General features: G+C 44.6%; 1 protein-coding gene across 1 annotated transcript; it reads left to right on the forward strand.

Moving 5' to 3' along the window:
• The first annotated feature begins 6,266 nt into the window (after window positions 1-6,266).
• LOC130488193 (uncharacterized) lies at window positions 6,267-52,372 on the forward strand. The gene is given in 3 exon segments (XM_056861803.1): window positions 6,267-6,496; window positions 50,937-51,827; window positions 51,829-52,372. Coding segments are annotated over 3 exon segments (1,665 nt in total).
• The last annotated feature ends 62,419 nt before the right edge of the window (window positions 52,373-114,791 follow it).

Here is a 114,791-nt window from a genome sequence, read left to right on the forward strand (position 1 = left end):
TTAGGATCGGGGCTGCCTCTACTGCTGCTGCATGGGGCCTTCGGGAGCGAAGGATCAAGGCCATTGGGCGGTGGCGATCATTGGCTTACAAGAATTATGTCAGGCCTTTGTCTGGCTCTCATTAATGTTTTCTGTTTTAGGTTGCAGCTGGAAGGCGGCAGCGGGTGTGGCTTTGTGGCCACAGCACTGTACACTGGGCTGGGGTCTACACAACGGGTTCTGGCTGGGGAAGATACTTTTTGTATCACATTCGTCAGTGCAAAATAAATATATTTAATTAAAACAGAATCCACATAACCAAATGCTAAGGTTCCCTAAGTTCACACTATTAAGTCCATACTCCCAAAGTCTCATAATACATGGATGGCCTTACAAATCAGGGTCTTACAGTTCCTCCAGAGACTGGATACAACACCTAGGAAAGGAGAAACTTTTCTCCTAGTGCAGGGGTCGGCAAACTCATTAGTCAAAAGAGCCAAATATCAACAGTACAACGATTGAGATTTCTTTTGAGAGCCAAATTTCTTAAACTTAAACTATATAGGTAGGTACACTGTTTATTAACTTAATAAACTTTAATTAAAGTTTTAAGTCTTAATTAAACTATAGGTACACTGAATAAAACTTGATATACTTAATAGTGATCTTATTTATTGATAAAAATTACATTGTAAGTCCCTGCCATTTCCCCCTCCCCATCCAGAGTCCTCGTCTGGAGGCCTGGTCTACCGCCATAAAAGCCTATTGGTAGACCTGGCCTCTGGCTGAGTCCCATTGGGAGGCCAGGTCTACCCACTGGCTTTCTTGGCAGTAGACCTGGCCTCCGGAGGCCCATAGAAGCCAATTGGTAGACCTGGCCTCTGAAGGGGGACTTTTTCCCCTCCTCGGAGTCCAGGTCTACCGCCAAGAAAGCCAGTGGGTAGACATGGCCTCCCAATGGGACTCAGCCGGAGGCCAGGTCTACCAAAGGAAGCCTACCCCGCCCAACAGCTGATAGGCGGGGGGGCAGGAACCGCGGAGCCGCCCGCCCAGCAATCGCGCGGCTAGAGGGGAGGGGAGGCTTTAGCCTCCCAACCATTGAGGGCAAGGGAAAGGGGTACTCGGCCATTCTCCATGGCGGCGGGGGGGGAGAGACAGCGCACCCGCTCGCCCACTCTCTCTCTCAGGTGCGCCGGCTCCGCAGTCCGGTTGCCGGCGCGAGCAGGCACAAGAGCAGGGGCTCCGAACCAAGTTCGGAGAGCCGCACTCAACGGGCCAAAGAGCCGCATGTGGCTCGGGAGCCGCAGTTTGCAGACCCCTGTCCTAGTGACTTAAAGAAGATGAAGCTGTTTGGCAAGTGGTATCTCCTGCAGCCTTTTCTCAGTGGTGCTCTGGGGGATCCCTCCTCTTCCTTGGTGAGCAATTCCAGTAGAGATACCACAGAAATGGGGGAGATCGTTGCAGCTCAGTAGCAATATCAGTCAATGACAGTGACTCAGCAGATTTACAAATAATATTAAAGATCACAGCTGAGAAGAAGCTTGACATGGCTTGCTATTTTTCTACCTATTTCTATATTTCTAGCCTTGTGCTAGAACATAACAAAGACTTGCTCAGTCTTACATCCCCTCCCACAAATATTCAGTTCTTTCTTTCCCAGGATTGGAACCCCTTTAGTCCATCTATGATTTGGTGCCAGGGTGGGCAGAACCAGCATGTGCCACCTGCATAGCAATATAATAGCTCAGTCACAACCATAAATGTCAACCTTTTAACTTTAGTCCCTTGTATTAAAGCAAATAATTGAACTCCCCCAAGTATACAAATTAGATAACTATACCTTAGCAGTACTAGTTTCTCCTTTGCTCACAATTTTATTTTCTGCCACTAGATGGCTGCAATATAAGCATTTCCCAAAACTTTACACACCACTCAATCAGTCTGCTTAAGCTTGTGTGTGTGTGTGTAAAGTGCCGTCAAGTTGCAGCCGACCTATGGCAACCCCTTTTGGGGTTTTCATGGCAAGAGACTAACAGAGGTGGTTTGCCAGTGCCTTCCTCTGCACAGAAACCCTGGTATTCCATGGTGGTCCCCCATCCAAATACTAACCAGGGCTGACCCTGCTTAGCTTCTGAGATCTGACGAGATCAGGCTAGCCTGGGCCATCCAGGTCAGGGCTCTGCTTAAGCTTACTTTAATTATATTGTTCACATGGCCAATTTGGCCCTGAACAATGTCACACTGAGATCAAAATAAGAAAAAAAAAGTAACTATGCAACTGGCAATGTAATATTAAAATCCACCCCTGCTAAAATAACTCTCAAATTATCCAATTTAGAAACAGATTCCTGGATAAAAGGCTTTATCCATCTGTCTCTAGCCTCACTGAGCAAGTCACAGCTAAACAAAGCATTCTGAAGAGTGTCTATTTGGCCAGAACCACATTCACATACTCTCTTACAATATGGTACTCTATTTAAACAACCTATTAATTCCCCTGATGGAATGGTATTCAGTCTAGCTAACATAAATAGTCGTCTGTATTGCAGGATTATCAGAAAGTCAAAATACATTGGGAGGGACTGAAGCAAGTTTAGACCTAGGTATAGAGGTGAGCACACTCTACGTGCTCTTACTTTAGTACTTCCAGAATCCAGTTTTTGCAAGCAACTCAAGATGGAGGAAAGAGCTGCCGATGACCCATGCTCTTTTAGGTCAGAAAGAGAGATTCCTAAAGACGATACGACATTCGACCAGTTTACTACATGGGGTTTGATAAGAGTCAGCTTGGAGAAGATGTAAATATCCATTCAACGTGGAGAAATAATTCTTAACCCAGAATCTAAAGGTCACAGCCCAAATCTGAGCTTCAAGGGAGCTAAGGACCAGTTCAGCACGCAACGATACTTCAGCAACACAGTTAGGAGCACCAGTAATTTTACGAAGAAAATAATTCAGAAGGGAATCGATAGATTCTCCACAGGCTTCGACCCAGATAGGCGCATTGTATAGAAACTGTGATCCTACTTTGCTGTTAAAAACAGTAATGGCAGCAGGAATGTATTGACCACCTTTAGAATAGAAAAATCAGATTGTTGCCTTTATGGCAGTGAGCACTTTGGTCCGTGCATTTCTGATATGAGTTGTCCAGAGCATATTGGACTGAAAGTAAACTCCAAGATATTTAAACTGAGTGACCTGGTCAATGAGGTTACCATTTACACACCAAAGTTGTCTCTGCTGGCGTGAGGACCTAGAGAACTGCATCACTTTAGATTTACTATAATTTATAGTCAAGCCCTCTGAGCAGCAGTATTCTGCAAAAGCACTCAGAAGATGTAGACCCAGTGGAGATCTAGACAGTAGCAGTGTATTGTTGGCATGCAGTAGGAGTGAAATAGGAGTTTGCGCCAATATAGGTGGCTGAAACTGTTGGTTATTTAATCAGGAGGCCATGTCATTGATTTAGAGATTAAACAGTGTAGGGGCCAGCAGTCATCCCTGTCTTACTCCCCTTTGTATAGAGAAGGAATTAGACAGATGCCCTTCTGAACTACAGCGGACCTGGGCAACTGAAGATTCATATAGTTTTTGTATTAGCCACAGGAGTCTTCGGTCAATTGTAGTCTTCCTTAATTTTTTCCCATAGACACTTCCTGGGGACTGAATCAAAGGCTGTTTGCAGATCGGCAAAGGCCACATACAGGCGTCTTTTTGTAACAGCCATGTATTTCTTAGCTAGATGATATAGCAGCATGCAGTGATCGATGGTTGATCGTCCTTTAATAAAGCCTGCCCGCTCAGGACCAATAATGTTCTCTCTAAAGATCCAGTCAAGTAAGCGACACAGCAGGACAGAAGCATAAATTTTCCCCAGTATGAGTAGTAGACTGATAGGCCGGTAGTTACTTGGATCGTTTTTATCCCCTTTCTTATTGATAGGGACAATTATTGCCCTTCACCATATGCTAGGGATTTGACCTGTTTGGTTAACGACAGTAAAAATAGGTGCCAATATATCACACCACCAGTCTAGATTAGCCAGAAAGAATTCAAGTGGAACTAAATCCAGCCCAGGTGCTCTACCTGTTTTGATCCCCCTGATGACTTCCCCAACTTCTTCTCTTGTTATTTCCGACCAACATGGTAAATTCTCAGGTTGTTCATGAGTAGGGTCCACTGGTCCGTTGGAGGCATGTAACACCGAGAAGTATCACTCCCACGTCCTTGGAGGAATACAGAAAGTGATTAATTTATCAGTACTTTGAGAGGAAGAGATTAATGCCCAGAATTGTTTGGAATTGCTATTCCTTGAGGCATTTATTAAAGTGTTCCATCCATTATAAATTGCTTCCCATTTCTTCCTCTGAACCCACATCTAGTTGTGAGGGTTGCAAAGATTGAGAGTTGGAGATTAGAGATAGTCTTGACTTCTCAGCTAGGCATTGATATTTATTATTAGCCTGTAGGGCTCCCTCTACAAAAAAAAAATCCATTTTACTTTGTTTGGCACATCTTTTAAAGGATATCCCCATTTCGTTCCCGTTTTCTATACTAACTTAAATTTCCGATTCACTCTATAAATTAAAATAAGAGATTAAAATTTATTACAGTAGCTCCCTGATAATAACAGCTCTTGGATTCCTATTGTATCCTAGGAGTGCACTAGTATTTCTAAGTGTCAGCATTTAACTTAGCAGCTGGATCTCATTAAACCAGTCAATCACACTCCAGCCATTCCCTGCTCAAGCCAAATCAAGTAATAAATAAAAATAAAATAAAGAGTGGGAACAGAAAAGGAGAAAAGAACCTACTCTTATCTTGAGCTAAGAGAGTAGCCAAAAAACCTTTGGAATCAGTGGGGAGTAATGCCACCAAACCAAAATAATTATAATTCAGTTAAAGCAACCAAAACTATTGTGGTTTAGTTAAAGATGAGAAAGCCCCATAACAGGGACTCAAGGTCGCACAGATAATATGTAAACTGCCCCCAAGGATATATAAATCAAATATAGAAGAATAAAATGAAAATAAAAGGAGAAAAAGGAGCTGAGAAAAGCAGCACCACCACCACCCCGCCTGCCAGCGTAGTTAGCAGGCTAGGTTCAAAGTTCCGAGGGTGCCTCTCGAAGTCAGCACTTTTGATGCAGAAATTAAGATAACAGTAGTAGAAGACTTAGAAATAATGGGGTAAGCCAAAAGAGGAAGGGGAAAAAAACAAACACAGACACAGCTGGCTAAAAACGATAGGAATTTAAAACAAAGCTTAGGAGCTGCATCAACATGCGACCGAAACGCTGCCCAGCCCAACCGGAAGTCCCAGTCTGCTTAAGCATGCTTACTTCTGCACTGTAGTGAGGTCAAGATGTCAAAATAGCTCTAGGCATATGACACTTCTTAAATAACTATAAAAATAAGAAGGATGCATAGAAGGGTAAACTATTAGGAGTGCATATTTCCCATGTCTTCCTTATAAGCAACTTTGACAGTATGTAATAAATTAAACTTATCAAAGCCCTGCCATTCATAGCTAAGTCAGTAGTCATTGATAGCAACACCTCCTCCTTCTAACGTACCCCATTTTTGTTGTTTTTTATGAGCCATAGTGCTGAAATTTTTCTGGTGCACCATAAGCTTAAGAAACATGGCAGACTCTCCTGAACAAAATGTTAGGCAGCACAGGGGTTGCAGGAAGGAAAGGGGATCGGGAAAAGTCATCCCATCTCTCTTGTGTGAAGGGAAGGAAGGTTTACTTTCACAAAGTTCTTTAATTCACAGAAGATAGGGATCCACCCGATATCTTTAAAAATAGATCTAGACTTCTGTTTCCTGGGTGACACATTGAATAAAATTGGCCTTACTATTGAGTAAACCTTCTTAGGATTGTTCCCTTAGTGATGTTATTTTTGAAAAATGCAGTTCACATCATAAGTCCAAACCAGTTTCCATCAAGGCTTTGAAATACCATGGTGTCTTTCTGGAGAGGCTGGCTGAGTTGGGAGTGTGTGTGTGTGGGTGGGGGGTACCATGCTTCAGTGGCTCCACTCTTACTTGATTGGCTGCTTCCTGAAGGAGGTGCTGGGAGATTGCTGCTCAGCCCCATGGCAATTATGTTCTGGGTTTCCACAGGGTTCCATCTTGTGCTGCATGCTGGGAGAGATCATCAAGGGAATAAGGTGCCACCGATATGCAGAGGACACCCAACTCTACTTCTTAACTGAGTCAGGTAGGTCTGTGGAATTCCTGAACAGGTGCCTGGAGATGGTAAAGGGGTAAAGGGATGGATGATGGCCCATAAACTGAAGCTCAGTTCAGACAAGACTGACATGCTGTTGGTCAATGACAATGCTGCTGAAGGACTGAGGAGTCAGGCTGTCCTGAATGGAGTTGCAGTTTCTCTGAAGGAACAGGTTTGTGGCTTGGTTGTACTGTTGGATCCTGGACTACAATCCTCTGTGACCCAGCAATCCACTGTGGCTCATAGCAGGCGTTCCTTGAAAAGCATGATGCAGCCATGGTGAGCCATGTTCTGATTACATCTAGGTTAGATTACTGTAACGTATTTTAAGTGGGGCTGCCTTTGAAAATGGTCTGGAAACTTCAGCTCATCCAAAAGGCCAGCTACAGCCAAGCCTAAATGGGCCAAGGTATTTGAAGGACTGCCTCCTCCTGTATTATCCAGCCTGTCAGTTAAGATCTGTCTCACAAGCTCTGCTCTGCTTTCCCCTCACTTTCAGAGGTCAAGCAGGTGGCAACCAGAAACAGAGCTTTTTCAGTAGCGGCACCTGGCCGATGGAATGCTCTTCGCCTTGAGGCTTGTCTGCTGCCTATGTTGCTCTCTTTCAGCCAAAACGGTTCTTCTCACCCAGGCTTTTAATTAAGGAGTTGATCTTTTAATAGTACTTTAGTCTGAAAACTGTTATTTAAGCTGTCAGTGGGCTGTTTATATGATCCATGTTTTCATGTAGGGCTGTGTTTTTAATGCTGGGTTTTAATTAATGTCTTAAAATGTTTTTGTTATTTTTATTTTGTACGCTATCTTTGGCAGCTTCCTGGATTGACAGCATACATTTTTTTCTAAATAATGAATAACTGAGGAATTTTTCCGGGGGGTAGAAATTTTGTCCAGAGCCCCAATTCCTTCATGGGATTTCACTCATCTCTTGTCTGAGGTTCACACACTTCAACAGTAAAATATGAAAGACAGAAGTACGAAGGACATGTCAAATAGAAGTGGCTGTCCAACTTCCTTGTTCCATAGATACTGAGTTTCTAGTAAGCAGGGAACATGAGTAGGGAGTGTATATGTTCTAAGGAGACAAATATTGGATTTGTTGGTTACCTGCAGAATTAAATGATTCTATCTGAAAATCAAAGGGAAAAGAGGATACATTTTTTCAGACTGGAAACAGTTAGCAAAATTCTGTTCTTATACTGGCAAAGAAACAGCTCTGCTAATCTTGTTTTTATTTTGTTTTTTTGCGGTCAAGTTACATCTGACTTATGGTGACCCCTGGGGGAGGGTTTCAAGGCATGAGACGGTCAGAGGTGGTTTGCCATTGCCTGCCTCAATGTCACAACCCTGGTATTCCTTGGCGGTCTCCCATCCAAATACTTGCCAGAGTCGACCCTGTTTAGCTTCTTAGATCTGATGAGATCAGGCTAGCCTGGGCCATCCAGGTCAGGGCTCTGCTAATCTTACGCGTTAGCTAATCACACAACCCTTTCCTGATCTTCATGCTAAGGTGGTTTAGACATACATTTTGTTATAGCCTAGAAAAAAGTTTGGACTCCCCTGACATGTCCCTATAAACAGATCCCTTGTTCTGAACAATGTGATTTTTTAAAAGACTTCCGGTCCCTTCAGAGAAAAAGTTAAATGGCAGTAGTCCATTTGGCTGTAGTATACTTAGCATACTGATTAATTCAGCCCTACTCAGCTGGATTTACTAAAATAAAAATAAAATGGAGGCCAGGCTTTGGATTCGGCATAATCACCCTGAAGTGGCAAAAAACCCATTTGAGGCCTTTCTTGACTAACACAGTCTCAGTAAGCAAATCTAGTCAGATGAACTGGCCATTATTCATGGTGGTTTTTAAATTGTAAAATAAGACCAAATTCAGATGGAATTGTAAATAGGAATTATAATTAATGTTTGAGAAGTGCTTCCATATCTTTAGTTGAAAAGTACTAAACCTGAATAAAATATGAAGTATTTCTATGTGCTTTTTAAAATGCACAGCATATTTTCCCCAAGAGGACAATAAAAACTAGTTTGATTTACAGAAGGCCTTGTTGGAAATAGCTATTTACCCAGAATAGTTGATTATTCTGTGCTAAAAGTTTTTACATGAAAAATTAAAAGGAGAAGCCATAGCCAGATCCTCTGGGTTTGCTTTAGCTATAGTGGCTCAAACCAAGGTTTTCATTGCAGCAACTGAAGGGGTAATTCTTGGCAGGGCAAGCAGTCCAGGTACTGTAGGACACTCACCCAAACCTATTTTACTATAAAGAAAATGACCCACAGTCAGCCACAGCTCTGCCATAAGCAAAGATGATACTGCCTTCAGAGATGGCAGATTGTGAGCAAGAAAACCAGCAGCAGAGGGGAGACAAATCTGACCCACACACCAGAGCACGTTGTGCAAGAATGCAATTAATTCTGTGAAGGAGCACTCACACAGCCCCTACTCATTTCAATGTAGCATGCACAGGAGAACTATTGTGCATTTTTCATCCTTATTAGCAGTAGGAAGGTGTCATCCGGTTTCTCTGTTAGAACTGCCAGAACTGCAAAGAACCCACTCAACACATCTAAGCAGCCTTGAGGCTCCTCTGCAAGGGAGCACTCCCTCTTGCGGTCACCTCACTGTCCCCTGCCACATTCCTCTCAGACCATCACAAGTCTCACTGTAGCATGGCTGTGGTATACGGGGGGCAGAAGAACTTGGGAGGAGGCCAGGTCCAAGTGCCAGCAGCCTAAGGCAAATGGATCGATTTCTGCCCATAAAAACAATTCTAAGGGCCAATGTTTGGGGGTCAGGATCTGCAACTTGGAAATTAAGAACAGAAAGCCCATCAGAGAATTCAGGCAAAGCCAAGTGATTAAAAAACAATATAATCTAACCAAGAAGGGCCGCAACCATCTTCAAAATGCACACGAGTCCCAGCAAGTTGATAATTAAAGACAATATGTTCTACATATAAAGAAAAATTCAGATGATGTTTTAAATGAAGAGTACAGGGCTCCCCTCCCCCAGTACATAATATTATCAGGAGGTTTTAAAAGCAATTTAGTGATTTGGGACCTTGATGCCAGGGAAATTCTCAAAATTCCTCAAGATTGTACCCAATGTGTATGGGTGTTTCGAGATATCACACCTCCTTCATAAAAATTGTTTTTTATAGTGTAGTTGTTGCAGCAACAGACTGGGGTCCAATCTGCACTAAGCTATGATGCCCGAGCTACAAGGTGTTGTGAAGATAAAACTGAAATGGCAAAGCCTCAGAGGAAGGGTGTGATAAAAATTATGATCAATAACTACAGCCACTAAAATGGGAATAGCAGGGGAGAACCATTAACTACCTGCTATACTTACCATAAGACCGCCCCCTCCCCACATTCAAAGAATTGAGGGGAGGGGCGCATTTTGTCTGCGGGCGCGAAAGGAGAGCCAGTCCTCTTGCATCTTTGCCTGACGTGGGGAAGAGGGCGGGCCTGGGGGAAAGGGCTTAAGAGCGCCGGGGTGGAAATTTCCTCCCTCTTTTGGAAGCGGACGGAGCAGACAGGCAGTCGGAGGAACAGAGGAACTCACACCCGGACACGTGGCTAAGTATCCGAGCGAGGGAGAAAGGCGGGGGGGGGCATCCGCGTAGTACAGTCCTCCCAAGGGGGTGGCAAGCATCTGCTTGTGCACGGAGGGTATCAGCAGCTCCCGCTGTCCGCACGCTGCTTCGCTCCTTTTGTTTCCTCTGCGTTTAAGGGTCATATCCTTTGTCCTGTTTAGGAAGCCGGGTTGCGGACGGGCTGCCCGGCAACAGGGTCCTACTGCCCCCATTGTTAAGGGGCTGGTGGCTTAGCTTTTGTTTCTCACTCACGCACGTTTTAGAACAGAAACTTTTGTCGGCTGCAGCATCTGCCTCCTGCTTCGCGCACGTTTTTGAATCGGAAGCCCCTGCATTCCTTCTCTGACCCCTCAACCTCTGGCCTTACCAGCCATGGGATCAAGGAAAGGCACACAGCCCTCACAGGCCATAAGGTCTAAAAGGGCACGTAAGCCTACGCTGAAAGTGCTGGAGGGGCAGGCTGCTGGCCACGTGGCCCGGCACATCCAAGCCAGAAGCACGACCGCCCGGAAAGGGAAGCGGGGCGGTGCTTTTCAAGGAGTGAGTGGGGTGCAAGGAATCGTGGGGCAAGGGAGGCCGCCTGCTCGGGGTGGGGCCTCACCACAGGGGGCTCATGATTTAGAATCCATTTACCAGATTGTGTCCGTGATTGCAGGACGTATGGATGACATTGCAGGGCGTATGGATACGCTGGAGCAGGGGAATGCCAGTGAACCCAGGGAGGGCAGTGAGTCTGCCCCTGCACCAACAGGGGAGAGCTGCTCTCCACCCAGGCTCCCGGAATCAGGTGAGTCCCCAGTGCACACACAGTCACGGGCCACAACATCTACTGGGGAGTCTTTAGTTAATGAGCAGGCAATGGATTTGCCACCCCCTTACCAGTCAAATGAAGCACTGCCTGCCTTGGGGCCCACACAGTTCTCTGGGCGGGGGCGGCAGCCTTCTCGCCAGCCTGCTGCCACTGCCCAGGATCCAATGTCTGTGGTCAATCAGGTTTGGCAAGGACAGCAGGCCACTTGCCCCCGGGGGACGCTGGACGGGGGAGCCACAGGGCCCGCTACAGTGGCTGGGCAGCCTACTGCTGCAGCTACGCTTGGCCAGGGCCCTCAACCTCAGTTGATGGCACATGGGGAGATGGGGCTTCCTTTGGGATCCCACCTTCCCCAGGCCCTCACAGACAAAATACTTAGAGGGGAATATGTGGATATGTTTTCACTCCTGAATGGGGATGAGGAGCCAAAAGGGAGAGACAAGGAAGGGCATAGAGATGACGATAAGTGGCGGAGGAGGAAAGTGGACCGCACTTGGCCCAACTGGCTGGTAGGTTACCTTATCTATCAGGGGGTGATTGTGCGTGAACAGCCATCCAGGGCCTTGGCCTTGGTCAAGTATCTGGACATCATTAATCGTGCTTATAGCGAGTTCACGGGCCAGGCTTGGCTCCAGTACGATGAGAATTTCAGACTGCGAGCGGCTCGTAATCCGGCACTTGCTTGGGATGTCCCGCAGGGTGAATTGTGGATGCAGTGCATGATGCCTGCAAGGGCTGTGCAGGGTGAGAGGTCCCACAGCGGACACCTCATCGATCGCGCTCCAAGCTCTAGGCCCCCTGGGGGCCAGGCGGTTCAACCCCGCTTGCTCTGCTGGGATTTCAGTTCCACCGGCCGCTGTGATCATCACCCCTGCAGATACAGACATGAATGCCCCATCTGTAGGGAACCCCACCCCGTCACTTCCTGCCCCAAGGGCCGACCCAATAGGCGGGGTCGAGGGGACCGGGGCTGGGGTCAGAAAGGAGGTGGGGGAACTGCCGCTGCTCCAAAAGGCGCCCAGTCCAATTAAAGTTCTCGAACTCCGGCGCCTTTTAGCTGCCTACCCGAGGGACTTAGACGCACGGTATTTGCTGGATGGTTTTACATATGGTTTTCGGATCCCAGCGGTGGGCCCTAGGGCTCATAGCATGGCCAGGAACCTGAAGTCATTAACTGGGATGGAGGGTATAGTTAAAACGAAAATTGATAAGGAAGTCAAGGAAGGCAGAGTAGCAGGCCTGTTCAGTGACTTGCCCCTAAAAAACCTGCGTATTTCACCACTGGGTATAGTCCCAAAGAAGGCTCCTGGGGAGTTTAGGCTGATACATCATCTATCATTCCCAAAGGGCGGATCGGTGAATGATGCCATTCCCCAGGAGCTTTGTTCGGTCAAATATTCATCCTTTGATAATGCAGTGCGTTTGATACGCAATTTTGGAGAGGGTGCACTGTTGGGGAAGTGCGACATTAAGTCTGCATTCCGCCTCCTCCCCGTCCATCCACTTGACTTCGATCTCCTAGGTTTCTCATTTCAAGGCAAATTCTATTTTGACAAGGCATTGCCTATGGGCTGTTCCATATCATGCGCAGCATTTGAGAAATTCAGCTCCATGCTGGAGTGGGCAGTTAGGGTGCTTTCTGGTCTATCAGGTGTAACACATTATCTAGATGACTTCCTTTTTGCCGGCCCCCCCGATTCGCAGAAGTGTTTGGAGCTCATGCAGCGATTTCATACATTGTGCCAGGGGCTGGGAGTGCCCCTGGCCCACGAAAAGACTGAGGGCCCATCCACCAAACTGACCTATCTAGGTATCGAACTGGATACCGTGGGCCAGCTTTCGAGGCTGCCAGTCCAAAAGCTTGCTGAGCTACGGGGCCTCGTGCTTAAGGCTAAGCGGGCAAGGAAAGTCACGCTACATGAGCTCCAATCCTTGGTGGGACATTTGAATTTTGCATGCAGGGTAGTCACGCCGGGGCGTGCCTTTTTGCGTCGCCTCTGCCGGGCCATGGCCGGCGTGCGGGCCGCCCACCATAGGATACGGGTCACTTCTGCCATGCGGCAGGACCTTTGCATGTGGGCCCATTTTCTGGAAAGTTACAATGGGGTATCTTTCTGGAGGGAAGACCTTTTGCTCGAGGCAGAACTTCAGGTGCACTCTGATGCAGCGGGGGCCCATGGGTTTGGCGTTTACTTCCGGGGCAGGTGGTGTGCCGAGCGGTGGCCAGCAGAATGGAAGGCCAGTGACATAATACGGGACCTCACTTTCCTAGAATTTTTCCCAATGGTTGTGGCAGTTCACATCTGGCCGGAGGCTCTAGCCAATCATTCAGTGCATTTCTGGTGTGACAATCAGGCTGTGGTCCACATCGTTAACACACTGTCCTCCCGCTCCCCTAGAGTCATGTCTTTGGTGCGGGCTTTTGTACTACAGTGCCTCAAATATAACATCCTCTTTTCAGCTCGCCATGTTCCTGGAATAACAAATAATTGCGCTGATGCACTATCCCGTTTTCAGATAGAGCGCTTCAGGAGCCTGGCCCCTCTAGCCCAGGAATCACCAGAGGAGATGCCCGTGGCACTGTGGAGTCTTGGAGGGGTGAGGCCTGGCGTGCCATAAACAACTCTTTGGCTCCGCGTACTCGGAATGGCTATGCCAGGAGTTTCCGGGCTTTTGAGGAGTTTAGGGGGAAGGAGCAGCTACAGCTGGCTTGGCCTATACCGGTGGACCACCTCATGCAGTACTGCGTCCAGCTGCACGACACAGGGTACACGGTTTCCACTATATCTGGCCGCCTGTCAGCTTTGGCATTCTACGCAAAGGCAGCCGGGAAGGCAGACACGACAGGCGACTTTAGGGTGCGGAGGATGCTAGAGGGGTGGGCCAGAGAAAAGCCAAGGAAGCCAGATGCCAGGGCCCCTGTGTCCCCTGAGTTGCTAGCAGGCCTGTCGCTGGGCCTAGAAGCGCACTGCGCCTCAGCTTTCGAGGTCAAACTGTATCGTGCAACTGCCCTCCTGGCCTTCTTTGGGGCCCTGCGGATTAGTGAAATGTTAGTGCGGTCCAAGTGGGATCGATCAGGCAGGGCACTGCATATGCGGGATGTTTCCGTAACGGCCACGGGTTTGGCGGTCACGCTCCGAGCATCTAAGACTGATCAGAAGGGTAAGGGAGTGGTATTTCAATTGTACCCCTGTGCATCAGTGGCCATTTGCCCCGTGCAAGCCGTGCAGAGCTATGTTGCAACACGGGGACAGGGATCTGGGCCTTTTTTCCAGCATGCCGATGGCAAGCCACTTACTAGGTACCAGTTCTGGGCGGTGGTGAAGAGAGTTTTAGCCAGCCTGGGAGCCCCCCCTCACCTTTTTGGTACTCACTCATTTCGCATTGGGGCTGCCTCCACAGCGGCCACTCTGGGACATGGGGATGAAATGGTTAAGGCAGTTGGCAGGTGGCGATCAGCAGCCTTCAGGTCTTATGTCAGGCCTTTGGTCGCGGTGGCACAGCTACAAGGAGTGGGTCCGGGGCAGGGATCCTCTTTGCCGGCACACTGACATTTTGTCTTTACAGGCTGCCAGCGCAGGAGGAGGCGGGTGCTCATCTGTGGCCACAGCATTATCTTTTGGGCTAGCCGCAGGGCAGCCACAGGGGGTTTCGGCACGCAGCTGGGTTTAAGCGAAACGATGCTGATTGCATGGCTGGGCAGAAGGGGCATGCAGTGGGAACAGTTACTGCCAACCCTCCACGATCACCTGAAGGCGTCTCACCCACCTCAAGTAATCGTCATCCACTTGGGCGAGAATGACATGGGAAAGCGGCCTGGAAAGTCTATTGTTTTGCAAGCCCTGGCGGATTTTGAGCACCTGAGGGCCCTGGTGCCCGGCGTACGGTTGGTTTGGTCAGACATGCTCCAGAGACGGGTCTGGAAGGGCGCATTGGCCCCAGGGCACCTGGAAAGGGCTCGGGCAAAGGTGAATGGTGAAATACGGCGTGCAGTAGTCTCGGGGGATGGCTTGCATATTGCGCATCCGGAAATCAAGCATTGCTTTCCACACCTATACAGACCTGATGGGGTCCATCTTTCAGATGCAGGCTATGACATCTTCTTGAGGGATCTGCAGCGGGGCCTCCTGGCAGCCTAGAGGGCAAGTGGGGGCTGGGGGCGGACCAAGCATTGGGCTGATCCGCCCCCGTGGCGGGAGCAGTGCGGGAGAAAGGTGGCTTCATGGTTCATTTTACAACTCCGGTGAGCACCCTGAGGCATCACTTGGGAAGATGAAGGAGTAACCCTCAAACCAGGACTGGGGCCTCGGTGCCTGGCAGGGAACTGGGACAGGAACTCCTTGAGGGGTGCCGCTATCCTTTACCTATAGACCTCGCGGCTAGGGTGGATTGGACGCGGCACACCTCCCTCGAGCACTAAAAAGGCTTGGCAAGGAAGAGCGGGAGCCGTACCACATGTGACGGCTCGGAGCTCAGAGCCAGGGTGGGTCTCGCCCTTAGAGCGGGGATGCAAAAGCAAGAGGAGGCCTGACTCTTCAGCATCCCCACAATGGCCCGCACTGCAGTCAGTTATTGGGGATATTTTGGTTTTGTGCGCTGCAGATCCCTATTGAATGATTAAATAAAGTTGGCCCTTTTATTATCCCAGCTCTGGTGTCGGCTCACATTATTTACGCATCCGCGGACAAGACCGCCCCCTCCCCACATTCAAAGAATTGAGGGGAGGGGCGCATTTTGTCTGCGGGCGCGAAAGGAGAGCCAGTCCTCTTGCATCTTTGCCTGACGTGGGGAAGAGGGCGGGCCTGGGGGAAAGGGCTTAAGAGCGCCGGGGTGGAAATTTCCTCCCTCTTTTGGAAGCGGACGGAGCAGACATCCCACCCTCCCTCTCCGTGTTTCAGAGTAGGCGTAAGCTGGTCGCCCGTCTGGGGGCCGGGTAGGAATTTTTTACCCCCCAGGCACCATTGGCAACTAGCCGAAGGGGTTTTTTCGCCTACCCTGCTCTGAAAGTGGTAGGTAGCATGCGGGAGCAGTGCGGGAGAAAGGTGGCTTCATGGTTCATTTTACAACTCCGGTGAGCACCCTGAGGCATCACTTGGGAAGATGAAGGAGTAACCCTCAAACCAGGACTGGGGCCTCGGTGCCTGGCAGGGAACTGGGACAGGAACTCCTTGAGGGGTGCCGCTATCCTTTACCTATAGACCTCGCGGCTAGGGTGGATTGGACGCGGCACACCTCCCTCGAGCACTAAAAAGGCTTGGCAAGGAAGAGCGGGAGCCGTACCACATGTGACGGCTCGGAGCTCAGAGCCAGGGTGGGTCTCGCCCTTAGAGCGGGGATGCAAAAGCAAGAGGAGGCCTGACTCTTCAGCATCCCCACAATGGCCCGCACTGCAGTCAGTTATTGGGGATATTTTGGTTTTGTGCGCTGCAGATCCCTATTGAATGATTAAATAAAGTTGGCCCTTTTATTATCCCAGCTCTGGTGTCGGCTCACATTATTTACGCATCCACGGACAAAGAGCCCCGTGGCGCAGAGTGGTAAGCTGCAGTACTGCAGTCCAAACTCTGCTCATGACCTGAGTTCGATCCCGACAGAAGTCGGTTTCAGGTAGCCGGCTCAAGGTTGACTCAGCCTTCCATCCTTCCAAGGTCGGTAAAATGAGTACCCAGTTTGCTGGGGATAAAGGGAAGATGACTGGGGAAGGCACTAGCAAACCACCCCGTAAACAAAGTCTGCCTAGTAAACGTAGGGATGTGACATCACCCCATGGGTCAGGAATGACCTGGTGCTTGCACAGGGGACCTTTACCTTTACTTTATACTTACCATGGTGTAAATATGCCATGAGAAAACAAAATATGTTTTCCACCCCACTCCTTCATTTTACTTGTCCTTCTAATTCACATCTCTTTTCTACAACACCCTGACTTTCCCGCCGACAAAAATCCATATCTTGTCTCATGTCTTTGGCCCAGATCCAAGAAAAAGAGTAGCTGTTCCTTTTCACCCACTGACGTCAGAATTTTTGTAAAGGGTAAACAGGTACAGAAGCTGCCTAGAGATCTGACACAGCATACACAATTCTGTTTTCATGCAGCTCCTTGCATACCAAGAAATATTGCAGGAGGCTATTGTAAGTATCAAATATGCAATGTTAACTTTGGCTTTTCTTAATTGTGTTGTCTGTTGGTTTTGTTTCTCCCACAGAATGTTGTAATTATATAATTAGAAACATCTGAAAAGAAATATCCATACATTTGAATTTCCCAAAGTTTCAGGGTGAGTAATGGTAGATTAAAACTACTGCAAATTAAAATCCTATTTAAAAATCTGAAAACATCGCAAAATGTTCAAATTACATTGGTAATTACATTGGCCCAGACTACATTATGCATTCCTTGATGAGCTGGGTCACGGTTCTCCCAACCCAACTCACGTTCCTCTCAGCCCATGTTCCTCCCCAAGAGCTGCAGGGCCCGATTTGAACTAGGACCCCACCATGGAGAGAGAGGAGGAACTCCAGAATCTAAGATTTACATTGTGTGTGTTGGGGGGGGGGTGTTTACAGGATGATAGTGTCAAGCAAAGTAATGGAGATCCATTATGAGGTACAGCCCCTTGCCTTGATGTGGGAGAACAAACATGCCTTCTTCATCTCCTGTTTGTTAACTTTCTTTTATTTGCTCCATAGCTTTTAATTATTTATTTCTGCTCCCTTTTAGAGGCTGTTAGGAGCTTTCCTGAATACTGCATGCTGGATGTTGAATTTCTTGTTCGGTTGAGCTTTGATTATTAATTGTTGTGTGCTATATATGATTATGGTTTTATATTGTTTTCCTGTATTTGTATGTTAATTGCCTTGAGTTTTAGAGAGACAGTATACAAATATTTTAACCACATTACATTAGTAAAATTGATTTTATCTTGTCATACTATTGTGCCTAATGCAGAAACACATTATATTGTAGCTAGAGTTCTGCATCTGGTTGTGGGAAGGGAATCTCAGGTGCAAAACCCCTGCTCTGCCTTGAAACTAGCCTATGAACTCTGTAGCTTCCTCACAGGCTGTAGTGAGACTAAAGCACTGCTGAGCTCTTGGCAGGAGGAAAGGAAATACAAAAAACTCCGTCAGGGGTGGGGTCACTATTTTATAGTACGGTCCTGCACAGAGTTAGTCCAGTTGAAGTCCATTGTTTTTAATGGGCATAGATCAGGATTATATTCTTCATTTGCTACAACTGACAAAAAAACCCCAGCGTTATGGCACCCTAAAAACTAACAGATTTATTATAGTATCAGTTTTGATGGTAGGATTGCCAACCTTGAGGTGGGACTGAGAAATCTCTTGGAAATATAACTGATCTCCAAATCACAGAGATCAGTTCCTTTGTAGAAAATGGCTGCTTTGGAGAGTGGACTCTGTGACGTTATACCCTGCTGAGATCCCTTCCCCAACCCCTGCTCTCCACAGGCTACACCCCCACAAATCTCCAGGAATTTCCCAGCCCAGAGTTGGCAACATACTCCCATTTCATCAGATACATGAAGTCACCTGGCAGATATATAAACATGAGCATCAAAGAAAAAAATATAAACAATGTGGTCAAAAATAATAAAAAGCAAGAGACTATACAATCTGTATGCAAAGTTGTACTCAAGACAAGATCAGTAACAATCCATAACAGCAACAACTGGAAAGTGCTTTAACTGTTGCTATTTTGCATTCCCAAATAATCCCCGATAAACAATGGTTACAGTGGGCTTCTGTGGATTGCCCTTGTTTCTAAAAAAAAAAAACTTGCTGGGATTCTCTGGTTTGACAATGGTTCTGTTGGGTTTGCACAGCCACATTGGCCCTGGGTTCTGCTGGGTTTCTGTTGCACATTGGTTCTTTTGGCTTTGCAAAAGTGGCCACCGCTGGGTTTTGTACTTCTGGGATCAGGGCAAATCGAAACTACAGATTTAAATGGGTTTGTCATTCCTTCTCCTCAGGAATTCGGGGGATGGTAGTTCTTTTGAGGGGGGTGCTGGGAATCTCTAGGAGAGAATTATCAGAATTCTTGCCAAGCAACAAGGTCTAGGAATTCTTTTGGTGAAGATGTAACTGTCTATCTGGTATGAAACAGATACAAATTCATAGTGTAGATATGCCCAGTGTCACCTGTGAATTAGCAATAGCTTGACAGTCCCCTTGAATTACCATGGTGTATAAAAAGCCTTTTAATCATTGGTTAATGATGAATGCTCATGATAAAGGCAACAGAAGAGAAATATTTTAAAATCAAATTGATATAATTACATTCAATGTGCTTCTTTATTTGATATACAGGGTTGGATCCCACCAATTGTTTCAACACACTGGAGGTTGGGGCAGATTGTTGCAGATTCCCCCCTCTCACAGCAGACCTCGAACTCTCTAGTCCTGCTCTTCCGGGGGGGGGGTCCCCTGTTCCCCAGGAGCAGCACTTTGGTGTACAAGAGGCAGAGAAGTCATGCTCTACTGACGTCTGTCCTTCCATCAGTGGAGATTTTTCGGTGGATCCACAGATGAAGGCAGTTCTAATGCCTTTTTTACATCACACGGGACTGTGTTGGTATATGTTATTATAATAATCCAAAATGAAAACATACACATAAATTCTTAGCAATATTAACAGTTGGAATGGCTTTTAATCCTAGTAGACATTTCTGTTACATATGTGAAAGCTCCACAAATCATAGTCACTCTTACAAATTTTGAGCAAAACTTAGGGGTTTTTTGTGATTTTGTTCACTATCAAATATTAATTCTGAACACTGATGAGTCAATAAAAGCTAGCCTCAGTACTCATTCAAGCTATCTGCTATACCTTGATATCAGAATTCAATGAAAATTTGATTGGCCAAGTTATAACAAATGTAAGCCCTTTTTTTCCATTCCAATTTCCTTTTCTTGCTGCAGTTGTTTACATTAAGAATATTTTGCTGAAATTGGATTTTTATGAGAAATCTTACAGTGCTACTAATCTTTCTTTGCCATCAGATTGGTTTCGTAGGCATTTCATGGGCATCTAGTGAGTCACCTTTCTTACTAGGAAGCTAGCCATTTCCATATAATTTCTGGGTTGATTTAAGGTATAGTTCAATGCAGAACATATTGCTGGAGTCTAATCTTGAGTTGATAAAAGTATGAAGGATGACAGAAAGTCTGCATCCTGAAGTATGGTCTGCAATTGCTGTGCCAGATAAAGAAATGCCTTCTTGAACACAGCTGAAATACCAGCAAGCTCATTTCAAGAGACTAAGGAGGGACAGAAGCCCCGCCCAACTGTCTCAAACCTAAGATTTAATATATTCATTTGTATGCAGACCCTCCCTCATGCAAGCTGAAGGTCACTTCCTCTCTCACTAGAGATCAGAGCAATATCTTCTGGCTCACCTTCCTGCAGCAGCCTCCACATTACACACATGCTCAGTGGTTCCCCACCCTTCAGGAATAGCATTTCAAGAGCACAGGGGTTTGCAGCAAGAAGGAGAAGTGGCCGTCTATTCTGTGACTGAAGTGGCAACCTATTGTGTTCTGTGAGCACAAGAAGCTGTCTCTACTGAGGCAGACCATTGGTCTATCAAGTTCAGTATTGTCTACTCTGACTGACAGAGGCTCTTCTGACTTCTGTCTACTCTGACTGATCGAGCTTTTCACGTCACCCACTACATGATCCCTTCTACTGGAGATGTCGGGTACTGAACCTGGGACCTTCTGCATGAAAAGAAGGTTCTCTACTACTAAACTTTACCAAGTACAACTAGCATTCTTGGGATCCAAGTCCATTTTTCTTAAATTTTGTATGCAAGCATAACAAATGCTATCAGATCAGATATAATATTACCGTATTTTTCGCTCTATAAGACACACTTTTTTCCTCCTCAAAAGTGAGGGGAAATGTCAGTGCGTCTTATGGAGCGAATGCAGCGGCAGCGGGGCGCAGAGCCCGGCCGCCTGGGAGCTGGCTGGGACACCGCCAGCCAGCTGGGGGCGGGAGGCCCCTCCCAGCCACCCAGTGCAGGGCAGAGCAGTTTAACCTTCCCCCCCACCGCGCTTCCCGGTCCAGAGGCTCAGCTGTTGGGCGGGTCCACAGCTGAGCCTCGGACCGGGAAGGGGTGTGTGCGGAGGAGCAGTTTAAAAACCCAACGCCCCTCCTAATCGGGCTTGCATCGTGGAAAGGGAGGCTGGAGCCTTCCCCCAAGCCCTGCTGTGCGCACGCTCTGAGAGCATGCACACAGTGGGGCTTTGAAGGCTTCAGCCTCCCTTTCCACGCTGCAAGCCTGACTGGTCCCAATCGGGCTTGAAGCATGGAAAGGGAGGCGGGAGCCTTCCCTCAAGCCCCGCTGTGCGCACGCTCTGATCTCTCAGAGCGTGCACACAGTGGGGCTTTGAAGGCTTCAGCCTCCCTTTCCACGCTGCAAGCCTGACTGGTCCCAATCGGGCTTGCAGCGTGGAAAGGGAGGCGGGAGCCTTCCTCCAAGCCCCGCTGTGCACATGCTCTAATCTGTCAGAGTGTGCACACAGCAGGGCTTTGAAGGCTTCAGTCTCCCTTTCCACGCTGCAAGCCTCACTGGTCCCAATTGGGCTTGCAGCTTGGAAAGGGAGGCTGGAGCCTTCCTCCTAGCCCTGCTGTGTGCACGCTCCACAGAGCAGGACTAGGAAACTGGAAGTGGAGTGCAGTAATCCCTCCACCCAGCCCTGGCTGTAAGAACCTCTCAGCTGTTTGGCAGGAAACGCAGGGGGGGGTGCGGAGGTTAAACTGGGCAGGCAGCGCAGAGCAGTTTGAACCACCACCGCCCCCCTTCCCGGGACTCCTGGCGGGTCTTTTAAAAAAAAAATTCTTCTTTTTCTTCCTTTAAAAACTAGGTGCGTCTTATCGAAAGGTGCGTCCTATGGAGCGAAAAATATGGTAATTTGCAGTCAACCAAAATTAATATAATAAAATCAAAGCTGTCACAGAAATGGTAAAAGTGGTTACTTAGTCCTCTGGTTGTTTTCCCTCCTACATTCCTTTTATTTTGGGGATGTTTTCCAAAAACATTTTGTGCACTTGTATCACAAATTTGAATTTGTTGATGTTTTGGTAATAATTTAATAGAATTTCTGATTATTCATACTTGCAAAGATTTATTTTCTGGTATTTAAGGAAGAGCACTTTGTTCTTGCTACTATGATTCTCCCTTGGTGACAATCCTCATATCAGTATCGATATTAGCTATATCCAGGGTGGTGTAGTGCTTACAGTGTTGTACTGTTCCTAAGGAGACCTAGTTTCAAATTCCCACTCAGCCATGAAATTCACAGCATGATCTTGGGTCAGTCACTCTCTCTCAGCCTAACCCACCTCATGGCTATTGTGAGGATAAAGTGGAGGAGGGAGATCTATGCATATTCCTCTGACCTCCTTGGTGGAAGGGTGGGATAATAAAAGTAATAAGTAGATAATTCTAGATCCATTTGAGCAAGGCTAGGAACAGAACACATAATTTCAGAATCAGATGTTAGCCTTGTATCTGAAAGCCCATGGCACTATCCTGTCATCTCTATGTTTCAAAAAGTGTGTTTCTCCCCTTATTTAAACTGCTGTAGACCTTCTGTAAATGCAGACAGTCCACAATGATAGGATCACACATTCCAGTGGCATCTCTGTTGAATTGCATATTTTCCTGGTAGCATTGGCTAAACAACGAAGATAATTAATTTTTAATTCTAGATTATCGAATTTAATTTTTAACTATTCAGGAGAAGGACAGCTCCCAGAGTCTTGTGCTAATAATTGTTTCTATTGTGAACAAATTACATTAGAAATGTGTGACTTCATTCCTCATTGGGGATTTTGAAAATTAAACAAAGCAAACTTTGATTCAAAAGAGTGTGAGAGTCCCAACCTAACTGTGCTAACTTCGCAAAATCACTTGCTCAGACTTGGATGCAGAAACAAAGGATTTATTGAAGGCTTCAGATAGTACAAGACAGACACGAGTTTAAAGTTGCAAGTGAGCTAGCTTATCGGGGTTACAGAATATATCTACTACAGGGCACTGGGGTTCACACTTCTGTTGTGGGAAGTTACAAGATAGATTGGTGCAATACAAAACATCAAACGGGTCCCAGAGAGACTGTTAGGACTATCAGATCCTCAAGGCCGTATTCGGCCCGAGGGAGTGCATGCAGGAAGCGCAGCAGGGGAGGGCAAGATCGGCACCTGGGAAAGGCAGATGAGGCGCCGGGGCCCAGGAAGGCATGGGGAGGTGTGAACTGCTTTTACGAGTTCAAAGGGACAGAGATAGAGGATACGAAGAAGGGGAAGGGGAGTCAGAGACACATGGCCCTCACATTCTGCCCCCCTTAAGGCCCCCCTCCCGCAAGGTCGGGAGGTCGAGGTTTATCAGGGTAGGCGCAGTGGAATTCGTGAACGAGGCGGGGGGCCGCCATGTGGGGGGCTGCTACCCATTCATCGTGTGCAGGTCCCAGATGTTTCCATCGGACAAAATAGAACAGTTTCCCTTTCTTCCACTTGGAATCTAAAACCTTGGACACTTCCAAGTGTGTGTCCCCGCCCACTACTGTCGGAACTTCGGGTTTGGGGGGGGAGTGGAATTGGGGAGCGGGTACGTAAGGCTTGAGCAGACTGATATGAAAGACGGGATGAACGCCCCTAAGGGTTTTTGGCAGCTCCAATTCCACTGTGACTTCATTGATCACCCGGGAAATGGGGAAAGGTCCCACGTATCGATCGTTTAGCTTTTTGCAGGGCCGGAGTGAGCGCAGGTTTTTGGTGGAGAGATAAACCTGCTCCCCTGTCAGCCCTTGGCCCACAGAACCAGAAATCACCACAAAGTCATATAGAGTCCAAACAGATGGCTTTTACTGATCAAATAGGCATACAGTGCAAACGAGTAAAATGACAGCTATGAAAGGCTCACTAGCTGGGAGATATTATAAGGCAGGAAAGGCGGGAGATTACACGCAGGAATACAGTTTCCCAGGAGCTGAGTTTTCCCAGGCTTAGGCATGCGACCTTGGGGAGCAGACAATACAGCACAGAGACGGAGGCAATAACGAAACCGAGATAGCAGCCTGACATTCTGCTCCCCTCAAGGCCCCCTCCCAGTTCGCAAGGGGGCTGGCCTGTCCGGGTAAGCAATGTGAAAGGCGTCAACGAGGTCGGGGGCGGAGACATCTCGCGCGCGCACCCATTCGTCATAGGCAGGGGGGAAATGTTTCCAACGAACTAGATACTGGAGAGTGCCATGGTGAATACGGGAGTCAAGGATCTTGGAGACTTCGAAGTGTTCTTCCCCCCCCACCATGATGGGTTGCGCAGGCGGTGGGTCCGGATGCCACCGTGGAGAAGCAACATGGGGTTTGAGGAGGCTTATGTGGAAAACAGGATGCACACGCCTCAAGGATTTGGGGAGAGCCAGTTCCACTGTGACAGGGTTTATGACCCGAGTAATGGGGAAAGGGCCAATGAATTTGGCGCTGAGTTTATGGCACGGTTGGGTGGAACGGAGGTTTTTGGTGGAAAGGTAAACCAAAGTACCTACTTGCAGATCACCCCCGGGGGAGCGATGTTTGTCAGCTTGCGCTTTGTATTTACGTTTGGCCCGGTCGAGGTTGCTAACGAGCCAGGGCCAAGTGGTACGGAGGGCGTGTGCCCAGGAGGCAATGTCGGGGTTCCCCTCCCCCTCTACATCATCTGTAGGAACGATGGGACTGAAATCTTGTCCATACACAGCAAAAAACGGGCTAAAACCTGTGGATTGATGCATGGCATTATTGTAGGCATATTCTGCTAAAGGTAACAGTTCCACCCAGTTATCCTGGTGGTAGTTAACATAACAACGCAAATAACATTCAAGTACAGCATTGACACGTTCAGTTTGACCATCAGTTTGAGGATGGTATGCGCTAGACAATCCCTGTTCCACCCCCACCAACTTGAGGAAAGCTTTCCAAAACTTAGAAACGAAACCACTTCCGCGGTCACAAATTATTTTACGCGGAAACGAATGTAAACGAAATATATGCGTCACGAAGAGGCGGGCCAGTTTCTGCGCAGAAGGGATCCCTGCACATGGAATCAAATGTATTTGCTTAGAAAACAAATCAGTAACAACCCACAACACAGTTTTACCCCCACTGAGAGGGAGATCAGTCATGAAGTCCATAGCAATTACTTCCCAAGGTCTGCTGGGCGTTTCAAGAGGTTGTAGTAGTCCCGGGGGTTTGCCCTGCGATCGTTTCGCAGCGGCACAAACGGGACAGCTGCGGATGAAGGAGTCAATGTCGGAACGCATTCCCCCCCACCAGAACTGTCTGCGCAATAAGTGAAGGGTCTTCAGAAACCCAAAGTGCCCAGCTGTTTTGGCTCCATGAGCTAAATGTAAAACGTCCTTCCGGAGAGCTTTGGGTACATACAATTTTGAGTCTTTGTACCAGGACCCCCCTTGTTCCAAAACACCAGGAGGTAGGGTATGAGCGGAACGTTCTAAAAGGCACTGGTCCCGAAGGACAGTTAAAAAGGATTCAGAGATGGGGATTTTGGAGGGAGCCCCCCCGTCGGTCCTGGAGATCTGAGAAACAGTTATAGGGTTAGTGCTTACGTGCGGCGGCGCGCAGACTGCAGGCGGCTGAGCGGTCGGAGGGGTAGGAGGGGCGGGAACTCCGGTCTGTTGCGGTGGCGGCTGGGCAGCCGGTTGGGCTGGCGGAGCTTGCGAGTTAGGGAAGGTGTGTTGATGCTGGGATCGGGTTTGCACAGCCAGCATAGGTAGGGCCCCACGTTGCATAGGGGTGAACAGAGAGTTGGTAGGTCTTTCGAGTTTTACCGGATATTGTGGTAAACGGGAGAGGGCATCCGCGAGAACGTTCTGCTTCCCAGGGACGTGCTTCAGGGTGAAACGGAACTGAGCAAAGAACTCCGCCCACCGTTGTTGTTTCGCCGATAGCTTATGGGACCCCGTGAGGGCAGCTAGATTTTTGTGATCGGTCCAAACTTCAAAGGGTACTTTAGACCCTTCCAAGAATTGCCGCCATAAAGTCAGTGCATGATGAACTGCAGAGGCCTCTTTCTCCCAGATGGGCCAGTTTAATTGAGCGTGCGCAAATTTTTTTGAAAAGTAAGCGCAAGGGTGAAGAAGACCGTCCGGTCCTTGTTGGAGGAGAGCCCCTCCCATGGCTACATCGGAAGCATCGACTTGCACAATGAACATTTGATTTGGGTCTGGGTGCCGTAGCACCGGCTCCGAAGTGAAAAGGCGTTTGAGGGCCAGAAAGGCGGCTTGGCATTGCTCAGTCCATAGGATTTTCGCGGAGGGCAAGGCAGCCGAGCTTACTTTCCCCTTAGTTTTCAGCAGGTCCGTAATGGGTAGAGCCACTTGGGCGAAGTTAGGGATGAATCCCCGATAGAAGTTTGCAAATCCCAGAAATTGCTGTACTTGCTTGCGGTTGGTGGGGGGAGTCCAATCGAGGACGGCTTGGACTTTGGCGGGGTCCATGCGAAGACCTTGGTGGGAGATGATGTATCCCAAAAACGTGAGTTTGCTTTGGTGAAATTCACACTTAGCTAGTTTAGCGAACAGTTGATGGTTACGCAGGCGTTGTAGAACTTCCCTGACCAGAGTCACATGCTCGTCCATAGTTTTCGAATAAATGAGAATGTCATCTAAGTAGACCACCACCCCACGATATAGAAGGTCATGTAGGATTTCATTGATGAGTTGCATGAAGACCCCCGGGGCCCCTTTTAATCCGAACGGCATTACAAGGAATTCATACATTCCGAAACAGCTAGAGAAGGCAGTGAGGTGCTCATCTCCTTCGCGGATACGAACTCGGTAGTAGGCTTCCACCAAGTCTAATTTAGAGAACACACGGCCTTCCTGTAATTGTCCCAAAATATCCGATATTAATGGGATAGGATAGGCGTTGGTCTGGGTAACCGCATTGAGCTTTCTGAAGTCAATGCACAGGCGAAGGTCGCCCTCTTTTTTCCGGACGAAAAACGCGGGGGCCGAGTTTGGGGCATTCGAAGGGCGAATGAACCCTCTGGCGAGGTTTTTGTCCAAAAAGTCCCGGAGGACAGTGCGCTCGGAAGCGCTCATAGGGTAAATCTTACTTTTGGTTAATGTGCAGTCCTTTACTACTTCGATCGCACAGTCTGAGGCCCGGTGGGGGGGTAAGGCATCACATTCCCTAAGGTCGAAGACATCTTCAAAGTCCCGGTACACAGCGGGTAGAGCCGGTGGTACTGGGGCAGTAGAGGTTAATGCTGGAACGGGCGGAAATGGCAGAGCAAAGTTTTGCCGATGCTGGTTGCAGGTGGGACTAGCGAAAGAGATAGTGTTTGTTTCCCAATCAATACTGGGACTATGTCCCTTAATCCAGTTAATTCCCAAGACCACTTCAAATCGGATAGGGGCTATAGTGAAGTCTATTTGTTCCCAGTGGGAACCAATTCCCATTGCCACCCCTATGGTGCGATGATCAACTGGACCCCCCCGGAATTGGCTCCCGTCCATTTGAGCAAATTGGACGGGGGCGGGTAAAGCCTCTGAGTCGGCTCTGAGTGCAGCAAACGTGGCTTCGCTTATGAGAGTGCGACAGCAACCGGAGTCAATTAGTGCTTTGACGGGGATTTGAGGACCTCCGTTAAGTTGTTGTAAAACTGCATCTACGTAGACGGTGGAGTCCACTTCTTTGATTTTGGTAGGAGCATTCGGTTTGATAGGAAGATCCTGAGAGGTCTGTGGAGATGCTCCATTCACCACAGACCGGAGCCGTTTTTTGACAAGTCGAGGGGAGATTCCAGGTTTAGGGCTGGAGAAATCCAAGGGTTTTCCTCATCCGAAGAGGGAAAGCTGTCCCCCAATGGGGCACTTGTAATCCGAGACCCGGCGGGGTCGTTGGAAGCAGGCAGGGAGGCTGGGTCCCCGGCATGGAGTGCAGAGGGTGTGGGCCTTCCCGGAGCTGCGCTGCGGGTGGCCGCGGTGCCTCTGCGTGGTGGACGACCTCGGGCGCGGGTTGTCGTGCTGGGACGAAATAATTCCTGGCGGCGTGGACAAACGGCTGCAAAGTGGCCCATTTCTCCGCATGTAAGACAGGCACCCCTCTGAAATCGGGCTTCACGTTCCTGGAGCGGACGTGGGGGATTTCGTGGGACGAGCAGTGGTGCCTTGGGTTGAGGCTTTGGGGTGCCCTTCTCCTTGTGCTTTTGACGGACGAGAGAAATAAAACGGCGGCGGCTTTCCACTTCCTCGGCTAATAAGATCCAGCCTTCGAGGGTATCGGGATCGCCCCGCATGTAAGACCAGTTCAGAATGTCAGGATGCAAGGCTTCCCTGAAATGATGGATTAGGGTGGTCTCGGGCCAACCTACAATTTTACTTGCCAGTCGCTGAAATTCATCGGCAAATTCCCGAACTGTAGCAGAGCCTTGTTTTAATTGTAAGAGTTCCGTTTTGGCTCTTTCTCCCAGGAAGGGGTCCTCAAACCTCCTTCTCAGGGCAGTCATGAAGTTGTTGAGGGAACGAATCGCACGAGAGCGGGTGTCAAACTGGAGGACCATCCAGTCAGCCGCTTTGCCTGTCAGGAGGGAAGCTACGTACCGCACCCGGCTATCTTCCGTGGGGAAAAGTTGACCTTGTTCTCGCATATAACTGTCCACTTGATGCAAGAAACAAGGCAAAGTCTCAAGAGATCCGTCATACGTAGTCCTCAATTTGAGTTGCTTCCAAGGGCCGGGCGCGGGCTGACCCGGTTGCACGGGTGGTCCGGGCGGAGGAGCAACAGGAGCTCCAGGAGGCAAGGGTGGAGCAGGCACATTAGCAGGTGGTTGCACAGGTGGTCCGGGCGGAGGAGCAACAGGAGCTCCAGGAGGTAAGGGTGGAGCAGGCACATTAGCGGGTGGTTGTACGGGTACCCCCTGACCCGGTATCGGAACGGGTTGTCTCTGAGCTATCAGGGTTTGTTGTAATTGCCTGTTCTCGTGAAGCATAAGTTCCATTACTTCTTGGAGTCGATCAACACGGTCGGAGAGCTCCCGATTCTGGGCTCGTAAAAGATGAACCTCCTCACTTGGGCCACCAGTAAGATGAGGCTTACTGGTTCGGAAGCTCGTGGCCCATTGAGAGCTATCCCCATATAAATCCTCATCTTCAGACTCATCTGAGTCTCGACGTCGGTCAGCCAAACGGCGTGCGCGTTGGGTCGCACGCGACGGGACAAACGCCGGGGAAAATGTTAGACCTGATAGTCCCAGTACATAGTCCTTGGGGCGCGTGTCCACATTCGCCTGATTCCGTGCTGCAGCCGCCCTGGCTGCTTCCGCCGCCTCTCTCTCTCTTGCGACCCTAGCCGCTTCGGCGGCTTGCTGATCCGCAAGAACTTTGGCGTTCTCAAGTCTTAGGGCAGCCTCTGCTGTAATGCGCGGCAAAAGTTCTGTCTCGAGGAGCAAGAGTATGGGGTCAGGTTCCCCGCCCAGCAGAGGTTGTACTCGAACCGCTAGTGCAGATGCCTCGGCTCCAAACGTCGGGGTCAAAACTTGAGCCAAGGTGGCTACCGGGGTGTCCTTTGTACATTCCACAAGGAGAAGAGCGGTGCTAATAGCGACTCGCTTGGCCTCAGCCTGGCAGCTGGCCGCATCCGTGATCAGGGAAAAACCCTCCGGCGGGGCTCCCGCCATGGTAGAAAGAGTTTGTCGAGAAATAAGAGTATCCAAAAGTCCAGTTAATATTTGTAAATCCTCAGTCGCCAATCGGGCATCGTCCAGTAATTGATCCAAGTCCTGAAGATCTAAACGAGCATCAGTATCCTCCGATGTTAACATCCAGAGACGTCCTGTAAGAGATTGCCACTGCGCGTGTACCAGTCCCCTCAACCGGCAAACCTCTCGGTTCGTCCGGAAAAGTTCAGCGATTAAGTCCTGTAACAGAGTAGGGTCCTCTGAGAAGGGCTCCAGGGTAGTAGATCACCTGGAGAGCTGCACAGCTCCCATCCAAGTGGCAGGCGAACCCCCCTGGGCTCCAGCCTGGCTAGGAGAACGGTGAAGATGTGAGATAGCTGTCATAATGTCAGCCCTTGGCCCACAGAACCAGAAATCACCACAAAGTCATATAGAGTCCAAACAGATGGCTTTTACTGATCAAATAGGCATACAGTGCAAACGAGTAAAATGACAGCTATGAAAGGCTCACTAGCTGGGAGATATTATAAGGCAGGAAAGGCGGGAGATTACACGCAGGAATACAGTTTCCCAGGAGCTGAGTTTTCCCAGGCTTAGGCATGCGACCTTGGGGAGCAGACAATACAGCACAGAGACGGAGGCAATAACGAAACCGAGATAGCAGCCTGACGCGCACGCCGTTTGGCTGACCGACGTCGAGACTCAGATGAGTCTGAAGATGAGGATTTATATGGGGATAGCTCTCAATGGGCCACGAGCTTCCGAACCAGTAAGCCTCATCTTACTGGTGGCCCAAGTGAGGAGGTTCATCTTTTACGAGCCCAGAATCGGGAGCTCTCCGACCGTGTTGATCGACTCCAAGAAGTAATGGAACTTATGCTTCACGAGAACAGGCAATTACAACAAACCCTGATAGCTCAGAGACAACCCGTTCCGATACCGGGTCAGGGGGTACCCGTACAACCACCCGCTGTGTACCGGGACTTTGAAGATGTCTTCGACCTTAGGGAATGTGATGCCTTACCCCCCCACCGGGCCTCAGACTGTGCGATCGAAGTAGTAAAGGACTGCACATTAACCAAAAGTAAGATTTACCCTATGAGCGCTTCCGAGCGCACTGTCCTCCGGGACTTTTTGGACAAAAACCTCGCCAGAGGGTTCATTCGCCCTTCGAATGCCCCAAACTCGGCCCCCGCGTTTTTCGTCCGGAAAAAAGAGGGCGACCTTCGCCTGTGCATTGACTTCAGAAAGCTCAATGCGGTTACCCAGACCAACGCCTATCCTATCCCATTAATATCGGATATTTTGGGACAATTACAGGAAGGCCGTGTGTTCTCTAAATTAGACTTAGTGGAAGCCTACTACCGAGTTCGTATCCGCGAAGGAGATGAGCACCTCACTGCCTTCTCTAGCTGTTTCGGAATGTATGAATTCCTTGTAATGCCGTTCGGATTAAAAGGGGCCCCGGGGGTCTTCATGCAACTCATCAATGAAATCCTACATGACCTTCTATATCGTGGGGTGGTGGTCTACTTAGATGACATTCTCATTTATTCGAAAACTATGGACGAGCATGTGACTCTGGTCAGGGAAGTTCTACAACGCCTGCGTAACCATCAACTGTTCGCTAAACTAGCTAAGTGTGAATTTCACCAAAGCAAACTCACGTTTTTGGGATACATCATCTCCCACCAAGGTCTTCGCATGGACCCCGCCAAAGTCCAAGCCGTCCTCGATTGGACTCCCCCCACCAACCGCAAGCAAGTACAGCAATTTCTGGGATTTGCAAACTTCTATCGGGGATTCATCCCTAACTTCGCCCAAGTGGCTCTACCCATTACGGACCTGCTGAAAACTAAGGGGAAAGTAAGCTCGGCTGCCTTGCCCTCCGCGAAAATCCTATGGACTGAGCAATGCCAAGCCGCCTTTCTGGCCCTCAAACGCCTTTTCACTTCGGAGCCGGTGCTACGGCACCCAGACCCAAATCAAATGTTCATTGTGCAAGTCGATGCTTCCGATGTAGCCATGGGAGGGGCTCTCCTCCAACAAGGACCGGACGGTCTTCTTCACCCTTGCGCTTACTTTTCAAAAAAATTTGCGCACGCTCAATTAAACTGGCCCATCTGGGAGAAAGAGGCCTCTGCAGTTCATCATGCACTGACTTTATGGCGGCAATTCTTGGAAGGGTCTAAAGTACCCTTTGAAGTTTGGACCGATCACAAAAATCTAGCTGCCCTCACGGGGTCCCATAAGCTATCGGCGAAACAACAACGGTGGGCGGAGTTCTTTGCTCAGTTCCGTTTCACCCTGAAGCACGTCCCTGGGAAGCAGAACGTTCTCGCGGATGCCCTCTCCCGTTTACCACAATATCCGGTAAAACTCGAAAGACCTACCAACTCTCTGTTCACCCCTATGCAACGTGGGGCCCTACCTATGCTGGCTGTGCAAACCCGATCCCAGCATCAACACACCTTCCCTAACTCGCAAGCTCCGCCAGCCCAACCGGCTGCCCAGCCGCCACCGCAACAGACCGGAGTTCCCGCCCCTCCTACCCCTCCGACCGCTCAGCCGCCTGCAGTCTGCGCGCCGCCGCACGTAAGCACTAACCCTATAACTGTTTCTCAGATCTCCAGGACCGACGGGGGGGCTCCCTCCAAAATCCCCATCTCTGAATCCTTTTTAACTGTCCTTCGGGACCAGTGCCTTTTAGAACGTTCCGCTCATACCCTACCTCCTGGTGTTTTGGAACAAGGGGGGTCCTGGTACAAAGACTCAAAATTGTATGTACCCAAAGCTCTCCGGAAGGACGTTTTACATTTAGCTCATGGAGCCAAAACAGCTGGGCACTTTGGGTTTCTGAAGACCCTTCACTTATTGCGCAGACAGTTCTGGTGGGGGGGAATGCGTTCCGACATTGACTCCTTCATCCGCAGCTGTCCCGTTTGTGCCGCTGCGAAACGATCGCAGGGCAAACCCCCGGGACTACTACAACCTCTTGAAACGCCCAGCAGACCTTGGGAAGTAATTGCTATGGACTTCATGACTGATCTCCCTCTCAGTGGGGGTAAAACTGTGTTGTGGGTTGTTACTGATTTGTTTTCTAAGCAAATACATTTGATTCCATGTGCAGGGATCCCTTCTGCGCAGAAACTGGCCCGCCTCTTCGTAACGCATATATTTCGTTTACATTCGTTTCCGCGTAAAATAATTTGTGACCGCGGAAGTGGTTTCGTTTCTAAGTTTTGGAAAGCTTTCCTCAAGTTGGTGGGGGTGGAACAGGGATTGTCTAGCGCATACCATCCTCAAACTGATGGTCAAACTGAACGTGTCAATGCTGTACTTGAATGTTATTTGCGTTGTTATGTTAACTACCACCAGGATAACTGGGTGGAACTGTTACCTTTAGCAGAATATGCCTACAATAATGCCATGCATCAATCCACAGGTTTTAGCCCGTTTTTTGCTGTGTATGGACAAGATTTCAGTCCCATCGTTCCTACAGATGATATAGAGGGGGAGGGGAACCCCGACATTGCCTCCTGGGCACACGCCCTCCGTACCACTTGGCCCTGGCTCGTTAGCAACCTCGACCGGGCCAAACGTAAATACAAAGCGCAAGCTGACAAACATCGCTCCCCCGGGGGTGATCTGCAAGTAGGTACTTTGGTTTACCTTTCCACCAAAAACCTCCGTTCCACCCAACCGTGCCATAAACTCAGCGCCAAATTCATTGGCCCTTTCCCCATTACTCGGGTCATAAACCCTGTCACAGTGGAACTGGCTCTCCCCAAATCCTTGAGGCGTGTGCATCCTGTTTTCCACATAAGCCTCCTCAAACCCCATGTTGCTTCTCCACGGTGGCATCCGGACCCACCGCCTGCGCAACCCATCATGGTGGGGGGGGAAGAACACTTCGAAGTCTCCAAGATCCTTGACTCCCGTATTCACCATGGCACTCTCCAGTATCTAGTTCGTTGGAAACATTTCCCCCCTGCCTATGACGAATGGGTGCGCGCACGAGATGTCTCCGCCCCCGACCTCGTTGACGCCTTTCACATTGCTTACCCGGACAGGCCAGCCCCCTTGCGAACTGGGAGGGGGCCTTGAGGGGAGCAGAATGTCAGGCTGCTATCTCGGTTTCGTTATGCCTCCGTCTCTGTGCTGTATTGTCTGCTCCCCAAGGTCGCATGCCTAAGCCTGGGAAAACTCAGCTCCTGGGAAACTGTATTCCTGCGTGTAATCTCCCGCCTTTCCTGCCTTATAATATCTCCCAGCTAGTGAGCCTTTCATAGCTGTCATTTTACTCGTTTGCACTGTATGCCTATTTGATCAGTAAAAGCCATCTGTTTGGACTCTATATGACTTTGTGGTGATTTCTGGTTCTGTGGGCCAAGGGCTGACATTAACCAAAAGTAAGATTTACCCTATGAGCGCTTCCGAGCGCACTGTCCTCCGGGACTTTTTGGACAAAAACCTCGCCAGAGGGTTCATTCGCCCTTCGAATGCCCCAAACTCGGCCCCCGCGTTTTTCGTCCGGAAAAAAGAGGGCGACCTTCGCCTGTGCATTGACTTCAGAAAGCTCAATGCGGTTACCCAGACCAACGCCTATCCTATCCCATTAACCAAAAGTAAGATTTACCCTATGAGCGCTTCCGAGCGCACTGTCCTCCGGGACTTTTTGGACAAAAACCTCGCCAGAGGGTTCATTCGCCCTTCGAATGCCCCAAACTCGGCCCCCTCGTTTTTCGTCCGGAAAAAAGAGGGCGACCTTCGCCTTGAGCTCCCAGCCCGGGGACCGATGTTTGTCGGCCTGTTCCTTGTATTTGCGCTTGGCCCGTTCTAGGTTCTTTTGTAACCAGGGCCAAGTAGACCGAACCACCTGCACCCACTCCTGGACTTCCGGGACTGCCTCGAGCTCAGGAGTGACGGGGGTGGAACCGAAAGGGCCGAATTCCGTCCCGTACACCACCTGGAAAGGGCTAAAACCAGTGGAGGATTGAGGGGCATTGTTGTAGGCATACTCAGCAAAAGGCAGTAAGTCCACCCAATCGTCCTGGTGGAAATTGACATAACACTGGAGGTAACACTCGACCACGGCATTTACTCGTTCAGTTTGGCCATCGGTTTGGGGGTGGTAAGCCGAGGAGAGTCCTTGCTCCTCCACCCCCATCAGTTTTAGGAAGGCCCGCCAGAATTTGGCGACGAACTGGACCCCCCTGTTGGAGAGGACCTTTCTGGGAATCGAGTGAAACCTTAGGACATGAGTGATAAACAGTTTGGCCAAACCCTGGGCCGAGGGGAGTCCAGCACAGGGAACGAAGTGGACCTGTTTGGAGAAAAGGTCCGTGATCACCCATAGGACCATCTTACCCAGGCTGGGAGGCAGATCAGTGATAAAGTCCATGGCGATCACTTCCCACGGTCGGGTGGGTGTTTCTAAGGGTTTCAGAAGCTCCGGGGGTTTTCCCATCCTCTTTTTAGCTGTGGCGCAGATGGGGCAGCTGCGCACGTACAGTTCCACATCAGCTCTCATGCTGGGCCACCAAAATTGCTGCCTCACCAGGTGCAGAGTTTTTACAAAGCCAAAATGACCCGCAAGTTTGGCCCCGTGAACTAATCCCAAGACCTCCTTACGGAGAGGCGTTGGGACATAAAGCTTTCCACCCTGCACCCAGCAGGAGTCCCGTTGTTCCATGCCGGCGGGGAGAATCTGTTGCTCCGCTTCCTGCAGAGATGCGTCTCGGAGCCTTTGCTGAAAGGCTTCCGGGACCCCTTTGAGCATGGGACTCCCTGGTTGGCGGGCTTGGGACCGGGTGGTGACGGCTAGACCTGAGACTTCCCCCCGTTGCTCGGGGGTGAATAGGGAGTCCACGGGACGGTCAAAGTCATTGCGGTATTGGGGGAGTCGGGACAGGGCATCAGCCAGGGCATCTTCCTTCCCGGGGACGTGCTTGAGGGTGAAACGGAACTTGGCGAAAAATTGAGCCCACCGAATCTGTTTAGCGTTGAGCTTTCTAGCTCCCTTGAGAGCCTCTAAATTCTTGTGGTCGGTACACACCTCAAACGGAAATTCTGCCCCTTCCAAAAAATGTCTCCAGATGGTAAGGGCATGCTTCACCGCCGCCGCCTCCTTCTCCCAAATCGCCCAGTTAATTTCCGACTGAGAAAACTTTTTGGAGAAGTAGGCGCACGGTCTCAAACTCCCACTTTCGTCTCTCTGCAGGAGAGCCCCTCCCATGGCCACGTCCGAGGCGTCCACCTGGACCACGAATGGTTTAGTGCAGTCCGGGTGGGCTAGTACTGGCTCGGACGAAAAGAGCAATTTTAGCTCATCAAACGCCTGCTGGCAGGGTGGTGACCACTGCAAACGGGCCGAGGGTAGCGCGGCGTTTGCTCCCTTCCCCTTGGTGCGCAAAAGGGAAGTGAGGGGGAGAGCCACCTTTGCGAAATTGGGAATGAAGTTGCGGTAGAAGTTGGCAAACCCCAAAAACTGTTGCAGTTGCCGGCGTGTGGTGGGGGGTTCCCAATCCCGTACTGCCTGAACCTTTTCGGGATCCATCTCCAACCCCTGGTGGGAAATTGCATAGCCCAGGAAAGTGATGGAAGGCTGGTGGAATTCACATTTTGACACCTTAGCATACAATTTGTGGTCCCGCAGTCGCTGGAGGACTTCGCGCACCAGGCGGACATGCTCTTCCATGGTTTCAGAATAAATGAGAATATCATCCAGAAATACCACCACCCCCCGAAACAACAAATCATGTAAAACTTCATTAATTAATTGCATGAATACACTCGGAGCCCCTGAAAGTCCGAACGGCATCACTAAATATTCAAACATGCCAAAACAACTCGAAAAGGCCGTCTTGGATTCATCCCCCTCCTTAATGCGGATGCGGTGATAGGCTTCCACCAAATCCAGTTTGGTGAAGATTCGGCCTTCCTTCAATTGCGCTAGAAGGTCTGGAATGAGAGGGAGGGGGTACGCGTTAGACTGAGTGACAGCGTTCAGTCTACGAAAGTCAATACACAGTCTCAAGTCAGCCGTTTTCTTTTTGACAAAAAAGGCGGGTGCGGAGTACGGAGCTTTGGAGGGACGTATGAAGCCCCTCGCTAGGTTAGTGTCCAAATAGTCCCGCAACACCGCCTTTTCATTGGGGCTCATGGGGTAAACCTTCCCCTTGGACAACTTGCCATCTCCCACAATCTCAATTGCGCAATCAGTTTCTCGGTGTGGGGGCAGTTCATCACATTCCCTCACATCAAACACATCCGCGAACTGGGAATACTCCGAGGGTAGATGGGGTGTAGCGGGGACGGGCCCGGGGGAACCCACCAACGCGGCGGCCGGGGTGCAAAGCACTCGGTCCTTGTCGTGCATTCCGCAGGGGTCCTCGGGGAACGTGAGTGTCCGTTTGACCCAGTTAATGGAGGGGTTGTGTCCTTGTAACCAATTCATCCCCAAAACTACGGGGGCAACTATGGGGGCGATGGTAAAGTACAGTCGTTCCCAATGTTCTCCCACAGCCATGACCACCGCAGTGGTACAGTGAGTGACGGGCCCCTTTTTAAAGTCACTACCGTCCATTTGAGAGAAACGGAGGGGACCCGGGAGCCGTTTGCGTCGGACGCGTAGTCTCTTGGCTGCTTCCTCACTAATTAAGGTGCGGGCGCACCCAGAGTCAACTAGCGCGGGAAATTCTAACACCGGACCCCCTTTGGGTAAGGATAGGTGGACCCGGATGTACACATTATCCTCTTGGGCGCTTACCATCGGTGGAGCTCCTTGCACAACGATCGGAGTGGTCTGCTGAGGAGCCCCTCTTACAGCAGACCGACGGCGTTTTTTGCCGGCATCTCCCACTCTTCTTCCTCACTGGATGAAGGAGACGTGGTAGTTGTAATCCGTGACTCGGCCGAGTCAAAGGCTGCATTTGTAATCCGGGGTCCCGTTGGACCAGTAGAGGTGGAGGCTCCATCTTGAGCGCGTGCGTGTAGCGCGGAGGGCGCGCTCCGGCGTCCAGGAGCGCCGCTTCGGCGTCCAGGAGCGCCGCTTCGGCGTCGAGGTTGGCCCTCCGCCGGGGTCTTCTCCGGTTCGGTCGGGGTCGGGCGAGGAGGAGCCGGACGTCCGGAGCTGGACGGGCATTGCGAAGCGAAGTGACCCTTACCTCCACACACCAAGCACACCCCGGCTTCGAAGCGCTTGCGGCGTTCGGCTGTCGAGGGGCCGCCGCCGCCCGGGGTTCGGGAATCTCTGGTACCGCCTGGTCTGTCCCCTCTTGGCTTAAAGTCACGGCCGGTGCGCTGTTTGGACAGGGTCAGGAGTTGCTTCCGATTTTCGATATCGGCGGCGTGGCGTACCCAGCCCTCGACGTCAGGGGGATTACCTTGCATGAAGGCCCAATGTTGCAGGTCCGGGTTCAGCCCTTCCCTGAAGCACTGCACCCGGGTAGCCTCGCTCCAATCCAGAATTCTGCTCGACAGAGACTGGAATTCGCTCGCATACTGCGCCACCGACTTAGTCCCTTGGCGTAGTTGCATCAGAGTAGCCTTGGCCCGCTCCCCCAGGTTCGGGTCCTCGAACCGGTTTCGGAGAGCAATCATAAACTCATCCAGGCTCCGCAGTACAGGGGAGCGGAGTTCGTATTGTAACACCATCCACGCGGCCGCTTCGCCTTGCAAGAGGGAGGCCACATACTGGACCTGGGACTCTTCAGAGGTAAAGGTCCGGCCCTGCTCCCGCATAAAACTGTCCACTTGGACCATAAAGAAGGTCAACTGATCCCCCGACCCATCATACGTGATCTTCAGGTCACGGCGGGCCGGAGCGCTGGGAGGAACGGGGGGAGCCGCCGGTGTTCCATCCGGGGGGTTGCCGGGGGGAGGCTGTACCTTCAGCGCGTCCATGGCGGCAGCCATCTCACCCATCACGGTCTGCATGGCATCCATGCGCTCAAGCATGGCTTGGCGTTCCTCCTGCCATTGCCGCCGTTCCTCGTCCATCAGGGCTTCCCTACGCGCGGGGTCGTCTTCGAGTCCCGTGCCGGACAAAGCCATGCGGCGGTACTTCGCCTCGGTCCGAGAGAGCGACCAGCCCTTAGGAGAGTCCAGCCAAGAGTTAAAGGTGTTCTTGGGCTTCGTACCCAAGCCCGGTCCCGGGTGGGGGGCACCGGGTACCTTCCTCTTGGCACCCTCCTCCTTAGGGTCAGGTTTCTCCGGAACCTCGGGTTTCTCCGGTGAACCCGGGGGGGAAGAGGTATCCTCCTCGCCTGGCATTACTGTCCCGTAAGGTACAGATGCAGAACGAAAAGGCAAAGACTTGCAACTTAATGTGAGAGTCCCAACCTAACTGTGCTAACTTCGCAAAATCACTTGCTCAGACTTGGATGCAGAAACAAAGGATTTATTGAAGGCTTCAGATAGTACAAGACAGACACGAGTTTAAAGTTGCAAGTGAGCTAGCTTATCGGGGTTACAGAATATATCTACTACAGGGCACTGGGGTTCACACTTCTGTTGTGGGAAGTTACAAGATAGATTGGTGCAATACAAAACATCAAACGGGTCCCAGAGAGACTGTTAGGACTATCAGATCCTCAAGGCCGTATTCGGCCCGAGGGAGTGCATGCAGGAAGCGCAGCAGGGGAGGGCAAGATCGGCACCTGGGAAAGGCAGATGAGGCGCCGGGGCCCAGGAAGGCATGGGGAGGTGTGAACTGCTTTTACGAGTTCAAAGGGACAGAGATAGAGGATACGAAGAAGGGGAAGGGGAGTCAGAGACACATGGCCCTCACAAAGAGATTACAAATCCAGTTCTTCAAGGCATTTCCCCAATATTTTGATACATGAGCACAGTCTCACAACATACGGAGGTGATCAGCTTGAGACCTATATGGTATCAAGTACTACTTGTTCACAAGATTGCAATAACGCTGTCTCATTGATGGGAGAATTTTTCCTGCTTCTCTCCTGTCTCGGTTCTTTTTATAATTGGAAATTCTCTGGGTGCTCTACTCACCAGAAGCAAGGGCCAGAGGATGTGATAGGAAAGACAGACCTTTTGCACAGATACTCTTTAAAAAATACACTAGACGTATAACAGTGAACCATCCAGTTTATTAAACTTATAAGAGAAATATAAGGCAAACAAAGAAGCAAATACTTGACTAAATATATAAGACATAAATTAACAAACCCACACATGCAAGTACAGACAAACAGTTACAGAGGCCTCTGGGTCACTTCCAGAGAGAGAGACAGAGATGGCAACCATTCAATGGGTCTGTGGTCTCTCGTGGAAGGACAAAGGACTGGACAACTGGACCAGCCTTTTATAGGTTGAGCCGTGAGAAAGGGGTCTCAAACGGCCCCTCCTGTCAAATTCTTGAGGAGATGAGTCTCCACAAATCATGACTAAATTTGTTTTGGAAATATCCTGTTCCATAATAAGGTTGTCATGTCCAGGTCTATGATAAATCTTGTTCCGCCCGTCAACCAGTGTATGGAAAACAATCCCCCCCCCCCTACATAAGCAGACAATTTGTTGCCTGTTTTAAATGACCTTGTTACTCTAAACATGATTTGGAGCACTTAATGTGTTTTGGGTGACTAGCTCCTAGCAATGCAATCTCCTATATCCTTTAAGGTCAAGATCCTAATTGGAGATGGGGTCAGCTAAAAGTCAGGTCTTCATATGGCTTCTACGCTACAGATTAATAAGCTACAGATTAATAAAACTGGTTCTTCTTAGCCCAAACTAATGTTTAATATAAAATTCTTGCCACATTCATGTTCATCCAAGAAAACACACATGCATACTCATTGATATTACAATATTACAAAACTGATACAACATCTACCTTTCTATGGAATGATCTCACAATTAGGGTTGCCAACCTCCAGGTGGAGCCTGGAGATATCCCAGAATGACAACTGCTATCCAAACTACAGAGAGCAGCTCCCTTGGACAAAATGGCTGCTTTGGAGAGAGAATTCTATGGCATTATACCCTACTGAGGTCCCTATCCTCCCCAGACTGCACCCCCAAATCTCCAGGAATCTCCCAACCCAGAGTTAGCTACTCATAATTCTTGTAATAATTCATGTTCTTCCTATGACTGCTGATGTCATATAGCTAGAGTAATGGACTGGAACAAGGAGACCCAAGTTGGAAGCCTACCTTGCCTAAATATGACATTGTTCTTATGGATGTGGACAAAACATTGAGTTGTATGTTCCTCCAATGGAACTGATTCTTCTGTTTGAAAAAGCACTATTTCTGTTGGAGGAAGGCTTTAAACTTTGCTGATCAAAGTGGTAGGACACAATCAACCATCTCTGAGACTAATCTACCTAGAGGAGATGTGAAATAAACTATTGGTTAATAATCTATGCATGGATAAAAATACCATTTACCATTCTTCCCTGAAGAAACATAAAAGGGAGACTGCAGTATGAAATTGCTGAGTTGGATATTATCAGGATTTTTTATTGTGTTAACCAGGACTTAAACAGAGAGGATTAATTTCTCACTTGCTACAGTTAAATTAGCATAACTAGACTGCAATTATCAATATGAGCTGTTATGAATGGTTACAATGGGTTGTTTACAGCAGAAAGAATGTGTTTGAAACAAAAGTGGTTCAAATGTTTCTTGATGCTTTCCTGCCTCTTAGGGATGGCCTGCAGCAAGTAGTTTTACAAGTTAAAACTGCACCTAAGTTGAGCTGACAAGCTCTTAAGGGAATAAACTCTCAGAGATTGAACCACACAGCTGCAACCTTTCAAGGAAGGGGCAATCAGACCCTTTCCAGAGAGCAGGATTGAGCACTGTTGGAAGAGCTCCCCACAATCCTCCCGTCTGTTCAGAAATTCACAGAAACAAGATCTCAATTAAATCACAGTTTATTCAACAACAGACAGATAGCAAGCAACTAGCAAACCCATGTAGGCCAATAACACATGGTTGTTTTGTCTTCCGTTCCTCTCGCGAATGTTGCAAATTTCTGTTGTAGTAACACATGACGTTCTCCTGCCTGTGAGGCCGACTCACTTCCATTTCGCTACTTCTCTGTGTTTTCCCATTCCAGTTTTCTCCCGATTTTACTTTCAGTTTTGCAGCAAATGCGAGTGTTTGCGGGTGCATGCCTCAGCGCACAGGACGATCCCCCTGAGTCCTGACATGCCCTGTTGTCTTTCCCTTCCCATCCCAGTTCCTTTCCAGTCGACCCATGAAACATATCCGCCTTAGCCACCATTGTCCACCGTTCCTCATCTGCTTCCTTGTTCTCCCTTTTTGGGGGAGGGGGTCAGAATACCGGTATACCAATGAGCCACCGAATTAGAAAAATGACCTTCCTGATGCTCTATACTCACCCCTGCTGTTCCCACAAGCTGGGGCACCTAATAGTCTCACAAAACTCATCCAATATTCTCCCTACACACATGTTTTGTGTACCTATTAAGTTACACCATTATGTTCACATTTTACAAATTGCAAATGTGTGCCTGTGTGGATCTGTGGTTTGGTGTGCAAATGAGCAGATGATGGGCAGCAAGCTTCAGGGACATGAGATGTGTTATTTGTGCAGTGTTGAATGTTGCTTTTCCTTGACGGGCACCATTTCCTCTGCCTTTTCAAACAATCTAGGGGGTGGATTCAAGTTGGCGGCGGGAGATACGTGAATTTATTTTAATTTTTTTTGCTGCTGCAATAGCATACTGGTAAGCCAAAAAAATAAATAATTTTAAAAGTACAAAAAATAGCAACCAGGAAATCTCCTGGCATTTGGGTCAACCTCCGATGAGCCTCAACCAATCACAAAGCTGTGACAAAAATGATGGGGAATCCCCTGACCACTCCCCAAGTATCCCACATTACAGGCAGGGCAAAATGCACCATGCTTTCTACCTTGACCAGTTGTGGGAATGCTGTGGGAGGGAGGTCGCCATGCATTCAATTTTTGGAACTCGGGATAAAAAAGAGTGAGACGAGGGAAGAACAACCCAAAGACATTCTAGCCATGCATTATCGGCATGCGTTCAATCCTGGCTGAATCCTGGCTGAAACAAGGTAAAGGAGGCTAAAGCACCATGCGTTTTCACCCTTAGACTCCCAGAGACAAGAGAACAAACAACAGACTCTCACATGCATAGGGAGTAGGTGTACTGGACAGCATACTATGGGACCACGGTTCAGATGGCCTGGCCGACGGGATCTCCTCCAGATAGAGAGAGGTTGATCATTTGCTGAATTTGGGGTCTCTGCTTATACCATGTTCAAAACAACTGCCTATGATGCCATAACACATCACCATGAACATGCATAACTATGTGTTCTGTCCATGTTTCAAGTGTCCCTATTGCAATAAGACAGAGCAGACCCTCCTCAGGGTTTTATCTGGACCTTAGAAACTGTATGTTCTCATGGGGCCTTTGTTGCCTTTTAACAAAAAGCTTGTTGTCTTTTAACATTTGTTTCTGACAGATACACTTGTCTCTGAGAGAGACCAGGCAGGCTTGTGCTTCTTAGAAAGACAGAGGCGCATAAAGGATTCTAAAATGGCTGCACTTTGGTAAATAGAAAGGCTGAGTCAAAGCAGGAAAATGGCTTGAGAAATGCAGGGTTGGTTTTCATTTCTGTTGGCTGTACTTCTTGCATTTCATGCTCTTCTAGCCACACTGTTTATAATTTTTTGCCTATATTGGCTGACTCACTGAGGAATTAAATCATGCATCAGATGAAGTTGGCTCTAGCCCTAGCCTTGAAAGTTTATGCTACAATAGGTTTATTAGACTTTAAGGGGCCACAGGATTCCTATTTGTTTAATCTATAATCTGAATATAATGGGATTAATTCCTACCTATTGTCAGGTCCCGGCCTGGTACTCAGCGGTTAAGCCAGGTGGTGTTCAAAATCGAACTGTTATTCCACTCTGGTTTTGCTTTGTCTTGCTCTTGCTTGGGAACAAGTGCTATCAGGGGTTGCCGTAGCAACCACTACTCCAAAAAGTTCACTTTCATCTTTATATCCCTCGTACCCTTAGAGTTTGCCCCATTAGTATCCTTGCTATTTCCAAGTCGGTTTCTGTAACTTGCTGTATATTTTCCAATAAATCAACTTTCTGTGGAGAACCTGCCTAGAAGTCGGTTTGTGCGGTTTGACTGGTGAGCCCAGAGCTGACACCTATATTGGGCATGGACTTCAAAATGAAATACGCTGCAGGATACGCTGATTCCATGTCCCTCCTGGTTTTTTATATCATTCTAATTGCTCTGTCATATTGGACACACAAGGCAGCCGTTTTACTTCATGAAATATTCCCATCCTATGTAATACACAAAAGTTTGACAATCACAGTGATATTAGTTCTTGCTGTCCCTTTTTTCTACAGCATGAAAGCATCAAGAGAAAACAATATCCAGAGTAAAAATAATGCATGAGCAGAACTATGAATATAAATAAGTAAAATCTATTCATCTCTTGTGAACAAATATTTCAGAGAGGGCTGCAAATTAAAAGGTTGTCCTTGAAAGTCAAGATTTGTATGCTCATTTCAGAGTTAAATAAAAGAGCAGGAGCACATGCAATTAGTCTGCTTCTTGGGGCATCATTTCATTTACCGCTCACATTGCTTTAGTCCCCATTGGAGTCTGAGAGGACACCATAGCTTTTTAAGCAAATCAGTGACCATAGAAACATTTAATTACTTCATTTATTATTTTAGCTTCTGAATGCTGGGGAAATAACTGGTCTGAGGTATAACAAGAGACAAGATGTTGTCTCTTCCTCCAGAGTTGGTGTCATCTGCACCTGATATATTCTGCTACTAATAACACACACTAAAATAATTCCCAGTCTTCAAATTCTGAATCTGGAAGGTTAGTCCAATTGCTTGGCTCACACCCTTGTGATCCTGGCTACCACTTGTGAGCCAGAGTCCCTGGTATGACAATCAAACAGGAAAAAAATGTATATCCCATCTCCTTTACTTAAGTCAGCTAACAAAGATCATATCAAATACAGTAACAATAGTTAATAACTATTAAAAACAGGATGGATCAAACCAACCTCAAAATACTCTTCCTCCAGCCTAAGGAGACTTCCTCATACTTAAGTGGCTCTTCTTCCAATGGAACAACCACTTAATTTGGAAGAAGTTTCCTTAGACTGGAGGAAAGCTTTGAACTTGAGCCAAAAGGGAAGGTGGGATATAAACATTTAAATAAATAAGATTTGCTCAGTGCAGTGGTAAGATAGGAGTAGGATCCACCCCAACAAATAACACAAGACAGTCAGTATCCATGATAGTGGGAAAATACATGCCTGGACATTCAAGCCTCTAGTCTAAACTATACTTCAGTAAAGAAGGGCAGCAACTTGCAAAGGCTAAAGGAGGCTTGAGCAAATGCCTAGGGAAATAATGTGGCCTTTCATACAGAGTTACCAAGAAACTTGTCCCAGGGCCCACCTACCCAGGTGCAGGACCAGATAGTCAAGGAGTGGAGCTCAGTGGAGTCTAGGCTCAGGACCCATGCATTCAGTAACAGAGCTGAGAGGGTCAAAGAGCAGAGTGAAGGGGTAAAAGGGCAGAACCAAGAGGCAACAGAAACACTAATTTATGGAAGGCACGCATTGCTCATTCTCTGAGAAGATCTAAGAAGGGAAGGTGTAACAGAAAAGACAGACACAGAAAGCTGAAATGCTTGAAGAAAATGCTTTTGAGGCACAGAAAAGTCTGGGCTGAAGAGAAAAGTTAAAACAGACTGCAAACCTAGTGCTGCAGAGGTCTTTAAAGTGCAGCATAGCAGATTCCTTTGCCTTAAAAAGCAAAGATACGAACAGTTACATATTGGCTTCACTTCACCCTAATTATATGAAAAACATCATCTGGCAGCCAGCTAGTAGGGGTGGGAACCAGTTGTCCAATGGAAAAGTGGCCAATAGGCATTCCTGCTTAGCCTATGGAATCTAGTCAGAGAGGGTGTTCTGTGCACGGGCTCTTGAAGACTGTTCTAAAGCAGGGGTATCGAACTAATTTGTTATGAAGGCTGGATATGACATAAATGTCACTTGATAAGCCATGCCTCACCAGGCTATGCTTTGCAAGCCCAGATCAGGAGTGGCGGGGGGGGGGTGGCTGCCTCGGCTGGCTAGACTGCAGCAGGCTCATCAGCCCAGATCTAGAGTGGGGGTGAGGCTGCCTCAGCTGGCTTGTGGGCCAGATAAGCGCTGTCAAGGGGCTGGATGGATTGGGTTGCCAGGTCCACTATCTCAGGAAGTTTTAGGGGGCGGGGGCAGCCATGTGAACACAATGAAGTCACTTCCAGGTTTACTTCCGGAAGTGCCACATCACCATGGCCAATTTAGCGCTCAAACCCCCAAATGTTGTGGGTTTGAGTGCTAAAGCAGCCCCAGCAATGTGGCGCTTCTGGGGGTAAACCCAGAAATGGCGTCATTGCGTGCGGCAGTCGTGCGCGCAGATGGCCACAGCTCCGGAGCAGCTGGGTGGATTAACAGGCAACTGCCCGCCAAAACGACCCACCAGGCTTGGTGCAACCACAGAAAACAGTTATGCTCTTATGGGCCATTCTAAGAAGGCACTGGGCCAGCCTAAGATGGTGAGTAGATCTGAAAGGCTCTCGTCAAGGCTCCCACTGCACCTCTGCCTTGATTGGCTATATGAAGATTCCATCACAGAAACTATGAGAAACAGTTAATGAATTGCGCTAAGAGTTTTAGAACAGATCTACTAATTATAAGGAATTGAAAATGCAAGTTCAGGTCAGAGGACTAAGGGAGGAGTGACAGTTACCAGTTTATTCCACAGTTGCTTGTAATAAAGCCTGAATTAATTAAAATAGGCCACTGCTGTCTTTGAATTATTAGGGTTGCCAGCCCTTCACTGGCAATCTCCAGGATGAATTGGGAGGAAGGGTGGAGACTTCTATAATGTAACTTCCTGTTTTGCAACAGGAAGTGATGTCATTACATTCTAATAATTTCAAAATCTCTATGGTTTTACCAGAGATATTTTGAAATTCCTAGAGTATTATGATGTCACTTCCTATTTCGAAACAGGAAGTGACATCCAGTTGCCTAAATAATTTTCCTCACCATTCCCACCACTACCACTCTATTGAGTGAGGGCAGGGAGTTTTGCTGGAGGTCCCCTACCATAACCAGATAAGTGGCAACCCTACTGAATGACCCATTAAAGCATGGTGTCAGAAGTGCAAGTACTGTTCTGGGGGGGGAGCTCAAGAAGCACACCTTTCGCCCACTCCCCCCAGGCCTGGGGTGAGGGGTTTCCACGAAAGTGATCGGGATCCCGCGACAGAAGCTGCGTCAGGCAGGCTGGATCCTCCGCCGGAATCTGCTCCATAAAGCCCCCCCCCGTATCTATATATTGCTGGTCCAACTGCCAGCAAAATGCCCATCCTGGCATCTGGTGACGACGGAAGCAATTGGGGGTTAGTTGGCCGAGATCATGGCGGCCCTTCATCTAAACTTTCCTTTCCCCCCCCACTTCCTTTTGAAGAAAACATTTTAAAACTCCCGATAAAAGCATTTTTCAAAGACGGAACTAATACAACTTACCAAACAAGCACAATAAAACCACTTTGGCTGCTAAGGGGCTGCGTAAGAGCAAAGATTGCAGAGCAAGTGAGACCGAGAAAGGAGGGGGGGATCGTCCATGATGGCGCAGCTCTGAGTCTGTTGCTGACTGGAGTGCCCGGTGCCCTATTCCAGCAGAGAGCTCGGTGACGCAGCCACTATCCACGGCCTCTGTGCAGCCTCCCTGGTCTGTTGGCCTGTCTGGGAATGGGCGGACCGATAAGAGCAGAGGGGGCTGTAGGAGTTTGGTTGCTCAAGGGTGGTGGTTATGGCTGATTTCGAAGCGGCAGTGCTAGACATCAGAGGCGCCCGGCTTACATCACTTTTCCTGACCTGCTAATGAGTCCTTCGCTTCTCACCTACCCCCTCTCAACGACTTCTGCTCCTAATTTGGATTAGCTCCGCGCCGCTTTTCTTTTCAACAACGGGATAAAAGACATTTGCCTTTGAATGGCACCGTGATCAAGACAGGCCGGCAGCAGCCTAGATACTTTCGTTTTTGCCCAGAGGAGAAAATCTTGAAAGGACGCCCTGCTGTTTCCCAAAGGCTTTTTGGCTTTTTCCCCCTCTCTCTTCCTTGGTTTCTCCTTCTTTTCCCTACTTTCCACCCTTTTATAACTTTCACATCACTATATTGAAATTGATGTGCCCAACTGACATAACAGCAACGAGAAATTAACTGAAGAGAAACATTAATATCATTTTTGCCTGGTTTTTTTGTTCTGCTCTTCTTCTCCTTTTTTACTTATAATCAGCCAAGTACCTTTTAATGAACTTTAAACCCCAACATTTACTTTCTAAATTGCTTATGACGGTTATTAACTGGTTTTAACATTGTAAATGAAATAACAACTGGTGATTGCAATTAATTTCTGCTGTTGAGGTACATCAAAACAACTGATATTGTATTCTTTGTCTGAGAACAGTTTTAATTTGTTCTGCTTACTAATAATTTTGAATATTTTATAGTGTGCTCAAAGACAGGGTGTGAAAAATAATCTTTTAATATTTGACAACTTAACCATCGTTTTCTTAAGGTTTTAATTAGCATGAGGAAAAGATTTACAAGTTTTGCACACCAACAATCTCAGAAAATAAAAGGTAAACAGCGCAAAAAAATAACCCTAGAAGACTTTGAAGACTCTGAAAAAGAACAAGAGATAGACATCGGGAAATTTAAACCCAAACCAGATACACCATCTCCAGAAACTCCGGTCATGGCAAAAAAAATCAAGACTGTTTTTGCATACTCAAGAGATGATACTAGACTTGAAAACTTCTCTACGGAAAACAATTCAAGATTCTGAACAAAAAGTTCTTCAAAGCATTGCCAAGTTCAAAGAAAAAATTGATTTAATTCCCAAGAAATAATCAAACTCAAACAGAAACAAGAAACAACAGAGACAACTGTGACCCAACACACTTCAGAACTATGAGAACAATCTAAAACAATTCAAGACCTATCTGTTAAATCAGACGCTCACGAAGTGAAATTTAGGGATAAGAACGTTAAACTCCGCGGGATTTCTGAACAATTTGGAAAAACTAGCTTGGAGTCAGACATTAGAGCATTTCTCCATGACCATTATGAATTTGATGAGGACGACACTCAACTGAAGTACTGCTATAGAATAAACTTGGCTTATGGTAGCAAATATCACAAACCAAGGGACATACTGGTGAGATTTGTTCACAAAAGAACTAGAGATCTGCTGCTCAGAACACAAAGAGACGTTCCACTAGTTTGGGAAGGAAACCCAGTACAGATTTTATCAGATCTTCCCAGCAGTGTTTTGGCCAAAAGAAAAGAGTACAACGATCTAAAACAAGAACTGATAAAAAGACAAATTAGGGTTTGGTGGCTTATCCCATACTCATTAGAAATCTCATTGCCACAAGGAAAGAGGATAGTCCATAATCAATACCAAGCTGAAAAACTACTCAAGGAACTTAAAACATCAACAGAATTTCCTTCCAAAGACAAAGACGACGACCCTGGTACAGAGTCAAGTAGCTCTCATTCAAAACAGAAAGATAAGAAACCTCCACTTAAGAAACAAGAATTACAGAAAAACAAGAAAGAAACAGAAGAGTAACACTGTCCTTCAGTGTTACTCCTCTGAAGATGCCTGCCACAGCTGCGGACGAAACGTCAGGAAAGAAAATACCAAGTCCATGGTTACACAGCCCGGATAATCTACAAGAACCAATAAACTCTGACTGTGAAAGCCTTTGACAATATGTAGAAGAGGACAAGTTAGGACAAGCCTCGGCACTGTAAATTTGCTCCTTGATTCAATATAGACCACTTAAATCTTCTATCTTTGAATATAAATGGTCTTAATTTGCCCAATAAAAGAAAAAAAGTCTTCCACAATCTAAAAAAACAAGGAAATGATATTGTCTGTTTACAAGAAACCCACATCAAAAAAGACCATGAAAAGATTCTTCAAGTTAAATATCTTGGGACTCCCTACTTCGCATCTCTTGTAGTTAAAAAAAGAGGCTTGGTTACTTATATTAATGAGAAACCCAACTGAAACTCTTCCATTTGTACAACAACACATCAGGGAATTTGCAACGTATTCGGGTTATAGATTGAATAAGGCAAAAATGAAGATAATGACATTTAATACCACAAATAATGAAGACAAGCTCATCAATGAAATCACCGGATGCCAAATAACGAAAGACTCGCTTAAATTTTTAGGTATTAACATATCTTCACAAAATAAGACACTTTTTAGAATGAACTGTGTAAAAATCTGGGGTGAAATAGAAAAAGATCTAAGCCTCTGGTCAAAGATGAACATTTCCTGGTTAGGAAGAATATCTACAATAAAGGTGAATGTACTTCCAAGATTGAATTTTTTATTTCAGTTTTTGCCAATACACCTATCTGACAATTGATAATTGGCAGAAAAGAATAAATTGATTTGTATGGAATTTCAAGAAGTCAAGAATCAGATTTAAAGTATTACAAGATGAAAAGAAAAGAGGAGGACTAGCATTGCCGAACTTTAAATTATACTACCACGCTGCCTGCCTAACCTGGATTACAGACTGGATCAAATATTCCAACAACAGAAATATCACCCTGGAAAAAGCAGATCTTATGCAAGGTTTTCATAAAGTTTTATGGAACCCTTTACTAGCACCACAACCAGATAAAACTCCCAAAGATTGTGATGTCAAACCAGCTATTTTAAAAATCTGGAAAAGATATAAAAGGAGGATCAGTCCTTCACCGCCATCTATAATGTCTCCGATCGAAGCATACCATGATGATATCAACTTAAAAAATACATCGCTGATAACATATCGGGACATGGTGGATTCTACAGGAGAGATTAAAAGTTTATTAACACTCCAAGATAACCTCCAAAAATTAAACTGGCTGTCATATCTTCAACTGAGATCCAATTTAAAAAAAGATTGTCTGCAATCTGGAGCATTCTGAGAATTAACTGAATTCGAGTTGGCAATAACTAAGACTGAAGACCATTGAGACAGCAAGATAGATTTCCTCTGAATGTGGAGGATCCACTTAAGCATTCTGATTTAATAGTTTGTGAAAACCTCTTTTATTTTCTGTAAATGTATTGAAATGTAATAAAACAGTAAGGGAATAGCTTGTTGCTGGGCAGGATAACTCTATGTGTGTGCTAAGGTAGTGGGGGAAATGTCATGGAAAGTCATGGTGAATGATAACGGAACTGATTAGAACCGCTGAAGCTCTCAGACTCCAGTCTATGTAAAACCAGATAAGCACAGAATGTTGATGTGCTTCGTCAGAGTGTGGATTTTGGATAAATATCTGTTCCCCAGTAGAATCGGGGCTCAGTGTTTTGCTTGCTAGAGTAACTGAGCCGCAGCTGCAAATAAAACTTTTTCTTGACAACGGTCTTGGGTCTCTCCCCCCACCCAAACCCCGGTTTCCGCTACATTCCTTGGTGCTGTGACTCGGATCCAAGGGGGGAAGAAGGGGTGTTGGACCCCTCTGGCCCACCCGGATCGGGTTGCTGGGAGCAGGGTGCCTTTGAGTTCTTTCTGGTAGCAAACTTTGCCCTTCTGGCGCAACCACTCTATGAAGCGACCCGGGGTGAAGAGAGTGCCTCCTTTGAGTGGACAGCGGAACGGGACAAGAGTTTCCGACAGATTAAAAAAGCTTTGATGGAGGCACCAGCCCTGGGACTTCCCAATGTAACCAAGCCATTTACTCTATATGTGGATGAGAAGAAAGGGGTAGCTCAAGGGGTTTTGGTCCAACAACTAGGCTCCTGGCAGTGGCTGGTGGCTTACCTCTCAAAGCAGATTGACCCAGGAGCAAAAGGATGGCCTCATTGTCTGCACGCAATTGCTGCAACCGCGCTTCTGGTGCAGGAAGCTGACAAACTGACATTTGGACAGAGTCTCATTGTGCGAGTTCCACATGCTGTTACTGCCTTAATGGATGCTAAAGGAAATTACTGGTTCACAAATCAAAGAATGACCCCCTACCAAGGATTGCTGTGTGAAAATCCACGTTTTTCCCTGGAAACCTGTAAGACTCTAAACCCTGCTACTCTGCTTCCCGTGGCCAATGGGAGTCAAGAGCACGTTTGCCTGGAAATTATGGATAAGGTCTTTTCAAGCCACCTGGACCTCCGAGATGAGCCCTGGGACAGGGCGGATGTCACCTATTTTACCGATGGGAGCAGCCTTGTGCACCTGGGAGAGAGGAGAGCTGGTTATGCCGTTGTGACCCGTGAGCAAGTGATTGAAGCAAAGGCTCTGCCTCCAGCTACGTCGGCGCAGAAAGCTGAACTGATTGCTCTCACCCGGGCTCTTATTTTGGTGGCGGACCTCACCGTTAACATCTACACTACATGCACACGGAGCCCTGTACAAGGAAAAGGCATTGCTTACTGCGGGAGGAAAGCTTTTGGCTCATAGTACTGAAATTTTAGCCCTCCTGGATGCCGTGTGGGCCCTGAAGCATGTAGCTGTGAATCAGGGGGATTGCCGGGGCCATCAGAGGGGAAACTCTTTTGTGGCACAGGGAAACCATTTTGCCGATCAGGCAGCGAGGGAAGCCGCTCTTCTCCCTGTGGCTGAAGCTCAAGTTGGAGCCTTGTTTCCCGTGGCATTGTCTGAATGGGAGCCCCGCTACTCCAGTGTGGAGAGAAAATGGTTTGAAACAGAGCCTGGAACTTACCAAAGTCATAAGTGGTTCAGCTTGCAGGATGGTCATATTGTGATGCCCCAGGCACTAGCCTCAACTGTCGTACAAGCTTTTCATGATGCCACCCACAGAGGGAAGACAGCCCTTGCTGCAACTATCGAACCTGTGCTCTATATCCCTCGATTGGCTACCCTAGCCCAGGCAGTGTGCCAGCAGTGTGTGACCTGTGCCAAGTTTAATGCCTGACAAGGACCCCGGAAGCCCCCGCTTGTTCAATCTTCAGGGGGATTCCATTTCAGGACTTGGTGACTGATTTTACTGAAATGCCTAGCGCCCAAGGGAAGAAATATCTGCTGGTAGTTGTCCGCACTTTCACTGGATGGCCAGAGGCTTTTGCTACACGGACTGAGAAGGCTGTGGAAGTGTCAAAAGTATTATTGGAGCACCTCCTTCCACGCTATGGGATGCCTGTATCAATAGGATGAGATAACAGGAAAGAATTCGTGGCTGCCATAGTTCAGAACCTAGCCCGAGCTTTGGCCATCACCTGGAATCTGCATACTGTGTATTGACCACAGAGTTCCGGGAAAGTGGAGAGGATGAATCGAACTCTGAAGACTCAAGCTTGCTAAATTCTGCCATGACACTCGGCTACACTGGCCCTCTTTACTCCCTATTGTGCTCTTCTGGATTTGCTGCATGCCCGGCCGCTGGGGCTTGTCTCCCTTTGAACTGATGTACGGTTGACCACCCCCTATTAAGCAGGGCCTAAGGGGGGATTTGCAGCAAGTGGGGGATCTAACACTACGAGAACAAATAGTGGTTCTGGGAAATTCTTTGTCTTCTCTCTGCAGATGGACCCAGGAACGGCTTCCAGTGGCACTCCACACTGATTTGCATACTGTGCAGCTTGGAGATTGGGTGTGGGTGAAGGAGTGGATGAAGGAGACTCTTCGGCCCCATTGGAGAGGTCCCTATCAGATCTTACTTACCACCCCGTCCGCAGTCCAAGTAGCTGAAGTGAAGCCGTGGGTTCATCATTCTCGTATCAAGCCAGCATCCCCGGGGGCGACTAGGCTTGGCCAGAGCTGGCAAGTTAATAACTTTGATCCAGAACATCCCTTGCGCATCTGTTTGACTCGACTATTTGAGCTTATCAAACTCCTGTTGGCATTCGGGAGACCACTGAAGCCGGGCGGAGGGCAAAGTGGCTGTGGGTCCCTTCCCTAATCCTGATATGATGGTAAGCTTCCACCAAGTCCAGCTTAGTAAAAATCCGGCCTTCTTTCAATTGAGCGGGCAGGTCTGGAATGAGAGGAAGGGGGTAAGCATTAGACTGTGTGACCGCATTAAGTCTGCGGAAATCAATACAGAGTCGTAAATCACCAGTCTTTTTCTTCACAAAAAAGGCGGGCACGGAATAAGGCGCTTTGGAAGGACGGATGAACCCCCTTGCCAAATTAGTATCCAAATACTCCCGTAATACTGTCTTCTCTTTAGGACTCATAGGGTAATTTTTCCCTTTTGAAAGGTTGCCGTCCCCCACCACTTCAATTGCGCAGTCAGTATCCCGATGGGGGGGGGGCAACTCATCACATTTGCGAACATCAAACACATCGGCAAATTGTGCATACTCTTTAAGAAGCTGAGGCGGTGGAGTTTTCACCGACGGCTGCCCCAGCAATGCAGCCGCTTGCTGTCTGAAAACCAACTCCCGTCTATGCCGGTCACACTGAGCTTGTGAGAATGTTAGCGTACATTCTTTCCAGTCTATGATGGGACTGTGCCCCAGCAACCAGTTCATTCCCAAGACAATAGGGGCCTGTATGGGAGCTATGGTGAAGTGGATCTGTTCCCAATGCTCTCCCACTCCCAAGGCGACCCGTGCCATCCTATGAGTGACCGGTCCACCCCTAAAGTCACTCCCGTCCATCTGGGAAAATGAGACTTAAAGATGTTTTTAAATATGCCACAACTGCTGCAAGGGTAGTACTGGCATCAACTTGGAAACAAACGCAAATCCCTGATGTAGAAGAATGGAAAGATAAAATGCTTGAATATGCTAACATGGCCAGAATGACCTTTATAGCAAATCCTATTTACAATGAAACCATAGAACAGTTCAGTGAGAAATGGGAACCATTTTATACTTGTATGTCAACAGATTGATTATTATTGTAACACAAAAAGCTAGAAAAAATATATAGACAAACATATGTGACTTACATAAAGTCTAGTTAAAATGATAATTGGTTGTTTTCTACAGTGAATTTTTTTAAGAAATGCTAATTATTTAATATACATAAAATGATAAAATGATCAACATATATATCTTAATAAGTATAAACATTTATTTAGTTAAACATAAATATATTGGATTGTTACATTTGTTTGTTTAATAATTCTTCAAATCCGACTCAGTTTATGTACTTATATATTTGGAAAAATGCTTTTTCTATATTGGATGATCTCCTTTCCCTCCTTCCCTTTTTTTCTTTTGTATCCCTTATTAAAATATATACATAAAAAGAAGCACACCTTTCAAGAGGCACCAACCTCTCAGAGGGGAAAGAAGATATTTATGGCAGTGAACCTAATACTTAAGGAATTCCTTTTTTATATATATATATATAAATTTTATTGGGTTTTATGATAGAAATTTTCCATTGCATTAAACAACATCTATAACAATATCGAATTTCAATTCTAACCTAAAGTTGTTATAATTCCATATCATATAATTAAAAAGAGAAAAGAAAAAAGAAAAAAAAGAAATGGAAAATTTTTTGACTTCCCCATCACCTCTATCTGCCTCTTAATAAAAAGTTCCTCCCGTCATAGGTAATCTAATCTTGATAAAATATCAATACCATATATAAAAAACCATAATCTGTTAGTAAATATAATTATGCTTATTCAATATAAAAAAAAATCAAAAATAATCCTCTGGATCAGATTAGAAAATATTCTTCCATTCTTCCCAATTTTAACATATTCACAATAATGCATCCACGCCCCCCATTCCCCCAAAAACCGAACGTCATTTTCTTCATTTAGAATAGCTGTGAGTTTTGCCATTTCTGCCACTTCAAACATTTTAACAATCCAGTCTTTTTTCTCTGGAGTTTCTAGCCCTTTCCATTTCGCTGCATAAAGCAGTCTCGCAGCTGTTGTGGCATATATCAAAAAGGTTCTTTGTGTTGCTAAGTCGTCTGGAATCATACTCAATAACATCATTTCTGGTGTTTTGGATATATTCTTTTGTAGTATTAATCTCAGTTCGTTATAAATCATGTCCCAGAAGTCTTTGGCTTTGTCACAGGTCCACCACATGTGATAAAAGGAACCAATTTCTTTGTTACATTTCCAACAAGTAGGGGACATCGTTTTATAAATCTTTGCAATTTTCTTGGGTGTTAGATACCATCTATACATCATTTTATAGATGTTTTCTCGCACTGACTGTGCTTTTATTCCTTTTAAATCTTTAGACCATAATCTTTCCCATTTATTTAAAACAATATCATGTCCCACATTTTGAGCCCAATCGATCATAGTTGGTTTAATCGTGTCCTGCTCACAGTATATTGTTAAAAGGAGATTATACATTTTAGAAATCAGCTTTGTATTATTGTCTAGTAGAATCCTTTGAAAAGGAGATTTTTCTTTAGAGAAACCTTTTTTTGCATCTTGTACAAAAACTGATTTGATTTGGTAATATTGAAGCCATTGTAAATCATCCTTAAGCAGTTGAAAGTCTTTTAGTGAGCATTTCTTTCCTTCCCAATTAATTAAATCTTGATAAGTAATAAATTTGTCTGGTCTAAGTGGGCGCAAAGTTAGCATTTCTTGGGGTGATATCCACATCGGTGTTTCTGGTTCCAAAATGTGTTTATATCTCATCCAAATACGAAGTAGAGAGGACCTGATTATATGATTACGGAATGTTGCTTGTAACTTAATTTTATCATACCACAAATAACCATGCCATCCACTTAAGTTATTATAACCTTCCAAGTCTAGCAAACGTACATTTGACAAATCCATCCAGTCTTTTAGCCATACTAAAGCTACCGCTTCAGCATAGAGTTGAAAGTTAGGCAGTGCTAAACCTCCTCTAGTTTTTAGATCCACCAAGTATTTATAAGCAGTCCTTGGTTTTTTTCCTTGCCAGATGAAGTTTGAAATGTCTTTCCTCCAAGTTTCAAAATATTTTGTTTGTGATATTATTGGTAAATTTTGGAATAAGAAGAGCATCCTCGGTAAGACATTCATTTGGATCGTTGAGATACGTCCCATTAATGACAATTTTTTGTTTGACCATATAATCATATCAGTTTTAATCTTACCCCATAACTTGAGGTAATTGTTGGTTAACAGATCTTTATTCTTTGCAGTGATCCAAATTCCCAGGTATTTAACTTTGTTAGCTTTCTCCCAGACAGTATATGATATAAATTCCTGTTGTTGTATTTCCGATAAATTTTTAAATATTATCTTTGTTTTTTCTTGATTCACTTTAAAGCCTGATACTTTTCCAAAATCATCCAAAGTCTCCTGAAGTATATTCATTGACTGTGTTGGGTTTTCCAAAATTAGCAGTAGGTCATCCGCGAATGCTCTCAACTTAAATTCATGTTTTTTAATTCTTAGCCCGCGGATGTCCTCCATACTTCTTAGTTTCACACATAGCGGTTCCAACACCAACAAAAATAAAAGTGGAGACAAGGGACATCCCTGTCTAGTCCCTTTCGTGATTTGGCAGTTATCTGACATTGATTCATTAACCAAAATTTTAGCTTGTTGGGAGGTATAAATAGCCGATATACCTTTCTGAAAACGATCTCCAAAATTCAATTTATCCAAAATCCGTTTCAAAAAGTTCCAAGAGACCATATCAAAGGCTTTTTCTGCATCCAAAAATACAAAAGCCGCAGTTTGTTGAATATTCTGGTCATAATATTCCAGTGAATCTAGTAAAATTCTTACATTGTCTTTTATTTGCCTTCCTGGTATAAAACCTGCTTGGTCCTCATGTATAAGATCCTTAATAAATTGCTTTATCCTACATGCCAAAACCGAAGCAAAAATTTTGTAATCCACATTTAAGAGCGATATAGGTCTGTAATTAGATGTTTTTTCTGGATCTCTTCCTTCTTTGGGTATCAGTGATATAAATGCGTGTGACCAAGTCTCCGGGGATGTTCCCTCGTCCAAAATTGCATTGTAAAGTGAACTAAAAAATCCAACTAAATTATCACTAAATGTTCTATAAAATAGTGCAGTAATTCCATCTGGTCCAGGTGTTTTATCCGTTTTTTGTCTCAGTATTGCTTCTTGTATTTCTTCCCTTGTTACTGGAGCTTCAATACATTCTCTCTGGGTCATTGACAAAGCTTTCATCTGTATTGAGTTTAGAAATTTATCTATTTTCTGTTTTGGAATATTTTCTTTCTGATATAACTTAGAGTAAAATGAAACAAATTCTTTCTGAATTTCTGAAGTTGAATAAACTGGTCCTTTAGCAGTTTGGATTTTTGTTATAATCTTCTTTTGAAATGAGTCCTTCAATTGTGTTGCTAAAAATTTTCCTGGTTTATTTGCATATTCAAAATACTTTTGTTTAGCAAGTTTCAGATTTTTATTCATTTCCTCCATTATTACCAAATTTAATTGGTGTTTAGATGCAGAAATCTGTATTTGAATTTCTCTTCTCTCCTCTTCCTGTGTTACCATTACCAATTTCTGCTCCAAATTTTGTAAATTCCAAAGTATGTTGTTTGTAAATTGCAATTGAGTCTTCTTCCAGGCCGAGTGTTTCTGTATCATAAAACCTCTCAGAACAGCTTTGAATGCATCCCAAACTGTATTTAAAGAAGTTTCCCCATTAAGATTAATTTCAAAAAAGTCTTTCATTAAAACCTGTAATTCCTTTTGTATCTTGTTGTCTTTTAAAAGTTTATCGTTCATTCGCCATCTAAATGCTTGTTTATTGTTCCAATCAAAGGTAACAGGATTGTGATCAGAAAAAGTTCTAGGTAAAATATGAATTTTACGTAGTTGCGTGAAAATTGATTTACTGGCCCATATCATATCGATTCTGGAGTGTGAATCGTGTCTTGCTGAATAAAAGGTGTATTCTTTAGCTGTTGTATTCATTGTTCTCCAAATGTCTTGTAATTCTAATTCTGAAGCCATGGCAAAGAAAGTTTTAGGCAAGCATCCATCATTGATATCTTTTGCTTTTGATTTTTTGTCCAGAGATGGGAGAATAATTCCATTGAAGTCACCCATCAATAAAATTTGGTCTTGTGCGTACTGGGTTATCAGGTCATGTAATTTTTCATAGAAGGATTTTTTCCCTTCATTGGGTGCATAGATTCCAACCACTATTGTCCTTTGTCCCAATATTTTAGTTCTGATAATTACAATTCTTCCTTCATTGTCTTTATATACTAGTTCTGGACAGAGACTGGGGTGGGCATAGATTACCACTCCCTTTGTTTTAGTTTTAGCAGAAGCAATAAATGCTTGTCCAAGCACCTGTTTCTCCAAGTATTTTTTATGCTTTGAAGCTATATGGGTTTCTTGTAGGCAAATTAGGGAGTATTTATATTTCTGTAGATATTTGAAGATTCTGGCCCTTTTAGTTTTCTCATTCAGTCCATTTACATTCCAAGAAATTGCTTTTGCCATAATGTAGTATTTTTTAGCAAAATAAAAAGTCTATAGTTTAGTACCACCTTCTGCACCCTGTACCTCTTCTTCTTCCTCTTCTTCTTCCTCCTTCTCTCCAGGTAATTCTTTAAGGTCCATTTTATATTTTCTCAAAAATTTCCCCACATCTGCTTGGGATAGAATTGTCGTTTTCACTTCCTTATAGGTGAAAGCCAAACCTTGTGGCATAATCCAACGATATTTGATGCCATTAGCTTTCAGTATAGACACAAAGTCTTTGTAGTTATTCCTCTGTGAAAGTAGATGCCTTGGAATATCCTTCAGTAGTATAAGAGAGGAGTCTCCTGCTGACACTGGATTTTCATAATGAATCTTCATAATCTTGTCTTTAACTCTGGTGTCATAGAACACTATCATCAAATCTCTTGGCTTAGATCTTCTCATTCTAGCAGGTAGTGGTATCCTGTATATTCTATTAATGGCTTGTTTTAATTCTTGTTCATCTATCTGAAATAAGTAGGTCAAATTTGGTATTGCAGATTCTTTATTATCTCCCATCATATCTGGAAAATTGCGTATACGAAGGTTGGTCTCTTTCACTCTCATCTCCATCATTGCCATTTGATTTTTTGCCGCCATCTGATCCGCTTGTATTGTTTCAATCTGTTTTTCTTGGCTTGTTAATTTTTTCTTTGTGTCCTTGTGCTCATCCATCACTTTCTTAATTGATACATCCATCGCTTGCATATCTGTCTTCATAACAATCATTTGAGTTTTTACTTCTTTCAAGTCTCCAGTGACCACATCTAACTTCTGATTAATAGCTTGGGATGCTTGACCAAGATTTGTCATCATAGAAGTCAACTGTGCCATCTGTGTAGACATCTGTTCAAACTGTTTATTTGTTGCCTCAGTTTGTTTAGTTAGCATATCCTGTAACTTTTTTTCCATGGTCGAGGTTTGTAAAGAGTCCCTTAGTTTAGTATAGGCAGGGCTATGTAGTGAGCCAGAGCGGGGTCGAGACATTTACATTCAAAAAAAGCTGGTAAAATACATGTCCACCGACAGGGCCTTTAAGGTGCTGGTTAAAAGATGATAGTTCAAAGATCAGCCTAGTAATTTTTTCGGGTTGAAAAGAGTCGAAATTGGCTTTAAAATTGCATTTTAAAGTTTTAAAATACCAGTGAGTTTTTTCGGTCGGTCTAGATCGGATTAATCAGGAAGTAAACAGGAAGTTACTAGTGCTGCAGACCTTCTATCGCCTCTTCTCGATGGTTATTCCTTCAGGAATGATTTGAAAGTAACTCGAGTGCGACGGATATTCAGTCCCGCGGCTACTTCCTGTTGTTTTAGTTCCAATGATAGAGAGGGTGTTATAGAGAGTCTTCCGTTCCAGGCACTCCCTTACTGCAAACGTGGCAGGAATTCGCCGGAAAATCAGGAAGAGAAATCACCCTCCCCTTCCTTCGGACCTCTCATTGGTGATAATTCTTGTCAGTCTAAAAGGTATCCTTCCGACTCTTTGTTATGGTTTAGGCTGATCGATCCGATAAGGCTCCTGTCGCTAATCCCGATGACTAACTCAGATCAAACTTTTTCAGTTCGGATTATGGAGGGGTGGGGGTCCCAGAAATATTCTTATCAGCCTCCCGTCTGTTCAAATTTCTAGTAAGTAGACGAAGAGTTCTTTTGTACTCACTTGGGTGTCAAGAGGTGAGGTTCTTTTCTTTATGTAGTCCTTATGTTGGTATTAAGGCGGTGGAGGGTAGAGCTTGCTGCCAAAGTTGCGTTTTGGCGATGTCCTTCCCTAGTGCCCTCGCAGGACCGGCGTCTAGGACTCCGAGGGGCTTATAAAAGCCCCCTCAGAGTACCTAGGAGGTCAAACCGCGTTTGCGGGCTGCAGGGAGTTCCTGCTTTCCAACCCACTTGCAAGGGTCGGATTGGGGTATCTATGTACCCCAAAAATAACGCAGACTTGGATTTCTCCCAGGACAACCTGGGGAAATGGAGTGCTCTCTCCAACGGCACCACCGGAAGCCCATACTTAAGGAATTCCTAATGCCTAAGAAGCTTTTATTAGCCCTCCTCCCTGGTTGTGTTGTATTTGTATGTCTATATGTTTTTTATTGAATTGTTTAAATATTTAATGTTTTGATGTTTGCTGCCTTGGGGACCCTATTTGGGTGGAAAAGAGGCATAGAAACGTTTTAAATAAATAAAATAAATAATTCCTGGGCCTATGGAGATGATATGATATTTTCATCAACTGGATGTTTTTTGAACACAGTGTGAGAATGGTGAAATTGCCACAGGATTAGACATCAAGGACAAAAAAAGTCCAATTTACAACTTTATTGACTAATGGGAAGGTACTGTTACTTACTCCTGCAGTAGTAGAAAAGAGCAAGAGTCCAGTAGCACCTTAAAGACTAACAAAAATATTTTCTGGCAGGGTATGAGCTTTCGTGAGCCATAGCTCACTTCTTCATCTGCTCTTTTCTACTACTGCAGACAGACTAACATGGCTACCCACTGTGAATTACTCCTGCAGCATCAAGATCAGGGGGTTCTCAACCTTTTTTGCTCCATTCCCCCCTTTCACCATTGTTCAGAATATAATTCCCCCCTTCCCACGATAGTCTAACTCAAAAAAGCAAACTACAATTTTACAGATTGTACATAATCTACAGGGCATCACAATTTGCTGAATAGTGGTCCCAATCCTCCCACCCCCCGGAACACTAAAATTTTCCCGGGGGGGGGGAATTCCCCCCTTGTTGCGAACCCATGATCTAGATATACCAGCAGCAGACAGGGAAAATCCCTCCAAATCACTAGAAGCGCTATAGAAATGCTATATATGAAAGGTATCCCTTTAATAAATGTGAACACGAACCTACCGAAACCATAGACCAGAATAATGCCATGCTGCATAGAAAAACAGATTAATGTGTATATGGCACTTGGAAAGAATCAGAGACAGATGAGTCATTGGCACAAAAAACATAAAGAACCCTAGCAAACTTCACATCTGCGCAGACCCTACTGCAAGCTCAAGGCAGTACTACAAGCTTGCTGCCAAATGCCCACAATAGAAGACATTTTACCTGACCTTGCCAAGGCAAAAATATTATCAAAGCTAGATGCCGGGCCTGGATACTGGCAGGTTTTACTAGATAAAGCAAGCAGCAACCTTACTATCTGTTGGACTCCAGAAGGCAACTACAAATGTGTATGCCATTTAGAATAAAACCAGCAGCCAAGGAGTATCAACACCACCAACAAGATGTGCTGACAGGTCTCAAAGGAATAAGTGTAATTGCAGATAACGTTTTAGTGTATGGTGTGGTGATATCACAGAGGCAACTATTGTAGACCATAATCTACATGGTCATAATCTAATTTTTGCTGGAATGAGGCCAGACAAGTCATTCTGAAACTCAACAAAAGCAATGAGGCTACAACAGACAGCAATACTATGCATGGGTCACTTCTTAACATCTCAAGGCTTGCAACAAGATCCTGAAAAGCTGAGGGTTATACAGCAAATGCCCAAACCAACCAATACCAAACCAGTGCAGCAATTCCTAGGATTTGTCAGCTACCTAACTAAATTTCTCCTTCACCTACCAATTTATGTGAGCCTCTAAGATGACATGTATAGCTTGGACATGGCTACCCCCCAACATGATACAGCCCTCCAACAGATTAAAGACTAAAGAGATTATACATTCATTCATCCAATGGTGAATAAGGAGATCTCAGAGGTCCCAGAGTTGTCAGATGATGGATGAGATACAGGAGCAATCAGCTCCTGAGCAATCTCCATAAAATCCACATTCAGTATCACATAAAAAATCAGAAGGGTTAGAGACCCATGCAAACCTAGAGCCCCAAAATGATATCAGAAAAAAAGAGCATGAACATACAAATTCAGCTGCCTAGAGTGGTCCCATGAAAAGTACATATACCGACAGCCACACTGAGCCACCAGTAAAATATTAAGATTATGTGATGATTGATTTGTAGGGTCATAATATATCATTATTATAGCACCATTGCTTATATTGGTACTTTTCAGATTGAGAAGCTATTTTTTTTCTGCACATGTGTTCTTCAACAACTATGATAAAGGGGATCTTAGAATAGATAATTATGCTGACCAACAAAGCGAGCTGCAAAAAAGATTCTAGTGAGTATAAAGAACTGGAAATGCAGTTTCAGGTAAGACTAAGGGAGGAGTTATCTTCCATCCCAAATTCAAAGAAAAAGATCTTGACAGCCCCAGTTTTTCTACTCATTAAGTCCTCCAAGCAGGTGTTGAAAAGTTCATCAAGCAGATTAAGGGGACAGAAGTCAAAATCACTCACGTTCAAATCCATTGTTGTCAAATGAGCTATTGCAGATTGTTTATTGTAATCCCTCGTTTCCTTTGCAGGGTTCTTCTGTTCTTCATCTCTCTTGTCAGCTAGAGGGCCCTCTAGTATCTCCTCTGATCTCATTGTGATAATTTGGGTTTTTATGTCTTTAAGTTCATTTGAGATAATGTCCAGTTTTTGATCAATGAATTGAAATGAAGTGCTCATCAAAGCAGAGAGTTGTTCCATCTTTGTAATCAGATGTTCCATGGTTACTACTTCTGAAAATTTCTATTGAAACTCAGCTAATAAGATCCAGGCAAATTCCAGTGTAGTAAATAACAAGGAGGTGCTGCAGGAATCAGAGTCATGGACCTTCCGTCTTCTTTGTGGTCAGGAACTTGGGAAATATTTGCCAGTTACACACTGATACCACACTTCCGATTCCAAGTTCTCTGACTCCCTCGCGATGATAGATTGTTTCCGGGAAGGACGTGGCAGGAAGGCTTGTTTAGTTAGAAAGACTACTCTTCAGGGTGGGGTGGGTTTCCACTCCTCCCTCCCCTTTATAGGTAGTAGTTCCTGATTGGCAACTGAAGCGTCTTTCAAAAATCTTAGTTGTTATGTCTTCCCACTGATCAAATTGATAAGATCCCTGCCGGGTTATCAGATATTCGCTCAGCTGCCCTAGCGGAAGTCAACATCCATGAGTTATGACAAAAGTCTACACAGAACTGATGAAAATCTACACAGAAGTGTGCAGAAGTGCACCTGTAGGTCTTATATGGGTAATTACTGCATGAAATATACTGTATTCCTCTAATGTTTTCTGAAGACCTTCTGTATAGAGGCTAAGAAGAGCCAACAAGCACCATCTTGCTCCTCATTATGCACATTCATTGTACATGCGTGACCAAACCTCACAAGGAGTTATAGAGTTCTCTTTGCTGCTCACAGTGGTCTATGATAATGGAGCATGGGAAGAAGGAGCCTGACTTTTATGAGACACTCATGTAAAATCTGGACACAATTATAGTATCTTCCCAAGCCAGAGTTATCTCAGAAAACAGTTGCTCCTAGCCTTCAATTCACACCTTTCTAGTCCCTGAGCTGAGAGTTGTAATAAAAAGCATTTTTACGAGCTAGCAAGCTCACAGTAATCACATTTATTGTGCCTTCACAAGGAATAAATGAAAGCTTTCAATCACAATGATTTAATTTCAAAAACAAATTATATTATTTGAGAGTTTTTCATAACCTGTTCTTGGTTATTAGGTAAGATCATGCTGAAACTGTTTGCTTTTAACCATTCCTCAAAGATGTACATCTGCCAAATCTGGAATAAGCCAAAACTGGGATAATATTGATACAAGTGATTTTGTGAATAATATATAGTAAATTTAATACAGTCACAAAAATAAATATAAATATAAACAACTTGTATGTTAGCCCTGTTCAAGCCTCTATGTAGCTATGCTGAACATGCCAGATAAACATAAAAACACAAAATTACCACAGTGCAACAATGGCCATTAACGCATGGGCAAGATGTCACCGGTTAATCTCTCTCTCACACTATTTTAATCTGGGAACATAAAAGTAAATGCATGTCCGTTCCCATCCCACACTATGTGCACTACCTGATGTTCCATGCGTTTGGGGCATGGGATAATGTGGGATATTCGGGGAGTGTTCGTCACTACCTACCGACATCATTACATCACAGTCACACGACTGTGCGTGCTTGGCGTCTTCCTTTCCCCCCCCTAGAATGATATGCCGGTATACCAACATACCTCACTTCCTGATGTTGGTTTTTCTCCTTTTATGTGACCATGTGTGGAGAGTAGCTTGTGCCATGGAAGAAATGTAAACGCAGTAAGGACAGCTGCCGTCGGTGAGGAAGAGTTTCATACAGGACGGAGCGGAAAGAGATCAGAGAGTGGGAAATGGGGGGAAGCAAGTGTGTGCAGGACTGACTCTACCACACTGTGAATGCTGATGGGAGGGGCGATGGGAGTGGCTATATGCGTTTTGGGCGGCAAGGACTGATTATGGAATATCGACCCGGAAGCTCATGCATGACAAAACAACCAGATTTATCTCGATTGTGATCTCTATTTTGTGATAAGATGGGTCTTGGAAAACACACAAGTAAACCGCGCTCGTAGTAGATTTGATCCGCAGAGCGGGGCCAGCGTGCATGTGACCACTAGAAAACCGCTACATGAAGCAGACCAAATTGGACATGAGTTAATGGCAAATGTATCTAAACAATATCACAGCGTATCCAAACAATATCAATGCATTTCAGCTGTGAAGCCTTCTTCAGTGGTCTGAATAATATAATTCTGGATACACCTATGCCATTGTAAAAGTACATAAATGTATGAGAAAATTGCAATCCTTAGACTGAGTAAAATGATGTTTGTAAAGTGTAAAGTCTAAAATTTGTTTATATTTATTCCATCCAGAGTTGCCTTTATAGTCTTAGGCTCCTATAGAAGTATACCTTTGACAGTCTCTCTGTCATCAAGATGTATAAAGTTACAACGTATTTTTGTTTATATTTATTCCATCCAGAGTTGCCTAAGACTATAAAGACATAGAGGCTTGAACAGGGCTACATACAAGTTGTTTATATTTATATTTATTTTTGTGTCTGAATTAAATTTACTATTTATTATTCACAAAATCACTTGTGTCAATACTAGCCCATGGTTTCATGCTGATTCCTTACCTTTTGGGTACCTTATTCTAGTTTCATAGGGTTAAGGTTTTTCTTCCCCTTGTTTTGTTGCTAAATCTACTAGATGTGATCAGATAATGGATAACTGTGGGTAGATCATACCTATCGAGATGAGACCCCTTAGATGAGATGGAAACACTAAACTGACTACCCAAGAACCTAGGAGCTAGTCAAAGAAATCAAAATACTATCTTGGAATATGGCTGGATGGTTCCAACGCCTAGCTTCTAGCCCAGATATCACCTTTTTTCATCAAAATTGTGACATAATTATTCTTCAAGAGATGTGGACGATGGCAAATCTTGAGTTAGAGGTGTACCACTCTTACAAGCTTGAGGCTGTTGGCGGTCAAGGGCCGGTAAGACTGAAGGGTGGGCTGGGCATCCTTGTATCAACTGACCTTAAAGTGAAGTGTCAACTTAAAGCCCCCTTAACCCAGCTAGCTATGGCCATTTACTTGTATTGGGATGAGGGAAGTTTGATAATCATATATGCTTATTTACCCCCTACAAGCAGAAAATGTGAAACAGAGGCAAACTGGACAGCTTTTTAAATATATGTTAAAACGCTAGCCTTAGAACATCCAGAAGCACACCTACTCATTGCAGGAGATTTAAACACACGACTAGGTCCTGACGATAAATCATTAGGAGCTAGATATAAGCTGTCGATGGAGGAACCAGACCCTGGTAGATAGCACCTTCCTTTGATACACTCCTCAAAAGATCAAAATATAAATTATGCAGGGCTATGTCTTGCTAAATTTGTATATAGATGTCATTTGTATATCCTAAATGGTTCCTATGAAGGGGATTTCTCAGGGAAATGTACTTACATTGTGGGGAACAGAGCAAGTACAATAGATTATATATTAGTATGCAATGTACTGCTGTCAATGGTCAAAGATTTTCAAATTTTACTTTATTTAGAAAGTGACCACTTTCCTTTATTTCTTCAGATTTCCTTGTGTCAAAAACAAACCAGTTTCATGGTAAACCAAGTAATTAATACTGATTACCAATGAGTCAGATGGTCTGGTAAACCTGATAAAAAAATTAAGGACTTTCTAAAATCTGCAAACCTTCGGGAATTTTGCAGAGCCTTTTAAAATTCGAATTCAAGTCATGATCCGTTGAACACATACGATAAATTTATCCAACAATTTAGCTCTGTTTTAATTAACCCTGTCAAAAATAGTCAAGATAAACCCAGCAAACCATGCAGGTTTATCAAACCTTGGTTCGATTCTGATTGCATCAGGCAGAAAAAGAAACTTACCTCTTTATATCATCAATGCATAAATTCAGAATCAAATGGAAGGATGGAATAACAGTTGTTCATCTGCGTGGCTTCTATGCAGTCCCACATTGGGACTGCGCAGGCGCAGGCCAGCCACGGATAAGATTTGTTAGCTTCTAGCAAATTCTAAGGAGAGTGCTCCCCCTCCCCTTGGGGCATGCAATCTTCCCAATGGAGTCAGAGAGGGATGCCTTCTAGCACCACTGCTGTTCATATACTATATTAACGACATGGTTAATTATATGAGTATGACAAATGCTCACCCACCAGACTTGGTTAGTACCTGGATGGGAGATCACCAAGGAAGTCCAGGGTTGTTAAGCAGAGGTAGGCAATGGCAAATCACATCTGAAGGTCTCTTGCCTTGAAAACCCAATGGAGTCACCATAAGTCAGCTGCAACTTGGCTGCACTTTCCTCCACCACCACCACCATTCCAGCTATGTGCATCTCAAGGAGATCTGTACATTTTCTCCCTTAAAACTGCATTTGATAGTCTTAGAGATTGTGAGTTCAGAGGAAGTCTCCTCCATCTTATGGTCTCTGTCTGAAACCTGGGTCACACCATACATCAAAAGCCAAGTAGTTATACAACAATTTCCAGGGCTAAAACTTTTTTTTTTTTTTTAGTGTAAGGGTTTCATTATAGAGAGATACAATCAGTTACATACAAAATGAAAAGGTGTGTATATTTCACAAGTATGAGACTTGGGAGAGCTAGGGACTCGGTTTTATTAATGTGAAAAATGCTTAATTGACAAGGGAATTGTGGCTTCTGCTACTCAATTAAAATAATAATTGCACATGTGTGTGTGTGTTAAGTGCCGTCAAGTCACTTTTGACTCATGGTGACCCTATGAATGAAAGTCCTCCGAAGTGTCCTATCTTTGACAGCCTTGCTCAGATCTTGCAAATTGAAGGCTGTGGCTTCCTTTATTGAGTCAATCCATCTCTTGTTGGGTCTTCCTTTTTTCCTGCTGCCCTCAACTTTTCCTAGCATGACTGTCTTTTCCAGTGACTCTTGTCGTCTCATGACGTGACCAAAATATGATAGCCTCAGTTTAGTCATTTTAGCTTCTAGGGTAAGTTCAGGCTTGATGTGCATGTGTTTGTATGCAATTAATTATAAAGTCAGCTTTAATCATTGTTTCTTGTTTTGTTCTTTACTTTGTAACAGGCCTATTGTTAGAGAAGTTTCCCTCTTTTAAGATTTGTAATTGAACAGCTCTCAGATATCATGCTTCCTAACTGAAGGCCAGATTCCTAGTAGATGTACATAAACAACCCCCCGCGGCCCACCACAGAAGGGTCCCCTCAAATGATTGCTATTCTGAAGAACCATCAGTTGCCATTAATTTTCAATGAAATAAGCTTGCTATTAAAAAAATTGAAATCCCTCAACATGTGAAAAAAAATTAAGAGCACTGATTTAAAACTAGAGGTGGCACTAAGGGAGAGATCTTCCATTATTAATAAGCAGTGACTTATAATACATTGGTTTAATTGATTTTGTAATGTCTGGCTTTGTAGGTATATTTAAACAAGTATTACAATTCAGTTTTCTCTTTAGCGATCTTTGGAGCAGCTACAGTAGGTTTCATATGTAAGGGAAGACGGTTTTGTTCAAATGACTGACAAGCGATGGGAGATAATGTCTTGTCAGGCTTCAGCAAATGCATGGCGTTTCAGGCAATAGAACTCAAATCCAGACAGAGCAGCGATTCAAGGATTTATTCCGAAAGTCAGTGATTTCAGTAAGGAGACGAGCAAGGCTGGAATACATGACTGGGGAAGTGTGGATACATATATAGAGCTGATACAATAGGGTTACAGGAACAAAGAGACAATGTAGTCGTTTCCTGCCGGTAACGACTTAAGTAAAACTGAAACAGAAACAATTATGAGCAATCAGTGGAGGAGATGGCCGAGCTCTCGACTTTGTGGGCGGGACCCGATATCAGATCGGAGATTTACACGGGTGGGTCCCAATACAATTGTAAATCCCTGGCCGGAGTTCGTGTGCAAAACGGGGGAGGGGAGAGGAGTACACGGAGAACTCCATCTTGTTTGCGGGGAAACCATCTTGTTTGGGAACGGAGCTGTCAGAAGCCCTATCTGACATGTCTGTTTGCAAGCCAGAGAGTGTTACAGAAATCCCCCCCCCATGTTCCCTTCCCCCCCCCCCATGTTCCCTTCTCTGGCTTTGCCATCCTCACAGTTTCAGTCAGAACCTTCCAACTTCCACACAGCAGTCCTGCTTCTCTAGTTCCCCTGAAGTAGTTTCATGCTCTGAAGCCTCATTAGAGTTCAAGAAAGGTGGCTGTGCTAGTGGAGGCACCCTTGGCTAGCTGCCCTTACAGGGCTTTAAGCCCCACAAAAGCTGCACACAAAAGAACAGCAAGGTGGAAGTCTGAGCCCATCACACTAGCATTAGCAGCCATATTAATGTCATATTAGTATGGCAATAAAGGGCTTTGTCAGTTACTGCCATTTTTGGTCTGGTTTAACAAAATATTCTGTGCAGCTTTGCATTGGTAGCACTTAGTTCCTAAGTAGCTTAAATACCATGCAATTCAAATTGCATCTAGAAAAAGCAGACCAAGTTGGCATTAAACGTACGAACTTGCCTCTGGTAAACTCTGTCCCAAATTCTCATTTAAATTCAGTGATTTAATTCAAAGTTTCCTTCCAGGAATATGGCTCATGCCTGCTGGCTTTTCTTTCCTCTTTGGTTATAGCAACACATCATGAATATAATATTTTATACACATGCCAACACAGTTGAAATCACTATAACATCGTGAAATATGAAGCTGGCGAGCAGCAATGCTGGGAGGATGCTTCATATGCTATAAAAGGGATGCAACCAGTTCTTCAGGAGCATCCTGATATGGTGGGCAACCAGCATTTGAAATGTATGTGAGTATAACAGACTGCACAGACCCCCTCCTCTCGCTCTCACTCTCTGGAGCATTTTGGTTATCATGCAGCAGCTTTCCAAATAAAGAAGCCGTTTCCATGACTCTAAACCTTTAATTTGAAGCAGACATATAAACAGGCAGATAGGAGAACAATCGCACAATGTGCCACTGCATATTTAATTTTTTCTCTCCCCTTAAGTTGAGCTTTGGACTGAAACAGGATCCCTGCAAAATCAAAATGTGAAAATTACTCATTATAACTGGCTTGACATTTTGTTTCCTTATTACATTTCTGGCCATGTTTGGTATGTCTGGGCTATAGGAAACAAGATCATTCCACTTAATTAGACCAGTTCGCCTATCTCCCTTTTACCTTTGAGTTAAATTAGTCCCTGTGGTTTATGCTATTTGTTCTTTATTAGACCTAAGCATACTCCAATCTCTTCTCTTCTTAATCTATTTTGCATATGTCATTTTTCCATTTATTGCAAAACTCCCAAATTTACAATAATGCCAAAGACATGTAATTGTGTGTGTTTTTTTCACTGACATCTGAAATATAAATGTAATGGAAAGTCATCCTCAGAATGGCAGCTGCAGTTGTAGATAGGCTTTCATCAGAGCGACTGAGCAGCTAGCAAGCAAATGACATTAAACACCACTCATTCTTATGTGAATCACACTCCGTAACTCATCCAGCCACCACCACCCCCGCCAAAGACATCATGTTATTTTTCAGCTATATTCACACTGAAATAAAGGAAAACACATGGCAATTAAAAAAAAAAAAAGGCAGACTCCATATTTTCTTCTCAAATGTTCAAGTGTCTGTCATGCAAATGTTCAAGATTAAGAGGAGCAACATAATAAACAGAGGGGCTGACTACATGCTTGCGCCAGAAGCTCACTCTCAAATACCTACAGAAAAAAATGAACACTACTCTCGGAAGCCTCACACAGCAACAGCCAAATATTATTCATGCCCTTAGCTTCATTAGCAAGCCCAAGACACCTCCACTACATACACTCACGCACATACCAAGTAAACTGCTATGGGAAAAATTATATTTTGAGACTGCATTAACCTAAATTGTTAGGAGAGACAAATATGCCTGAATATGGGCTACGCAGTATACAGAGCCTTCCTAATCATCTCCCTCAAAAATCTCTCTCTCTATCTCTCTCTGTGTGTGTGTGAGAGAGAGAGACAGAGAGACGGAGCATTGAGGGGTTATGATTCATACAGAAATTGAAATTCATCTCATTTTCTAAACATGTATGGAGCACTTAGAAAATGAAATACCAAGTGGAATGTTCCCATCAAGCCTTTATTGAGTTTGAGAGAGTGTTTGAATTCTAGAACAAATAAAAGGAAGAGGCAATCGAAGTACTGGAAACTGACATGCATATGCCTGTATCTGCAACAAGGTAAGTTCATGTAGGGGTTTATTTGGGCCTCGGACCCTAGCCTGCAGAGACCACATTGGATCACCGGCTTTGTGTTAGCGTTGCCAGGTCCCACTTGGGAAATACCTGGAGATTTTGGGGGCGGTGCTTATCAAGGATGTGATGCCATGTTGGGATGTCGCATCCTGTGATGTCACTTCTGTAATTTTAGAAATGGAAATAATGTAGTCTCTCTTCTATCCAATATTTTTGTGCAATGACCAATGGCGTTTATTTACCTAACCTCAACATTGCAGTCTCTCCTCTTGTGAAATATCCTGCTTTGTTTGTTCATTTGTCATTCTACAATGCAAATTGTTTGGTGAAAGAGAAATACTCCAGCCTGTAAACCTTCCACAAACTGTATCTGCTGATTAAAACAAAGTTAATCAGTTAATACCGATGATTTAAAAACCCTTGATGCCTGCCTATGAAATAAGTAACCACAGGTAGCTTTGAATTTAAACATGTTTATTTTTTTAAGGTATGGCTGTGTATGTGTTTTTAAGAAAAAGAGAACAATGTCAAGTAAACATTCATTCTGGGATGGGAGAGTCAGTTTGTACAGAATTCACTGGCACTAGAAGAGCAGAAGAGAAAAAGAATCCTTTTATGCCACATTGATTTGTAAAGGGGAGATTAACATCTATTCTAGTTTGTCATAGAGAGAGAAATTAAAACAGTAGAGGACAATGCCATCCCATTCATATCTCTCGAGAAGCAGAAAGAATTTTTTTTAAAAATTCACAAAAAGGAGTATGTTTTAATTAATTAATTAACAAAGATTTCATAAATCAAATAGGTTTTTTAAAAGATGTTAAAATTGTCATACTGCTGTAAAAGCATCCAAATTCAGATTTTTTTAAAATAAAAGGAAAGAATTAAGCAAGGTCCCTAAACATTACAAAATCTCAGAAGAACCAAAGGTAGATAGATTTGTGCATCACTAGTGAAAGGACAGGACACAGATATGAAAAATATAAATAAATAAAATAAATTATCAAATGTGATCTTTGTTCGTTCTTTTTAAAGTCTTTATTATGTATCTTTGTATTTAATTTTGGAAAGTGAAATCTATGACCCTTTCTGCTTCCCTTTCCATGAAAGAAAAGTAAGATAAACACCAACTGAAATTGCATTGTATGATGGAGTTTCATATGTACATTCATCATGCTGGACCTCTTCTGTTGCCACAGACTGATGGCTCCATTAATGCTACACAGCAATAAGACAAAGTTGCTAGAGAGAGAGACCAATGGAAAATTATATGTTTCTCCTCAAGCAGTAAGTCATTCCCCTGCCTTCTCTATAGCATGCTCCCCCACCTCGGTTTCCTGACAATTACAGTAGGTGAGAAATGAGGGACAAAAGTAACTAAAAAATTTATCAAGTATTTCCTAGGTTAATTAAAATTCAATGCTATAGTTACTTTTCAATATAACATTTTATTCTCATTCAGTCATGTTTGTTGGAAGTTCGGGACTAATCCACTCTGTACTTTTCTGGATTTATAGTAAAACCTACCTTTCCTCTTTCTGAGATGCTGCTAACTTTTTCTAGTTGCAGGGTTACCAGTATCAGAAAAGGAAGGGACATATAAATGTTTGACCCCTCCTTCTACTACCAACACCCATTGAGGGAAGAAATTATGGGGCTTATGTTGGTTAATGGAAAGAACAGGAGGTGAAGAGGAGACAATATCGATGCCTCCAAATCACTGGCATCCACGGCTCCTAATGGGAAATTCTCAGTAGGCAAAAGAAAGATACAATACAGTTTTAAAACAAACTCTCAGACCCACTTACTTACTTTTACCCTTTACAAACAAAACTTTAAAGCACATAAGGGGTTTATTCACCTACAGTAAGAAGGGTGGGAAAACATGTACAAACATACAAAGCTCTGCAACAAAACTGAAGAGAGAACCGGAAAGGCGATAAGTATATTTTCCCTCTCTCTTCTAAGTCTTCTAAATGTCTGTCATAGTCTTTCTGCAGGTTGGCTGGTTCTCTTATTTATTTGTTTGTTTGTTTTCATCATTTTCTTCCCAGTGGGGGCTCAAAGCAGGGTACAATACAAAAAAATGCAATGGAATAAACAAGAGAAAGAGGAGAAACGTCTGAGTAAGCAGCAGGTCTTATTTCTCCTGACTGATCTTCCTATCAGCTCAAGGTTGCAACCCTCAGGCTAAGAGCCAGAGGGTAAGAGTCCTTTGACTTGCACTTCTAGACATGCCTAGGCCATAAACACCTTTGAAGCAGGAGGAAAACAAAGTCAGCTGTTATACACTTACTGCTATCCAGCTAAGCAGACTCTTCCCCATCTTCTTCCCAGCCAGATGCTGCTCTTGCTGCTGCTGCAGATCTTTGGAGGCTGCAGCTCTCTCTGAACAGAAAACCTCCTCTTGCAGGAGCCAACTCAGTAGTGAAAATGGCTCTGGGTCAAGCCTAGCTGAGTGGCCCTGTGGCACTACAAGCCAGCAATGTGGGAGCCACTCACTTCAGCATTACCAGCAATGAGCACTAGCTTTCCAGCTGCCTCCTCCCACAAACTGGCAGCAGTGCTGGAGGAGGCCATTGGTGAGCTGACATTATCATTGCCTCTGAAGGGTTCAAGACTGAGGTGCTGGCAGCCACCAGTAGCTCTATAGGGCAGAAGCCAACTGAGAGATCAGACTCCCTGTAAGTTAAATGGCTAGTCTACCCAGCTGCCTCCTTAGATGGCTTCCCCTTCTCAGAAACCTTTCTTCTCCTCATATCCTCAGAAATCTCCTTACTTTTTTCTCAGCCACTTCAAGGACAAAAGAAATCCTTTAACCTCACAAACTCTACCAGGGTGCCAAGCCCACAGAGATATATATGGTTAGACTGGCTGTACCTTTCAAACAAGAACCCAACTATTTTTTTGTTGTGATATGCATTGCCTAAAACTCCAGCCCTGGTTTTGGGAACCACCCCAGAGACTCACTGAACTGTCAAAGCACCATCAGCCCGTTGCCCTGGGCTAGGGCTCCACTACAACATCAGGCTGTCCTGGACAAAGCGTCCTGGACAAAGCGACCGGATCACCTCTGCAGAACCTGCAAAAGAGAAGCCATGATTCCTGATTGCCTCTTGATCCAAAGGGAAGCCATTATGCTGAAGCGAGAGCATCACGTCGCCCTCCTCTGCATCCCCCCCTCCCCGCATACTGTCGTATCCTGAGCTATCTACATCTTCAGCTATCTACATGAAAGACTGTTTTGCTGCATCCCTGAAGTGTAAAGATTTACAGCTTCCTGACATGAGGAAACTGAGAGCAATCTCAGAGATGTATAAATCATTGGTGCCAGCTCAGTAAACAAATTGCCACTTTGCCATCTCTGGTCCTGAAGTCTTTTGATCCCTCTTTTTGTTGTTGGAAGGAGCCATCTGGGAGATCTCACTCCCTCCCCTACCCCCAGAGAAGGGTATATTTTGCCCTACCAGGCTCAGTGCAGATCTTCCCCTTCACTCTGCCCTGTCTCCCTCGTGTGTTGAGTTCCATGGAACTCCACACTTCCCCCCCCCCTCCCTTTCGGTGACTTGACTAGGCTCAAGACTCTGATACATCCCTCTCCCAGCTCCCGCTGTATTGTGTCTCTGTACTTCTATGCCACGGATTTTGGACATCTCCATTTCTAGAGATTGGTAAAGTATCCCCTAATTAATAACTCCCTCAATGTCTCTAGCTTACCTCCTTTATTTTTATTCCTAGTTTCTTGTATGTATGTATTTGCAACATTAAATGAATGAATATACATAAACACCTTTTAATCTGGAAATCTTTGCTCTGTCTTTATTTGGGAGTCACTGAAAACAACTCTCGTAAACATTGGGATGATTTCGCTATATAAATACATAGTTACCAATTGCTCAAGCTAATTTCCCCATTCAAAAAGCAGTTTTGGTAACACAGTATCTCAAGGGAAGAGTCCACTGTGAAAAGCCAAAATTGTTCCTGTTCATAAAAACAGTATGAATTTGCAGGTTTATAATGTTTTACTGTTGACATTAGTAAAAATAAATTAAGCTTCAGAAAGTCACTAGAAATTTTACACCAGTAACAATGCAATCCTAATCAGAGTTCGACTCTCCTGAACCCATTCACGTTAATGGCCTTAGAAGGGTGTAACTCTGCAAATGATTGCACTGTAAAACCTTAAAAGTCAAAGCTATAGTTTATTCAATCCTACACCAGACCACATTCAACCTTGCGGTACACTCTGTTGTTCAAAGGATATCGCAGGACTGAAACTAAACATTACTACAGCCCAGATCTATGTGCAGAGTTCAGAAAGGATTACAGGAACTCAGAAGTGAGACATAGCTCCCATGATGTCACAGGAATGCAGGAGTGGCACCCATGATACAACTGAGGATGATCAGCAACACTCCCATCTCATCCATTCCTGACACTGTGAGCTATCTCAGTATTATGAAATTTCCCACTTTCATACCTCCATAAGAATTTCTCTGCTATACAATTTCAGAAGAAAAGCAGTCATCCAGCAATACATTAAAAAAGAATTGATGCATTCACTCTTTTTTTAAAGGGGAGAACAACAATTTGTATCAGCACTCTCCTCAGCAAACCTACGTACCCTGAAGCTCCACATACCCCTCTATGGAATCATGGATATCGCACAATTAGTGATTTGTTGTTGTATTGCATATTAGATAAAATACAGTAGACTTACTGAGAAAATCCCATCTAATAAAGGAGTGAAGCAAGGATGCATCCTTGCTCCCCTTCTTTTTAATTTATTCCTTTCAGACTTGGCTTGTGCTTTAGAACTTATCAATGGTCATCCTCCAAAACTAGGAGGCAAAGCAGTACCTATACTTTTATATGCCGATGACACCGCTATTTTATCCTTTTCTAAAATTGGACTCAAACGTTATCTAGGGGCCTTTGAGAAATATTGTCATCTAAATCTTCTTAAAATTAACTACTCCAAGACTAATGTCTTAATTTTCTCAAAGAATTGGTCGCCCTCTAGTTGGCACATTGGAAAGGCCAAAATTCAACAGGTAAAGAGCTACAAATACCTGGGTATTACCTTTAATTATAACCTTAAATGGGCAGTACACAGAAATAGGACTGCCAAACTAGGGAGAATCTCTTCAAGCCAACTGAAGTCATTCTTCTTCTATAAGGGCAATCAATTTGTTCCTGCAGCAGTCAAGGTATTCAACTCCAAAATTTTACCCCAGATTTTGTATGGTATTCCTATTTGGGTCAATGCTTTTAATCGTGATTTAGAATCTGTTCAAGCAAATTTTTTTAGACAAATCCTGGGTCTCCCTAAATGTGTTTCTTATCATGCAATTTGCTCTGAACTAGGCCAAAATTTGTGTGAAACCAAGGTTTGGTTATTAACTATTTGATATTGGCTCAAACTATATTTTAGAACTGAGCGTGGTTCCCTTTTATCACTGTTGTTAAAAGAACTTCACAATACCTCCTGGGATTGTATAATTTTGACCAAAATAAGATCTATCGGAGTTTCTTTGGAAGATTTGGCTCCAACTACTGAAGCCCACATTTTTAAAATTATTAAACAACGTCTCTTAGATATGGAGCTTCAAAAGATGCACCCAATCCAACCTTATGTTTGCTCTTCAGCAATGTTGGGTCTTATGAATAAAATTGACAGTATCCCCCACTACTTTTACAATCTGGATATCCCTATCCTCCGTAGAGCATTCTCTCTTGTAGGGTCAATGCCTTTCCATCAAGGATGCTGTATGGAAGGTACCACCAAATCCCAATACAGGAACAGATCTGTCCCTGTGGTTCCAACTCCCTGGATACAATTGAACACATACTGTTTGACTGTTCTCTATACAAAACATCCCATGGGAAATGGTTAAAAACTTGGCTTTATTCAAAACATCACCTATCTAATAAAGTAAAATGTCAATTTTTATTGAATGATTCAGTACCTGAGATCACTGAGGGTGTTGCCAATTTTCTAGTGGATGTGATGAAAGTGCAAAAACTTACAAGCTCTGATATTTGATTATATTGTTCTTTGTTTTATTTCACTGATTTTATGTTTTATGATCCCTTTTTGTAGCAATTGTAATAATTTTTATGCCAATAAAGGTCTATGAATGAATGAAATACAGTAGGGGCATAGTCAAGCACATGGGTTAAAATGTGAGAGTACGAATAGTTCAGGAATGAAATATACTGTGTAGGGATGCTTTGCACTGACCTGGGTGGTCCAGGCTAGCCCGATCTCATCAGATCTCAGAAGCTAAGGAAGGTTGGCCCTGATTAGTACTTGGATGGAAGACCACCAAGGAAGACAAGGGTTGCTATGCGGAGGCAGGCAATGGAAAACCACCTCTGTTCCTTGAAAACCTTACTGGATCGCCATAAATCAGCTGGGACTTGACAGCACTTTCCACCACCAGGGAAACTTTGGAATTTTCTTCCTTGAAGATTTCATGCAGCACCTCTTTGAGGCCACTCAGCCCTATGTTCGTATGTGTGTGCTTTTTAAGTAAAACAAAACTAATTCTGTCTGAAGCAATAATGATTCCAGCCTAATTCATTCATAATAACGTAAATAAACAAATAATCCCAGCAGAAAATATGTGTGTTTTATTCCACATTAGCTTCATGAATGAAGTTCATGAATGAAGTTCATATCAACCTGAGTTGATAGACACAAACAAAGCCAAGTGATAATGAAGAGTTTCATTCATGTGATTAAACTCGCCCCAGCTCATGTTAGTGCCATTTTACACAAACAGTTAAACACTTGAGATGTGCAATCAAATGGTTACTAATCTACTCCTGAACAAAATACAATCTGTTCTTAAATTATGTTATTATACAAATTATATGATTAATTATATTTGGTAATAGTAAGACACATTTGGATCAGGTGGTTATTCTGGCACCTGGTTCTCATTTAGCATTCAAGGCCATTGGAGGGGAGGAGAGAGTGACTCAGCAGATACACAAATAGTTTATTTATTTACCAAGCGGCACAGCAGAGCTACACTAAAGAGGACTGCTAAGGCTTTATTTAATTCTGTGTAAGCACAGTGGCTCTTGTCTGCTTGCTATTCTATCTCTGGCTGCATCTGCTAGGAACAAGGTTAAATGTTTTGCTTGTGTATATTGGCATTGGAGACCAATGCCACCCTGAAATAGGCAGCATCTGCAGTGCTATCTTAATGTGCATATACTGCCAACAATATCAGTAATGCACCAAAGAGAGAGAAACTGACAGATGGAACAAAGCAGGACCAAATCATGACGAGGATGGACTTTAATTTAATTTAAAAGTAGCCATGCCATTTAATTTAAAAGCAGCCATGCCTTTTTCCCTCTCCCAGTTGTAATTAGCTCAGGTAAAGAAAAAAGGCAACACATGTGCAAAGAAAATAGAGTGTTAAAGGTCTATTTCTAAACCAAATTGTACCAGAATGTACAAAAAAAAATTACAGCAACAACAGTGTTTCACATTGACACCAATGGAAACAAAGAACAGACTAAAGAAAACAAACCATGTGATAACTATAATATAGTTATAATATAGAATCTAATATGTCCTATAATATAGAATAAAGCATTTCTAGACTAAAATGGTTGGAAAACCAAAAAGTGCAAACCCCAATTCACTATACTAAGAGGTACTCAAATGGTTGAAGGCCATCACAAGAGCTCAATTCATTGCTCTTAAAGTACATTGATAATGGACAATTTGTAGGTTATTAATTTGGCCTCACTCTGATCGTGTAAACAAACCTGAGATCTTCTCCCAGCACCAAAGAAGACACCCATTTCTGCTTTAAAATATCGCTTCCAAGCTTAGTACCAATAAATAATACCAGTCAAACAGAAAGCCTCCTCAGCAATGAAATTTACATATATAAATTGTACAGACTTTTGCCTACAGCACGACAAACAGCAGCACTATAGCAACCCCTGTCGAAGTTTGTATGCTAGTGGAATTTTAACTCAGCTCTGTCTCTCAGGGATGATGCCACTCCAGTCCCATTTTCTGCACGGGCGTCATAAAGAAAGTAATTGTTATTTGGAAACTGAAGTCATTCAAATAAAACAGGGATTTGATAAGCATTATGTTTTGGAAGAAAAGATGGACAAAAGAACAAAGGATAAAGTTCACTTTATCCCACTCCCACTCCAATATGGATGGTCACAGAACACATTATACATTTCCAGTCCTAGAAAAGGTTATTGAATTAACTGAAGGCGAAATGCATTCAATGTGATAAATGTTAACATATATATGTGTATTGCTACAAAGACTTCTCAGATTTTTTTTGAAGTGCAAGTTTTATACTACAAATGGTAATTTGATAAGCAAGATCATACTTTCCCTTTTAAAAACACTTTCTGTTGTATCAACATCTGTTACTAGTATGCACTATAAAAAGGAAAAAATAAATTATATATTTTCTGGCTTGTGTAACCTTGAAAGTGTCACCTTTTTTTTTTAGATTGCCAAGATTAGCCCACCAGTTTCACAATGTAAATGAAAGCATGCCAAAGATTAGACTGATACAGAATGTTGGCAAACATATTGAGTGACCTTTTCTTTCCGAATAGAATGGTTTTATGACCTCATCTATTCCAGGCTCAAGGAGAGTCAAAATGTCAAGAGGACAGGAACAATAATAACACTTTCCCAAATGAAAGTCTGGGTATCTAAACAATTAAAAGGAAATGGACCATTTAGACATATGTCTGTCAGAGGATCAATCAGTCTTGGCAAGGTTAGGTCTGTGCATCCCCTCTAACCAAGTACCACATCCTTACCTCAGAAAGAGTCCTTTTAATGCTGTTTTCTTATTTGTCCTAGATTTGAGCTTACCATGCTTTTTGCTCATAGCTGTTTTCAAATAATGCCAGTTCTTGATGAACAACAGGTTAACTACTCTTTGCCTGACTCTAGTTTTCTTTACCTGGATTTTCTTTACCTATCAGCCCACTTCCTTGATTTGACTGGTTCCTTCCATCCAGTTCTTCCACTCCTCCTGCATCTGCTGAGACCTTAGTGCAACCTTCAAGGGAGCCCAAGTCTGCGACCACATCTACTTCATCCTCATGCGTGTGTGTGTGTGTGTGTGTGTGTGTGTGTGTGTGTTAAGTGCCGCCAAGTTGCTTCCAATTCATGGTGACCCTATGTCCTCCAAAACATCCTATTGTTAACAGCCTTGGTCAGGTCTCGCAAACTTAGGGAAATGGTGCTTTACAGAGTCAATCCATCTCATGTTGAGTCTTCCTCTTTTTCTGCCATCTTCAACTTTTCCTAGCATTATTGACTTTTTCAGTGACTCTTGTCTTCTCATAGTGTGACCAAAGTATGATAGCCTCAGTTCAGGATTTCATCCTCATAAGAATGGTAAAAAAAACACTTACCTGGAGGGGTTCAAGATGTATTGAATGTATATGTTAAAGTAGCATTAGAAATAATATACAGTTAAAAAAAAAGCAGAACCCCTCGTGTGGGGTAGCATGGGTAGCAAACTGGAAAAGATGCAAACCTGGAGGGTCACAGAAAGATGTGTGGTGTAAATGTTAGCCAGTGTGGTGTAGTGGTTAGAGTGTTGGACTACCATCTACTGCTATTTGGAAGAGTCACTTTATCATGGAAGGTTGTTGGGTGACCTTGGGCCAGTCTCACTGTGACAAAAACCTTAAAACCTTAGTAGGGCTCAAGAGTGCTACCTAGAGCATCTGGATATTGGACCCCTAGGTTTACATTATAATAACCCTTTCATTCCCATTCAATATTGGGCCACCTGGCCAAATTACTTCTTTTGGGACAACTAGCTTGGGCCAGACCGCTTGTTTGTCAGGGAAGTTCAGGGCTGTTAACAGATACCTTGGGTGTAGGGTGGGGGTGGGACTACAATTTTAATAATTTTCTGATTGGTAACAATAGCCTATGACTCAGAGTTGAGAGTTTACATTGGACTGGCTAAACCAGCTAGTCAGTATTACAGAAGAAGATAAATACCAGCACTCAGGCTCTATATTCACAAGTATTTATATAAAGAAGGAACTTTAACCAGAACCATCCTATACATACTGAAATAGTGAGTGCAACAATGTGAAACATACAATACAAGCATATAAATACCAAACGTACACAAAAATATATACACAACATATACAAAAGAAGAACAAAGTATCAAAATGTCAATTTCATCTATAGTCCATTGGACTTTTCATTCAAATCAATCCTGGGTGAAATTCATGAATCAAATCCTTTTTCTTCGAAACTCCACGTAGAAGCACAACCAGGAATTATTATTAGGTATCTGACCTACCTGCAATCTGGGGATGGCAAACAATACTGAGATGCTGTACAGAGTTAATGTTGCTTTAAGGATTACAACATAATGCATATGGACCCTTTTGAAGACTCTAAAGTGTTCACAGATGGAAGGTTTTTATTCAAGTGCCCCTATCTTTTTTTATAATTCACAAGATGCAATTCAATTATTCACAATAGTGTGCTAGAAATAGCTTTTAAAAAACAGTTTGTCTCTAAAATAAAATGTTAGTTTTCAATTGCGAAGAAATTATTTAACCTGTGATCCAAAGTGTAATGGGGCAAGCACTGGCTGCTGATCGCAGCGTTTCTCTTCTGCATAGCAGCTGTACACACTACTTTTGAAATTCAGAAAAGTTTCCAAAGTAATTTGTGATGCTGCAAACAAGACAGCCACCATGGTATAGCAGTTAAGGAGTTGGACTAGGACCTGGGAAACCCAGGTTCAAATCCCCACTCATGCCATGGAAACTTGCTGGGTAACCTTGGGCCAGTCACACACACTCAGCCCTGGCCCTGGCTACTATCTGGATGGGAGACCTCCAAGGAATACCAGTGTCATGACGCAGAGGCAGGCAATTGTAAACCACCTCTGAACGTCTCTTGCCTTGAAACCCCTACAGCAGGGGTGGGGAACGTCAGGCCCGGGGGCCATTTAAGGCCACTGAAATCATTTGGTCTGGCCTTTCGTGGGTCCTGGCAGATCTCTAGCTCAGAAGGATCTAAGACTGGCGATCCGCCCCCTCCCGCGGACAGGAATAGCCTCTATTCAAGGCAGATGTGAGTTTGTTTTGCCGAGAAAAGGAACCATTTTTCCCCCTTGCAGAAGAGTCATTAGCTATGGAGCTGCTAGGACCACCCAAGAAACTGTGTTCAGCCTTTCCCACCCAGGCCATGGAGAAACGTATTCCCTCTGTACTACAAGAGGGCTGGGGGCGGAAGTGACGGCAATGGACTGGTTAAAGGAGGCAGGGCCAGAATGAGGGGGGGGGTTCTTAGCCAGTGTGTCCTCATTTCAGCCCTGCAGGTGGAGGAAGCAGGAGCCGGCTGTTGAATCCGGCCCCGACCATGCAGAGCAGGAGCAACTCCGGTGTGCGGCTGGACGGCTATGCCCGGCTGGTGCAACAAACCATCCTGTGCCACCAGGTGGGTGAGTGCTCCACTGGTTAGATGCCTGCCTGCTTGCCTGTGCGGGGGGGGGGTCATCTGGGGAAGCTCCCTGCTTGGGGCTTGGTCAGCTAATTATTGATACTTTTATATGGCCTGTGAATGATGTTATAAATATCCCAATGGCCCTTGGCGGAAAAAAGGTTCCCCACCCCTGTCCTACAGGGATGTCATGAGTCAGTTGTGCCTTGATGGCAAAAAAAAAAAAAAAAAGAGAGAGAGAAGTTTCTGCTAGGAGTGTAGAAGCTGGAAATCCCACTGTGTCATGCATAAGCCTTTTTATGGATCCTAAAAAGGTTTCTCTGGTTTGCAGTCATATTCTTTATTTTATGTCTTTTTGAAATACAGACTAATTTATTGCACTTGTATTCATTATATTGTATTGATATTTTGTGAAATATGTTTTAGTAATATCATTAACTCCCATATGCAGTATTAGATATTAAATATTTATTATTCTATATTACTTTTATTCTCTTGGTAGACATAAAGAATTTGTTGGCATAGAGAGCTACAGAGTTCCACTTGCCTCTCTGAAGGAATATTGAAGAAATAGCAGGTCTACCTTGTTTATGTTATCTTTGTGCATTTTCAAGTCACATTTTCAAAATTCATCTCAATGTGACACTCTTGTGCAAGAAAACCAACAATCACCCTAGTCATGTGGCTGACGTCAAAATCTTCAGTAACATCAAGGAGAATGTAGCTATTTATTTATTTAATTAATTAAGAGGCAGTATATGTTGCCTCTCCAAAATCCTGCTCAAGGTGGCTCGCAAATAAAAAAAAGTACCACAAAACCATAAAAGCAGCATAGATTAACAATATTAAAAATACAAGCCACTGCGGCCCTTGGCCAGATAAAACAAGATACATGTCTTCCCGACAAAGGTTTACAGTCCGAGTCTTAAGTCACTTAAAAAAAATAAAAAAAATAAAAAAAATAACATCCAAGTTACATCTGCCATTTGGACTAAGAGACTACTCTGTGGCAATGAATTTTCATTGCAGCCGTACAAAATTTTGCTACCTGAGAGGTGATTGAGGGATTATCTCCTTGTAGGAGCTTTTCTATCTTTTCTCTTTCCCTGTCGAGTCCCATTCTCAGTATGAGGGGCTCAATAAACTTAGAACGGGGTATAGTGTAATAGTTACAGTTCAGGAGAACATGTTCAGTGGTTTCTAAATCCCCTGATTTGCAGGGGCATAGTCTCTCTGCCCTGGGTATCTTCTTGAATTTCCCCTCTAACATAGCAGAGGGTAAGGCTGCACAACTAGCCAAAGTAAAAGCCCTCCTATATTTGTTTATCTCTAAGTAATGGAGATAGGCTGCCGGTGCAAGGATAAATTTGGAGTGGGGGGGAGCCATAAATAGGGGCACTCTTGCTAGATCTACTTGTCGCTCTATATCTTTAACTCTTTGGTTTATAGTTGACTTAGCTTGATTCCACCCTAACTGAAGTAGTGCTGGGGTGTGTGTGGGTAAAACCCAGGTTGTTTAGTTTGTCTTCAATGGCTATTATCCACTTTGACCTAAAGGTATCACAAAGAATCAGTGGAAGAAGACCCTTGGGGTTGAAATTAATTTTCAGCCAGAGATAAAGCGAGGACAAGACAACCCTTGCCTCCACCTTCATCATGCCAGTTTCTAAACGGATCATAGCATTTGATACACATCTTGGAAATTGCAGGGCAGCTCTAAGAAACTTGGACTGCACTCGTTCCATAGGAATAAGACATGAGAGTGGAGAGTCAAGTTGTGTTCCATATAACATTTGTGCTAGAGTTTTCGCCTGAAAAAGTTTAGGGGTGGCTGGAATATAGTGAGCCTCTTTGGTCCGGAGAAAATTTAATATTGAACGGGCTGATCTTTCCCCTAAATTGGCAACATAGGTATTATGGGCCAGCTTGGAGCCAGATGCCTGGATTGTCGTTCCAAGATATTTGAATTGGGTTACCTGTTCCAACCTATGGCCATTTATGCTCCACCTCCTATAATTAGGGCAATTACCAAACGCCATTACTTTTGTTTTGTCATAATTAATAGTCAGGCGTTCCTTCTCACAGAACGTTGCCACTCTCACTAGTGCCCTCCTTAGGCCAACTGGGGTTCTTGAAAGAAGTACTGCGTCATCTGCATAGGGCAGAATACAAATATGCCTATCCGCTAGTTTAGGTGAATGTAAATCCGGTGCGTTCAAGGAACTATGTTATTTATATAATAGGCAAATAGCAGGGGGCGAGTAAACAGCCCTGCCTAACTCCTCTATAGCTGTTTATGAGGACGGTAAGATGTCCTCTTCTATTGCACCTGACTATCAGTGCTGTCCATGTAGGGCTTGCAGCAGCAACAGGAGCCTTTTATCTACATTTGAGGTTTCGAGCTTGTCCCAGAGTAAAGGTCTGGAAATTGAATCAAATGCTGCCCTAAAATCAATGAATGCCACATGTAAAGAGGGTTGTCCCTTATTAGAATATTTCTCTGCTAGATGTTGCAGGACAAGGCAGTGCTCTATCATTGCTCTCCCTTCCCTAAAGCCTGCCTGCTCTATTGCCAAAATATCCTCTTGATTGAGCCAAAGGGTTAATTTATCTAGCAGGTGCCTTGCATATAATTTGCTGATGTCACTTATGAGACTAATTGGTCTATAGTTGGAAGGGTCCTTTCTACTTCCTTTTTTATAAAAGGGGACGACTATTGCCAGCCCCCAGTCTTTAGGGATTCTTCCAGTGGAGTCTATATAGATAAACAGTGCGGATAGAAAGGGAGCCCACCAATCTATGTTCTCCTTGATAAACTCTGGGGGGATACCGTCATATCCAGGAGCTTTACCCCGTCTTAGTTGGTTAATATGGGATTTGACCTCATTTAACGAGACAGGTGGCCAGGAGGGAATATTTGACAGGTCAGGACTATAGGGAGCCAAAGGATGCACGTCATCATAAAGGCTCTGAAAGAATATGACCCACCTAACCGTGGCCACATGTGAGTCTAAAGGTGAGTTCCCCTTGCAATTGCTACCAGTAACTAGCCTCCAGAATACAGATGAATTTTTAGCCTTGGCCGCTTTAATCAATAATCTCCAAGACTCCTTAAGGTGCTCCTTTTTCTTTTGAGAGATTAAGAATTTGTACATCTTTTTTGTGCAGGAGAAGGGATTGCTGGGCTGCCTTGATTTGGCTACCCTGAGCTATGATGAACTTACTATAGAGCCATTTACATATATAAACATAAAGCAGATATTGAACAGCCTAAGAAATACTCATAAAACATCCTCAGGCTAGAATCGGGCCATAAAACAGCTAAAAAGGTTTTTAAAAACCCTTGGCTAAAAGTCGGGGGGGGGGGGAATGGAGAGTAATGTTTTGGCCTGTTGCTTAAAAGACAGTAAGGAAGAAGCCAGACAAATCACAGGGGAGGACATTCCAAAGGCCAGGTGCCACCGCTGAAAATGCCCTCTCCCTTGTTGCCACCTACCTCACCTTTGCAGGCGGGGGCGGAACAGAGAGCGAGGCTTGGGAGGCAGACCTGATGCGACGGGCTGGACAGTCCTGATATCATAGCATTCTCAACATGGTTCCTGCTTCCCAGCCAACATCAGTGATTAACACTGGGGGGGGGGGGGACACAGTGATTTGTTTGTTTGTTTGTTTGGATTTCAAACCTGCCCTCAATCCCCAGCCAAGGCCAGTCTCAGGGCGGATAACAAGTCAACAACAATCAAATAATAAAACCATAATACATGTTTGATCAAATCTCGTAAAACCACACAGCAAAAATTAATAGAAAGAACCAGATGGTGCCCATGCTAGCATCATAGGCACTGGAGGGCCCAGCACAGCAGTCAGCGCCCCCACACAAATACTAAAAAAGAGAGACTTGGGGGTAGGGAGGTCAGCGGCTGCCCTCAATTTGAGGCCTGGTGGGATAATTCCGTCTTACAAGCCCCGAGGAACTCTTTAAGGTCCTGCAGGGCCCTGATGTCAGGGCTTGCCAGGGCAAGCAAGGTTTACTTTATTCTCTATGGACAAGTATGCTTTCCTTTATTCCCTATGGGCAAGCGTTCTTACCTTTTTCTCTATGGGCAAGTGTGGTTTCCTTTATTCTCTATTGACAAGCATGCTTTCCTTTATTCTCTATGGGCAAGCGTGCTTACCTTTATTCCCTACAAGCAAGCATGCTTTCCTTTATACCCTATTGGCAAGTGTATTTTCCTTTATTTTCTACAGGCAGGACAATGCTGCAGTTGTCTTGTTTGTGGGCTTCCTAAAGACACCAGGTTGGCCACTGTGTGAACAGACTGCTGGAGTTGATGGACCTTGGTCTGATCCAGCAGGGCCTTTCTTATGTTCTTGTCTTCACTATTCCCTAGGGGCAATCGTGTATTCTGTATGGGCAATCTCTGTTCTTTGTTTTAGTGTGTTCGCAAGGGGAGCAGTGTGTTAAAAAAAATAGGCTGGCTATGGATTGAATTGATTGCACTGGTTAAAGATGGAGTTGTGGAACACACTGCTTTAGTATAGGATTGTATGGGGGGAAGTCAGGACCTAGATTCCTGTCTAATGGAACTAAGAGGAGTAATTGGTTCTCACTTGGGATTGGGATATTGGGAAGGTCCTGAACTACTGTTTAAAAAGAAAAAAAGAGAAAAGAAAAACCCTCAACAACACCAAAGCATTTAATATAGTGATGAGGGGCTGTGGCTCAGTGGACAAGCATCTGATTGGCATATAGAAGTTTCCACGTTCAATCCCCAGCACTGGAGAGCTACTGCCAGTCTGAGTAGACTGCTCTGACCTTGATAGATCAATGGTCTGATTCAGTATAAGACAGCTTCATGTGTGTGTTAATTTCTGATAATTACCCCAGCTGTATCTGCAGAATCCTCCTTGTTTGGATACTTTGGCTAAGCCTGCTTGTTGCTAGTTATAATACTTCATAATGCCCCCTAGGCAGGGGCAGCAGAGCTCCAAAGCACAAGGCTCCCAAGCTGAAGCTGGCCACCCTCACCTATCCTCAGGTTGCTTATCCTGGCCCAGGGCACAGTAGTGCTCTTCGAAACACTACTCGTGAGCAGTGAAATTCCAGGGCTCCATTCAATGGACTCCAGAAAGGCAACAATCTCCTACTTCTCACATATAGTTCCTCACAGAGCCATTTTGAGAATTAGGAAGTGGCTAAGTTCACTTATTTATTTTGATACAGAATCAACTCCATATATAAGTAAAAAAGCAACAAAATTAAAGTTAGATTAAGGGTATTAATAACGGATTGACAATATTAGTAATGATACATTTAAGTCAAGAAAAATAAGCTAGAAAATGGGGAGGTAAGGCCATCTGTGGCACAGGTCTATTGGTCTCAGTCAGCCTGAGGCTGAATTCACTCCTTGAAAACTGTGATTGATTGCCCAATATTTTGCACAATTGGAGATGCATGGAGGTACAGGGAGGTAACGTAAGTGGGACTGCAGTCTTTTTCTTTCTCATATTGTAAGCTGCTTTGAGTCCACATGGGGGGGGGAGCTGGGCAAGTCCCCAACATGTGGGTCAGAATGGTTGGTTTGCAAGTCCCCACAGACCATTTTCCACTGCCACCTGGCTGTTGTTGCATGCAGGCTGAGAGGAACAGCAGCAGAGCAAGACGAAATCACTGGAGAAGAGAAGCCTTTTTAGAATGCTGACTGGGGCTGGCCGTGCTTAGCTGTTGAGTTCGGGCTGGCCTGGGATATCCAGGTCAGGGCATATGTGTTCATGGGAAGTAATTAACCTGAGAGCAGTGTTTAAGTATCCATTTAAATCAGTGGTTCCCAACCTTTTTTTGACCAGGGACCACTAGGACTTTTTTGTTCGGTGCAGGGACCCCAAGGTTCAAAATAAAAATTCAGAGAATTTGAAAATAAACTTTAATCATAACTGTTAAACATTAAACTTAGAATAATATTTGCAATTGTTCATTTCATATGATGAGACGTTCCACTGGCTTTACTGATGGCAGACCCATTTCCCACTCTTGACCTGCATAGTTTTCAGCACAATTTGAACTTGCATCGTGTGTTTTTTAAAGCTGCTGCAATCAGATAAGTCTTTTTGCATTCGTACTTTTCTTTTTTCATTGCTGAATGTAAGAGAAGAAGAAGAGTTGGTTTTTTATATGCCGACTTTCTCTACCACTTAAGAGAGACTCAAACCAGCTTACAATCACCTTCCCTTCCCCACAACAGACACCCTGTGAGGTAGGTGGGGCTGAGAGAATGCGACTTGCCCAAGGTCACCCAGCTGGCTTCGTGTGGAGGAGTGGGGAAACAAATCCAGTTTACCAGATTAGCCTCCACTGCTCATGTGGAGGAGTGGGGAATCAAACCTGGTTCTCTATATCAGAGCCCACCGCTCCAACTGGTCCACAAAAAAGTAGCAACTGTAGTACAAGTACCTTTTGTTATATAGTTCTTAAAGATAATTTCCATTATTATCTAGCATATATTATATCTGGCTATGATTTCTTTTAAAAGTGACAAGTTTAACAAAGGATGGATCGATTACTTGGATGATCAATTCACTTAAAATGGCTTATGTGTCTCTCGGTATGACTAGACATGATTTTTTCCCTTTATAAGTCAGACTGCTCTCCAAGTGTCCTTCCTGGAAGTGCACCTATCTTGTCTATAATTCAGATCCATGCTTCAAGAGTACAGCAGTACAGTCAGTCCCAGTGGGTGTCTGGGTGGTGCTTGTGGGGTGCATCACTTTTAAATTTAGGTGCCATGTTGAATATCAAGTACCCGAGCCTTAGGGACAATGTGAATTATAAAAAAATACACACACAACTATTCAGGAATATGTACTTCACTGTGTTCCACACCTGCCTCAAATTCCAAAACTCTAGATTTCATATAGCTGGAACTTTTAGGCTCAGAAATAAACTCTTACCTTGACTCAGCAAGGGAAGACAGTTTAATTCACACATGCGAGGGAATGAGGTGTCAAGGATCTGAGGTGGTAGAATAAACCAGACTGCAGCTGAGGGATCACATTTTAGAATACTTCCTTTGCTAAAAAAAACTTCCTACAAAAGATTGGGTAAAAGTGGACTACATCTACATTCCTGTTTCTTTGTCTCTCCTCTTTGACAGTTGATTGGTATGGGGAGAAAGTCACATATAGCAAATATTTGTGCAGTACCTGCATGAAATATATGATGATCTGAGGATCAGGGCCAGATACAATAACAAATGTTAACAAGTTAAAGACATAACTAGTATTTTTTATACCTCATAAATGGTTCAGACAGAATAAAGGGAAACTTTCAAATTAGTCTTTTGAGTTTTCAGTGTGAACATTACCATATTTATATAAGCCATTAGACACCATTTTTAATTAAGACAGCAATCCTAAGCAGGTCTATTCAGAACAGGGCTGTCAACTCTGGCTTGGAAAGTTCCTGGAGATTTGGGGGCAGTGTTTGGGGAGGGGAGGGTTTGAGAAGGGGAGGGAGCTCTGCATGGATGTGATGCCACCCTCTAAAGCTGTAATTTCCCCCAGTTCTAATTCCAGGAGAACTCCAGGCCCTACCTGGAGTCTGGTAACCCTAACTCAGAATCTTACGCAAGTCTATTCAGTGGGTTTTACCAGGAAAGTGCCCTGAGGTTTGCACTGAAAGAATGTCTTCGAGGATTTTCTCTTGTTGATAACTGCTGAATCATGTTTAGAGACTGCTAAAGGGAAAGAGCCCCGTGGCACAGTGGTAAGCTGCAGTACTGCAGTCCAAGCTCTGCTCACAACCTGAGTTCAATCCCAACGGAAGTCGGTTTCAGGTAGCCGGCTGAAGGGTGACTCTGCCTTCCATCCTTCTGAGGTCAGTAAAATGAGTACCCAGCTTGCTGGGGGTAAAGGGAAGGTGACTGGGGAAGGCACTGGCAAACCATCCCGTAAACAAAGTCTGCCTAGGAAATGTCGGGATGTAACGTCACCCCATGGGTCAGGAATGACCCAGTGCTTGCACAGGGGACCTTTACCTTTTTAAAGGGAAAGCAGAATGCAGGAAAGGTCAGTACCTTCCATGGACAGATCACTAGATCCACCCCATAAACATTAACAATAAGTTCACTAATAACTAAATCAAGTTGAAAGCTTTAATATGAACACAGTAACACAAATGTAGACTGGTTAGTATTAAAAATATTCATATCCCTTTTCATAAATATGTAACAGTATGAGAGCAGATTCCTCAGCCAAAAAGTATTTCGTTCTCTGAGAAAGGGGAACTTTTCTATTTCTATCCATTTCTTCAATCCTGTGAGGATCAGGAGGCTGTCCTGTCCCTAAAGGGGAAAACAGCCAATCAGTTTAATTGAAAACAGGGGAAAACAGTTTAATAAGAATGCAGCTCCAGCACCCAGTTCCGAGGGGGAACTGAATGTTGGGGGGACGTACAGCAAAGAGTAGTTCGGGTCAGATCTGCCTCAGAGGAGTTCAGAGGCAGCCTGTCTCGGGGGAAAAAGAAGACAAGAGTGCCCAGTTTTGAGACCTGTCTCAGGAGAGGAGCAGACCCAGGATAATTTTGACTGTGGTTTAATAAACTCAAGGGATTTTTACATCAAATTTGTCACTATATCCAGTAACTACAAGTTTGAGTGGCTCTACTATTTTTTCCTGTGATTATTTTGGAGGAGCCTAAGCAGTCGAGTTGCACTTGAAATTCCCTGTACATAAATAAAACATTTTTAAAATGCATCTCTGGCCTCGGTGATTTCAGTGTTCCACCTGCTCAACACGAAACTGGGTTCCCACAGCAGGGAACCCAAAGCTTTTAAACCCTCTACCCTAACTATACCTTATAACTATGGGGAAGGCTTTATATGTTAAAACATCCTGGTTCCCCAGAATCTTGAGAGGTTGTGTGGGTCCTCTCAGTTGGTTAAAAGAGACTGTGACAAATATTAGTCACAGTTTTATGAACCTCTATCATGTTCTCCCTTACTAGTCTATTTTCTAAATTTAAAAGGTCTAAATGTTTTAATCATTCCTTCTAAAAAAAGAGCAGTAATCCTGGATCATCTTGGTTTCTCTTTTCCATTTTCATATGTCCTTTTTCAGATGGGGTGACCAGAACAGTACACACTACTCCAAATTCAGTCACTCCATATGTCATGTAATATATCAGACCATAAAGTTCTATTCTTAAATACCAGATAACAAACCTGAAACTTAAATGCTCGATACACAGAGGGCAAGTTCTCCATTCATATTTCCTGGAAAAACCTCATCCACAGAGAGTGCATAGGCTCAATTAAAGAAATTCATTTGAGAGATCAGCAAGAGATGTAAGGAATTCAAGGCCTACAAGAGTTTGAAAACTCCTTTTAAATATCAGTTCAAAATGTTTGTAAAGTGGAAGATTAAAAAAGACAGCTAATGAATTCTGTAACTTAGAATATTTTCATCCTTCTATAACAAGCCTGTCATCATCTGTCTGTACACTAATAGTGAAGTCAGCCAAATCTGAGGATACTTAAATCCAGTGACTGGAGGAACAGGCACAACAGATCTTTCTACAAACCTGAAAAGGGCCCCAAGTTTGCAGAAAAATGTGAATATATATATATTTATACATTCTGGGGGTTTAAACCATATATATACCCCAGAACTTATAAAAGGAGTGCCTGTAGCTTTAAGCAATGATAAGCTCAGGTTCCCGCCTCAACGGGAGCCATGTTTGCTGCCCGCGGCGGGAGAGGGAGGCCAGAGCGCTGGGAGCCGGGAGAGAAAATGGCTGGCCGGACGACATGTGCTTTTGCGCGCACTCGTCGGCTCGTGCCGGTCCTGCTCTCCCCAGCAACTGCCTCCCATTGGCTGGAACCTGGGGCTCCTAGCCAATGGGGGCCGTGGGCGGGAGCTTGGAGGGGGCGGGGCTAGCCCCCCGGGAGTATATAACAGGAGGCACGCTCGCCTCCAGTTCACTCCGTCTTTGTTTTTGACCCACCCATCCTCCCTAGGTTCATGTCGCAATTTGGGCGGATAGGCATGGAGATGTGTCAGTTTGGTAGGAAAAGCGAACTGGAGGGGTCGCTTTCCTAACTTTGGGAATCCCAATACGGGGTTTGTGGAGAGGCTTAAAAGATACGCCCTGGCTGAAGGGCAGGCGGTTTGCCTCTTCCCAACCGGTGGGCGAAGACACCCAGTGGCGATCGTCCTGGTGTCTTCTGGGCCCGCCGTCTTGGTTGCTCACAGCGGGACCACTGTGGGCGGGTTGGCATACCAGGCCGCATTGGGGTCGGCCTGGCCACCTGACACATCATACATTCTGCGCCACAGGGGTCGCAGCTGTTGCCAATTCCAAGTTGTGGCCGATTACATTCCAATTTACATTTCTTTCCTTAACTGTTATGAAATCGTTGTTTAACAAAGTCAAGTTGTAATAAATTGCCAATCAAGAAGTTTATTATTTGTAACTGTAGCGCGGCCGCATTCCCTCCCATTTAGCCCTGGGTCTGCAAGCTTAATTACCTGTATTAACAATGGAGTGAGGTCATGTCAGCAGAGTGCCAAAGAACTTTGAACTATGCCCTAAAGGTTTAGTTGATTACCTACCAGTGGAGTCAATTAAAGTTCTCACACATACTGTACCTGGAGAATTGTTATTTTAGGCTTTGAGAATAGTTGTATGAGTGTTCACAGATCTGAACAGAATGGTTCACAGTGCTTTCAAGATGCAGAGGCTATATGTGTGTGCATATACACAAATGTTATTTTTGCCATTCAAAAGACAATATTTTTTCTTCTTAATGCCAACAGGAGAAATTAAAATTGTAGAGTTTGTATTGGCTTATTAAGTCAAACAAATAAAGCAAATAAATAATTCACAGGATGCAGTTATGGAGGCTTAGCGTATGTTCTGTACCTGTGAGCAGAAACAGTCCTAGGATTATTCTTGCCTTCTTCTGCAGACTTATTGTCCTGATTTATAAGATTTTTAGCTTCATACATGGCTGCCCAAATTCTGCCATTTTTACGGATGTCCTACTAAAGGAAGGGGAAACAGTGCCAAAGATCTGTATGCGCAGATTTGGTTTCCTCAAGGCTTTTTCTAAAAATTCCATTCTAAGAAATCCAGGATAATTTCTGTAGCAGAGCAAAGTCTGAGTGTTACTGACTGTCTGCGGAGTCAAGATAAGAGTGAGTAATGGGTAGCTCTCTCTATCTAGCAACACTTTGGGCAAAACATACATTTCATTTCCCCTCTGAATATACAAATAGCAAATTTCAAGCAAATTAATTTAACTTGGAGGGGAGAGTGTTACCTAGAAAATGCAATTGATTAAAACACTTAACAAGATTGCTATGGAAAACTAGCATACTATGAAATATATGAAATATATATTAACAATCATAGATATTTCTATTTGTATCAAGGATTTTTTTCATTCATTGTGGTTCAGGAAACAACCACGGTTTTGAACTCAGCTATTAGATTGACTGCATGGCTAAGGAAATACTTTATCAGAATACCTGATTTCAAGATGCATGAATAATCATGTTTACCTGTAACTGTTGCCATTTCTCAGTGCTCTCACCTGTGATGAAGGGGAAAGCTACCATTAGCCATTCATAGCAAGAGAGGTAGTTCATATTAATTTCTCCCCTACCCTCTCAGATCCTTACCAATGTGAGCATATAGAAGACCCAACTGTCACTTTGCAATATTCACATAATATTTACAGTCTTCCTCTTGTTTTCCCCCCATCATCTGCAAATCCTTGCAATGAAATGTCTCACTTCCACTGAGATGTCTCACTTCCACTGTGTATCATTTGATTCCTCTTCTATTGTTTCCCATCTTTCATTCTCTATCTTTACTCTCTTTAACTATGCAAAAACCCCTTCTATCAACCCTCCTTTCTCCATTTCTTTAACTCCACATCCAACACGCTTCCACACTGTTTTTTATAACTAATGCAATCTTCCTTCTCTAATAATTAGCTAAGGAAGGATTGAATAATTATTTAAAAATATTGTAAATTGTTTTTAATATATAGGGATACAGATAAAAGGAAGAAAACACATTGGAGGGGGGGAGCATATACAACATTATCTGTGCCCAAGGAGCTATTCGTTGTCCTCTTTATCTTACCCCAAACTTCACAAATCTTCTGGGGTTTCTTCTGACTATACAAAAAAGCCAACTGTTACTTAGAAATCTAGTATTTGATACAAGTTTCTATAGCTATTATACTAATTTTAATAATCATTAATAATCATCACCCATAGTGTTGTTTACTTGTTTAATTAATACCTAAAGTAGATATTGATTCTTAATATAAGCTTATACACAAAACCTCTGTTCTGCTTAAACTATCAATGCCAGCTAAAGGATTCTGGTTGTTATAAAATCATTAAGCATCTGATACATGGCACGTTGTTCTACGAACACCCATATTTGTCGTATAGTGGTTGCCATTTCTGCTTAAAATCGTTGATCAGCTTTCTTTGAACCAAATGTGTTAAACTTGACATTGAAGCAAAGTCAAATAGTTTACTAATCCATTCTGAGATCTCTGGAGTTTTCTTAGCTTTCCAGTACGTCGCGTAAGTAATTCTGGCAGCAGTTGTGGCATATAGAAAGAGTTCTCTGTGAGTGGTACTTATCTGTAGTGGGATTATTCCCAACAACATGCATTTAGGGTTCAGTTCAAAGTTTGTTTGTAACATGTCTTGAATTTCTTTATGTATTGGCTTCCAGTATTGTTGACTCTTTTCTACATGTCCACCATTGATGATAAAAAGTTCCCTCTGTTTCGGAACACTTCCAGCAATTTGCCTGATTGACTTTATACATCCTTTGAAGATCTTTTGGCGCCAAGTACCATCTGTAGAACATCTTGTACCAATTTTCTCTAACAAGTGAGAAGAGGAGAATTTTATTTCAGTCTTCAAAAGTTTTTCCCAAGTTTCCATGGAAATAATCTCTCCGAGATTTTGCATCCATTTTATCATGCATGTTTTAACTTGTTTCGGAGCAGTTTCATATGACAGTAGAAGATGGTAAAATTTAGTTAGCAAATGATCTTGCGACTTCATAATGATTTGTTCGATTTGTTGTTTTCTAATATTGCCTTCTAATTGGCAGTCACTTCTTAAACCATGAACTACCTGATGATAAGCGAACCATGTGATGTTTATGTTTTCACTCTGGAGTTCTTGTAGAGTCTTCATTTGGCCATTTCTTTTCAATAAATCTTGGTAAATTAGTGTAAGGTCTGGGCCACCTGTCGAATCCCAAACAAGAGAACATCCAAACAGAGTTGTCTAAGAAGCCATTTATTTGGGAAGCATAAGATGGAAAGCAGCAACTTACAGGAAAAAGGGACAAGGACTCAAGTGGGGAAAATGCGGGAAGACTGAACACATATACATCAGAAGGGCGTCATTACACATCAGAAAGGCACCGTTAGATACTAGGCTGACTCTGGTTCCCATGAGAGATTACAGCTACAGTCATAACAAACTGCAGAGCTACTCGTCCTTGACTCCAGCTGTGCTCCCAGCCCGGAGCTCACATTCTGTCCCCCCTTAGAGCTCCCCTCCCCCACATTAGTCGACGAGGCGGGCTTCTCTGGATACGTGGCATGGAATAGACGTAGTAGGCGAGGGACGGAGATGTTACGATGTTTAATCCATTTGTCATGGGCTGGACTAAAATGTTTCCATCGTACAAGGTATTCCACACCTCCCCTATGAACGTGGGAATCAAGGATTTTTGAAACTTCACAATACTCCTGGCCCCCCCCCACCATTTCAGGGACCTCAGGGGGCTTTTTTGGATGCCACTGGGATGTGGGCACGTACTGTTTCAATAAACTGACATGGAAAACCAGATGGACCCTTCTCAATCTTTTGGGGAGTTGTAGCTCCACTGTGACTTTATTAATTATGCGGGTGACAGGAAAAGGGCCAATGAACTTTTCACTCAGTTTTTTGGAGGGTTGCAGAGACCGTAGATTTTTTGGTGGAGAGATACACTCGATCCCTCACCCTGAGCGTCTTGCCTGAAGACCGATGCTTGTCTGCTTGGGCCTTATACTTTCTTTTGGCCCGTTCCAGGTTTTTAGTTAACCATGGCCAGGTAGCATGGATGGTTTGAATCCAGTCTGATAACTCAGCACCCCCCTCCTCCCCTGACACATCTACCAGCCCAACGGGGCCAAATTCCTTGCCATACACAATGTGGAAGGGGCTGAATCCTGTGGCTTGATGAACAGAATTATTATAGGCATACTCTGCAAAAGGCAATAGATCAACGCAGTCATCCTGATGATAATTCACATAACATCAGAGGTAACATTCCAGGACAGCATTCACTCTTTCTGTCTGTCCATCTGTTTGGGGGTGAAAGACAGACCTTGCTCAACACCCACCAGTTTGAGGAAAGCTTTCCAGAACCTGGCTAGAAATACTGAGCCTCGGTCTGAGATTATTTTGCGTGGGAAGCCATGATATTTGAATATGTGTGTCACAAATAAGTGAGCCAGTCTTTGGGCAGAGGGCATACCTGCACAAGGAATTAAATGCACTTGTTTGGAAAAAAGGTCTGTTTCCCCTCGACTTAAAGGTAAATCAGTCATGAAATCCATGGCAATAACCTCCCATGGACCTCGAGGTACTTCTAACAGTTTCAGCACTCCGGTGGGCTTGGTTGTTAAACGTTTTGCAGAGGCGCATACTGGACAGCTGCGGATGGAGTCCAGATCAAAGCGCATACGCGCCCACCAGAATTGATGACGGAGCAAATGCAGTGTTTTAACAAACCCAAAGTGTCCAGAAGTTTTTGCTCCATGAGCTAGTTCTAACACCACTGCTCGCAAAGTTTTAGGCACATACAATTTACCCATAGTTCCCCCCGCTGCTAAAGACCTGAAGGCAGTGCATTGTTATTTTTTTCGGTTAGGCACTCACGAATCAAAGTGTCACAGAAAGACTGGGGCAGTCCAGCAGAATGACAGGGTCATTCTCCGTTTAGGGTTGGGGTGGAGAGTCACTGCTAGTATCCTGGGATGACGGTGGAGGACTAGGAGGGGCGACCCTTTCAGTGGGTTGCAGAGAGTCGCTCTCGACCTGGGCTTGCCGTGCCTGGGTGCGCGTGAGGACTGCTAAGGTGGGGAGAACACCTCTTTGCTCTGGACTAAACAGGTAGTCAGTGGGTCGTTCCACCTTAACAGGATATTGAGGAAGTCTGGAAAGAGCATCAGCCAAGAGGTTTCTTTTGCCTGGAATGTGTTTGATGACAAACCGAAAGCGAGAAAAGAAGTCTGCCCATCTGATCAGTTTTGCGGTGAGTTTGTGAGTCCCAGTTAAAGCCTCCAGATTTTTATGATCTGTTAAAACCTGGAAAGGAGTGGGGGTAGCTTCCAGAAAATGTCTCCAGATTGTTAAGGCGTGTTTTACAGCTGCTGCCTCCTTTTCCCAAATCGGCCAGTTGAGCTGAGACTGGGAAAATTTCTTGGAGAAATAGGCACATGGGTATAACTGGCCACCGTCTCCCTCTTACAGGAGAGCCCCTCCCATGGCCACTTCAGAAGCATCTACTTGAATAATGAAAGGGCGGTTACAATCCGGATGCTTCAGTACCAGCTCAGTTGTAAACAAACATTTCAGAGTCTCAAAGGCTATTTGACAGTCTGGGGTCCATTCTATTTTAGCGGAGGGCTGGGTAGCAGTAATGCCTTTACCTTTAGTTTTGAGTAAGTTGGTAATTGGAAGTACAATCTGTGCAAAGTTTTTGAGGAAATTACGGTACAAATTCGCGAAACCGAGAAATCTTTGCACTTGCTTACGAGTAGACAGCGGCTGCCAGTCAACTACTGCTTGTACTTTGTTGGGATCCATGGCTATTCCTTGGTGTGAGATCCTATAGCCTAGGAAGGTTAGTTCCTTTTTATGGAATTCACACTTGGAAACTTTAGCATAGAGGTGGTTCTCTCTGAGTCATTGTAAAACTTCTTTGACTAGGGCAATGTGTTCCTCCACATTCTTAGAGTAAATGAGAATATCGTCTAAATAAACAATTACTCCTCTAAATAACAAATCATGGAGGACCCCATTAATCATTTGCATGAAGACCCCTGGGGCCCCTTTTAATCCAAACGGCATTACAAGGTACTCAAACATCCAGAAGCAACTGAAGAAGGCAGTCAATGGTTCATCCCCTTCACGAATTCATATGCGATAGTATGCTTCAACCAAGTCCAATTTGGTGAAGATGCATCCTTCCTTCAACTGGCTTAGGAGATCTGGAATGAGGGGAATGGGGTAGGCATTAGTCTGGGTGACTGCGTTGAGTTTGCAAAAGTCTATACATAGTCTAAGGTCACCTGTCTTCTTATGCAAAAAGAAGGCAGGTGAGGAGTGGGGAGCTGTGGAAGGGCGGATGAAGCCCCGTGCCAAGTTCTTGTCAATAAAGTCTTTCAACACTGCTTTTTCTTTGGGATTCGTGGGATAAATCTTGCTCTTAGTCAATCGTTTCCCCCCCTCCACTTCAATAGCACAGTCTGTGGAGCGGTGAGGGGGTAGTAAATCACACTCTTTGACATTGAAAACATCTGCAAAGTCCTGATATTCGGGAGGTAACTGTGGGTCAGCATCCTTTACCGTTAGGGCAGAGTTTAGGACGGCTACCTCCTTTTAGTGCTAGTCAAAAAGGGCAAGAGTCCAGTAGCACCTTAAAGACTAACAAAAATATTTTCTGGTAGGGTATGAGCTTTCATGAGCCACAGCTCACTTCTTCAGATACAGCTAGAATGTGAATCCATCGGTCTTTAAGTAGAGGAACAGTATGTAAATGTGAATAGCAGGCTTGATGGGATTAGGTGTGATATGCAGAAGAGTCTGTGATGTCCAGGGGAGAGATGGTGCTGTTCGCATTGCGGTTGGGTGAATTCAAGTGTTTGGGCTGCCCAGTTAATGATGGGACTATGCCCCCGAAGCCAATTCACTCCCAGGACTATTGGAAAGCGAATTCTGGGCACTATAGTGAAACAGATCTGTTCCCAATGGTCTCCCACTCCCATGGCAATTATGCCCATTCGCCTGTCAACCGGGCCCCCCTTGAAGTCACTCCCGTCCATCTGGGCGAATCGTAGGGGTTGTGCTAAAACGTTAGCTTTTACGTTTAGGGTTTTAAACGTGTCACTGATTAGGGTACGTGCACATCCAGAATCCACTAGAGCTTTAACTGCTACTTGGGGACCCCCCTTATAATGTTGTAATATTACATCAAGAAACATTGTGTCATCTACTTCTCTCACCATTAGTGGAGCTGTGGGGGGTGCAGTCACTCGGTCTGCAGTGGCGCTCCATTCACTGCAGACCTTGCTCGTTTTTTGCCGGTTCTTGGGCGGGAACGAGGTTCAGGACGGCTATGGATCCCCAAGTTCCGTCTTCTTCTTCCTCCGATGTATCCACGTCGGCGGGGCGAGTGGCGATTGTAATCCGGGCCCCCGGTGGGGCTTCATTTGTAATCCGAGCCCCCGATGGGGTGGGGAAGAGCGCTGGCGATCCATTGTGAGCAAACTCGTCGGAAACGTGGAGGGCGACGGGCGGTTTGCGCTCGCCTGGTGTAGTGCTCACGCGACGGTTCTGTCCGCCACCCCGGGGACGGTTCTCGGCTTGCAGACTCGGTTTGGGGTGAGCGGAACGAGTAGGGCAATCAGCAGCGAAATGCCCCATCTTCCCGCATGTGAGGCAAGCTCCTTTTTGGAAATGTTTGGCTCTGTCTGAAGCAGGAGCTGTTGATTTCCGAGGCGGAGGGGTGGCACAGTCTGGCCATGGACCTGTCTCTTTTGCTCGACGCCTGGAAAGAGCGAGGGATTGCCGGCGGCTTTCCACTTCCTCCGCAAGTAGGACCCATTCCTCGAGAGTAGGTGGATCTCGTTGCATGTAAGCCCAGTATAGGACTTCTGGGTGCAGGCCTTCACGGAAGTATTGCACTCGAGTAGCTTCACTCCAGTCAGTAATTCTGCTGGCTAGACATTGGAATTCACTGGCGTATTCCCGACCGACTTGGTGCCTTGGCGCAATTGAAGGATGGCTGCCTTAGACTTGTCACTTCTGAAGGGATCCTCAAACCGTCATCTCAGGGCCCACATGAAACCATTTAAAGTTTGTATGGATCTGGCCCATGAATCAAATTGCTGGATCATCCAATCCGCTGCCTCCCCCTGTAATAGTGAGGATACATATTGCACCTGGCTATCCTCAGTGGGGAACCACTGCCTCTGCTCTCTCATGAAGCTGTCAACTTGATGTAAAAAATAGGGTAACGCTTCTGCAGCGCCATCAAAAGTCACTTGTAAGTCTTTTAAGGATGCATGAGGACGGGGCAGCGGGTACTGGCAATGCAGAGGGAAAACCCCCAGCCACCCCGGCGGGATTTGCAGCGGTGCCTGCAGGGGTGCTTGCGGCGGAGCCTGCGGCAGCGCTTGCGTGGGAGCCTGTGGCGACGCCTGTGGCGGGCTTTGTGGAGGGACACTGGGTAGCTGCAGCAGCTGCAGTGGCGGCACCCTTATTGGGGAGTGTTGTTCTCTTTGTCTCCATTCCTGGCAAAGCGCATCCATTCGCTCTTGCATTTGGGCCATCTGGTGCTGTAGTTCTCGGTTTTTGAGGAGCAAAAGAGAAACTTCATCTACCGGTCCGCTTCTGCACCGGCTCTGGGAAACGCCGAATTGGGTATTCCAATCCTCGGCCGCGTCCCTACTGTGCTGCCCCTGAGAGAGATCGAAAGGCGTGTTCCAGTCACCAGCAACCTCTCCCTCAGAATCCCCCTCCCCGGGGTAGGCACAGATATCCTGGGTCAGGGCATAGTGAACGGTTGCTCATTGACGACGAGATAAGTGTCTTGGGAGAGCCAGGAATGACCGGTCGGGAGAGAGTGAAAGCGAGAAGTCCTCTTCTCCCATTCTAGGTCCTGAGCCTAGCTGGCTAATATCCTTGGGCCGCGCTCCCAGGGCAACCGCTGTGGTTGTGGCGGTTTCGAGCGCCCGGGCTGCAACCGACTCTGCCAACCGGGCCTCGGCTCAGGCGACAGCCGCTCCAGATTTCGCCACCTGAGCTGCGGCAGTGTCTCGGAAAAGTTGCACAAACAGGGGAGTTAAAAACAGTTTCACCTCTTCCAGGTTGGTTAGTAGTGATATTATTCGCCGAGCCACGCCTGCAGCAGCAGAGCCAAAATCAGACAGTAATAGTTCGTAAATCTGGGCTTCCGAAGCTGATGGGGGTAGCTCCATGTTGCGTAACACAATCTTGGTGGCGGCATTACTCGCCTCGAACTGAAATCGGTCGCCTCCGGAGCCTTCAGCCATAGTGTCTCATAAGAAAGGACAGACCAATAAATCCTCAAGAGCTGTGGTGCGCGCGACCCACTGTGTCAGTAGGGAAGTTCCCTCCTGAGTGAGCCGGGTATGTTCCTCCGGTGCTCCCCCCACAGTACCGTTGGTCAAGCGGCAGAACTGGTTTAATAGGTAAGACCTGGTAGCCTTCCTTCGTTCCTCATGCCGGCGTCGGTCGATCTCCCTCTGGAGACTCCGGAACTGATCCTCAGCCTCCCCTTGCAGGAGCTGTCAGAGGATCTCTCGAGCGGTGGAGGTCGTCGGGTGACCCTCCCTCCGGTTGTCCTCTCCAAATGAGGAATCAGTGGATCCAGGTGCTGTTGCCATGCACCTTAGGAACTGACAGTAAAATACAAAAAACTTAATATAATAAAGCAAAATAAAAAAATATTGACTTGAGTCCTAAAGTAAGGTCTGGGTCCACCTGTTGAATCCCAAATAAGAGAACACCCAAACAGAGTTGTCTAAGAAGCCATTTATTTGGGAAGCATAAGATGTAAAGCAGCAACTTACAGGAAAAAGGGACGAGGACTCAAGTGGGGAAAATGCGGAAATGATCTTGCGACTTCGTAATGATTTGTTCGATTTGTTGTTTCCTAATATTGCCTTCCAATTGGCAGTCACTTCTTAAACCATGAACTACCTGATGGTAAGCAAACCATGTGATGTTTATGTTTTCACTCTGGAGTTCTTGTAGAGTCTTCATTTGGCCATTTCTTTTCAATAAATCTTGGTAAATTAGTGTAAGGTCTGGGCCACCTGTCGAATCCCAAACAAGAGAACATCCAAACAGAGTTGTCTAAGAAGCCATTTATTTGGGAAGCATAAGATGGAAAGCAGCAACTTACAGGAAAAAGGGACAAGGACTCAAGTGGGGAAAATGCGGGAAGACTGAACACATATACATCAGAAGGGCGCCATTACACATCAGAAAGGCACCGTTAGATACTAGGCTGACTCTGGTTCCCATGAGAGATTACAGCTACAGTCATAACAAACTGCAGAGCTACTCATCCTTGACTCCAGCTGTGCTCCCAGTCCGGAGCTCACAATTAGGTAGTCATTTTTCTTCCTATTAGCATAGTCCATATACGCTTCTGTTGGTGACATTAAAATTGGTGGAGAGGGGCTTAAAGTCCATTTTAGGGAATCCCATGTCTTCAAAAGATGTCATCCTACGTTTCCTTCATAGTTTGACAAGTTTATGGCCTTAGTTTTTTTTTTCCATAGCACTGAATCGTTTTTTTAAAAAGTACATTCCACATGGACAACTCAAAGAGCTACTTAAATGTCCCTATGGGGCCTGGAAATGTCCAGTGGGATTTTTTCCTTTGAATATCAGGCCCACTCTCACACATGCCAGATCACAGACTACACTGGAAAGTCTCTTCATTTTAAAATGTAATTATTTAGGTATTTCTATGCTGCTTTTCTTCCCAAAGGGATCCAAAGCAGCTAACAGAAATTTCCAAATTAAATAGTATAATCATTTTAAAAAGTGTGACAACAAACAATATGTGGCACAGAGCATTACTGTTTTAGAAAAAGCATCCACACAAAGACCCCTTGGGAGCGTGGACCTAGTTGTCCATTTCTTTGGGTCCCTTTTCTCTTTGGAAGCTGACATCTGAGTCTAAAAGTAAAAGGACACTGCCACCTATTGAAAACTTTAAAAGTGGTCAGGGTAATAAGGCATTTATAACTTCCTGAAAAAAATCCCAACCCTCACTAAGCCCCTGAAACATTCACAACCCTGATCCTTGCTTATGGATCAGCTGCTATTTCAGCTTCTGATATGCTTTTAATGAGTTTGTCCAGGCCTCGCATATTTCTCAGTGTGTCATAGAGGGACATCTGAGCTTTCTTCCAGTTGGTGACTCTGTTTCTTTGAAGCTCTCCTCAAAATCATCCTGTTTTTACTAGTAATTTGGCTCAAATTGTAAAAAACAAAAAGAAGTGATGTCAGGCACTATGTTCACATTTTTAACCACCTGCTCCTTTACAATGCTTGTAATCTAATAGATAAAGGAACCTGTCTATGTTTTGTTTAGGAATCTCTGTATATTGATGGTAGTACATAGACAAAAATAGTAAATAATAATAGGAGCCAACCATTCCTACTGACTGGGAGCTTGACCCAGTCTTTATACCGAAACCTTCTATAGGGTCAGATACTTAGGATCAAGGTAAGGCGGGTATGTTGGGCAGCCAGGATAAAGTTAAACAGGCTGTAGGCCAGTAGCCTGGTGGCACAGAAGAGGACCTGATGACCTCTCGCTGCAACAACGTGCCAAGATGGGAACTTTATATTTGCGAGTGGCATCAGATTAGCCCTCTGGTGTCACTTGGTATTAGGAACATTATGAGTTGTGGTACTGAATACTCAGCAGGAACTGCTTCTACTTCCCTTGATGATTGCCAGACCCAGTGACATAGGAATGAGAGACCCAGTGTCTGATACACAAGGCTCCTGGCTTGAGTGTGCCCAGCATTCATCTGATTACCTCTATGCCACCTTGAGTCATGGGGAAAGATGGGAGGTAAATAAATACGCAAATAAATGTCCCTTAGATTTATTTTTTTAGTTGTAGTCAGTTTCTGAAACTTACCCCATGGCTCTAGAGCACATACTCTCTGGAACAGGCAGAAATGAATCTGTAGAAAGTTACAGCATTTGGATGAGCTATTTAAAAAGCACTCTGTGTACCTTCTAGCTGTAACCCAACTAACAAAAGTCTGTTCTCCCAGCAGAACAGTTTCATTGAGAACTCCCATCCTTGCCCTTATTGAAAGGAGCCAATATAGTGAACCCAGTACTTGGTATAGCAGCTGCAATGATTTCTAGCTTTGGCATACCCAGATACTGCTTGGCACTAGCATGTTTTAGCCATTATAATTTGAGAAAATGGTATTTTTACCAACTGCAGGAGCTCAGGTAATAGCAGACACTAGGTGGGATGTAATGAATCAGTCATATGGCACTAGAAATCTTACTGCTTTTCCATACGCTAGTAGATAGGGAACCATATGGTTCCCCCAAGCAAAAAAACTAGTACTCTGGAAAACAACAAAAGCCTTTAAAAGATCCATGAAAATAATCAATGTTAGGTATTACTATCAATATATCTAATTCTCAATGTGGCCAAATCTGTAGATACTTAAATCCGTGAACTAGAGCCATGAACAGACAAGACAGATCTTCATACAAACCTGGAAACACCTCAGATTTGCACAAAAATCTGAAACTTGAAAAAAACGAGAGGTTAAGATGCTCCAAAATAGTGGAAGCAGCACCTGTATCTTTAAGAAACTAATATCCTCAGTGGCCACTGCTAGGCAACCACAACAGTATTGTCAGCCTTCAGTCATTAGGTTTCTTTCTTTTTTGTAATAAAATTTTTATTGTTTTATAGAACACAAACAATTTATAAACTCCACACGTTTCTTTAAACTCCATATCCATGACAAGTCCTTGGGTTTTGGCCTTTGAGGAAGGACTCATTGGGGCCATGTCCTCCAGCAACCACCAGGCAACTTGATACAGGCAACTTACATGATTCACTCAGGTCATTTATGCAGGGTCGATTTTGATGCTCGTTCAAAACTCCTTTTTAAAATCCGACCTTTAAAATGAGTATTCACAGCCCTGGATTAGATGGTAAAATCTGTGGGTGACTGGAGCTTTGTATCCCAACGCACAGAAATCTGGCCCGAGAGGGTTGGGTTATCTCTACAGTTCCCCCCACAGCTATACGTCCTCCTTTGGGGCAGGGAAACAATGCCCTGCTCCTTTCTCCGCTTTACTCCCCACTTTGTTTCCCCCCACACACTTTCCCTTGTACTTGTGAATAAACTTGTTCTTGCATGGTGGTGAGGAGAGCCGTATCCATGTCATTCAGAAGTTATTTTCCCCTTTATTTCTCCACCTTCCCGGATATGTTCGCTTCCCCCCCCCCCCATCTTTTCCCGTACCTGCGAATAAACTTTTTTTTCACGTTTTGGTGAGGGGGGACGCCTCCATAGAAGAACATCCAGATTCAGTGCCATGGGCAGGCTGAAAAGCAGAACCACTTCCCCCGCAGGACAGGAGGACTTAGAAGTTTGGGGCGGCAGGACTTCCTAGGGTTGGAAAAGCTGCCTTTTAGAAAGTGAACTATGTTTCATTAGATCGCTATATAGCAGGGGTGGGGAACCTTTGCACATTTATGACATCATTCAGGGGCCATACCAGGTGTAGATCTCCCGGTGGGGGGGAGAGGCTAGGGTTGCCAGGTCTTCAGCCACCACCTGGAGGTTGGCAACCCCAGGGAAGGCCACACAGAGAAGGCCTGCAGGGCGCCCCCGCCCCCCCTCCCATGCCGGAGGGCAGCAAGCAGTGGGCCTGAGCAAACGAGGTGCCAGGGGGGCGCAGCCCATAGTCAATCGACAAGGGAGGAAGGAAAACAGAGAAAGAGGAAAAGGGAGGGAGGGAGAAAGAGAGAGAAAGGGAGAAAGAAATGGAGAGAGGGGGAGAAAGAAAGAAAGAAAGAAAGAAAGAAAGAAAGAAAGAAAGAAAGAAAGAAAGAAAGAAAGAAAGAAAGAAAGAAAGAAAGAAAGAGAAAGAAAGAAAGAAAGAAAGAAAGAAAGAAAGAAAGAAAGAAAGAAAGAAAGAAAGAAAGAAAGAAAGAAAGAAAGAAAGAAAGAAAAGGACGGAGGGAAAGAAAGAAAAGGACGGAGGGAGACAAGAAACAGAAAAAGAGGGAGAAAAAGAGGGAGAGAAAGGAGAATGACAGAAAAAGAGGAAGAAAAGAGAGAAAAGCCTTCCCCCCCCCCCCACACACACACGCCAGCCCTGCGCAACCGGCCCCAGGCTCCCCGCCTCCCCCGCCCACACACACACACGACGGCGCGCGGAGCCCCGCGCAACCAGGCCCCAGTCTCCATACCCTCCCCCCCAGAGTCCACAAAAGCCACCCTCGAAGCCCGATCAGCTCCCACATGCATGCTCTGCTGCTCTTGTTAAGCCTGCACACATTTACAGAAATACATTCATGAATACAAATACAAACAGTTCAAACCCAACCAGGCATGTGTATATGTTGTCTGGTTAGTATAAGTCTCTCATATACTATGTGTGCAGGTATCAACCTAGTGTGAGCTCTGGGCTCACCATACAATTCCCACAAACCACTTCTAGGCAGGTTTTCCATAGTAAGATGATTTAATGGAAAAAATACAGCGAATTACAGAAACCACTTGGAAAGTGCAAGGACACTAATGGAGGGAAACTCTAAGGGTACAGAGGATAAAAGTACGAGGGAATATTCTGGATGATTACTGGTTGCTACAGCAACCCCTTGATAACATTTGCTTTTCCCAGAGTAGAAACAGGCACAACAATCTCAGATCTGAATAACAGTTTGACTTTGGAACAGCACCTGGCATAACCGTTGAGTACCAGGCCGGTGCCTGACACCTAGTCAGGTTGGGTTTTATTCCCCTCCTTTTTTTCTTCCACCTGTGAGATCAGGTCATATTCTGAGCACATTAAGACCCCATTTTAAAAAGAGTTTTAGGTCACTTGCACATGTTGCCCATTCACTGGAGCATGGTGGAACTTGGAGCAGATTCTGACAGATGAATTTAGCAAACACTGTGAAGATTGCAGTAAAATGGTATAAAGGTTGTTAAATTTATTCAGGGGAAAAAACAGCGTTTCAAAAGGATAAATCATGAAATTTGGACCAATCTGTTTTCTTGTTGAGTGATGGCCAGAAAAACAGTAAAAGTACATTTACGTTCATCACTTGCCAAATCCAACTCAGTCATCAGAACAGGAGCATTTCAAACAGACAATAATAAATGCAAACCTATTTCAAATCTATCACAACATGACAATTTTAGAATGCTTTCTCCTTAGTCCAATCAACCTGTTGTTTGTATTGTTTCAGCTAATTGCTATTGCCAGAATTTGCTAGAAGGCAGAATAAATTTACAGTAAAAGCAAAGAGCTGCTCAACAAGTTGAATGTTTATATATGTGTAATTCCATTTTAGAGGCATTCTGCAGTCCCTGCAAATGAATGTACCCACCAGTCTGCCTTACAGAAAGCTAAAACATTGGTAATTTTAATCATATTCATTCTACTGAGCATAACAACATTTTTGAAACAGACACTTTCTATTCCCCAGGAAATATATGTATTATATTATAGGTTTTCTCTCATATATGACAAGTGGTGCCATACATCTGTTGAAATGCCATTTTAGGTTTGAGAGGATAGGGCACAATCATAAGAGCCAGTGGAGAGACTTAGGATGGCAGCTAAATTCCCATGCTGGCATAGTCACCATGCCAGCATAATGATGCCATGCAAGCATAATCCTAACACTGGAGATGACACCGCATGAGCCATAATTGCGTGGCACCAGGGCACACCAAGAGAGGCATGGAATTTAATCAGCATCCTAAGCTCTTTCAGTACAGGATACCACCCCTAACGCCAGCATATTACATCAATGATAGAGGTAGAGTAAGTCTACTCCTACTAAACCGCACTATGTCCTATTCTGCCTATATAACTATGATGAAGTTTAGGATTCCAACTCATTCTGCAGCCAATCACAGATCATTTACACCAGTATATAAATCCCAGCCAGGACACTCATACTAGGTTAATAGAATGTGGGGTGCCCTTCTCTGGCCTTATGTTGTGCATCCTTGGAACATGCAAGTAGGAACGCTGGTGAAGGAAGTTCCAGAGTAATGGCACTTTGTACACACAGCCAAAGCTGATCATAACCTCAGGATGACAATAGTTGTCTTGTTAGAAGTCTAATAGTTATTCCATCTCAGGATACAAACACCCAAAGGAACAACCACTCCACTTTTCCAACTTGGTTGTAGAGATAATGCACTCCACACAGGTAAGCAAGGAGGGAAGGGCCTTAGTGTGACTGCTGAAAATATCTCCCAATATCTAACCTTCCCAACTCTTCCTCCCTCAACAGTTGCTACAAATGACTTCCACATAATGGGCACAACGTTCATAAACTGCAGAAACGGGTGTGTCCCCCTTAGATATACACTAATATAACATTACCATGATACTGACACAACCAGAGCACAAACACATTTCTTAAACCTGACAAAATGTGATGCTGATTCGAAAGGCTGAGGTTCTGGATGAGTTGGGTTTGCCTACTCTTTTGACAAACTCAGTTACGAGTCTGGAGGTCCTGCCAGATCTAGCTCTTTTACTGGAGAAATTAGTAAGTCTAGTGGCAAATAATATCTTTTTTCAGCTATGTTTGGCATGTAAATTGTATCTTTTCCTGGACTTAGCTGTCCTAGCCAAACTACTCAATGCTTAAAGTAACCTTGAGATAACATTATTATTAATGGGGGTTACATAGGGCTACTCTTAAAGACAGCACAGAATCTACAACTGGTTCAAAACACAGAAGCCTGGTTGTTAGTGGGGGCAAAGTGTTACGTGCAAGCAAGCCTGCTTCTTTAATCTTTACAATGGCAGCCCATTTGCCCCCATGTTATGTGCTAAGTGCCGTCAAGTCGCTTCCGACTCATGGCAACCCTATGAATCAATGTCCTCCAAAATGTCCTATCTTTGACAGCCTCGCTCAGGTCTTGCAAATTGAGGTCTGTGGCTTCCTTTATTGAGTCAATCCATCTCTTATTGGGTCTTCCTCTTTTCCTGCTGCCCTCAACTTTTCCTAGCATGACTGTCTTTTCCAGTGACTCTTATCTTCTCATAATGTGACCAAAATACGATAGCCTCAGTTTAGTCATTTTAGCTTCTAAGGTCAGTTCAGGCTTGATTTCATCTATAACCCACTGATTTGGTTTTTTGACATTTCATGGTATCCGTAACACTCTCCTCCAACACCACATTTCAAAGGAGTCTACTTTCTTCCTGTCAGCTTTCTTCATTGTCCAGCTTTCACACCCATACATAGTAATAGGGAATACGATGGCATGAATTAACCTAATCTTGGTGGCACATCCTAACACTTCAGAATCTTGTCTAGCTCCTTCATGGCTGCCCTTCCCAGTCTCAATCTCCTTCTAATTTCTTGGCTGCAGTCTCCCTTTTGGTTGATGATGGAGCCAAGGAATAGAAAGTCTTCAACAATTTCAATTTCCTCATTGTCAACCTTAAAGTTGTGTAATTCTCCTGTAGTCATTACTTTTGTCTTCTTGATGTTCAGCTGTAGTCCTGCTTTGGCGCTTTCTCTTTTAACTTTCAGTAGTCGTTTCAAATCTTTCCTATTTTCTGCCAATAATGTAGTCTCATTGGCACATCTCAAATTGTTAATGTTCCTCCCTCCAATTTTCACTCCACCTTCATCTAAATCGAATCCAGCTTTCCTAATTATATGTTCTGCATATAGATTGAAGAGATAGGGAGATAAAATACATCCTTGTCTAACACCTTTGCCAATTGAAAACCATTCTGTTTCTCCCTATTCTGTTCTAGCTGTGGCCTCTTGTCCAGAGTACCGGTTGCACATCAAAACGATCAGATGTAGTAGCACACCCATTTCCTTTAAAACCAGCCACAGCTTTTCGTGATCCACAGTCAAAGGCTTTGCTGTAATCTATGAAACACAAGCTGATTTTCTTCTGAAATTCTCTTGTATGCGCCAGTAATCAACGTATATTTGCAATATGATCTCTAGTGCCTCTTCCTCTTCTGAACCCAGCTTAAACATCAGGCATTTCTCATTCCATATATGGTAACAGCCTTTGCTGTAAGATTTTGAACATCACTTTACTTGCGTGAGAAATTAAAACAATGGTCCAATAGTTGCTGCAATCTTTGACATCTCCTTTCTTAGGAATTGGAATGTAAATGGATCGTTTCCAATCTGTGGGCCATTGTTTTGTTTTCCATATCTGTTGGCATATTCCTGTTAAGATTTTGATGGACTCCGTTTCTGTGGCTTGGAATAGCTCTATTGATATCCCATCTGCTCCTGATTTGTTTCTCCCCATTGCTCTCAGTGTAGCTCTCGCTTCATTTTCTAAAACTGTAGGTTCTTCTTCAAAAGCTTCTTGTTGGACGGAATCTGTCATCCTTTCATCTCTTCTGAAAGTTGTACCCATACTTTAACCTTTAACACCCTTCAATGATCTGGGACCTTCATATCTTAGGGACCACTGTTCCCCATATACATGCAGCAAATTCTATTGTCTTCTCAGGCTTTAGCAACAGTGCTTTTGTGTAAAGTGGTCAGATCTGTTTAACCTTTTCTGTTGTTGTTCCATCACTTTGGAATAACAAAGCAAGTGAGGAAGACTTGGGGAGTTCTCTTGGAATGACAAGGGATCTCCAGACTACAATGATCAGTTCCCCTGGAGAAAATGGCAGCTTCAGAAGATGGACTCCATGGCATCACATTCCTGACTAGCTCCCAACCCAAATTCGGCCCTCCCCAGGCTCCACCCCCAAATCTCCAGGAATTTCCCGGCCCAGAGCTGACAACCCTAGGAAGATTTCTAACTCACTGCACTTCAGGAAATTCTGCAATCAGAGTTGTTTAAATGAGCCTTTGACAGTATCTGCGTCTCTCTATGCTCTTTATAGGCAGGCTTCTAACAACGGAAGAGGGAAGGGTGGGTTGCACTCTGAGAAGTGCTGGCCACAAGCAAGGCCTACAGCAAGACCAGCAGCTGCAATGGCTTGTGTTGACCACAATGACCAGAACTGAATTGCTTGCTAAGGAAGGCTTCATTGCAAAAGAGATACACATGCCTGACTACTTTCCCAAGGAGCTATGGCTATTTAATAGTAAGCCACTATTAAAATATCAACAAATACATTTGTTTTATTATTATGGTGCACAATTATGTTAAAAACACAGGGCCTACAATGTAGGTTAACTAAAAACAATAAACATTTACTTACAACACATTCACAGTTGATGTATATCTATACAATGACCAAACTAAGACCAGACGCGTTTCGGCCTTATCTAGGCCTTCCTCAGTGGTCATACATAAAATTATTATATAATATACTGACCTCTCCATTAACGTAATACAAGGTAAAAATATGTTAAACCCTTGTATTATGTGTGGCTTTGTGTAGGAATGTTTATTCCATGTGTATTAAAACATGGCCCACAGCTCACACCTTGTACATGTCAAAGCTTCCCTTTGGTTTCCTTCTACTTTCAAGTTGAGTTTCTTTCCCCCCCTTTTTTCCCCCAGTTGGTATTCATGAGTAAGGACAGGAAGTAAGATGGTTACTTGCAAGTATGGGCAGAGTTATAGGAAGTGTAGATGGTTTGAAAGCTGCTGATAAAAACAGGAAGAGGCCAAGAAGGCGTCCCTTGCAATGAACTAGTCAGGAAGGAGGGGAAAGGATCTTTGTCACACACATTTTTTTTCCATCTGAAGCAACAGCAGGATACTATGCAGAGAATCGGAGAGGAAAACAATAGTGGCAAGTCCTTCTGAACCCCCATCACCACTTGTAGCTGATGTTAAAAGGCCAACTATATTACATTGAATTTTCACACTTTCCAAGGCTCAGTTCTGATAGTTAGTAATTTTATTTTAGAGATGCTTTTCTACTTCCCAAGTGGAATGCAATAAAAAAAATTAAAATAAATGGACCAAAATGTAAAGACAGCAAACTAAAAACTAAATAGAAAAAGCAAAATAACCCAAATGCAGTTAAAAACCCATTCAAGTACGACACAGAAGTACAAATTGACCATTAAAGTCTTGTTTTAAGCCTGGGGTTGCTAGCTCCAGGTTGGAAAATTCCTGAAGATTTGGGGGTGGATTCTGGGAAGGGTGGGCTTGACGAGGCAAGGGACCTCCGCGGGGGATACATAGAGCCTAATCTCCATAGCAGTCATTGTGTCCAGGGCAGTATCTCTGTAGACTGGAGAACAGTTGTAATTCTGGGAGATCTCCAGGCCCCACCTAGAAGTTGGCAATCCCATCACAGGTACCTTGTGAAATTTGTATTTATCATTTGCAATATTACATGTTTTGATTAGGGTGCATCCAGGGCCAGGGGCAGGCATTTTTGCGCCCTAGGCAAGGCTAACTGCTTGTGCCCCCCACCCCCATTGCTAACCAATTTTCAAAAACAGATGTCCTGTAGAAAAAATAAAAGCATAAAATATTGTTGAAGGCTTTCACGGTCATAGTTCAATGGTTCTTGTAGGTTATCCGAGCTGTGTGACTGTGGTCTTGGTATTTTCTTTCCTGACGTTTCGCCAGCAGCTGTGGCAGGCATCTTCAGAGTAGTAACACTGAAGGACAGTGTCTCCTCTGTGTTACTCCTCTGAAGATGCCTGCCACAGCTGCTGGCGAAACGTTGGGAAAGAAAAGACCAAGACCACGGTCGCACAGCCCGGATAACCTACAACAACCGATGAACTATGGCCGTGAAAGCCTTCGGCAAAATATCAATCGGATCGTAGATGCCTGGGCCTTTTCCCCACAGAAGAGGCGGTGTAGTCAACGTCATGCTCAAGATAATATTTAGATGCCGATGTGTATCTATTTCAGTGGTTCCCAACCTTTTTTTGACCAGGGACCACTAGGACCTTTTTGATCAGTGCAGGGACCCCAAGGTTCAAAATAAAAATTCCGAGAATTTGAAAATAAACTTTAATCATAACTGTCAGGTAAACAAAAATATTTCCTGGTAGGGTACGAGCTTTCGTGAGCCACAGCTCACTACTTCAGATATCTTCAGGTATCTGAAGAAGTGAGCTGTGGCTCCCGAAAGCTCATACCCTACCAAAAATATTGTTGTGAGTCTTGAAGGTGCTCCTGGACTCTGGCCCTTTTCTACTCCTGCAGACAGACTAACACGGCGACCCACTGTGAATTATCTTGTTAGGTAAACATTAAACTTAGAATAATATTTGAATATATATTTTTATAATAGAGAACTTTTAATCGAAAATATTAATTTATTATGGGTTTATAACTTTGTTTCGCGGACTAATTGAAAATATTAATTTATTATGGGTTTATAACTTTGTTTCGCGGACCCCTGGTTTGGTTCTCGTGGACCATCTATGTGCTTTGGCGCTGGTGGCAGTATATTTTGCGCCCAGGCCGCGAGACTCAAAATGTGACGCTTTAGGCCAGCCGTTGTTGTCATCGGCCATTGACGCAGGGGCGGTTTTGCCTTGGGTCCCCCCCCCCGTCCAAATTCTCAAAAAACTGCACGGGGGGGGGGCTTCTGGTTGAGCTTTGAGGGTTTGGAGGGGGGGACCCAAGGCAGAACGGCCCTTCGTCAATGGCCCATGGAGACAAGGCCTCCCACTTCTGGGAAAGGGGCTCGTACGACCT

Source organism: Euleptes europaea, chromosome 16, assembly GCF_029931775.1.
Source record: "Euleptes europaea isolate rEulEur1 chromosome 16, rEulEur1.hap1, whole genome shotgun sequence".
Lineage (NCBI taxonomy): Eukaryota > Metazoa > Chordata > Lepidosauria > Squamata > Sphaerodactylidae > Euleptes > Euleptes europaea.